Raw genomic sequence first — 137830 nt, 5'->3', positions numbered from 1 at the left:
CACTACAAGGGTTAAGAGGGATCCCCAAAATAAATAGTGACCCCTCTGCACGCACCCCAACCACCCCCCCCCACAAAGATGACAGGACACACAGGAAACAATCCTTTTCTAAATCAATACAATTTTTCAAATTTATTTTTTTCTTAAAGAAGTACTAATCTCTGTCAAAAGGGAGGTGAGGAAAGGTCCTCCCTCCCTTGTAAACACTGAAATACAGATCTGAGAAACCAGGGTCGACACACACAAAAAGTGCATTTTACAAAATATCAACTAAAATATATTTTACATGAATTATGCTTCCATTGAAATTCTACCAGCTGCATTTTCAGGTTCGAAAAAATATTTCCACATCTAAGAGATTCCAAAAGAATGTAAGTACTGGGCAGCAGACCCCGCCTCCGGGGAGGAGGGGCCTTCATCTCCTCTCCTGCTGAGTGAGGCTGGGCTCCTTGGCAGCCAGGGCCCAGCACCCTGGGAATAAGCAGGCTCCCAGGCTGGCTCTTCAGAGCCCCCACGGCCACTCTGCCAACCTCTTTTACTGCCCCACACCTTCCTCCAAACAGCTTATTCAATACAAGGGCACCCCAGCCCTTTCCCCTCGGGTTTGGGATTGGGCTTTCCACATGTAAATTCACCTCTGAAGCCTCCAGGCCTCCCCCAAGCCCAATGACCAATCCGGAGCAGCCCTGTCTTCTCAGGGATCCCACAGGGCCTGGGGTTGCTGGAAATGCCCTCAGGATGCTTTCACCTCCACCTCCAGACCCAGCCCAACTGTCCTCACCCGGTTGTCACCTCCTTAGCTGGAGCTGGGTCTGTGCCTGTCCCTTCCTAGGTGGGGGGGGAGGAGGAGGAGTGCTGCCCTCCTAGGCTCCTGCCCCCCCTCCCCTGTGGAGGTGCTCATAGTAGGGCCCAAACCACACTGTGCTCCTCTCCCCATCCCCACCATGCTCCTCTTTGGTACAAATAGGAAAGAACCAGGCTGCTCCAGCCCCCTCACAGAGGGCCCCCTGGGGGGGGTGTTAGGGCCTGGTCCCCCAGCAAGGACAACAGGGGGCCCAGCCTCCTAACCTACTCTGGGGAGCAGCATTAGTGAGAACAGGGCCCCTGGGCAACAGGAACAAAACAGAAAATGCAGGTCCTTAGCTCCTAGAGTGAGTGGCTGCAGCTCAGCAGGTCTGTGGACTGATACAGTGTTGATTCTCGCAGGGATGTAAATTAGTGCAATCTACAAAAGACTAGGGTAAGGGGTGGCAGGGCCAGGGGAGCCACAGCACTCCTTTGGTTTGATTTCAGGTGGGTGTGGCTTGAAGAGTCATGTATGAAGTTCTGCAAGAGGTTTCCTAGAACCTCCAAGTGTAAGGCAAGAGGAAAAGTCTTCAATAAATCAGGTAGCAAATTTTCCTTGCCCCCTGCCCCCCACCCCCTCCCAGCTCCCTTCTGCCCTCCCAGACCCAACTAACCCCCTGTTGACCAGTTAGCTTCTGTGAAGCCAGACCTGCTGGATGGCCCTCACCAGAAGGCCGACAGGAAGCTGACTCCCACAAGCGGGCCACACCCATGACTGTCACCACTGGGTAACTTGTTCCAGCACTAGGGGCTACTACAGGGGCAGAGGAGGAAGCCAGGGAAAGGCCCCAAGTCTAGAAAGAGAGTCTATGCTCTGGAAGCCAGACTCTGGGCTCTCTATTCCTCAAAGGAAGGAGCTCGGAGCTGTGCTAGAATCTGGGAGAGCCTGGTCCCAGGCTGATGGGGAAGCAGCGGGTCACAGTGGGTGAGGTAAAGCTGGCTCCCACCCCCCCTCGAAGGGCGCAGGGGAGGCTAAAGAGGAGCCTGGTGGGCCTTATTCCTGAAGGACTCCCCCCCACCCCGCCCCTGGGCCCCATCCTCCTCAGGCTAGGCCCAGCCTCAGGGAAGACTGCTTCTTCAAGTCTCCACCAGGGCCACCAGAGAGAGGCACCCAGGCCAAGCTGAGCGCTGCGACACTTTCCTTATACCCTGGCCTCCCCTTCCCTCCCCAGGGGCCCAGTCCCCAGAGGGGTCCCTGCCCTCCCCCCAAGAGAACCACAGGCCAGCAGCCTCAACCCCTGTGGCCCCTTAACCAAGTGCTGTGCTTCAAGCAGTACCCCTGCCCCAAACCCCCCCTCCCCCGCCCCCGGGCGGGCCTGAGGAGGCTACTGAGGGTTCTTGAGGATGCGGCCATGGCGGAAGTCATAGACATGGCGGCAAAGAAACACCAGCTCAGGGTCCGTGTCCTCGGGCACCGTGCGGTGTGGCGGAGTAGAGTAGTCTGCAGAGGGGGGCACCAGTGCTGTCTTTCGGCTCGGGAGGCCCTCGCCTCGGCGCTTGGCCATGGCACAGAATCTGCAGTGACAACACCATTTGCTGTTTTTACCACAGGCAGCTTTGCAGGAAGATCAATTCCTTCCCTACCCTGCCCAGAGCGCTGAGGCATCCCCTCCCACCCCTACGGGGGCTGCTGCTGCCTCCACACCTGTCCTGGGGGAGCACGTCTGCTGGGACCTCCCTCCCCACACCTAATGATTCTCCTCGAAGGTTCTCTGAGATCCATACCGTGACCACCCCCAAACGCTGCCCCAACCTCTCTGCTTCAGAGGAGGGACAATTCATTCTCCTACAAACATTAGAACAGTGAAAGGCGGCAGTGAGGAAGAATGCTCTGGGAGGTCAGGCCCTGCGAATGAGATCCTTTTGGGAATCTCAAGCAGCCCCTAAACAGCCCTGGGGAGTCTAAGGGGAGAGGCTAGCCAGAGGCGCAGGGCACCACCCACCTGCAGTACTCAGCAAAGGTCAGCACGTAGCACTTCTCCTCAATGCAAGCCACACTGTTCTGGTCCTGATGTCTTGACGCAAAGACTTCATTCTGCAAAGGCTCAAGGAAAGAGAGGAGAACGTTGGTATCAGGGCTGGCAGCACATAACTCCAGAAGCAAGGCAGACATTAGCTCTTCTGCTGGGACTCCTGACCTGAGAGAACTCCAGCTAGTGCCCAGAAAGCCAGGGAGTATCCCAGGAATTTCAGCCTATCTGCTCCTCACCCAGTGCCCACCCCAGGACACCCCGCCCAGTCCCATACTACTTGGGAAAAGCCAAGGGCCTGCTCCAGCAACCCATGCCAGGGGAGGAGAGCGGAACTGGTGCCCATCTCCTGAGGAGACGGAAAGCCCAGCAAGGGAAACAAAGTAAAAGGGAGCCCCGGCTGGGGACGGAGTGACCACACCGGATGATACTACCTCTCCTAACACACTGCTTGATAGAGTGCCCACGGGCGCCCGGAGTCTTTTCTCTCCTCCCTCCTTTTAAGAAAAAGGTTACTATTCCCTTTGAAACATAAATTGGGGCAGTGCTGGGAAAATCGGCTAAGACCCAGGCTGGTCTGTGGCATCTGAGATGACTATGACTTGACTGCCCATGGCTGCTTCTCCAAACCATGTTCTTGGGGCCACCACTTCTCTCTCCTGGACACACTTGCCAGGCAACTCACCTCGTGCATGCTGGGACTGCGGCCTCCCTGTAAGTGCTCTGGTCTGTAATACCACAAGAGGCTCATCATCAGTTCTCCTAGGGCAACAAGAGAAGCAGTCAAGGCTTGAGCTGGCGACCTCAGAGTTACTTAGACAGGCAGGAAGGCTGGGCTACCTGCCGTTGAGTATCATCCAACTTCCATACTTGGGCCAATCCTCCAGGCTCCAGACACTCACATCCCCTGCCTCAGACCAAGCCGGAGTCTGGAATGCTCTCAGGTATGGAGGCAGAAAGGGGAAAAGGTACTGACAGGTGAGGTAGGAGGACAGGTGCCCAGGTCCTGGTGGCTGGAAAGGTTAAAGAGCTGATCCAACCCAAACCACAGGGCCATCTGCAGCCCTAAGCAGTAGACAGATGCCGGCTGAGTGGAAAGCAGACTCTGTGCCAACAGCAGGAAGAGACTAGTGCCAGGTCAGACTCTGGGCAGGGGGTACCTGATTCAGGGTTCTCCCAGAGGGCAGAGATCTTGGCCACATAAGGTGTGGACGTCTTTCGTGGGCCTGACTTGAGGAGGACGGTGTCCCGGACTCGGATCGTCTCTCCATGCCGCTCCACCGCCTGGTAGCTCTTTCGGATGGCTGGTTCTGGTTCATCCTAACAAACCAATGATGCAGACAGGCTGATGGGGGCCAGGTTCAGAGTGAGGAGGGGAGGAAGGAAGGAGGGAGCAAAAGACATTCTCTCTTTGCTCTCCTCAGGGTAGCTGAACTACTGAGGATGGGAAATTGCAAAAGTAGTTTCCATTGTGGCCTCTTCTCCTTCATCCTGGCTTTCAGGGGCAGGATAGGAACGGGAACTCCCCATGGTTGGAGAAAGGACAAAAAAAATCGGAATACAGGTGGGAAAGTGGCCTAAAGCCCCTGGGGCTGTGCAGTGACCACCAGACCCCAACAGCCGGTTCTCTTGCTCCAAGCCCCAGCATCTAGAAGGTTCTCAAACTTCCTATTGGGGCAGTTTGCATTTGACCCTTAAACCTCCACTGCTAAGTGGTACGGCCCTGGGCAAATTACTTAATCTACTACTATGCCTCAGTTTCCCCATCTGTGAAATGAGTATAGAACATGGGATATGCACCTCACAGGGCAGAAGTGAGGACGAAAGCACCTTAGAAGTGCTTGATAAAGTTTAGTCGATACTTGTTTCATCAACCCAGAGGTTCCTGTATCGCTCATTTTCTCTGCCTATCCCAATTTTCCCTATACATGCTTATCCAAAAAACCTTCATGAAAGCCCACCATTTTATAATCTAGAACAAGAGACCGTATGATCGGGGAGGAGGAATAAAGACACTTCAGATGGCTTCCCTGAGGGTCACCGACAGAGATGGGGGTCAGCAGGTGTGACAGACTGTGTACCCCTCCCCTCCCCGAGACACGCGATACAGGATCGGCAGCGGGAGCTGGGGGAGCAGACTGGGCCAGCACGATCAGTTCCCGGAGTCTAAGTGAGCGGGACCCCTTGTCACCTCTCAGGCTAGAGCCAAGGGTTCCTGGGATTCCCTCACAGCAAGTCCCATGTCCCCACTGCCATCCCTCCCTTCTCCCATCAGCTAAGAGCTAGCACTCACCAAGACATAGACCGCCTTCTCACATGCAGCACCGACGGGCACCCAGCCATTAGTGCGGCGACGGCGACGGCGGCGTGGGCGCTGGACACGCGGCTGCTTGGGGTGGCTGGGCCTGCAGGCGGCCTTGCTCCTCGCGGTGTGCCTACAGCTGGAGCCTGTGCGCAGACCGGACTTGGAGCCGCTAGGAGGCTTGGCGCTCTGAGGGCATGCGCGGGCTACGGTCTGGGGCTCCGAGGTCGGTGTCTGAAGATGGGGGACGGGCTCTGCTGCAGGTGGCACGCTGGGCACAGGGCATCCCAGGAGGGGGTGGGCAGGTGAGGCAGGGTGGCCAGCTTCTGGGAGAGGAAATTCCAGCTGGCCTAGGGACCTGCAGCCTTCTGGGAAAAAGGAGAGAGGGGATTAGGGCAGGTAAGGACAAGCAGTAACCCCGCTGGGCCCCCCACTTTCAGAGCCCACTCCTGTCTTAATTCTAAGTGTCAACCCAAAGGTCCCTGAGCAAGTGGAGTCAGAGGCCTTTAAGGTGGATTGTCAGTTTGACTGGCTAGGGGTGTTTCTTGACCCTGGAGACTGGCCACAGCCCTCTCCATCTCCCCCTTCTAGCCTGAAAGAAGGGGAGGTAACGGGAACAGTGTCTCTAGCTCTGACTTTCTTCTCCAGGGCTTCCACAATGCTTAGGAGCAAGGGGAGCCAGAGTCAGCCCATGATATGGATCCCAGACCTGCCACTCACTGGCTGTGTGACCTCAGGCAAGTCACGCTGCCTCCTAGGGCCTTGCAATAGGAGGAGAGGCAAATAGCACATAGGGTGTCCTAGATGTTTTTATCAATGTATTAACTCATTTCATCCCTACATCAACCCTATATGGTAAGTACCATTACCACCATTCTGTAATCAAGAAAACCGAGACACAGTTACCGGCTTATCCCATGGTCACGTGTCTAAGGAAGTGGGGGAGAACACTTCACTCCAGGCAGTCTGGCTCCAGAATCTGTACTCAATTACATGCCATGTGGCCTCTCATATGTAAAGCACTCAGAATAATACCTGGCACATGGTGCTTACTGGTGTTCCAGGGCAAGGGGTTAGGGTCTTGGGTCCTCTGGATTAGGTGTCTAGATGTGGGAGAGTGGTACAAAAAAGAAGGAAAAGCCCAAGCAAAAGCCTGATCTCATTTCTTAGAGCTCCAACTCATGCCCAAACCTGAAACAACCAGTCTGGCCAGAGTCAACTGGTCTATAAAGTTGTTTTATAGACCCCTACAAGGAGGGTTGTGGGGTGGTGGTGGCAGGGAGAGGGCTGGTAAGGCCTAGCCTCTCACTTCATCAGCAGCAGGGCAGACCTGCCAGACAGGATGGCTCTGATCACCTCACTTCTACCCAGGCACCAGGGATGGAGGCTGGAGAGGCATGAGAGGACACTCCTAACAGTTTAGGGGGAAGAGATCATCATGGGGGTGTCTCATGGGCTGCAGTGCAAGCCTCTCAGGTGTCTGCGCCTTGCTAGGAAGGTAGACACCAAAGCCACAGGCCCTGTTAGCATCCTGTCTGTGCCAGGGTACTCTCTGTTCTTAGTGTGTGCCCACTGTTTGCCCCTAGCAGATGATGCTACATCTGGGTACTACCTCTCTTTCAAAGCATGTATGGGGAGGGTGAAGCAGTCCTACTGCAGCTGGCACCACCTACAGGGCCTGGTACCCGCCACCCTTCCCATGACCACTGAACTATGCCAGAGTGCAGATGGAATGGGCTCCTGGAAAGCAGAATTCTAGCTCTCCTTCAGGAAGGCAGAGGATTATAGGAGTAACTTGGCAAAAGCCCTATTTTCAATATCTAACTTGCTACTCAAGAATATGAGAATGGGTATCCCGATGGGGAGGGAGGGGTGGTTCCCCTGCCCCGGCCACTGTCACAATGTTACCTAAGTGCCAGGCCAAGAAATCTCCATACATGGTGGAGACAGAGCAGAGTTAAGAGCTGGACACGGGCTTGGAGCATGAAACCAGGGGGAGTCCTCCCTTCTTGGAGCCCCCTACCTCCCACATAGTAGCTAGACCTCAAGGAACCCCACCCCAATCCATGGCCCAGCCTCCTGGGACACCACAGCTGACTCCCTGGGAGATCCCACACCTAGGAACATTTACCTGCTGCAAAAGGCATTTTGTAGGGGCAGCCGCCACAGGTAGTGCCAATGTGGGTAAGAGATGGGGGCAACATTTCACAGATGCTGTATCCATTCACTCCAGTGTCCTCGCTAGAGCAGTAGCGAGAGCCCCAGGGAGGGTGCTGGAAAGGGGTGCCTGCAGGCACTGAGCTTGGTGCCAAGAGGAGCCCCTCGTTAGGTGCAGCCACTGAGGACAACTTGCCCTCGGGAAGCATGGGGCAGGGGGCATAGCCTCCACACTGCAGCCCGTCTTGGCTGCAGTACACGTAGAAGCTGCCCAGTGCAGTGAGCTCAGGCCGACCACACAGGCCACTGTAGTGGGCAGGGTTGCCAGGCATCGGCAGCGGGGACAGCTGGGGTGCAGGGAAAGAAGGCTGGTGCAGTTCCTGCTTGGGGGCAGGTGACTCCTCGCCTGGGCGCCCAGGCTCTGGCTTCAAGGCTGCCTGCCCACCCATCAGCAGGGGCAGGTGGGGGCGGAGCCCTAAGGGGCTTTCCAGAGCCTTGCTCAGTGGCTGGTAAGGTGGCTGGCTGGCTGGCCCACGAGGGGTGGCAGATGGCCATGGCTCCTCAGGGTGCCTCTGCCAGCCAAGTGGGCCCACCGCCTCCCCAGAGCCAGGCCCCTGCCGGGCCTTGGGATAGTTCTTGCCATGGACCTTATTATTAGCCCACTTTGGCCTCGGAGCCCTCAGCGCTGGTGGTTCTGCAGAACGCCCATCTGCTTCTGGGTGGGCACGAGGTGGCCTCAAGGGTAGCTCCCGCTCCTGGCTCAGCTTCAGGAAGGCAGCTGCATTCAGGCTGGCCAGTCTCTTGGGCGCTGGGTCACCGTCTCGACGGGCACCATCATCAGGTGCTGGCTCTGGGGACAGGTCCCGACTTCCTCCTCCAAGGTCCCCTAGCCGGGGCCGTTTCTTGGAGGAGGACCAGCCCCCAGCGGCTCGGTCACGGTCCCGGCTGCGATGAGGGTCGCCCCGACTGCGACGGGTGCCCACCAGGCTGCTGGCATCCTCCCGCTCCAGCAGCAGGTTATTGAGGGCCTCTGCATTGAGGGAGGCCAGGCGCCTCTTGCGGGGCTGGGTAAGGCCAGTGTCCTCACCAGATGGGGCTGGGCTCGGGGACTTGGGCAGGTCAGGGGGCAGCTCATCAGCCTCATCTGCACTCCGTGGGCCAGCCACATTCTCCAGGCGGGTCAGCAGCACTTTGCAGGCCTTGGGCTTCTCGGGTACCAGGGGGCGCTTCCGCAGCGGGTAGTTCTTGCGGCGCCCTGTGAGGTGTCCTGGGCTCTCGGGCATGCCTGCTTCCACACTCTCTGCCCCCTGCTCCATATTGCTTCCTTCCATCTGCAGGGGCTCCCGGCGGCCAGTGGGGCCCGAACTCAGCATGGGAAGGGACTTCCTCCGTGTGTGTGTCATGGAGTACTTCCAATCTGCGGGGCAGAAGGCAGGCAATGAGAGAAGCCCACCGTGACCTGCCCTGCCTGCTCTCTGCTCTTCTGCAGCCCATCCACTGTCACCGCCGCCCCCTTCAGTCACTTTGGCCTTGCCTCATCCCATCCACAGCCTGGATTCTCCCAAGACCCCTCTTCCAGAGTGCAAAGGTTCAGTGGGGTCAGTCTACCAACAGCTGTGCGAGGACTGGCTGCCCACTCTTCTTTTTAGCCTAGGGTCCTGCTTTGAACTAAGTAAGCCCTTCTAGTGCCTATGGAAGGCTGCAGACTCCAGGGTCAGAAGACAGAAGGCACTGGGGGCAAAGCTGTCAGTTCTCTCTACTTGTCCTTGTCCCACTACTTATCGCAGGTCAGGAAAAGGCTCTGAGGGGCACCTTGGTGGCTCAGTGGTTGAGCATCTGCCTTCAGCTCAGGTCATGATCCCGGGGTCCTGGGATCAAGTCCCACATCAAGCTCCCCACAGGGAGCATGCTTATCCCTCTGCCTGTGTCTGCCTGGTTTTTCTCATAAATAAATAAATAAAACCTTAAAAAAAAAAAAAAAAAAGCAAGAGGCTCTGAAAGACATTAAGCCAGGACGGGGCTTGGGTGTGGGAGCCCATCTGTTCCTTCAAAAATATTACCAAACCTTCCCCCACCTTGGGGCTTCTGAAATTGGCCACAGGAAGATAAGGACATGGACAGGAGCTAAGGTGAGGAACCTGCCTGCTGGGCTGTGGAGGAAAGCAAAGTCCAGCCGGTGGGGACACCCCCCAGGCATGTAGAGCAGGATGGCCATAACCGGGATCTTGCTGAAAAAGTCCCCTGAACGGAAGGCCTGGCTTTGAGGAGTCCATGGTCAGGAGAGGTCTCAGGCAGCCCCACGAGCCAGCCCCACTTTGGTTCAGATCCTGGGGAAGGGCGGCCCAATCTGTGTCTGTGCCTAGAGAAGGATGTCCCTAAGGCAAGGGTGAGCATTCCTGGGTAGGAGCCCCACATGACAACACACATGACACCCCCCCTCAGCCTCTATGAGTTAGGGAAATCAAGTATTAAAGAGAAGAACTAACTTGAGGCAAACCAACAAACCAGACTGGGGCTGCCTTACTAGTCCTGCCCTATTTCTCTGGTCTCCCTCCTGGTAGGCAAGAGATGCCAGGAAGAGAGGAGGACAGGGTCAGGGGTGGGAGCGGCAGAAAGCCCAAAACCCTGGAGAGAAAATGCCCATGACCAGACCGGCAAAGTGGCATCCCCTCACTTTGCTCGGCAAATACTCCCCTGCCCCCAACATACCTGGGGCAGCGTAGGCCCCTTCCCGAATGAGAGGCCAGAGCTGTGCTGTGTCCTGGAGGCTGGCATGGGCAAGGCAGTGAAGAACTGGCGGGGTTGGGGGTGGGGGTGGAGGTGTCAGTGGTCAGGGACGACCAACCGAGCTGTTCACTCCCCAACCCAAAGCAAGGTGCTGCCAAATAAGGTGCCAGACAAGGCTCTGCCCTCCCAGGCACCCTGCAACCCCTCCCCACCCCGCAGGCCCAGGCTTTCCAGTGAGATTTCCCCACCGCTATTGTTATTCATCCTCCCTCTCCCTGAGAGGCTGGGAGCAGTCCCCGCTGGGCCAGGATTTAACCCTGAAAGCCCCAAGCCTGAAGGCTCCCAGGCATTCCTGAGCCCTCCCCAGCTAGCTCCCGTGGCCTTGCGCCAGTGGCTGGGGTCACTGGGTACCTTCTCTCCACACACATGCTGTACTAGTTGAGAAAGAGTGCTCAGAAAACCAGGCTGAGGGCATCGTGGGTGTCAGGCCCAGAAAGGACTCGGAAAACTGGAAAAGGGAGGCAGCGTGCCAGGCGTTGCTCTGACCACGTGCGGGGCCCTGCTGCAGCCCAGAGAGCAGGCTGGGGCGAGACAGAGGCCCAGGAAGCAAACCCATCCCCCCCCCCAAGCCGAAGCACAGCCGGGAGGGTCCTAAAGAACCCCAGGAGTCTGCCAGGCTCCCTAACACCCCCTCTGCTTCCAATCAGGGTGGCTACCCCAACCCTGGTAGCTCAGCAGGCTTATTAGCGATGCCTCCTCTCACTCTCCAAAGCATCCTGGCTGCTTGCAATCCACAGACCCCCTTCTCAAACGCAGGGCACCCCTGTGCTGGAGAAGCCCCAACAAAAGGCACATCTGCATCTCCTAGGAAAGTTGAGGCCCAGCCCTCCCCGACCCCCGAAGGGCCTGGAGTCGGAGACAGAGGATTCAGGATTCCGGCACAGACCTCACAGCTGAGCGAGCACAGAAGCCACTCAACAGGACCCAAGTTACCAGAGGAGTCAGGCCTGGGAATGGCTGGGGGCCAAGGCTGAGGTCACCTGGGCTTATGGCCTTTAAGGACATGGATACCAAGTACGGAGCAAGGAGGGGCCAGATGGGAAAGAGTGAGCTCAGGAAGGTGCCCACAAGCCTGGCAAGCAAAAGAGCTCTTAGCGAAGAGATGGCTGGCCTGTCCCGATGGTCCCGTCGTCATCGTCATCACTGCCCCCCACCCCGAGTCTGCTGGTGGACCAGCTACAAGGGTAGACCCTGAGATACTCGCCCCCGCCCCAACAGTCAGAAGATCCTAGAAGGGAGAGGTTGGGAGGGGAGCCTGTCCCCAGAACTCAGGGATATGTTCCTTATGGTGTCTTATCCTGTCACCTCCCATTCAGCTCTGCAGTCCCTCAGAGACACCTACTGTCCTCGATCCCAGGAAGCCTCTAAATCACAGGGTGCAAGTCACATTTCCAAATCAAGCATAAGAGCCTCCTGCTAGTTTCCCTTGAATCCACCAAATCCCTTGTCACCAGCAAAAGAACTCTTAGCTTTCATGTGGTGCCTAAGGCAGCAATGTCACTCACCATCCTGAGGAGAGGCTGGGGTCTGCTGCCTGCCTCGCTGCACTCCCATCTGAGGAGAGCGGGTATGAGTCATGCTTTGAAGCCGGACTTGTGAGAACTTCAGCTGCAGCTTTTCCCTGGGGTGGGGCTGGGTGGAGGGGGCTCCCCTCTAACCTGCAGGGGTGGCCCAGCTCTAGGGGGGGCAGAAAAGCCTGGGAAAGCAGGACGTGTGGCTCCCCTTTCAGCTCTGCCAATCCTCCTGCTGTTCCATCCCCACCCACCAGCTAGACCAAGAACTTCCGACCACTGCCAAGAGACAAGGGTCCCTGGGCTCTCTCAGCACCACCCTTCTCTTCAGGTAGCCTTGTCCTCCCAGGCATAGATAGTCTAGGTCCCCTTGAGAGAAGGTTCCTAGGAGGGCCTCCCCAGGGCATATTATTGCTCACCTAGACTGTGTCAAGCTAGCACTACTGAAGAAAACCAGTCTGACTGTCCCCAGCTTTGATCAGAGAACAGCCAGCTGCCATGAAGGAGAGTGGCCAGTGTCCTCCATGCCAAAGACCTAGCAAACCACAGGTTGAAACCAAAATCACAAAGTGTACCTTAAAGACAGTAAACAGGCCATCAAAGGCGCAGCCAAATTGTCAATACCCCAAACTCATATCTGTCCAGGGCTAGGAGTCCTCCTCACAGAAGCAGAAAGGGAGGGAGGACTTGGCTTTTGCCCTTCAGCTGCAGCGGCCTCATGCCCCCCCCCCCCCCTCTCTCTCTCAAAGCACACTCAAGGTGCTGTTGTGCAAGGGAGAGTCAGAGGCCCGGGGAGTGTGGGCTGCAGGCACCACTGCAGGGAAAACCAGCAGGTCAAGCCCAGATCACTCCTGCCAGCAGAGATGGCCTGGCCCAGGACAGGAAGTCATGGGCAACAGTCCCCCCGCCCCCCCACACACACACCTTACTCAGCTGTAGGCGGTACACCCAGTCAGGACCCAGGACTCTGCCCCACTACCCTTCCTGAAACCTCTCTTACCCATTGCGCTTTAAGTTCTGCTTTTCAGGCTTTTGGGGTTATTTATTTTTCACAGGAGGAAAGTGTTCGGGGGGGGGGGGTCTTAGGCAAAAGCAGGCTAGGTGGTCACCTGGGTGAGGGTCCACAAGTGCCCTGACCCAAGCCACCTCCCTCCAAATTATACCCAAAGTCACACAATTGATACTGAGTTAAGCACTGCCTTCCTTTGCACTCTCTCTTGGCATAACCTCCCCCAAAGGAATAACAGGTTTTCATGAGCACTGAGTTTCTTAAATCTCCTATAAGAGAAGAAATGCAGCAAGAGCACAAAGGCAGGCTCCTGTTCATTTAAATGCAGTTGGTATTACTTCATGAAGAAACAAGTGAAGCTGCCAAAACTCAGGATAAATCCAGGTTCGGTCACGCTGGTATCTCTTGAATCCCCAATGGCTGATAAACTGGAAAGGAGCAAACCTTCAAGGGAGGCAGACCTCGATTTGCATGCCAGCTCTGCCCCTGGTAAGCAACTTACTTTACTTCCCTGAACTTCAGATTCCTCATCTAAAATGGATACATCAGGGGTGCCGGGCTGGCTCAGAGGTTTAGCACCGCCTTCAGCCTAGGGTCCCTGGAGACCCGGGATCAGGTCCTATGTCAAGCTCCCTGCATGGAGCCTGCTTCTCCCTCTGCTTGTGTCTCTGCCTCTCTCTCTCTGGGTCTCTCATGAATAAATAAATAAAATCTTTTTTAAAAAATAAATAATAAAATGGATACATCAGAAGGAACCTTAAGGGTAGTGGTGAGGATGACATTAGTCTCTGTGCAGGAGCCCAGTGGGGTAGGAAGCAGGCAGGCCAGCGTATCCCCCAACCCCGCCTTCCGGACCCACGGACAGAGAGCAGTCTGCCCTTGGTTTGGGGAGTTCCCCACACCAGGAGCCGAAGCTATCGAGGCCGTGAGAAATCTGAAAACCCAGCCTGCACCTGAACTCTGCTCTGCTTCCATTCTGCCAAAGACCCAAGTGTCAACCCCAGAGAAAGATGGAGACACTGGGTGGGGGGAGCTGTGGGGGATTCATTGCTTACAGCAGTGAGGAGACAGGGGCAGAAACTGTCCCAGCAAACCCTAACAAGGCTCTAGGCCTCTGGGAAATACTCAAGTGGATGGTGAAAGGCCCAGGGGATGCGGCCAGGTGGCGAGTATTTGCCAGCTCCTGCCATCTGACTGCTGCTTCATACGAGCACCCAGAGAGAGCAGAGCACCCAAGCCCCCCAGGTGCTGACCCGAAGAGAAAGCGGTGGCCTGGGCCGCTGGCCCCCCCATACCCCCCCCCATGCCTATTCAGCCCCATCTGCTGCGGGCACCCGACTCACTGTGCAGTCAGGCTGGGATCCTGCGACACTTGGGCAGGAAGCACCCACCCCACCAGAGGGAACTGGCTTGATCTGTCTGGAAACAGCTTGTTATATAGATTGCCTTCGGGTCTGGTGGCCATCTGAGGAGCTGGGTCCACCCTGGAAGGCACCAAGCCTATCAATGGCCTGTCAGACCACCTGCTACTCACACTTCACACCAAAGGCTCCCAGTAGCCCAGAGCAGCTGTGCAGCAAAGGTTCACACCCACCTCACCTTGGGTCTGGGACCTTGGCCAACCCAGCCCGGCACCCGGACCCCGTCCTGGCTATACCTGTCTACTCTGACCATCCTGGCAGGAGGGCCACACAGGCCCAGAGCTGCACCCAAATATCCAGAACCCCTACTTTCTTCTGGCTTCAGACACAAAGCCAGACACCCTGCCTCTTGTAACAGTAAAAGAATACAAATCTCAGTGGGGAGGTAGGGGAGTTTTGAGTCCAACTATGAACGGACTCTCCAATTTTATACGAGAATTGCAATTCAGTACAGGAATATAGGTAACAGTAGAGCTAGTGGAATCTCCTCCCTAGAAACTGCCAGTGCCCCTGCAGGTAGGGGCTGACAGAGAGAAGGTGTACCCCTACGATCTAGAAGTCAGCATACACATGTGGACCACTGAGCTAGGACAGCGGGCAGAGGCACTGTGTTACATCATGGTGCTCTGCTTTGAGAAAATCTAACCTGATAAATTAGAAGGGAATCGCATGCAATGCAAAAGTAGTCTCCGGAGGGTTTCCTTTAAGGCACATGTGGCTACCCCAGGTCATCTGCCTTCCCTGGCCTTGTCCTCCCACCCAGCCCCGGTGCACCAGGGAGACCTGAATCTACCAGTGGTGGTCGGCTAAGCCAGAGCACCTGCTGCTCACTGCCAGGCACACAGCATCTCCTGTGACCTTGCTCATTCAGCCAACATTTGCTGCCCTCTCACCGCAGCCTGACACAGCAGATGTGAGACCTGCTGGGGCTAGAAGCCACTTGGTGCTACTGCTAATCCTAAGTGGGCCTGGTTAACAGCTTGAACTGCTCTGAGCCTTGGTATCCTCGTCTACACAGCTGGGTTGTCGTGAGGATCAAGTTAAACGAGAACGTGTGCAAAGTGCCTAAGTGCCTAGCAGAATACCCGGGGTAACAAGAGGTGTTCAACAGAAGCTCATCCTCCTCCCTCCTCCAATATGTCAAGTATTAGGCCAAATGCTGAAAAAAACTTAAAACAGACTAAGAAACTGGAGCTTGGATGGGTAGGAAGGAGGCCGAGACAATGTGACACAGACTCTAACAGGGTGTCCTGTCCAGAGCCTGGTATGGAGCACTGCGGCTCCACAGCAATTTCAGAGGGCAGACGTGAGCCAGCTCTTCTCTCAGACACAGCTGAGGGCCAAGAACTTTGCTTCATAAATGTTTAGATGTAGGAAGAAGGAACAAAGAGTCCAAGTCCTGGGACACCTGGGTGGTTCAGCGGTTGAGCATCTGTCTTTGGCTCAAGGCAGCCCAGGATCGATCCCACATCCAGCTCCCTGTGAGGAGCCTGCTTCTCCCTCTGCTTATGTCTCTGCCTCTGTGTGTGTCTCTCATGAATAAATAAATAAAATCTTAAAAAAAAAATGTCCAAGTCCTGAGGCAGGAGATAAGTGCAACCGTTCCCAGACTCTCCTTCCTTGGTTCTGTGGAGGCTCACTCCAGCCGGAGGGACAAGAGGATTCCAGGCTAGGTCTCCCTCAGACCTACCCCACCCAGACCCTACAGGGCCCAGATTGGGCGAGAAGCAGATCTATACCTGAAGCAGGACTCATCTGCTCTGGGCAGTTAACGGTGTGGGAGAAATAACACAGCAATCGAGCTGGGGCACCCCAAAGCCCAGCAATAGGCCCTCAGCAAAACCAAGAGAAAATGTCATGCTTTTGATATACAATTTTCAAAAAAGACAAGAGCTCCCCAGCCTGCTCCAGGCACCTACTCAGAAGGGCAAAGCACAGGTGTTCGTTCAATCACTGGGACACTCCGGGAACCAACAACTTGGATTTCTAAGATGGTCCACCAAGACTGGACGTGCTATCTCTCGTCCTGAACAGAGGTAACTGGCTGGCCGGGCCAACCTGGGAGCCCTGCCCTCCTACTCCCCAACAGAGTGCTAACCTCCTGAATGAGCCAGCTACTAGGAACAAGACCCAAGACCAGCCCTTCCCAAAGCTAACAGAACCACAAGGCAAACCCTCCAAGAGTTCCTGAGACCTAACACAAATACCTTATAGGTAACTAATTAACTAAGTGATTAGTGCCACCCTCATTAGGATGCAAACTCCATGGGGACAGGTGGGCTCTGCCGGCCTTACCACGAAATCTCACCCGCAGGGCTTAATAAGAGCTTGTTGAATGAACAAAGATCTGGTTGCCCACCTGCTCCACCCCATTTAACATTTCTACTCCGGACTGATGGCATCACTTGGGAACTCTGACACCCCCCCCCCCATGCTCCCCTACTCCCAGGAGCCCACGTGGCCTCTTCAGTGTAATCAACAGTTCAATAGGGCTACTTTGGGGAAATCTCTCCTATTTACATAACACAACCCTCTTCCACTACCATCCTCTTCTCTCACTCCCCCAACTTGCCCAGCTGTATCTCAGGAAAATATTCCACTTCTTAACCCAAAGCATTAAGCAAGCAAGGGCGGTACTTAGAGGCACACTGGTATCAAGACGAACGTCAGGGATATTCAGGCAAACTCAGCAGCAAAGAACCAGAGTTAGCATTATCAGTCTCCGAATCTCTTAAGTGTGCAGGGTAGGGAATTCCTGATTCACCACAGAGGCTTCTAGTCTGACAGGATGGCTAATGTTTGTCAAGCACTCACTGCGTGCCCAGCACCACCCTGAACGCATAACATTCACTCTCATTTATCCTCGCAATAGCCTCACCAGGGGGTTGTTACCATCTCCTCCCAATGAGGAGAAACAGGTACGGAGGGGTAAAAGAACTTGGCCACCCTCCTGTGCTGTGGACAGCAGAGGCAGGACATCTGGTGTCACTCCCAAAGCCCACACCCCCTCTGCAACACGGGACAGCTGCCGGCTCACAGACTAACATTCCAGATCAACTTGCACAGACCATTTCGCTTTTCTGTGTTGTTTTAATTATTGGTATTAACATCTTATTCATTTTTCCTGATTTTTTTGCCACAAAGGAACTGAAGCTGTACTCCAATTAAATGGCATCGGTGGGCCGGCCAGAGAACATACATATAATTTTACAAATTGTTCCTACAGCAAAGTCTGCCCAAGGCCCCAATCAACTTGCACATGTGCTTTGGAGAAAAACCCATTTCATATCCTGGAAAGGGGTAAAGGCTTCGAAGATATGTTGTCTTGGTTTTCACAATAAATCCAAAAGAGAAGGCTATAGACTCCCCTACCCCGCATCTCACCACATCTCTTGAACCAGATGACATCTTCCTCCTGCCCGAAACTGCAATAAAGATTAAAATTTGGTCAGCACACTCCGAACAGCCACCTTAACATTCAAAGATGTATTAACTGCCCCATGGCTACCTCTCTTCGGGCTGAGTAAATCTAAGTCCTTTCAGTTTTCTCTGAAGATCATCTCTTTTAATCATTTAACCCACTTTATAATTCTTTTCTACATTTTGTCCAATCTGTGTGAAGCCCTCTGGGCACAGGGCAGGAGACACCCCTCGCTTGAGGAGGGCCTGCCAGCTCTGACTCTGGTAGGAATGTGACTCCATCTTCCCTTCTGGCATGAAACAGTACCCTAACACCTTTCCCATGATTTCTGCAAAAATCCTCCAAACCCTAATAATTCACCTGTGGCCAGGTGGGAATGTGATTAAGAAACTGAATCTCCCTCCCTCCCCCTACCCCATCTTAGGGAGGTTTCTGCTGGAAGAAGGGCCCAAGTGGGCGCCACTCCTCTCCTCTGAAGGCAGGAAACTGAGAGCCCCATGGTGAGGGGGGACAGCAAACAGGCAGCAGAGATGGAAAGGAAGGAGGAGCGGCCCTCACCACTCCAGGTGAGATCCTGGGGTCACAAAAGGCGGAAGCATACCTTAAGGTCCTACCTACCACCATAACCAAGGGCAGTGGGGTCAAAGCACCTTGCCACCCCCAAATCCACTGGAAAAGAAGAGGAAATGAGAAAAAAAGAAGTAGACACCAAGTTCCTGCCTGGCATTGATCCTGTTAACTAATCATTTATCATTTTTCCGTTCAGGTAACTTGGTCACGGTGCCTTGGAAAAAATTCCCATTTCAAATCTCAGAAAACCTCCGACACAAACCCATTCTTTTATTCCTGGTGGATCAGGCCTGCCAAGGATCTCAAGGACAACGTTTTTGTGTTTTTGTAGGACCTGGAGTCAGGTGGATAACCAACCATTCTCTGCAGGTGTTTCCCACTGGGAAAAATGGAATCTGGACGAAAATCCTTCCCAGAACACAATACAAAGTCCTGGATATGACTCCATCCCGAGGCCTGCTCACCAAACCCACAGTCCTCTGGTCCTGAGCTTCTACAGCACATCACCTAGGGCAAGGCACAAGGAACCAATCCCCCACCCTCCCCACTGGAAGCCCAGGGCCTGCTGCTGCAGAGCTCAGCTCAGCTGGGCAAAGCCGAGGGGGAGACTGGAGCGCTCAGTGCAGCTGAGGGGGCTTGTCCAGCCAGCTGACTCGGAGCAGGCCTCCTCCTCCCATTAGCCGGTTTACTGCTCATTAGTGGTAGTACCAGGACGTGGGCAGGGGAAACATAAAGGAGCTGAAATTCAAACCGGCCCATTTTATTCCAGTTAGGTGCCTCCCATAAAACCAGGCAGGATTTCATCCGCCAGGATCTCCCTGGACCCCTGACCTGGGGAGGTTGACACAGCCCAGAGGGTGAGGAGCTGCAGAATGTCAGGGCCCAGGGCATCAGGAGGTTGGGTTTCTAATTTTCATGAGCTCTTGAACCATCTCTGGATCTTCTGTCTTTTTCAAAGTTAACAAGCACTCTAGCCATGAGCCGGCCCATCGAGTCAAGGCCATGGACCCCCCCGGAGCAGGAGTGATGGGGCTGCCCTCAATTGTGGAAGCACTCTCTTGTCCCTCCAAAGTCTCCAGTATAATGGCAAGTTCACAAAGAAGTGAGTCTTGCCAGACTGTGCTAGCAAATTCCCATAAATACTTGGGCCAGGGTAGCACTGCTTATGTAAAATGCTTCCCCATTGAGAGATGCTGCTTTATTTACATTCTTCACAACCCATTCATAAAAAGGAGGCCCTTTAATGTTGGGGCTGTTCATATAATGCTCCATAAACCCAGCAGCTTCAGCTGGCAGCCTTAGTTCAACACAGGCTACCTCTCAACTCCAGAGACTTTTTCTCCCTTAAGATTTTTTTTTCTTTAATGACTCACCTTGCGACAGGGCGCTGAGGCCAGATGTTGCTGAAGCAAGGCCAAGAGGAATAAGGACAGATAAAATGAAAACACACAAGGCCACCCGAATTCTGGGAGAGAGAGGTGGGGAGAGATGAAAATCAATAAACTGAAAATCTCCATACAACTTCAATGTGAAGTACGTGTACTGGGAGGCTGAATTCCTTCCAGGGTTACCGAAACTTTGTGGATGTCAAAACCATCCCCAACTTAAACCTCTGCGTACCACAGAGAGAAGAGGTATGGAGAGGATTTTTTAACAACCCCCCCCCCAAAAAAAAGATGAGGGCTCCTTCTACATTACATATGAATAAAACAGTCATTTTCTCTGCTGCTTCACAGATGGGTTCCAGGGGCTGTTGGATCCAAAAAGAGCACGACTGGCTCAGGGTAATGAAACTCAGGCAAACCCAGGAAAAGAGGAAGAACTATGTTGAAGGACTGTGTTCTAGGACGCACAGCAAAACAGCCTGCGCAGCTGAGGAGAGAGCCCAGGAGATGCATTCGGAGGTAGCCAGTCTCCTGCTTCGGTAGAAGCAAGGAGGGAGAAGTAGTAGGGATTTTTTTTAATTGACGGGAGCGGTCTGCATTGCCATGGCAACTGTGAGGGGTGGCCTTCCCGCTTGGAAGGGAAATGCTGGCCCATTAATCATCAAACTGGGGCACAAAAGGGAGGTTTGGGGGAAAGGGGATGGATGCAGAATTTATTTTTTTCACTGTCTAGACTCAAACCAGTCACCAGTTCTCTTTCCCATTTCCCTCATGGTCCAAGGTTTGATGGTAAACAAAAACGGAAGTTCCAAGAGAGCTGGGATCATGACTTTCCCTTCTGATGGGTCCAGCGTGGGGCTGATAGTGCCTCTGATGTCAGCGATAAACACCTCTTCCAACGCCAGTCAGAAAAGTCCGGTCCAAGGGCCAGACCCAGGAATCTTTTTTTTCTGTTCTCAAAACCATGTTTTCTCCCTCATTTACACCCAGGATTGAGAAGAGATCAAACATATGGATTCATTTAGCATGGACAACAAGGAAAATTGCATAAGAGCAGCAAAGTCGGGTGGAGAGAATGGCCTGGTGGGGTAGGAAGAAAACAGGATTACAGCCCTTTTCCGATTCACGTCTATATGGTGTCATATGAGCAATCCACAGGACAGACTCTCCACCAGCCAGAATGTCAGAAACAACAGCTAAGTTTTATTTGTTCCCCACACTAAGGCACCCCAAACATGCCCTATCTATATGCCTTTGACAGAAAAGGTTGGAAACCACCAAGGACTCCATACTGAGCATTTCTTTGGAAGAAGGGAAGGTTTCCCCTGTTCCCAATCAGCCAACTGCATTTATTCATTCTACAAAAACAACATGCCGAGCAATATACCAGAAGTCCTAAAATATTCTCCCCCCCACACCCAACACACAGGTTTAACACTCATACTGTCCCTGCCTTTAAGAAACTTCCAACCTATAAAACCACTCAAGAAGACACCATGTTGAGGTGCCTGGGAAACTGTTAGTTAAGCATCTGCCTTCAGCTCAGGTCATGATTCTAGGGTCTTGGGATGGAGCCCCGCATCTCACTGAGCGGGGGGGACCTGTTTCTCCCTCTCTCTCTGCCCGCTGCTCACCCTGCTCGCCCGCTGCTCACCCTGCTCGTGCTTACTCTCTGTCAAATAAATAAAATCCGAAAAAAAAAAAAAAGAAAAAAAGAAGACATCATGATAAAAAGTACAGACAATCTCAGAGGCAAGCAGTGTTGCCCTGGAGTGGCCTGAGTGACAGCAAAACAATGACAACTAGGATTCAGGTGGGAAGAGAGGAAGGCAAAAGGCACCTCACTAGGGACAATGGGAGAAACCAGCAAAAGCAAAGATGCGGGGAGGTAATTGTACCTGGGGTGGCTGGGGGAAAGCCTGCATGGCTAGAGGAGAACCGTGGGGGATCTGTCTAGGGTCAGACTGCAGGAAGAAAAGAACCACAGAAAGTGTGTGGACAAGAGAATGACACAGGAGACGGAGTGCTTTAGGAAGAATGATCCAGCAGCTGTGTACAGACTAGATCAGAAGGGCCAGAGGAAGCAGGAGGGAAAAGGCGGCCAGGACAACACAGGCCTGCCTTGGGGACGGCAGAGCAACAGAAAGGAAGGAGATGGGAAAACCAGACCAACTCTTCAATGAAGTAAACTCTCCAGAGCAAACCCTCCCAAGCACCTGAACAGACGAAGAGCCTGTCAAGGTGGGCAACACTGTTCTGGCAATTCCCCCTTATACTCCAGTGCTCACCAGGTCACCTCCTTCTGACTGCCTCCAAAAGAAATCACATACTGTGTAGCCCTAAAGGAGGCAAGAAGGCCCTGAAATTCTTCATCATTCTCTGAATCTTAGACATACAATTAAATCCTCTCAGAACAAACGTTAGTCTCCTGCATGAGATAATACCTCCCTTTCCCACAAGCCTCAACTCCACCCAGGCTGGGGTCTAGACCCTTCTGAGGAGGGGGTGGGGGGGTGTGTGGCAGCGAATTAACTCCACGCCCTTACTAAGCAAGGCTAATACGTAGCTTTCCCAGGGTGGGATTACAGCCAACCCCAGCCAGGAGCAGCTCCTAACCAACCAAACAGCTACCGGAGGTGGGACTTGAACCCAGAATCTTGGCAAAAGTCAACATTGGAAACAGTCTCAGTCTCCCGGTCTTTGCGATCCCAACTCTTCAAATAGGTATAGGGTCCCATGAGGCGCCCAGAGAGTTCTGAGTGGGTTTTGACAAATGGAAAACAGCATCCAGCTTAGAACCCATCACTGGTGGGGACAGGCACTCAAGAGCTTACGCCTCCGGTTCCCAAGTGTCCTCTAGCTAGCCAAGGACAGCTGTGTCCCTCCAGGACATGTGCTCCCTCTAGGGCCCTTTTCTCCTTTTTTTCAGAAGACACGGGAGTAGAGAGGGTGATAGGAAAAAGTATCTCAGATGGCACAAAGGAAAAAGACCGAGAACCTTTTCATTTAATCATTAAATTCCTGCCTGGGTTTATAAACTCCAGCTTCTCATTACCCTTTGTGAGTACCTTCTTGGCTAAAGAAAAGTGCTGAAAACAGTTGTGGATGGGTTGCTGGGGCACGTTTTAGGGGGCATCTTCTAGTCACCCAAATCCCACCAGTCTTCTGCCCTCTTGAGACTGTCGACAATGGGCGGCTAGATGTCCCAGGTGGGACTAATCCTCTGTCCATGGGCACACTCTGCTTGCTGAAACTCCTCATTCCTAGCAGGCTCTAGAGTGTCTCACCAGACTGTTGCCTAACCCGGTAGCCACCGGCCAGGCCCACCGTGTGCACAACCCCACCTCTGCCCCTCTGCTCCAGCCGGGTCGACCCCACTCTTCCCAGAACCCGCAGGCGATGCGCGGCTGGAGCCGTGAACCACTGCCGCAGCTTCTCCCGGCGGGCACCCTGGCCCCCCGCAATCCCTGGGGCAGAGTCCGGCCCTGCCGCCCGCCCCTCGGGGTGGGTGGCTCGGACCTGCTCCCCTCCCCGACGCCACCACCTGCGCCCGCTCAGGCGCCGCCTTTGTCCGGCGCTACACCGCGGAGCGGGCCCCTCGGGCCCGACCTGACCTGGCCCCCGGCCCCGGCGGAGAGGCGGAGAGGCGAGCAGGGCCAGACCAGGCCGGGCCGCGAACACGGGGTCCCGCTGTCACTTGGAGGCGGTCTGACAACTTCGATCCCCCCGCCCCACCTCGGACTCGGCCGCCGCTCCGCACGGTCTCCGCCGGGCCTCCCGCGGCCCACACTCGCTTCTCGAACCGGTTACCTTCCGTCTTCCGCGCCTCCCTTCCTCCCAGGCCGATAGGGTCGGGTCTGCACTACCCCCGGCCCCAGTGTGGCCCCCGGCCCCAGCCCCCCATCAGCAACCACCGGTCAGCTCCCAGCGCGGGAGGGCGCCCCCCACCCTGGGCGGGCGATCCCGCGGCGCCGCCCCCGGCCGCGGCCCCTTGCCTCGGGGACCGGGATGGGGGAGGGGGCGCGGCGGGAGGGGGGCGGGGGCCTTGCCGCCCGCGCATTCGGAGGCGAGCCCGCTCCACCGCAGCGAGGAAACGACCGGCGTCCTCCCGCCCTCCGCGGCCCGGGACGCCGCGCCGCCGCCGCCCGGCCGAGCTGCCACCCTGCGGCCGCCACCCACCCCGCCCCCAGCCTAAGAGGCGAGCGGCCCCCGGGGGCTGTCACCTCGAGGCGCGCTGCGCTCCCCGATGGCGGGACCGTGGCGCCGGACCCGGGGGAGGGAGGCGGCGCGAGCAAGCGAGCGGCCGCACCTGCTTCGCGTCGTCCGTCCGTCCGTCCCTTCCCGGGCTGGCGGGGGCGGCGGCGCGGCGCGCTCGGTGGGGCGCGCTGACGGGCGGCCGGTCCTCTCCCCTCCACTCGTCCGCCTCCCTTGCTCGCTCCCTCACGCCTGCTCGTCCCTTTCCGCCCCCCCTCCTCGACCCCGGCCCCTAGCTCACCCGGACAGCGGCGCGGACGGCGCGGCTCTGGGCGCCCGCAGGCCCCGGCCGGGCTGGAATCCGGCGGCTGGAACCCCCCGGGGGCGCTCAATTCCCGGGCTCCACGCTGCTGCGTCAGCGCCTCCTCCTGGGGGCCGGGGCCGGGCGGGCGGAGCGGGGGCCGCGGCCGGGCGGGGCCGTCGGGGGGGCGGGAGCGCCTGGCCGGGGCGGGCGGACGGCGGGGGCCGGACGGGCGGGGCAGGCAGCCGGACGGGCGGGCGGCGGGGGCCGGGCTCCGGGATCCGCTACGCCGCTCGCGGTTCCCCCACAAACTCCCCGAGAGCGGAGCCTCCGCCGCCCTCCTTCCTGCTTCCTCGTCCCCAGCCAATCAGCGGCGCGCCCCTCGGCCAGCTCCGCCAATCAGCCGCCCCGCCCTGCGCTGGCCCCGCCAGCCAATCCGGCCCTCGGCTCCCCCTCCCGGTCTCTGACCAATCAGAACCGTGGGTCGGTCGTCCCAACGCAGGGGGCAGCACGAGGCGGCCGGGGGAGGCGGTGCGGGGAGTGGTGGGGCCTGGGGGGAGGGGTACGGTGCCAAGGGTGGTGGCGGGGGGTGGTTTTCTTTGCCGGCTTCTTGGATTTTCTCTTCGGTTGCAGAGCCCGAGCCGATATCCCATGGTGACCCGACCCTGGAGCCCCTATCCCCCAGCTGCTACCCCCCCCCGAGAAATTTTATATCGCCCCCGCCCTGGCCGTCACCCCTCCACATCCCCTTTCCCCCTTCTCCTCCTTAGCACCCACTGTAGAAAACTGCGGGCCGAGAAACACCCCACCCTCGCCAGCGGCTGCTGCCTCCAGGGCAAAGCCTCGGGAAGACCAGCCGAAAAAAATCAAGCGAGGACAACCCCCCTTTCCTGCAGAAAGGGCCCCAGACTCCAGCGAAAGGGCCCCGACTGCTGAGAAGCCCCTCCCGCCCTTGCCTCATCTTTCCGACTTCCCTGCCTGCCACGTCTCCTTTCCTTTCAAGCAAGGTCGGTCCTAGCTCGGTAACCCCTCACCCGCATCTCTTTTTCCTCTTTCTCCCCTTCACCTACCGCCCCCCACTCCAGCCCCTAATTCACCTTTCTCCGAAGCAGAGTGTGGAACCCTCATCCATTCCCAGCTGACAGCAGAGCCTGGTCTGTGAGTCCTTGACACCCACACACCCTCTTCCACCACCGCGGGCAACGTCTGAGCTCTCCGGGGGAGGGGGGAAGGGGCGGGCAGCCTGACAGCCCCGGCTGGACTCCCTCCCTGGCGTCCCCAAGCCAGGATGGGACCAAGCGTGGACACTTACCTGGCTTCCTCCGAGTCACCGAATGCTGTGGCTCCGTCTCACACCCACAGACGTGCCTTTCCAAGCCCAAGCACGCTCGCGGGGTCAGCGGGGTGGGTGGGCACAACGGGCTGAGGTCACACGGAGGTGTGGGAGGTCCCTGGGAGGTGCGGGAAGGGGCCGCGTCTTGGGCAGCTTGTGTCGCCTCAGTCGGCAGAGGGCTTCACTTCAATAAGCACTGGCTGTGCACATAGTAGGTTCTTGAGAAATGCTGAGTCCACCCCAGAACAAAGCCTCATTCCCAATTCAGGCGGGGGAGGGGAGCTTTGGGAGGTAAAAGGAGCAGCAGCAAAAAAGGGTAGTGTCAAGTCACCAGAGCGCTGGGAGCAGCCCGGGGAGGGGCTGGGCCGAGGACTGCCTCTGGCAGAGAGAAGCACCCTGAGTGCTGAGTGCTGAGGCTGTTTGAGCGGGTAGAGAAAGCCAGCCTCCCGGTGTGGCTGAGGGGCTCCTCCTGCACCACACATGCTGCCTAGCCGTCAGCACTCAGAAAGGCAGCCTTTAAGACGATCAGGGCTGCTAGCCTCTGTGGCGGGGGGGAAAATAGAAGTCTAAAAGATGGTTTCCCCATCTGCCTCCAGAGCTGTCAAGGGGGCCCAGACAGTCCAAGCTGTGTTTGGAAACACGTTTAAAGAACCTGGTCACCCCACAGGGGAAGTGTGTGAATGAAAGCTGAAAGCTAAGACCGTGTGGCATGGAAACTTCTCAAAGGGCCAGCTTCTCCTAGGACAAGTGCCCTTACTTCTCCTACCTCCTACCCTTAGGGAAAGCAAATTCCCCAAACCTATAAAAGTAGGACACTAAAAGGTTCCTTCCCTCCCTGAGCTTCCCAGGACAAAGATTCCTAGCAGTTCCCCTGCCACCACCAGGCCAGTCCTATCCCCACCTCCCAAAATGTCCCTTCTCGCTGTCCTAGTCGGCCTCGTGGGCTGATGTGTCCCACCCCTCATCAGAGATGGGTGGTAGAGGGTAACAGCAGCAGTGCTGGCTGGAGCTGAGCCATGCCATTCTGGCAGCCTCAAGCCAGAGCAGAAGAGGGGACAGGGCTTCTGTCAGCAGCCCAGCCCGTGCTGACCTTGGCTTCGTGCCCACTAATGGGCAGGGATGGAGGCCAAAAGGGTCGGAAGAGAAATGTACCTACTCCCAGGGAAGGAGACCCAAGTGGCAGGAAGTCCATTGCTCGGCCTAGGAAGTGGTTGCAGGGTGAGGTTGGAGGACTGGACTTTCCCCCCAGTATCCAGGAGTGAAGCTCCATTGACTCTGGGATGGGGGGTGGGGTGGGGAGAGTTGTCTTTATTTGGGGTCCTGGTGGGAGGGAGAGAAAGGAACACTGACTAGAGAGGAGGCTGAGTGGTCCTGAGAGCCCATGCCCACCTGCCCTGCCTGCCCAGCAGCTGGAGGAGTTCTACTCTCAGAGCCTCCCCCTGTGGGTGACTCCTTTGCCCCAGGAGGCTTTGACTGAGTGGGCTACAGTTTGCAGTCACTGGCTGGCTAAAGGCACTTGGTGTTCCTCCTGTGCCAGCCCACTGATCTACCCCAGTTCCCGGCAGGCGAACAAACCAGCAACCAAGAGGCCAGGGGCTCGCTGCACCCCCTGCCTGTCCCCCTAAGGGACCTTTTGGCCTCTCCTCTCTCCCTCCACCCCACTTGCCGCGACCTCTTCACCTGGGCCTCCTTTCCCAGTCCAGAGCCCTTCCACACCTGGAAAGGCCTCCACCTCTTCCTCTTATAACCCTCCTTCAGCTCCTCTAACCTTTCCTGAGTGAGTGCCGCTCCCACCCACTCCACAAGACAGTTGTGCTAATGCCTGGGCCCCATCCCCTTTCCTCACCCCAGCACACCCAGCAGCCCAGAAGGTCCCTCATTGAAAAGGACCCGCTGCTTGGTCCAGGGACAAGGAATGGAACCATCAGGTCTCCTGGACCACCTCTCTGTACCTCCAGGCAAGGGGCTCTCCCTCTACCCAGATGCTTCCAGACCCATCAGGAAGGGTTAACTGCCTCAGAGCAGGAGAACAGAGAGAGGGAGATGCAGAGAGGAAAACATCCTGGGCCGAGAGAAAACATGCTGCACACCCCTCCCCCACCATGCACGACCAGACTGACAGCCGGGACAGACTGGCTGCTCCGTCATCTCCAGTCCAGCCGCCGGGCACCTCCCCCACCGCCCGCCGCAGTCCCTGCAGACCGCCTGCCCTCGGTTCCAGCTACCTGGCACCGAGCAGAGCACCTCAGCAGGGCAGCGAAGTCCTTGCAGTGATGGCAGTATCCACTTTCCCCTTCCTCCATTCCATGCCCTGGTCCCCTCTCTCCTGGGAGCAGGGCAGCTGCTCCCCTGCCCCTAAAGTGTCTGAACTTCAGGTTCCAGGAACACTTACTGAGCCACCTGGCCCCTCAGCCTCAACGGACTAACTGGAGGGCACAGCTCCTGGGGGGAGACCAGGACACCAATTAAATTGGGCAGCAGCACTGGCCCCCTCCCCCACCATAGGAACCCCCCCCCTTGCCCGGGTGGGGGAAATAAAGAAAGCTGGACTTTCATAGTCCTTTTTATCTGACCCACTCCCTCTTAAAGGGATCAGAACCCTCTCCTTAAAGGGATCTCCTGAAATTATTTGCCCCCAAGCAAATCCAAGTGCAGGCGTCTGTTTGGTGTTTACCTGCTGGGGCTCCTTTCCCTAGAGATGGGGGAGGCAGACGTACTCTCCCTGTGACTCTGAACTGGAGGGGCAAGGCCCCCTCCTACCACCAAGGAGCCAGCTATTAAGTGCCAAGCAGAGAACTGGAGCCCTCTCTCCTCTAATGGCACTCACTGCCACAGCCTGGGGGGAGGTCAAGGTGAGGTGGGGGCCTCCGTGGACCCAGTCTCTGGTAAGATGGAACAAGGGGGGCAACGTGCACTCAGACTTTGGGGAACACATGTCCATGGTGCTGTGTCCAAAACCCCCATCTGTCCAGTGCAAGCCTCCAGATTGCTGGCAGGGGAAGTCTTAGCAGGCTGCCTCTCCCCGAAAAAGCTGCATTCTCCTTTTCTCTCCCGACTCCTGACTCCTACCCTCTTTGGGGCCCCTGGCCTTCCCCTTGGGGTGCCCTCTCAGCCTCTACCACAGCCCCAGCAATTGCAGACTGCGTCCCATTTCAGGCTTGTTCCTGCCCTAGGGCTCCTCCCTGGGGTCCGTCTCACCCCCTGCGCCCTCCCCCCACCAGCCAAGGGAGTGGGGGATGGGCACACCTCGGCTCCCGGGAGCCCAGCAGAGCTGCATCCTCTCCCTCCTGCTTCCTCGGCACCCAGTCTCACCCTACCCTTGGGGCTTCAGGGTTCGAAGGAGGGTGGGTGTGAATGGGGGGCACAAGGGTCCGAGGGCACTCCAAACCCACAGAGGGTCAGAGTCGGAAGCAGGCACTCATTGAAGCCACCCCTTCTGCCCCTCCTCCTTTCGCCCGTGGAGGGTCGAGGCTGCCAAGGGAGGGCTTCCCCAGGCGCTTGGGAACTCGCCAAGGCCCCCTCGGCTGCCACTCCCCGAAGGAGAGGCTCCCCCCAAGGGCTGGAGCTCCGAGGCCTTCCCCCCACCCCCACCCCCCCTCCGGCAGCTGCTGCAGCCTCCGGCTGAGGTCAGGCTCCACCTCCTTTCTCCGGAGGGAGAGCGCGAGGGTTGTTTGTTGTTGGGGTGTGAGAGGGAGAAGGTTCGAGATCACCTGGCTGGGTGGGCACGGGCTGCGAGCGCGGGAGCGGGGCCGGATGGGCTTGCTACGGTGGGAGCCTCCTGCGGTGGCTGAAATGCTAACCTCACCCCCGGCCCCGGCCCCCGCCCCCGCCCCCGCCCCCGCGGGCTCTGAAAAAGCCGCCCGGTCCGCGGCGCTCGGTCGTGCATCCCGCCGCCCACTGGCCGGCGCCCCCGCCCTGCTCTCCGTCCCCGTCCCCGTCCCCGTCCCCGTCCCCGTCCCTTCCGGGGTGGCCGGAATGCCCCCGGCGGAAGGGCAGCCCTTGGCTTACCGCGACGACAAGACTCTGCCTGCTCTCAAGAAGCTTCCAGTCGGGGGGCTGGACCGTGTAGGGGATCGAGGGACAAGTAGACAGAAGACCGCGTGATAAACAGAACTTCACGACACCGCGTAATGGCTGCAGAGGAAGCGAAGGGAAGGGTGCCACGGTCGGCCCCCGGGTGTGGGGCCGGGGTGAGGTCCGAGAAGTTTCCAGAAAGGGCTAAGCCGTGCGCGGTCTTTTTGAAGGAGCGGGCATTCCTCCCGCAGACCTGATGGGGGGGGGGGGCAAGTTGTGAGGAAGCCCCGGGCGGGGTGGCTTTGCTGGCTTTAGCAAAGGCACAGAGCTGTGCGATAGGGGCCGAGGCTGGATACGTGACTGGTGAGTGGCTGGGGCCACCCAGGCTTCGGAAGCCTGGTCAGGGAGCTTCATTCCGAAGGCACTTGGGGGGTACTGGACAGATCTCTACCTGACAGGAATCTGGGGAGGTGGGTTGAGGGGAGCAGCGCAGTGTGGCTCATGGGGGGAGAATGCTGCACCTCACACAGCAGTCCTCTCGCATCTCAGGAGGAAGTTTAACCTTGGGTCTCTACCCTCCCTTTCAGGTCCGGGTTGGGCGGTAAAGGATCCATCTTTGGGGAAGAATCCTCTCTCAGCACTGCTCTCACTGCCCCGCAGAGACTCTAGCTTCTCTCCCGCCGACAAGGGTTGAGGGGCCCCAGTATCTCCAACTCCTCTCTCCCAGAGAGTTCTCCCCTCCCAGAATAAGTGCTATTTCCTGGAGCAGCGACAGGAAAGGAGTTGGCGAACATGGGGACCACTTTTCCCCTCCAGGTGCTCTTTCCGCATCTCACTTGGGACTAGAATTCTCAGGTGGTGGACTTTGGTGATAAAAACCATATACTGTGGCAAATGTCCCTCAGTGGGGCCCTTGAGCTGGCATCAGACTCAACATTTGAATTTTGGGACCTGGTCCTGCCCTTATCTCAGTCCCAAAAGGTCCGCATGATTACTGTCACCATCTCACAGATTTGAAAACCGTGGCTTAGAGCACTTAATGTCTGTCCCCGGCCACACAGGCAGACTCAAACCCCAGCCTGCCTGACTCAGGTCAGGGTCAGATTCCCTGGTCCCACTGCTACTGGTCTCTCTGAGCCTGGAGAACCGTGCCCTGCTTGCTTACCTGTTTCCATTTGACCACACCACGATTTGGGTTGCCAAGTGAGTAGGACAGGGTGTGGGTGTGTCAGTGAAATCTCATACAACAGCCCTGCCCTTTCCAGAGAGCCCTTTCCTACATTTGGAAGCAAACTCTAGATTTTCTTTGGGGTCTCTAGCAAAGGTCGTACCCATTCATATTTGTTCCTGCTACAACCTGGACTCTCCAACACTCAAGCCTTTCTGTAAAGGTCTCCTGAAGCTCTGGTCCACTTTGCTCCCTGAATTCCCAAGGGGTTCACACTGAATTCATGGGGGATTCTACACCATCTTCCTAACTATCTGCTGCTTTGCCTGGGTCTCTCTGATGAGACTATAGACCCCTGGTGGGCATGACTTTGGTTTCATCTTCCTCTTTATGGCTTCCTATATGTCTAGCATATCCCTGGACCCAAGGAAGGATGGCATTCTAGGTTCCTCAAAACCTAGCCTGAGGACACACAACCCTCTACCTCTGTCCTTCCAGACCAACCCAAGAATCCTAAACTGTCAATCTTTGAACAAAATTCAGCAGGCAGACAAGTTCTGTTTGATAAGTTCTTTTTTTTTAAATTATTCATTTACTTAAGCAATCACTACACCCAGTGTGGTGCTCAGACTCACAACCCCGAGATCAAGAGTCTCACGCTCCTCCGACTGAACCAGCCAGGTGCCCGGTTTGACAAGTTCTTATCTCACAAGGCTTTCAAAAAGATTAAAATTAGGAGCCAATGCTGAAATTTCTTGAGATTTAAAATGAAAATTCAGATGTCTGGTTTTCTCTTGAAAAATCAGAAAACCTGGCTACCCTTGGCCCACATCTCTGCTTGCAACAGTAGGCAGGTGCCAAGTAGCAAGGGCCATCTTTAGTTTTGGTTTGCCATGGTTCTGCCTGGCCCTGTCCAGCCACTTGTAAGACTTGCCTTATCCCCGAAGGTTTTCAGTCTTGTGATCCTTGTGTTGTGGCCATAGAAACACGGATGGGTGTTATGGTCCAAGGCTTTGGAGGGTCTGCCTTCCTTGGACCTACTTGGAGAGCCTTGTTACAGTCTCACAAGCCATCTCTAATAACACCTTTATTATTGCCCCAGGTGCAGAAGCCACAGACCCAGCCGGGAGATGAAAAGGGATGTCCAACATGCTCTAGAGTCTTTGAGCTTCTCCAAATGACTACTCCCAAGAGTCTGGCATAATGTCTTGCAAATAGTGGGTACCTAATAATGTTTGATGAGTTTGAACAGTGAATGATTAGTAATTAGTAACTGGATAAATACATTGATGGAGAAGGAAAAACCATTCCAAGAAGCATAATGTCTGAGATGTTCTGGATGTGGTTTGCTTGAGACCTCAGCTTCCTGATGCTTGTCTGCTCAGATATCAAATGGGAATATTTTAAGGGAAACCCCTCCATAAGGAACCCCATGGGCTGTGGACTAGAAGTGTGTCTGGGGGGTGCACCCACTGTGGTTCCTTCAACCTAGACCTGCAGACACCTGGAATGAGGAGGAATCCCGGATCTGAGAGCCTCCAAGGTCAGGGATCTTAAACAGAAGGCTTGGGCAGGCACTTGACACCTGTTTATTTACCCTCAACAACCCTATTAGGAAAATATTATGCTCAAATTTACAAACGAACGTGGAAACTGAGACCTGGCGAGTCTAAGTTAACTTTTCAAGATCACACAGGTTTGGAGTGACTCCAGACCTTTGCTTTTTTAAGTACAGCAGTTAGCCTAAAGGTTAAACAGAGGTCTAACCCTTTGTAGGTCTAAAACCTTTACTCTTTCTACATTTCACATAGTATAGTGGTTAAGAATAAAAACTCTTTAGCCAGACTTCCTGAATAGAAATCCTGGTTCTCTACAACTTCCTAAAACCTGCAGAGTACTTAGAATAGTGCCCTACCCGTAGCAAACACCTCCAAAGCATTAGCAGTTGTGAATTTACTTCATCATGCCTCTGTTGGGCCATTCCTGCAGTCTGCCCAGTTACCATATTCGAATCCAGTCCTGCAACCCCTGTTTGTACCCCATCTCCCATGTGGAGTCCCTACTATGTCATGCCTGTGGCTGTGTTCTGTCCACCCAGCCACAGCGTGTCCCACTCTGGCTTCAGCCAGGCTGGATGCCTTCCTTTGCTGGGTCTAAAGGAAGGACCAGCCTCTCTCCATAGGGCTTACCCACTACACTGTCCCAACACCAGGGCTCTGTGACCCCAGCCATTCTCTGCATTTGGAAAGCTTTCCCCAGGGAACCTTAATCACATTCCCCAAGGCAAGGTGGCTCCTTCAGGCTTCCAGTCACAGCCACTTACACTCTAGTCTTCCAAAGCCAAGAGCAGAGGGAGAGTCACCTGTAGCTGTTTTGCTATCTTCCCTCAACCTCAGTGAAACCCCAAGAGCCACGACCAGTTTCTGCCCCAGCAGAGACACTCCCTGGAGAGGTCCCCGAATTACACTCTGGGTCACAAGTACTGTGTTAACCAACTAGATACAGCACTACTCAAGCTCAGCACCGTTCAGGCACTAGTGGGAACTAGAGGCGATGCTAATAACATTGCTCTGACCTCGGAAACCTTCCACTCCAGAGGGCCCTCTGAAACTGAGGAACCTGGCAAAGAGTCTGTGACTCAAGCAAGACCGGATCAGACAATAGTTGGCCAGGCAGATGACAGCAAAAGTCAGGCATGAAATCCAACAAATATTTTTCCCAATTCGTGACTATTACTCTATTTTTAAAAATCTTACAAAGGCATTTGTGAAATTCACACTTAGTTACATGGGCAACTTTTCGTTATTCAGACACACATGGGAAAGGCAGCAATTGGCTTTTTCATTTGTTTCTCTCCTTTGGAATGTGTTCTGTGGTGATAGGTAACATTCTAGAGAGATTCCATGAGCCAGGCACTGTATTGAGTTCTTTATATCCTCTCATTTAATTCTCGGCTGGTCTCATGAAGTAGGTTCCATTATTATTCCCATTTTACTGATGAGAAAACAGAGGCATAGAGAAGTTCAGTAACTTGTCCAGAATCACACAGTTAATAAGTAGTAGAACCAGGGTTCAGATCCCAGCCTTGTCACTTCTAATTGTTCCTCTATCACTTGTTCCTAAACGAGCTTCCCCAAACAATTCTCTATTATGTTTTCCAAATGTCTGTTAGCAACTCATTTGGATTTTACACATGACATTGCGGTGAGTAACATTCATCTCACTATTAGATTGGGGGCAAAATGTTGCGAGTGTATTGTCATATTTCTTTGTAAAAAGAATATTCCTTTTGCAAAGCCTCATCAAAAGTACCCTTTCCTTGCCCTCTGCACTCATTTTGACACTGAAATAACAACGTGGTCTTTTAGGAACATCAGACACACTATAACCAACTTCCAACTACAGGCAGTGGTGTTCTCCCAGTGTTTTGATTTTGGGGTAAAGGCAGCACCTCCCACCTCCCACCCAGTTTCCAAAGCCAGGAATATTCCAGTCTTCCTCAGTGCCTCCCTTTCCCTTGCCAGCCACCACCCGTTGCCAGTCCATCATTGCAGCCTGACTGTCATTTACCAGCACTTCTACGATTTCCTGCTCTTCCTGCTCCCCTCTCCGGGGAGCATAGCCTCCCCCTACTCCATGTCTGTTTTCTGTGCAACAATCAAAGGATCTTTCCAAAACAGACTGCATCATATCATTCTCCTACTTTTTTTTTTAAGATCTATTTATTCATTCATTCAGAGAGAGCGAAGAGAGAGGCAGAGACACAGGCAGAGGGAGAAGCAGGCTCCATGCAGGAAGCCGGATGTGGGACTCAATCCCGGGTCTCCAGGATCACACCCTGGGCTGTAGGCGGCGCTAAACCGCTGTGCCACCGGGGCTGCCCTCATTCTCCTACTTAAGCCCTTCTGAGGCTGGCTGTCAGGATAAAGATCTGAATCTGGAACCCACAAAGACCACCACACAGGCTTGCCCCAGGGGAGAAGCTCCCTGATCCCAACCCCTCCTCCCCCAGATCACACTCCTGAACCGGAGATGCTCCCTCTCTGCCAATCCTGGCTGAGCAAGTCAGTGGTTCCTGGGTGAGGCTTCTCTCTCCAACTAGGCTAGAGGAAGGACCATGTCTGCTTTGGGTCCCATTGTTTCCCGACAGCCTGGCCAGGTGCCCGCAGAGTATTGAGCCTTTGCCTTTGCCAGGTGGCCACGGCACTGGACTTTTGTACCGTTTTTGCAGACTACCTCTGGTAGCCACACTGTGTGCCTGGCCCTGCCTGCTGCCCCAAGACTCACTCCTCCCAACCCAGTTTCCCTGTTTTCGGGACCAATTATGATATTACCTTGGCTTGTGAGTCTTCACTGTTTGTGGGTTTTGTGCTTTGTGTATATTTTTACTATAAAGTGTACTGACTTGATTAATTCAGTGACTGGATTATAATAGTTATGGTTCTGACAGGGTAGACTCTGAAGTCTGGAGATGTGAAAGTCACAGCTCTGGCTCTGGCACTCCAGATGGCTTCTCCAAGAAGCTAGAGTCTGTGGCCCCTAAGAATGGGAGAGTTTAGTTCAAGGCAAAGCCTTGGGATTTCCACTGCCCATTCTGTCCCACCCCCTGCAAGTCTGCCCTTTGTTTCAGTTAAATCTGATTTCACTTAGATAAGCTTGGTGGAGGGCAACAGGAAGAGAGGTGGTCCCCTCCTGCAGCCCACAGGGCAGGCATTCATTATGCAAGTATTTATTGGATGGGCACCTCTATTTAGTCAGGCTTCATCGGGGGGAGGGTATAGCACCAAGCTAGGGACAGGTAATGTTTGGGTGAGCAGTGCTCAGCCCTGGGTCTTTTTTTTTTTTATTTTTATTTTTATTTTTATTTATTATTATTATTATTATTATTATTATTATTTTTTAGCCCTGGGTCTTAAAGAATAGAAACCGTTAGAATTGATTGGTAGAGTGGGACGCCTGGGTGGCTCAGCAGTTGAGCATCTGCCTTTGGCTCAGGTTGTGATCCGGGGTCCTGGGATTGAGTCCCACATCGGGATCCCAGCAGTGAGCCTGCTTCTCCCTCTGCCTGTGTCTCTGCCTCTGTCTCTGTGTCTCTCATGAACGGATTAATAAAATCTTTAATAAATAAATAAATATGGGATGCCTGGGTGGCTCAGTGGTTGAGTGTCTGCCTTTGGCTCAGGGTATGATCCTGGGGTCCAGGATCAAGTCCCACATCGGGCTCATTGTGGGGAACCTGCTTCTCCCTCTGCCTATGTTTCTGCCTCTTGCTCTCTGTGTCTCTCATGAATAAATTTAAAAATCTTAAAATAAATAAATAAATATAAAATTGGAGTGATGGAAATGTTTTATGTCTACCTCCTCAACTGAATTGTAAGCTCCTTTGGCCCCACAATTGATTTGGGGGTAAAGGTACCACCCAACACACAGTGGCCACTCAGTAAATGCCAGTTGTTCTTTTGTTTTTTAAAATATTTTTAAAATTTATTTGGGAGAGAGAGAGAGCACAAGTGGGGGTGGGGGAGAGAGGGGCAGAGGGAGAAGCAGATTCCCTGCTGAGCAGGGAGCCTGATACAGCTTGATCCCAGGGCCCCAGATCATGACCTGAGCTGAAGTCAGGCACTTAACCTACTGAGCCACCCAGCCTAAATGCCAGTTGTTGTTTTTTTTTAAGATTTTATTTATTTATCCATGAAAGACACAGAGAGAGAGGCAGAGACACAGGCAGAGGGAGAAGCAGGCTCCCTGCAGGGAGCCCAATGTGGGACCCGATCCTGGGACCCTGGGATCATGCCCTGACCTGAGCCAAAGACGGAAGCTCAACCACTGAGCCACCCAGGCGTCCCAAATGCCAGTTGTTCTTAACGAAACTGGGGATTGGTGGGTGAAGAGGCAGGTCACTCAAGCAGGCTGAGCCTGGGGTATGTACTGGCTGGAAGACTGGAGGCTGGGGGGGCAGGAGGTCCATCTATTGACTGAGGACTGGTGATGGGCCCCAGGTAACCCTCGCAGACTCTGAGGTGCAGAGAGATGAAGTTTCCAGGAGGCAGCATGGAAATGAATTGGGTGATTGTTCTTGGTGAGAGGAGCAGGCTGGGGGTGGAGTGGTTGGAGGGAAGGGGCTTATCAGAGGACCTTGTGGGGAAGCAAAGATGGTTGAGTCCACAGGAGGGGCTACTTGGGACTTCTAGCCTTGGAGCAGAGGACATAGAAGTTTAAGGAATGCAGAATATGGCATAGGGAAGGCTACCTGTTAGTGACAGAGGTGCCTCAGAGCTAACTCTGAGAAGCCAGTGTTTCCCTGTCTGACCCTTCCTTGGGAAGGGCTAACAGCCTCTCTTGCAGATTGTCTTGTTGCCTGTTGACAAGACTCCACACTCCAGAGGCTCTTGCACCCCACTCCATGGCTCACTTCAGGGCTCAGGAGTCCAGAACAAAAGGCTCCAGCCCCTTTGGAGGTGCGGGTGGGTGATCAGGTGGAGAGGGCTGAAAAACTGCAGCAAGGAGCTCTCTAACAGGCTCCCAGGGGTCAGGGAAGCGGGCACAGGGATGTATGTGGCAGGGTTTCAAGCACCTGAGAAGCCCACACAGAAGAAGACTAAGGAAGGTCCCACTTGCTTTCCAGGGAGACTTTACCTTCCTTCACTCTGGAGCCGGGCAGCCTCCCGGGGAGGTAGTGTACCCCGGGAGGTGGAGATCCCAAAGGCCAAGCTCTTTCCCATCCTTTCCTTCTCAGCTTTGCCAGACCCCAGAGTATATTTTGCCCAGGGTCACCTGGGAGGTGGGAGAGGGGCTGGCCCTTGCTGGGTCTGAGTAGCTGGGTGGGGATTCTTTTGTTGGAACTGTTGCCAGCTCTGGTTTTGGAAATGGTCTCAGCACAGGGAGCAGATCCCTGCTCTCTCAGGCAACTGCAGTTATACGAAATTCACATACCTTCAGCGTTTTGTTTTGTTTTTTTTTTAAGATTTTATTGATTTATTCATCAGAGAGAGAGAGGGAGAGAGGGAGAGAGAGAGGCAGAGACACAAGCAGAGGGAGAAGCAGGCAGGGAGCCTGATGTGGGACTTGATCCCGGGACTCTAGGATCACGCCCTGGGCTGAAGGCAGGCGCTAAACCACTGAGCCACCCAGGGATCCCCAACCTTCAGCCTTAATTAGCAATCTTGCAGTGGCTGCAACCCCACTCTTCCACTCTGGACCAGCAGTGGGATCTGGACAGCGAGGAAGGAAGGACTGGGCAGGTTGCATACCAAAGATGAAGAACGACAGCAAGTCTCACCTCCACAAGCCTGTTATCCTTTCAGACTCTTCCTTCCCCTATTTTATCTCATGCACGCTTTTTTTTTTCTTTAAGATTCTAATTTTAAGTAATCTCTACACCCAATGTAAGGCTCAAACTCACAACCCGAAATCAAGAGTCACATGCTCTATGGCCTGAGGTGCCCCCTCTTCCCCTATTTCAAGTTTTATTTTTTTATTTTTTTTTCTATTTCAAGTTTTAATTCAATAAAATTAATTAAACAATTTTACTTAGACAAGTAAAGGGGGACCTACTGCATAGCCAGCCCTGCTCAGCCTGGCAGCATCAGACAGGGCTCAGGTATGGACTAAGAGACTTGGCTACCCCATTCCCATAAGTGGAGCAAGCTTTTGGGGTGGGGCTCCCAGGTGGTTCTGCAAACACTCTGCTTTGCAGAACGTGCCCGTCAGAGAGCCCAGGCTGATGTGCCACAGGGGCTCTCCAGGCAGGCCAGGTAGGTGGCCCCCAGTGCTGGGCTTATCTTCCGAGGGCAGCTGCAAGCTGACGCTCCTTGCCTCTGCTCCTGCAGCGTGTCTAACAGCCTGTCTCTCCATGGGTGTGGCCGTGCGCATGTCTATGTGGTGTGTGCACACCTGTGTTTGGCCCCAGATGGGCACGAGGGCACAGGTTTGGTTGGAGCAGCGTCTATCTCTGTGGTTCCAGGCACGGCCTTCATCTTCTTTCTTCCTTCCTTTCCTCTGCTGCTGGCAAGGACAGCCCTGCGTACTTGTACTTGGCCTACTGATCCACTGCCCTCTTCTGAGGAGGGAAGATACTGCCTGTGTAGGGCCCAAGATATCCCTAGGCCTGGAATATTGTTCCTCTCTTCAAGAAAACTCCCACCTGCCTATCTGGCCCCCACTCTCCCATGTCTTTTGGGGCAGAGCTGTGTCAGGTGGCTTGGCAGAGGAAGTGGAAACATAACTGTTTCTGAGGCTAATGTGTGCTAACTCAGTGCTGTCTCCTAGGCCTGGCTCTTAGCTTGTCTATAAAGGTTTATTAACCATGTGGTTTATGGGTCTGGGCAGGGAAACAGGGATGTACATTTTTTGCTGACTTGTTCCCCTTGCTGAAAATAATAAGCTCGAGGAGTTGGTTGCCCCTGGGGCTGACATGCGACCTCTGCCCCAGGTCACTTCTGGTGGCACTGATTTAAAAAATATAGTCACACGACTTTGGAAAACAGTTTGGAATTACCTAGTAAAACTAATCACATGGCATACCCTACTACAACAGAGAAATCCCACTCCTGGGAACATACCTAGAGAGATTCTTGCACACACAAACCAGAAGACACAGAATGTTTTAGAGTAGCCCCAAACTGGAAACAACCCAAATGTCCGTCAGCACTAGAATGGATAATTAACTTGTAGTATTTTCACACAATGGAATGCTATACAAGGAAAAAATTTGACCAAATTACAGCTCCACTTATTAACATGAATGAATCCTTAAAAACCATACAATGATAAGCCAAAGAAGGAAGACATAGAATATATTTAGAATAGGACTAATTGTAGAAAGTTAAAAAAAAAATACACACACACAAAAGGCGATCTAAACAATATTGCTTAGGGATATACATAGAGTAGGAAACCATAAAAAAATGGTGTGAAGGGGGGAGAGGATTGTCATTAACTCAAGGATGGTGGCTCCTTTGGGGAGAATATGTCAGGGGCTTCTAAGGTACTTGGAATATTCATTGACCTGGGGGCTGGGTACACAGGAGTTTGTTTTATTATTGTTCTTTACACTGCATTTATGCATGTCACACACTCTTCTGTATAGATCATACATTTTACACAAGAGGAAAAAAAAGGGTGGTGCGTGCTTAACTCTGCCTCTTTTCTCCATCCAATCCCCATTCTTGTCCTCAGCTGCCAGAGGAGGGGCCAGGGTCCCTCAGTGCAGTTCTCTGTTTCTGAGTGGGTCAGAGGAATATGGGGGTGAGGGCCTCCTGTCCACAGCTGGGCCCTGGCTACTCCAGGGTGAGAAGGCCTGGGGAAAGCAGGGCCAGGCGAGGCCGGCTGGCTCTGCTCTTTGTGCCAACTCTGGGGATTAGGCCAGGGCTCTGGCCCACCTGTTGTTTCACTCATTCAGCATGAACATAGCCATGGAGCACTTACTGTGAGCACTGGGTGCTGCTGGGAGGGTTCAGATGAGTGAGAAATGGTCTTTGACCTCAAAATCTTACAGTATACTCAGGCAATCATATACACAAATAATATGGTACCAGAAAAGTGTGAGCTAAGTGTCACATGACTGCTTATCCACTCTTTCAATAAACATTTGTTGCACACCTATTATGTACCTATTATTAGCTGCTGGATGGTGAATATAGGCAGTTGCATCACAATCCTGGCCCTTAAGTTCTTAGCCTAATGCAAAGGAACGTTCAAACCCTGAACTGAGACTTTGGGGATGAGGAAAACAAGAGCAAGGTGAAGGACATCTTTTGCAGAGGGACTAGCTGGGAAAAGGCACAGAGGTAAGGAACAGCACCCGAGGACTATTTGCTACCAAAACGCAAGGACTCAGCAGGGATGGGGAGAGAAGCAGCTTGAGGGGACAGCAGAGTCCTATTTGCCTTGTAAAACCTTAGATTTTTATAGGTGCTAAGATCCACTAAAGGATTTGGCGGGAGCTGGATAGTTCACTCTGGCTCATGTTAGAGGAAGGGTTGAGGGATATGGATTGGAGGAAGGCAGACAAATTGTCAGGTTGCTGTGGATCCAAAAATAAGCTAGTTCTGTCTGATGGGTGGTGGGTGTAGGAGACACCAGCTCTCTGCAGAGCCACCAGGTGGAACAGAGTGAAAAGAGGGCTCCAGTCCAGAATGAGTGTGGCTCTGGGCTCCTGGTACCAAGGGGCACTAGGTGTGGGCAGAGGCCAGCAAGGAATGTGAATGGGACTCTGCAACTTTTGATCCCAGGATTCCTAAATGCTGGCTTGTGGACAAGACTGGCCCGAGGAAGTGAGGAAAACACAGGCATGTAATGAGCGTTTTATAAGTTAAATGTATGCATTTGGAAGAACTATCCTTAGAAGTGTTTGCAGTTAAATCAATAAAGAAGCACATCACTTAGAGGTATAAAGTGCATTGCCAAAAAAAATCTCTTAAAGATTCAAGAGTGGTCTCATCCTGGGAGGAGAAGGGCTGGGCAGGGGGCGGGGGGTGGGGGAAGGGGAGATATAAAAATAAAATAAACATGTTAAACTATCATATTTTAAAACTCATAAGCATAAAACATATAGAAAATTTTCAAAATAAAAAAAGCAGCACTGGCTCTTGTTCTGAGTTTCCGTTTCTCCTTTTTTAAATGGCTGAAAGTGGCTTTTTTTTTTTTAACAAAACGATACAAGATAGAGGATCGCAAGCTTCTCCCCCGCTCCCTCCTGTCCTCATTTGGCAAAAATAAACCAAAACAAACAAAGACAATGAGCCCAGCGTACCCTGAAATCTGAGACCAGGAGCCATAGTCCTGAGCTCCCCGCCTAAGGCCGGAGAGCAGCGACTCTGCGCGCCTGCAACCCCGCGAGCGGCCGGCAGAGGTCAGGCGAGTTCCACGCAGGCCCCGCGGAACCGCGCCCGAGACCAAGCCCGAGTCCCAGCGGCGCCCTGCCCCGCGCGGTCCCTCGGCCGCAGGGAGCTCACCCGGCCTGCCCTCGCCCAGGGGTCGCGACTGGCGGCCACGTGGGACCTGGGTCCCGGCTCTGCCGGGCGGGGGGCGGGGTAGGCTGGGCGGCAGCAGCCAAATAAAAAGAGGGTTTCCCGACCCCACCTCCCACGCCGCGTTGGCACCGCTGTGGCTCGGCTCCACCTCGCTTCTGGGCACGGCGGGCTCTGCTCTGGGTTCTGTGTCCCTGGGCCACGCCCCTCATCTGTCTCCTGGAAGGTGGCCCTGCACGGCATCGTCTCCCGCACCGGGCTGTGGCGAAGACCAAGCAGCTGATATATCAAATCCAGGCTTGAAAGTGCTACACAGGTTAAGACTTGTTATTACCAGATGAGACTAGAATTAGGATTCAGGTCTCTGGGGGAAGTGTCCTCTATAGGTCCCAGGTCAGTTATTCTAAAGCATTGCCCCCCGGGAGGTGTGATTAGGTCTGGGGTTGATCAAGGAATCTGCATGGGCGTTTTATGGGTTGCCAAATTCTGATAGTGTGCCCAGGGACACACTTGGAGAACCATTCATTCTCAGCTTCTGTAGCCATGGCACAGGGCAAACAGCAGGAAAACAGTGAATGGGATGGTAGTCAACAGGGGGGCTGGGCTGATAGTGGAACCTGCCTACAATTGCAGTGGAGTTAGAAGCAGCCCCAGGCAGCACTAGTGCTGGCAGCTGGCGCTGTCGTTAGAGTGCATGTAAACCCAAAACTCCAAGAACCAAAGTAGAGTGCCCTTTGCTCTAACATTCATGACTCAGGCTATACTCTTATATTTCTGGGGTTTTTATTTTAAAATGTTCCTTTTCTATTTCACATACACAGCATCAGGAGAACAATCAGTCTCCTGGAGTTGGTGGCAGAGCTCCGTAACCCACATTGATTGGAGGAAACACTCCGATCTGTCACATTCTGAAGGTCTCCAAGCTGCTTGTTCCAGCTACACTTTAAACTCAGCAAGATCATTGTTTTGGCCACATTTATCTCCACCATAGCAGGGAACAGGGTGGGGAAGTAAAGGGACAAACCCTGGGTTTCCCCCTCAGCAGAGAACTCCCACCTGTCTCAAGCACTTGGCTACAGGCCAGGACCAAAAGTCAGAAAGGCACCCCTGGGCTGAGAGCCAAGAAAACCAGTTCTTTTAGGGAATTTGGATACATTGGAACAACCCTAACCCATTCCACTCTTGACTGTGCAGTGGGGCTCCAGGCTGGCATTCTCATTTCTGCTGATCTGGATCCTAGCTCCAGTTCCGACCTTGGGAAAATCAAATTGTCTTGGTCTTGTAAGAGTTTGTTTATTTATGTGAGAGGGTGTGTAAGCAGGTGGAGGAGCAGAGGGGGAGGGAAAAGGAAGGAAAGAATCTAGAGCAGAGCTCCACTGAGCGTGGAGCCCAATCGCATGACCCTGAGCTGAAACCAAGAGTTGGATGCTTAACCGACTGAACCACCCAGGCGCCCCTGTATTGGTCTTTTAAAAACCATGAAGACGGTGTCCAGAAATGTGTAAACTTCCTTCTAGCTCTAAGACTCTTAACTCTCTGGGCTCCTTCTTTCCTTTAAAAAAAACACTGGGGGGAAAAAAAAAACACTGGGAGATCTGGGAGAGTTTGAAACCTCTTCTCTCCTAAAGACAGATGCTGTCTCTTTGTCTGGCATCACCAATGAGCTGGTAGGAGGGCAGGAGTAGGACCTGGACAAGCCATTCTCCAAAGACACATGGCTAGTGCCAGATAGGAGGCAGTAGCAGGTAGATTGCTTCTCTTCCCAAAACACCAGTTTGGAAGCAGATAGATTTGCTTCCTAATGTTTAATACAAAACGGCAGCAGCCACCGAGCTGTCATAACAAAACTAGCCATAGGGCATCCAGTACATGGGCAGCCTTGGCTGGAGTGGAGCTGCCAACCAGGCCAGCTGCCCAGTCAGCTGTAGGCTGTCATCTAGCCAGGACTAGATGGTGGTGGTGGCAGGGCAGTGCTGAAGGGCTCAGAGCTGCTGCCAAGGAGGCTGGCCTGGCCCCGAGCCGATCCCTCACAAGCACAGACCTCTGCCTCTGGGTGGCATAGGTGTTCTGAGGTGCCTATCCCTGCAGCTCCACCCCCACATGGTAGTTTCAGTTCTCACAAATGAAGCCCTGGGGGGATGGGAGAAAGGCTGCTGAGTGGGTGCATGCTCTTAAGCTATTGGGAGCTCATGCCTCTAGAAATCAGCAGAAACAAAGGCTAGGTTTGGGTTTTTTTTTTTTTTTCTTCCCCGTAGAAAAAAGAGGCTACCAGGTTCAAATACATGTAGAGGGACAGTGCTTCTGATGTACTGGGCTCCCAGCCAGAGACATAGCCCCCCCCCCCCCCAAAAGGTGGCTGCCTGCCAGCCACTAGTGCTCACCCAGGGAAGTGGAGTGCTCAGGAGTTAGAGTCACAAAGCCTTCCCAGCAAGCCCCAGAAAAGCCAGTATGGTTCTTGCTGAGTCCATTTGTTTTTTTAGATTGTATTTATTTATTCATGAGAGATACAGAGAGAGAGGCAGAAACACTGGCAGAGGAAGAAGCAGGCTCCTCACAGGGTGCCTGATGTGGGACTCGATCCTGGGAGTCCGGGATCATGCCCTGAGCTGAAAGCAGATACTCGCTCAACTGTTGAGCCACCCAGGCATCCCTTGCTGAGTTCATCTGAACCCATGGAACACTTTTCAGGTAGGCCCTCCACCCACCACAACTCCCATTAATGTCCTACAGTATCTTTGTTTTTTTTTTTGTTTTTTTTTTTTAATTTTTTTTAAATTTATTTACGATAGTCATACAGAGAGAGAGAGAAAGGCAGAGACACAGGCAGAGGGAGAAGCAGGCTCCATTCACCGGGAGCCTGACGTGGGATTCGATCCCGGGTCTCCAGGATCGCGCCCTGGGCCAAAGGCAGGCGCCAAACCGCTGCGCCACCCAGGGATCCCCCTACAGTATCTTTGGACCAGAAGGTGTGACTGGAAGTGTTGCTCCCTTTCCCCCAGGCCCGCCTTCAACTTGCAGCATCTGGGGGGGCAGGCTCTGAGGCCCACAGCACTTGCCAGCCGTAGTAGAGACCTCAAACTCATGCAGAGGCCAAGGGCTGACACAAGTGCAGCTGGGCAGCAGAAGGGCTGCTGTATCTCTACTCCCAAAGAAAGGCCTCTAGGTGCTGAGAAAGGGGGTGAAGGGTCCTGGGGTTAGTGGAAGTCTGCGTTGAAGGCCCTGCCGATGACCAGTCGCCTCACCTCACTGGTCCCAGCCCCAATCTCATACAGCTTGGCATCTCGCAGAAAGCGGCCCATGGGAAAGTCGTTGATGTAGCCATTGGCACCTGCAGCCAGGGTTTGGGCAGAGAAGAAAGGGCAACAGGAGGTGATGGGCAGTGAGGAAAGCCAACAGAAAGCCAAGTATACAGGAACAGGCCAGAGGGGGAGAGACTGATGAAAGAGATGCAGCAAACAGTGGCGAGAGGGGAGGCTGTGAGAGCAGAAACAAGGAGCTGGAGGGCCACTCAGAGAGCTGAGGACACCAGGCAGAGATGGGGACAGCCACTGGCAGACCCGGGAAGGAGGACAAGAAGATACTGCATTGAGCTCACTGGATGAGGCCCAGGAAGGTTTAGGTAATCAGCATAATTTACAAAGCCAGTTGGTGGTTGGGCTGGGGTTCAAACCTAGGCCTCCTGGCTCAAGTCTGTGCTCTTGACCTCTGTGCAGTGCTGACACGAGGCTGTCCCACCATCCCTCCTTCCCCGTCTCCCAGTGTTCACAGGACCAGGCAGGCAGTGTGAGAGGGAGGCACCACTGAAGGCAGGAGCAGCTCGTGGCTTCCAGCGCTTTTCTCATTTGCTTTAACATGTCCTGCTAGTAACTGGGGAGAAGGAGCCTGAAGGTGCCAGCCCTGCTGCAGTGAGCAGAGGCAGAGAGAGGAGGGAAGAGGAAACCACCCGTGCTGGGAGCAGGAGTGGGGCCACTCACCGAAGCACTGAATGCCATCCAGGGCAACCCGTGTGGCGCACTCAGCTGAGTAAAGAATCACCCCTGCGCAGTCCTGTGGGAGGGGGCTCTGGGTCAGCCAGGGCCCTGCCGGCACCGCACGGGCAGGGAGTCCCAACGACTGGCCTTTACCTTGGCAGTGCAGTGGCCTTGATCACAGGCCTTGGCGACATTGTAGACATACTGCCGGCACGCCATGAGGCGGGTGTACATGTCGGCCATCTTCCCCTGCATCAGCTGGGTGCAAGGGGAGGTCACAAGTCAACATGCTGGAGCCACATTCCTCTCAGACACTCCCCCTGGTCACCAAAAGCTGGTTAGCGCTAGCAACCTGCTAGCCAGGCCCGGTGATGCGGGGCATGGAGAGGGGACTGGACTTGCCCAGGGTGCCCTCGTGACTAGGAACACTGCTCCCTTCCCCGATGCCTGCCCACAACCTGTGCGCCTTGCCATTCAGCCTTGTAATGTCTAGTTCCTTCACCACGTGTCGGGAGCGAGCCACCATGTGATCGCCTTCCCGCTAAATCCCAAAGCCAGGTAGCATGCCGAGGAAGCCCACGTGCCCAGGCATTCAGACTCATTTTGGTGGCAAAAGATGGTAAATACCTGGCATGTTTGTTAAAGAACATTTGAACCTGATGAAAAGTCCATTTCAGCCAAGGATTGACTCACCTGGAAGTGGCCGATCTTCTGGCCAAAGGCTTCCCTTGTGTGTAGGTAGGGAATGGTGTGGTCGAGGACGGCCTGCATGAGCCTGCCAGGGAAGAGAAAGGCACTGTACCCGCATTGCCAGCTGGGGTGGCAAAATCCCAGTGTGGGAAGGCTTGGGGGCATACAGCTTGGCATGGCAAGGAACAGGGTTCCGGGGAACAGAAAGGGAGCATGAGGACTCTTGTCACCTCTGCTCGGTCGCTGCACTGACTGCCCAGGACTTGTGCCCCTTTCCCTGAGATCAGATGGAGTGGCAGGACTCCTGTGCAGACAGGTCTTAGAGCTTGGGTGCCCTGCTTCATCCTGAATAATCAAGCACTATTGCTCCTCAGGCCTTTTGGCTAATAATATTTCCCTTCATTGTGAAGGACGTACATTTGAGAGGAGGTTTGTTCATTTTGTCTCCAAGAAAGAAGGTACAGCTCCCAGAAGTAGTTCCCATTGGCCCCCAAGCCTGTAGATGGCACCACCTGCCAAGGACACCAAACACCGAGCTCCCCCCAAGCCTCACACTCACCCAAGGGGCCCAGCAGCCAGCACGAGCCGTTCCAGGTCCAGCCCACTCATCAGTACGTAGACGCCCTTACTTAGATGGCCCAGGATGTTGGCAGCTGCCAGGAAAAGCACCAGTCAGGGGGAAGAGGGCTGGTCACAGCCTCCTTACTTTAAAAAAATGTATATGTATATATATATATATATTTTTTTTAAAAGATTTTATTTACTTGACAGAGAGAGAGAGAGAGAGAGAGCACGTGCAAGAGCACAACCAGGGAGAACAGTAGGCAGAGGGAGAGGGAGAAGCAGGCTCCCCACAGAGCAGAGAGCCCGATGCAGGGCTCGATCCCAGGATCCCAGAATCATGACCTGAGCTGAAGGTGAAGGATTAACTGACTGAGCCACCCAGGTGCCTGCCTCCTCACTTTTATAAAAGCTGCCCCCCACCCCCCAAAAAAAAGAGCTGCCAGGTTTGGTACCGTGGCTTTCACACAGGCACTAAAATGTCACCTGACCTCTGACTCCAACCAGGGTTCTGAGTGAGTGAAAAGGATGGAATTTACTACTTACAGTCACAACTAGAGCTTGCTAGGGGGCCCCTGGGGGGCTCAGGCGGTTAAATGTCTGTCTTTGGCTCAGGTCATGATCTCGGGGTCCTGGTATCCGGAGCAGTGTTGGGTCAGGCTCCCTGTTCAGGGGGAGAGTCTGAGTCTGCCCCTCCCCGCTCATGCTCGAGCTCTTTCTCTCAAATAAATAATGTTCCCTTTCTCTTCCTCGACTGCTTTGGATGGGAAAGAAAAGCTAATTTGGGGGCAGCCCGGGTGGCTCAGCGGTGTGGTGCTGCCTTTAGCCCAGGGCCTGATCCTGGAGACCCAGGATCGAGTCTCATGTCAGGCTCCCCACATGGAGCCTGCTTCTCCCTCTGCCTGTGTCTCTGCCTCTCTCTCTCTCTCATGAATAAATAAATAAAATCTTAAAAAAAAAAAAAAAAAAAAAGCTAATTTGGTCTAGAAGCCATACAACCCCTCCCTAGTTCTTTTTACCCAAGCCCTTAAAAGAGATAGAGAAGTACTATTCCCCAGGCTGGATCTGCTCTCTGCTCCAATCTCACTGGCCCCCACCCCTGACAAGAGTGGTCAGTGGAACAGTCTTTGTCTAAGAGATGAGTCATTCAGTGCTACTTACAGAATCTGCTGAGCACCTCCCCACCCGGAAGTGAGGGCACTGGATGGCCTTGGGAGGTGTGAGCAGGAAATTCAGGACAGCATGGACCACTGACCTGCCTAACAAGGGCGGTTGTTTCCTGCTAACAAGGATCCGCACTGATCCCACCCCCGCAGATGTTCCTTGTAACCAAAGCATACTGTTCTAGGGTCCTGGGTCATGGGAGAGAGGGAAGGTCTATGGCTGAGGCACAGAGCGAACCTAGCTGGTCATCAAATCTATGCCCTTGGTCTAATTGCAAAAATACTCAAATTGAATTGCCTTGTCTTCAGTGAATCTGGCTTCCATTAGTTTATCTGAGTGGTTGTTTTGCATCATTAATGAATATCTCACGTGGGCTATCCAGGGAAACGCACAAACAAGGAAGTCTGGAGGACATTAGAGGGCGAGGGCACATCTTACCCATCTACTCCAGATACTGGCATACTACCCCAGGCACGGTGTATCAGTCACATAGGAAATAGCACCCTTCATGACAGCCGCAGTCAGGCACACAGCTCTGGCCAGAAGGACAGCTGCCCACAGCCCGAGGCCCACATGCAGGGGCCAGTAGGCAATGGAGGTGGAGGGAGGCCCACCGTCTAGACGCATGTCATTGTAAGCTAACAATGGTGAGCTTCTCTTGCCCAGAGATAGGCCTTGTCAGCTTATGAAGGGGTCAGACAGGGGCTTGCTCGTTCTCAGAGACTCACCAGGAACCTTGCAGTCTTCAAAGATTAGCTCACAGGTGTTAGAGCCCCTCATCCCCAGTTTGTCCAGCTTCTTGGAGGTGCTAAAGCCAGGCATATTCTTTACAGGGAAAAAAGGGGACCCTGATTACAGACCAGTCTCCAAAGGGGGCTGGTAAAACACAGACCCCTGGGAAACACCCACCTTCCCATCCAGTCCCTGAATTTGCACAATACACTGTGTACTACTCCCATGGCCCCCACTCTGTATGACCACCCACTCCTGGAAACTCCAGCCCTAACCCTCCACTCTCCTCTGCCACTAGGTGTGATCTCCCCATTTCTCACAGGAGCAGTTCTTTCTCAGTGAAATTCCTCCAGTCTTGGTTAGGCCCCTCTCTCCACAGAGGGTATTATAAACCTATATGACATTTGTTCTTAGAATTCTCTCCCAACTGGGATGCCTGAGTGGCAAAGCAGTTGAGTGTCTGCCTTAGGCGCAGGTCATGATCCTGGAGTCCAGGGATCGAGTCTCATATCAGGCTCCCTGCATGGAGTCTGTTTCTCCCTCTGACTATGTCTCTGCCTCTCTCTGTGTCTCTCATGAATAAACAAAATCTAAAAAAAAAAAAAAGAAAAGAAAAGAAAAATTCTCTCCCAACTGCCCCAACCCCATGATTCCGAGCCCTCATACCTCCTCCTCCATCACCCTCACCAAGCCCTATCTGTCCATGGCTCCCTGTGGGGTTTTGCTTACTCTCCTATTCCGCTTTCTCTCTACCAAATAATTTGCTCCATTTTCTCCTATTCTTCAAAACAAAAAATCAATTGTCCACCTCTTCATTCCAACTCCTGCTCTATCTCCCCCTGCTTTGCTGAGGTCCTCATCCACCACCCCCGGCCCTCGGCATTCCTACTCACAGGCGGTTTCCACAGCCGCTCTCCCCAAGGCGACTAATGACATCTCAGTTGTCAAATCTGGTTGCCTCCTTCTTGCCCTCATCTTCCTGGACCTCTGTGTGGCTCCGCCATCCTCAGACCCGACTCATCCTTCTTGGGCTCCAATTAGGCCACCCTCCTTTCAGTCAGCTCCTCTACCTCACCCCTACCTCTGGGAACCTTGTCAGAACACACACTTGATTGTGTCTGCAACCAGCTGAGGAGAGCCGTCTCTGGTACTGGCGTCAGGAGACAGAAGCCTCCCCCCGGGCACTGCCCTCCACTCACCTTCTCCACAATAAAGGCTGTGATGCCACGAGAGGCTGGCACAATAGCCAGATCTGTCTTAGCATAGATGATAAGGATGTCAGCATCAGGGCCATTAGTAATCCAAAACTTGTTTCCATTTAGGATGTAGTAATCACCTAAGGACAAGAAGTTGGCTACTTGGTCAAGCCAGGTTGGCCTCTCTCAACCGGTCAATTCACGGATCTGCTGCTGAGCAGGAGGCTGCCTAGTTGGGCAATAGCTCTGGAAACTCAGCAGAGGCAATCCCCACTGATTGCTCCCTCATCCTGAGATCTGTCCTTCTGTCCATTTCAGCTCCCAATCCAGAAGCTCCCAAGTCGAGAGGAACCTTACCTTTCTTCTCTGCTTTCAGTTTCATAGAAACAACATCAGAGCCAGCATTGGGCTCACTCATGGCCAGGGCTCCGATGTACTCACCGCTGATCAGCTGCAAGGGAAACCACAAGGGCTGGTTATGACTTCAGAAGTGCCCTACGGGAGCTCACTGACCTTGCTTCTCACCTGTTCACATGACATCCCTTCAAACTTGTCTCAGACCAGGTATTGGTCAAGTCCTGGAACAGAAGCCCACTATCTGTGAGGCTGAAAGTATCTCTCCTTTCCCATTTCCTTTGCAAGGGAAGCAAGTCCTCATCTTTCATTTCTTTTTTTTTTTAAGATTTTATTTATTTATTCATGAGAGAGAGAGAGAGAGAGAGAGGCAGAGACACAGGCAGAAGGAGAAGCAGGCTCCATGCGGGGAGCCCAACGTGGGACTCGATCCCAGGTCTCCAGGATCAGGCCCTGGGCTCAAGGCGGCGCTAAACTGCTGAGCCACCAGGGCTGCCCTGACTGAATTATTTTAAAGCAAATCTCTGACCCTTCCTAGCCTTATCTGGTTGAGGGCAGCATGCCATAGAAAGTAAGTCTAACCAGTTCTTTCCAACCTTGGAGATTGCCTCAGGATTGCTGGTTGCCCTGACACTGGCGTGTTTCTCCCTTGATATTTCCTCACCTTGGGGAGGTACTTTTCCTTCTGGGCCTCATTTCCATTGCGCACAATTTGGTTAAGGCAGAGGTTGGAGTGAGCGCCATAGCTGAGCCCCACTGCTCCAGAAACTCGGGAGATCTCCTCCATCACCAGCACTTGTTCCAAGTAGCCCAGGCCGGAGCCGCCGTACTGAGCTGGGAGTGGAAGTGGTGCAGCAGAGTGGAAAAGGCAGCCCAAATTAAATTGGGACATTCACAGCAATGTTTACTGGCAGCAAAAAAACCCCCTTGTAGCACCTATTCCAAGTTACCCCCTAGCATGGTCAATAGGCTGATGCCGTTGCTCTGTTTTCACAAGCTCACAGAACTGGCTTTGTGTGTTGCCTCTGGTCAGCTGAAGTATGGTGCAGAAGTCATTGCAATGCCCGCGTTATCCGGGACAGACCTCTCACTGAAGACAAGAGAGCCTGAGAACCCACTGTTCAGAGAGCCACAGAAGTGCACAGGCAGATGAATAAATGAAAGAGGACCTGGGGTTAATCAAGAAGCACAAAGAGGGAGGGTCAGAGCCCTAAGGACAGAGACACCAAGCAGGGGATGCCAGGTGACCGAGGAAGGGGAGATTTTCATAGCATAGGTGTTTGGACCTAACAAAGCAGGGCTAACAAATCAACATGTTGAACTCTTTAAGCTTATGCGATGTTGTATGTTGATAATGTCTTTAAAAAGTTTTTTTTTTTTTTTTTTTTTTAAAGGCAAGGCCAGTAAGAGGGGACAGGAGTGCCACAGATATCACTATCTGAGCTCCTCACCAATTAATGTGGCTTTTCCTTGTCAACAGACCCAAAATCAATGTCCTGGATCACCTGAGACTCCCACCTCCTACCCCCAGCCTTGCTTTTTGGGTAAATTCTGGTTAAGACTCCTTGTACACGGAATGTCTGGCTGACTCCATTGGCAACTCAATCTTGAGGTTATGAGTTCAAGCCCCATGATAGGTATGGAGACTAAAAAAAAAAAAAAAAATTTTTTTGAAATCAAACAAGACTCTCCACATGTTTACCCTGACTGAAAAGTCAGGCTCATCTTAGGCTCTAAGGAAAGGTCAGCCCAACCCCTGCAAACTCCAGGAAGGTAAGCCCACAGGTGGGTGACACTGGAAACAGCCACCAGGAAAACCAAGGGGAGACTGAAACTCACCAGAACTGGCTTTCTTTGGGGGCTCATAAACCCCCAAACACAGTGGAAGGAAGTCTGGTTTGGGGGTTCCCAGTGGTGTTTCCCCCTATCATTTTCCATCAAGATGGTCTAACTTTTTAAGTCATTTCATTTTACCATGACTCTTGAATCAGTTCAGATCTGAGGAACTGTCTCCAAGTGGTGAGGGGAGACAGAAGAACACTTTGTCCCACCTCTATTCCCATACATGAATATGAGCTGAAGTAGCGTGGGCTGTCCAGGCCTTGGCAGGCTGGACACACAAAGAGCGAGAGAGCGCAAGCACAAGTGGCAGGGAGGGGGAGAGGGAGAAGCAGGCTCTCAGCTGAGCAGGGACCCTGGTGTGGGGCTTGACCCTGGGATCATGACCTGAGCCCAAGGCAGATGCTTAACTGAGCCACCCAGGCGCCCCCCATAGACTTATTTCATTACTGGGCTCTGCAAGCCAGGCTGAGCCTCTCCTCCAGCGGCCAACATCCAAACCAAAGCCTACCAGCTCCATGTCTTCTCCCCCTGGAAACAAGTATTGAGACCCATAGAAGACAATGGGCAGGCCCTGGGAGAGCCTATTAAACGCATCATCTGGCCACCTCACCTGGAGACTCACACAGGCATCACTCTCCCCCCATATCACCATCTGCTCTCAAATGAGCTCCAGGGCTAGCTATGGGCAGAGGACATACCTGTCCTGAGTGGTCCTGCCTAGACGCTACTAGTAGGGCTAAACTGAGGGGAGATGGTAGGTAAGACTTAAGTGCAAGGCAGCTGCATGATAATGGAGTTTCTAACCTCCCCAAATCACCCAGGGTTGCTTATTAAACATGCAGAATTCAAGAGTCTAAGTGATTCTCACCAAGTGAACCACACTGCCCACAACCCTTTGCCTTCTGGATGTTACTGTTCAAAGAACAGTGTACTCTTCTCTGGGCTGACAGTCAATGGGTGCTTTCTCGGGTCCAAGAGGTAGTCCTGAGTTTGAGCACACTCCCCTCCTTTCCTGTTTCTTTTGGAAACAGTTCTCATTAGGGAAGGAAACTGTACTCACCAGGGGCAGTGATACCTAAGACACCCAGGTTTCCCAGCTGCTTCCAAAACTCCTGCCAACAGAAAGGAGTATAGTGAGCTCAGTGAGAAGGCAGCCAGTCACAGGTATTTGGCACATCTGGAACGAGAGCCAAATGCTTCTCGGAAAGGGGCTGCGCTGTTAGGGTGGCTTCATTTACCAGAAGACTGAGCTCTTCCAGGCAGCGGTATAGCTCCCAGCCCAGCCTAGCCAGGCCCCCAAACTGCCCCCTGGTCACTCGGCAGCCACCCCCCCCCCCCCCGCATGGGCATCATGACTCACTCGAAGGTTCTTGAATTCATTGAAGTGATCAATCTCCTGGGCCTGGGGGGCTAGGTGCTCCTGAAGAAACTTAGCCATGGTCTGACGAAGCTAGAGGGAGAGAGGTGGACCAATGCCAAGGAAACAGTACCTTGCTGCCACTAAGAACAGCATTCCCACTCCTGAGGGCACATTCAGGAAAAAGGCCTTAAGTAACCCCACCAAACAGCACCAGATTGAAACTCATAGGCTGTACCAGTTGATACTTCCTTAGAAACGATCTTTCTTTTAAGGTCCTCAGTCTAGACAGCTTGAGTTTTTCCAAAATGTCACTCCCGTACATAAAATCATTCCAGGGCTTTTCTCTGTGCTTATAAGATAAGCTCCTTACTCAGGCCTATAAGGCCCTGTGTGAGCTGACCCTTACCAACTCTCCCGGCCTTCTCCACTACCTTTCTTCAACTCACTGTGCTCCAGCCATAGCCTCTTCAATTTTTGGCACATGCCAGGCTTTCTGCCCCTGAGACTTTGATTTGACCTTTCCCTCCGAGGTGAGAGTTCTGGCCCCCGAAGTGTGTATTCGAAAAAGATTCCCGGGTGATGATGACTACCCAGGCTTGAGAACCAGAGTCTTAAGACAGTGTTCAGGTGTAAGCGGACCTCAGACTCGAGGTCTCTCCAGCGCGTGCCGGTGGCCCTGCCGATCCTCCACCGAAGCACCATCGGCCTCCCGGGAGCCTTGGGGTGCCTGACTCCGTATCTGAGTCGGCAGCTCGGCTTTGCGGTTCGCACGGGGCTGAGACTGAGGCCCGCGCTCCCCAGGCGGGGGCTGAGCGCGCGCGGGCAGAGCAGCGTCCGGGGCGACCCGCCGCCGCGCAGGGCTCCGCGGCCGGGCCAGCAGGCCTCGGGGCCCGGAAGGGCATCGGCTCCCTACCTGCTTCTGCTCCGCGCTTAGCCCGTTGATCGCATCGTCCACGGGCAGGAGGGAGTGGGCCCGCCGGGACATCAGGCTGCCGAGCGGCGCCCGCAGCCTCCAGCGCGCCGCGCGCCGTCCCAGGAGCCGAGCCGAAGTCGCCATCTCGGCCTCGCACGGGAGCCAGAGGGCCGGCGGCGGCGGCGGCGCAGGCGACTGCCACCCGCGGCGACGACCCGCCCCGCGGGCTCCACCAATCCCGGCCGGCGCTGGCCCACCAGGCGGCGAGGGGGTGGGCCCCGGCAGCCTATCACCCTCCGCCGCCCGCCGAAGGCCGCGCGGCCTTGGCCGCCACGCGAGCCAATCAGCGGTGACCGGCCGAGCCCCGGCGCCCCCGCGGGGCAGGGTGGGGGCGAGCGCGGTGGAGCAGCCCTGCTGGGATCTTCCTGATGTTGAGACCTTTTTCGAAGTAGAAGAGCGGGGACGGCATCTTCGGAGTCGAGGGGCAACAGTAGCTCCTCTGCGTTGACGTAGCAGTCCCTACCTGCAGAAGCCGATCTCTGCGGGCAGGGAAGTGTCAAAGCAGCTTGGGAAAACTCTCCAGATGCCCAGGGCTCGGAAACAAATCTTTACAGCAAGTGTGGGATAGCTAAGTTTGGGTAAGTAGCCCTGGCTCTGATATGCACTCTGTTAGAAGCCAGTAAAATTTGCCCTATTATTTTTTTTTTATATAAGAAACCCACAAGAGGAAGTTTCTTTTTTTTTTTATTTTTTTATGATAGTCACACACACAGAGAGAGAGAGGCAGAGACACAGGCAGAGGGAGAAGCAGGCTCCCTGCGGGGAGCTGGATGCAAGGCCCGATTCCAGGACCCCCAGGGTCATGACCTGAGCCAAAGGCAGGTGACCCACCTAGGCAATCACCTTTGCTACCTTTAAAAACCTTTTCTGCACCCTGGGGGTGCTCCTTTCTATTCGCCAAATACACTGCCGGAGTCACACTGCTTAATAAAGCCAATTAGATCTTTAAAATTGACTTAGTTGAACTTTTGTTATTTAACCAGGGAAGGGGAGAGCTGATGGAATTAAGCTTCTATCCCCCTTGGCTATTTTCCTCCTCTTGTGTTGGGCCAGTGCCCTGAATAGGTCATTTCAAGGTAAATTGAGTGCCCTGAGTCCTGGGATGAAGCCCTGCCTGAAAAGAAAGTGGGAACAAGATCACCAATACCACCCACTGCAAGGCTGTTAGGAGGGCTAAAAAGGAAGCCATAGGCCAAGGTGGGGTCAGTTCCTCCCAGGACAACAAATCAAGACTTAATTGTAGTTTCCATTTCTCCAGGAGTAAAGTTTTAAACCAATCAATTTGGAATTTTCTGGTCAGCTGCAGTGAGGTAATCTGTCACTCGGATCCTCTCATTCCTACCCACTGCGCCCCCCTCACGCCCTTCCCCCTAAGGAAAGATGACTTTGCCTGGAACAATCTTTTGCTAGTGACTTCCTTGCTTCACCTTCTTTCCTACAAAATCCTCCCATTTCATACTTGTAGCTCCCTTCTTGCTAGGTGACATGCTGCCTGATTCATGAACTAATTAATAAAGCCAGTTAGATCTTCAGATATATTCTGTTGAATTTTTTTAATGAAGAATAAAGGAAATTGCATACCTGATGACAATCATTTGTTTCTTCTTACAGCACCCCATTAGTCCAAGGTCTAAACACAGCTAAGACGAAAGCTAGACTCTGTGAGCTTGTCCAGACTGAGATGCTTTGTCACCCCACTGTTTCACATATGATGGGTCTCCCCTAGGTGGAGAAAAGTTTTCCCCTTTAAACCCCAAGTAAAAGTTTTCCTTATAGACCCCAAGCAGGGTCCTGGCCCCCACTTTACCCTGTTTTCAAGAGTCACACCTCAGCCAAAGGGGTAGAATGTCTCCCCTAGACTTTAGGCCACTAACAGAGCCAAGATCCCAAACTTCTAGGAGGTAGTTAATGGTGTCCTCAGCTCCTTTGAAACTGAAATAGTCCAGCAGATTTGCCCACAGGCAAGTCATTGGTGACCTTAGTGAAAACTTTTTTTAGCAGAGTAATGAGATAAACCAGATCATCCATAAGTAAAAGAAGAAATCACAATGGAATTTAGAAAATACTTTGGAAGGATAAATAATGAAAATGTGACAAAGTTGGGCAGCCTGGGTGGTTCAGTGGTTTAGCGCTGCCGTCAGCCTGGGGCATGATCCTGGAGACCCGGGATCGAGTCCTGCATCGGGCTCCCTGCGTGGAGCCTGCTTCTGTGTCTCTGCGTCTCTCTGTCTCTCATGAATAAATAGATAAATTCTTTAAAAAAAAAATGTGACAAAGCAAAGCCAGTGGGATATGGCTATCTGACCCTTAGAGATGTTAAAAACAAACAGGTCCCAAATGGATTTGCTAAACCCTTTAATAGAGGGAAATTTAATAGTTTTAAGGTATAAACTGGACAAGAGAAAAATTGAAATGAATTTTCAATTCCTATTGAAATTCCTATTTTAAGAAGGTAGAAAAAGAACCCCAACTATAAATTAAATAAATTTAGATTTAAACCCCAGTAAATTAAAACCCCAACTATCGAGGGAAATTAATATGAATAGAAATTATGAAAAAGATGTACAACAGAGAAAATCAACATAAAAATGATAAACCACTAACAAGACTGATAAAAAAAATTGCAAATTACCGATATGAAGAATGTAAAAGAAGATCGCCTTTAGATCTTATAGATTTTTAAAAAGGACATTTTGAGCAATTTATGCCAATACATTTTACATTGGTGAGATGGACAATTCCGTTTATATAAAATTCAAGAAAAGGTAATACCCATAGAGGGTGATTTTGTCAGAATAGTGCTCCTTTCTGGAGGGGAGCAGTAATTTATTGACGTGTATATTTAAGGTAAGTATACTTTGTGAAGTCTCAGTACACTTTATAAATTTTGTTTGTGAGAGATGCAGAAACACAGGCAGAGAGAAGCCTGTGGGACCCCGAGATCACAACCTGAGGCAAAGGCAGTAGCTCAATTGGTTAAGCATCTGCTTTCTGCTTAGGTCATGATCCAGGGTCCTGGAATCAAGCTCCCTGCTCAGCACAGCCTGCTTCTCCCTCTCCCTCTGTGGTGTACCTTGTGCTTTATCTCTTAGTGTCAAATAAAATCTTAAAAAAAAAAAAAAAAAAGGGACTCATGGGTGGCTCAGCAGTTGAGCGTCTGCCTTGGTCCCAGGGCGTGATCCTGGAGTCCTGGGATCAAGTCTCTCATCAGGCTCTCTGCATGGAGCCTGCCTCTCTTTCTCTGTGTCTCTCATCAATAAATAAAATCTTTAAAAAAAAAATACACAACAAAATTTGCCATCTTAACCATATTTAAGTGTACAATTCAGTGGCATTAAGTATATGCACAATGCTGTGCCTTCATCACCACTATCAATCTTCAGGACTTTTTCGTTGTGCCAAACAGTGTACCCATCAAACCATAACTCCTCCTTTGCTCCCCAACGCAGCCCCTGGTTACCTCTATTCTACTCTCTGTTTCTGTGAAGGAGACAACCGACCTCAGGTATTCAGGTACTTTAGCTAATTCATATAATTGTTTTTGTCCTTAAGCCAGTTTGAAAGAGGACAATGAGAAATCGGAAATTTGACTGTGGAGGTGTCTGGCTGGCTCAGTCGGTGGAGCATGTAACTCTTGATCTCTGGGTTGTGAGTTCAAGCCCCATGTTGGGTGTAGAGATTACTTAAAAATAAAATCTTTTAAAAGGGGGGGGGGCACACCTCAGTGGCTTAGTTGGTTTAGTGTCCAACACTTGATTTCAGCTCAGGGCTGTAAAATTGAGACCCACACGGGGCTCCATGCTTATAGCCCGGGAATCTGCTGGAGATTCTCTCTCTCTCTCTTCCTTGCTCCTCCCCCAGCCTGCTCATTTTCTCTCTCAAAATAAATAAAATTTTAAAAAATCTGACCATAGACAGAATATAGATGATAGATGATAGCTGGAGGGGATGAATGTGGGTGCTTTAGTTTTTTTTAAATATTTTATTTATTTATTCATGAGAGACACAGACTGAGAGAGAGGCAGAGACACAGGCAGAGGGAGAAGCAGGCTCCATGCAGGGAGCCCGACGTAGGACCCGATCCTGGAACTCCAGGATCACACCCTGGACCGAAGGCAGGCACTAAACTGCTGAGCCACCCAGGGATCCCCTAGTTTTTTGTTTGTTTTTTTTTTTAACGGTTGTAATTTGATGCCAAGAGTAAGGTGAGTTCCCATTTGAGAAGGAAGTTGATTATCTGAGGCTTGCAAAGACCTGGTAAAACCAGCGCTTTTAACAATCCAGCAAGACAGGTATTATTACATTTTATTGGTAAGAAATTGTGGAGGCCGAGAAAAATCAAGCCATTCCACCTCAAGTTTAGCATTAGCACAAGTACAGCCATCTTAGGCCCCTGTGAATAAGAGCTGAACTTTACAGTAAAAACTGCAGAATGTACCTCTGCTGGGAATCCCTTATCAGAAAGACAACAGAGCCCACACCCGTGGTAGAAAGTCCCCTATTAGAATGAGAACAGAGCTCAATGCCCTTGAAAGCCCCATATCAGGGGATCCCTGGGTGGCGCAGCTGTTTAGCGCCTGCCTTTGGCCCAGGGCGCGATCCTGGAGACCCGGGATCAAATCCCACATCGGGCTCCCAGTACATGGAGCCTGCTTCTCCCTCTGCCTGTGTCTCTGCCTCTCTCTCTCTGTGTGACTGTCATAAATAAATAAAAATTAAAAAAAAAAAAAGCCCCATATCAGAATGTAAACAGAAGTTGAGAAATTCCTCCACCTCTTCGGAAAATCCCCTAGACCAGCCCATAAAAAACCCAGCTGTAACCCACTTCGGGGTCCAAGTCCCTGCTCCACTGTGTCGGGTGTACTTGGACCCAAGCTCGAGCTTGCAAATAAACCCTCGTGCGCTTGCATCGGTGTGTCGGCTCCTTGGTGGTTTCTTGGATTCGCAATCTTGGGCACGACAAAATGAGAAAGGGGAAGTAATTTGCCAAAGACCAGATTTTAGTGGGTGGGCTGGGATTCCAACCCACACCCATCTGGCTAGGAATGGGCTGTAAGCCGGTCTTAACATCCTAATCTTATAACCAATTATTCTGCTACCCTTGCTCAAAACCCCCAAATATGTAGGTTTCTTCCCCCCTATAATTTGTGCCATCAATTACAGTTGGCCCTTGAAAAATATGGGTTTGAACTGCATGAGGCCACTTATATGCAGACTTTTTTCAATGCAGTGCGGTACTGTAAATGTATTTTTTCCTTATGATTTTTTTTTTTTCTTATTAAAGATTTTACTTATTCATGAGAGACACAGGCAGGGGGAGAAGGAGGCTTCCTGTGGGGAGCCTGATGCAGGACTTGATCCCAGGACCTCGGGAGCACACCCTGAGCTAAACACTCAACTGCTGAGCCACCCAGGTGTCCCTCCTTATGATTTTTTCTTTTTCTTTTTTTTTTTTTTTTTAAAGATTTTATTTACTCATGAGAGACACAGAGAGGCAGAAACACAGGCACAAAGGCAGAGGGAGAAACAGGCTCCACGCAGGGAGCCTGACGTGGGACTCCATCCAGGGTCTCCAGGATCATGCTCTGGGCTGAAGGTGGCGCTAAACCGCTGAGCCACCTGGGCCGCCCTATGATTTTCTTAATAACTTTTTCTCTAGCTTACTTCGAGAATACAGTGTGTAATACCTATAACATACAAGATAGGTGTTGGCTGACTATGTTATTGGTAAGATCAAGGTTTGGGGGGAGTCAAGTTATATGCAGATATTTAGGGCTCCTGGCTGGCTCAGTCAGTAGAACATGCAACTCTTGACCTCAGGGTCATGAATTCGAGCCCCATACTGGATGTAGAGATTACTTAAAAATAACTAAAGCTCACTTAATAAAAATTCTAACAGAATTAAAAAAGAAGTTACCTGCAGATTTTCAACTGTATCACTGGGAGAGGGGTCAGTGTCCTTTACCTCTGCTTTGTTCAAGGGTCAACTATAATTCCTATAGTTTTCTTGTGTTTCAAATCTTCCCTTACTCCATTGCTGTCATGGCCCTAACATTTAATTTTTATTTTCCTGATGTCCTTGACGCCACTCTCTCGATCCTGTCATCCATCTTTAACACCAAGGCTACATTCATTTTTCTAAAACATTTTGGTGACTGCCTGCTGAAAATTTGTCAGCGATTCCTTATTGCCTTGAAGGTGGTGGTGTCCTATTTGATTCCAAAGTTTGAGAAGTTAAGCAATGCCTAACATTCTGGTGAGAGGAAAAACTCCCCTAAAAGCCTGATATATTAGGGAGGCCATTTAGAAATTTAGATTTCTAAATCAGCATGTACATAAACTTGATATAAACCAAAAGCCTAACTTACGGCCCACCAAGTGTACGCTGTATATCTGTAGCCTAGAGGAAAAACATCTCAGTTGGTTAAGTGTCTGCCTTTGGCTCAGCTCAAGGTCCCAGGGTCCTGGGATCAAGGCCTGCTGCCCCTCCCTGCTACTCGTGATCTCTCACTCTCTTGCGCTCTCTAAAGAAAAAAAAGAAAAAAGGTCTTGATTAATGTACCTACTCATTGCATTCCTTGACAGTGAAACTTGTGATTCTTGCCTATATGTTAATCTATAATCTTTTGGGGTGCCTGGATGGCTCAGTTGATCAAGTGTCCAACTCTTGATTTCAGCTCAGGTCATGATCTCAGGGTTGTGGGATTGAGCCCTGCCTCAGGCTCTGCAGGGAGACTGCTGGAGATTCTCTCCCTCTGCTCTCTCAAACCTTAAAAAAAATCCATAATCTTTTCAGCTTTTACAAGATGTAAAAAAGGATAACACTGTAAAAACTGTTCATTCTCCGGGTGCCTGGGTGGCTCAGCTGGTTGTCTGCCTTTGAATCAGGTCACGATCCCCTCAGGATCCAGCCCCATGTTGGCTCCCTGCTCAGGGAACAATCTCCTCCTCTCCTTCCCTTCTCTCTCTCTGACCCTCCTCCCTCCCACCTGCCCTTGCTCTCCTGCTGTTGCTTGCATGGGCTCTCTCAAATGAATAAATCTTTAACAAATAAGCAGTTCATTCTCCAGAACACTTTCTTTAAGAGCATATTTTCCAAGGTAGCTGTCTTAACTTGGGCTCTAATAAAACTTTTATTTTTTAGTGGGGATGGTGGCAGGGGTGGGGGCATAGAGCACAGATGGGGAAGGAGAGAGACAAGCAGACTGTGCTGAGCCCTGAGCCCAAAACAGGGCTTGGCCTCACAACCCTGATATCATGACCTGAGCTGAAATCAAGAGGTGGCAGTTTAACCTACTGAGCCACCCAGGCACCCCTCCTTCTTACTTGTAGAGATTCTAAAAAGTTTGTTCATTTTATGTAGACAATTCCATTAGTGAATAATCATAGTTCTTTAAAAACGAAATAGTTTTTTCCTTTAGATTTATGTGTATTATTTTTTCAAATACCTACTAATTGTTGGATCTAACCACTTAAAATAGAACCATTAGTTACTTCTTTGGGGGTTATGTTACGGAGACACTAACTGGGGCTGCATCGTGAACTGAGAAAGTTCGTTAAGCTCTGGCCTAGATGATAACCCACATTTCTTAGCCTGGACTTCAAGGATCTTCAAGACTTCTAACACCAAGTACCTTCCACCCCTGCTATTCCTGACTCAAATCTTTCTCCAATATTTGTTTGTTGTTTGACCTTGGGTAAATCCACTTAACTTCTGAGCCTATTTTCCCTGGCTGTAAAAAAGAGATAATAGTGCTAACCTTGTGGTGGTTAATGAGGATTACCTGAAAAGTGCAGCAAGGAGTTATGTGTATATGCCTCTATATGACATATACACCATGTATTGGCATAGCGCAAGTGCCCCATCAAGTGTCAGGTATAGTCCCCTCTCACCCTGAACCTCCAAACAAGCCCAGTTCTCCTTACTTTCCCAAGACTCATCTGGATATCCCCTCAGCTTTTTATTCTGAAGCATTAAATGATTTTATTTTCTCTCTGGAGGTTCCAATGATACCTCCTTGGGTTTAATTTGCTAGAGCAGCTCACAGGCTCAGAGAAACATTTTATTTTTTAAAAGAGATTTTAATTATTCATGAGAGACCCATAGAAGCAGAGACATAGAGGGAGAAGTAGGCTCCCTGCAGGGAGCCCGATGTGGGACTCAATCCCAGGACCCTGGGATCACTCCCTGAGCTGAAGGCAGATGCTCAACCACTGAGCCACAGAGGTGCCTCAAGAAACAGTTTACTTACAAGATTATCAGTTTACCGCACAGGCTGTAATTCAGGAACAGTCAGGCAGAGGAGCTGCAGAGGGGAAGGGAAAGGAAGCTGCCTCGGCCTGAGCTTGTTCCTCTCTCTCCCCAAACCTCCATGTGCTCACCAACGTGGAAAGTTCTCAACTATCTAGACAGCTTCTTCAAATTGCTCTTCCTTCAAGCTCCAGTCTAGCCCCTTTTCAAACCTTCCCCAACCAAACTAGTCCAGAGTTAATTACTAGAGGACACAACTATGTCACACGCACAACCCACTGTTAATCAAGTGTTGCTGTGTTATTGAACTTCTATCACCTGCACATTGTTTTGCCAAATAGACTACAAGCATCTTTGAGATTAAGAATGCCATGCTAGGGACGCCTGGGTGGCTCAGCGGTTGAGCATCTGCCTTCAGCTCAGGGCATGATCCCGGTGTCCCAGGATGGAGTCCCACATCGGGCTCCCTGCATGGAGCCTGCTTCTCCCTCTGCCTGTGTCTCTCATGAATAAATATAAAATCTTAAAAAAAAAAAAAAAAAAGAGTGCCATGCTAAAGTTTCGTACAGCATCTGGCAAAGTGGAGGGTACAGATCACTATTTGAGTTTATAGAACATGAGTTCATCTGGCCTCGGTATCAGATTAAGTGCCCAGAACACATGTACAAAAGGCAGATGGAGCTGGAGAGGTCGGAGGAGGGAGAAGGCAAGAGTGCACAACTACCAGTTGGTGATACAAAGAACCGTGAGGCAAAGGCCCCTTGGGAGCCCAGGCCACTAGAGAGCAGGGTTTCCGCACTGGGAAAAATGGGTAACAGGCATTGAGAGTTACATTCCCAGTTGTTACCAAGGGAAGCCTGGCAAGGAGGTCAGGATCCCACAGCTGAGTTCTTCCCCTCTCCTTCCAAGAAGTAGAACTTTTTCTTTTTTTGGCCAGAAATGCCAATTACAGATTCATTGGAGTAAATAACCTTTTAAGCTATAAACATGCTGAAATGAGTAGAAGAAAATATTCAGCCATTGTCACTGGTGAGAATTATGTAACTGGGTTTCCCTGATAATTTCTGGGCTATAACCAACTATGCGAAGGTTTGTGTGTGAAGGCAAAGAAATTTAGCCCTGAAAGTCAGGGTGGGGGTGTTACTTGGCCCGATTGGGTGGTAGTCTCAATGCTCAAGGGAGGCTGGGGGGCGAGAAGCCTGGGTGGCTCAGCAGTTTAGCGCCTGCTTTTGGCCCAGGGTGGGATCCCTGAGTCTCGGGATCGAGTCCCAGATTGGGCTCCCTGCATGGAGCTTGCTTCTCCCACTGCCTAGGTCTCTGCCTCTCTCTCTCTCATGAATAAATAAAAACCTTAAAAAAAAAAGGGAAGATAGCCAAAATCTGCCTGGATGGATGAAGAAATGAAACAGAGCCATGCCTTTGGTAAAGCTGAGGGGAAGCCTGCCATGGACTTTAGCTGACCTAGGACATGGGCCAGGTTTAGGATTGGCTGTGCACATTGCAGCAGAAAACCAGGCTCAAGAATATAGGGAGGACACAGGCAGCTAGTGACACACGCCTGGGGGATGGAGTCTGGCACCCACTGCTGTGAAGAGGGGACAACCTCAGAAGACCAGCTACTGCTCCTGGAAGACAGCAAGGCTGGCGACAGAGAACTTAAGTAGAAGAAAAAATTCTGGGTTAGATTGAGGTTTTGAACTTGTCAACTAGATCAGGTCAAGAGCGTTCAATGGACATTTTTCAGTTAAAAGGCTTATTTTCATTTCTTAATCTTATAGTCAGGATAGTTACAGAAATATTTATTTTACAAGTAGCACTTAAAAAAAAGTGATTTAGATTAAAAGCTCCAAGGTGTATTATTTCAGGTAGGTGTTATTGCTATCTATACCTTCACCCCCATTTATTAAGCCATTTCAAGTAACTTCTTGTTCATTAATTTACAATGAGGTATAGAGCCCAACCAGGATGAAACAGAATGTGTTCCAAGTTCAAGGGGACAGCATGGCTTCTCAGTGATGTCTCCTGTAGAGCCTCTGTGCTCCACTGTACAATTAAGGTTTTCTTCTTACACATCTGAACATGACCTTTGGGATCCTCTGGCTGGCGTTGGTTTAGTCTCCTGATTCTAATGGCATGCTGCTTTGTGGCCTAGAAGGCTGATCCAAGCTTTTGGGGCCCCCTCTTGCCAGCCTCGATAATGTATGTGTGAGGTTCAGGAGAGCCCACCAGTCTAAGGGTGGCGCACGCTTGCCTATACTGTCCTTAATCCTACGCAGAAAATGTTTCCATTCTGGGGATGGTGAGTCCTAGAAGGTCATGGCCAAGAAGCAGATGTCCTAAGTGGCTTCCCCTGGGGGAGCCATCTGGTCACTAGCTTTTTATCACATTTCTAATAGCTGCTCCATTTCCTCTAGGGCTGCTGTAAAATCATTTACTTGACTGTTACATAATGTCTGCTGTTCTAGGAACCGGGCCCTCTCTTCTTCTTTCATCTTCAACTTTACTTTTAAGGCCTGCATGGAAAGACATTCAAAAAGAACACCCACAAAACTTTGATTCACATGAAAGGCAACACCATTTCAGGACATTATGCTTCTCTTCCCTTGAGAAAGACTACTTGAATGCCAACAGACGTGAGATTTTCTATCTTAGATCTGTTCATCTGTGCTGGGTTTAGGAATGGTCTCTACTACACACTCCTATATCTAAACAGGAGCCATGAAATTCTCTAGGATTCTGTGTCCTGTCCCATGATTCTTCCAAGCAATTGAAAGCAGTCCAGACTCAAGAATCCAGTTTCCTATTATAGGTTTCCTTGAGATATCAGGTTTCCAAAGCATAGCTTACACACACACACACAGGCCCACCTCCTACTTTGAGCAATTTAGCGTTTTGCACATTGCCTCAAGCTCTGTAGAGGTGAGTCTTTGGAACAGAAAATCAGTAATCAACTGAGGTCTGGGAATTTAGTTAATAGTAATGCATCCATGTTGGTTTTTTAATTTTGACAAATAGACTACAATAGTGCATGATGTTAATATTAAGGGCACTGAACTCCATCATCTCTGTAATGCTCCCATAAATCTATTATTACAAGTAGTTTATCAAAAAGAAATAAATTGGTTAAGAAAAAGTCCTCCAGAGACCCGCCCCCTGTGGCAGGAAATGGTTATCCTGCCTCAGGATGACATCTGCCTCTCACCTGTAACTCCTCCATCTGCTTTTTGGCTGTTTCATTAAAAAGCTTCAGCTCATCTTGCAATGTTTCTAACAGCAACTAAGAGTAAAGTACAACACAGTAACAAATCTTTACAGATATGTGAAAACTTTCCTCATATAAACTAACCTAACCTCTTCATAAGAAACAAATGTTAATTAGATGATCACCAACAACCCTTCTGTTCAGTCAGGCGTTCACTGAGCATCCCACACGTGCTGGGCTACTAGGCACCCCTGGAGTTCACAGGATGGACAGACCACCCCACGTGCATGTGCTCTAGTTATATAGGCAATGTGGGCAAAACAGCCATTGAAGAGGTGACTGCTAGCCTGTGGGGTCAGAGGAAGGCTTCCATAGTTAGTCTATGATCCTAAGATGACAACTGACCTTTCTGGGGAAGAGGCCATAGAAGCTCAAAGACAATATCAAACAACTACCTTCCCACTTTGGGGAGCGAACCAAAGAGAAGCTGAATTTAATTCAGGCTGGATCTTTCCATCGTGCGGTTCTCAGTAAATGGGCAAGGGGAGAAATTTGGTAGAGAACCGAAAAGCCAGAAAGTTCTCTATACAGGTCCATCTTATCATGTGTCTTAACGTAGCATATTTTTAACTGAGACCCACTCATATCTGTAAGCACAAAGTCGCCTTCCAAGTAAAGTATGCTATTTTGAGTACACATCCACTGCTTTCTCCCACTATCATGGAAAACAAAGGCTGCTTCCTGGACTTTGCTGAGCACATGGCAGAGACCTTGGCTGGGCAGAGCCCCATGGTCACTTAGCCCTCCCCCACTCACACCCACACCCTCACCATAGAGCCTGTATGATCCGTGGTGGCTTCTTGCTGTGATGCTGAGGTCTCGCTGCCTAAAACTGATGCAAATGACAAAGTCAGCCTTGCTTAGGGAACTGCACCTAAAAACTAAAAACCCCTCCAAAGACAAGAACAGGAATATTCATGAGGGAAACTTCTCAAAGAGTCTGTTCCCTGACTTTCTCCCAAGTTTTCTCCTTGGCAGGGGCACCTACACCTTCCCTCAGAGCTTTATTTTACCTCCCTCCTCTCTAGCTTTGGATACGGTCAAAAGTTCATTCTGCTTTCTCTTTAGCTTAGCAGGAAATGTGTCCAAAGGAAATGTATAGGTTGGACTTTTTGGGTTTGTTTATAATACAAACAATTATTTTTATTTTTTAAAGTTTTTTAAAGATTTATTTAATTTTAGAGAGGAGAGAGAGCACGTGTACATGTGGAGTGAGGTGAGGGGCAGAGGGAGAAGGAGGGGGAGAACCTTAAGCAGACTCCCTGCTAAACATGGAGCCTGACACAGGGCTTGACCCCAGGAGCCTGAGAGACGGTTCAATCCAACCAACCTGAGATCATGAGCTGAGCCAAATCAAGAGTCTGACGCTTAACCAAATGAACAACCCAGAAGCCTAACAAAAAACTTTTTAAAGCTTTTGGGCTTAAAAAAGTTATTTTTGGTAAAATTAGTGCATACACATTGTAAATTAAAATCCTACAAAAACGTATATGGTGACTATAAAGAATATATCCTAAAATCACAGGTTAATCAGCAGCATTCAAAGTCAGTGTTTCTGAATTCAAAGAGGCCTGGGCCCCTTCCTGGGTATTTTCAGGCTCCTCATCTCAGTCTGAAGCTCTTGTACAGTCTTTGGGCAATTACTTCTTCTACTCCTCTCTTTCTACAAACTCTGCTCTCTAGGGACAGGGTCAGAACAGAAATCACATTTAACCATTATGAGTCTGCTGACGAACCAGGTTTAGGAGCCCTTGAAACAATATCATATCTGTCTTTTCCCATCTGGGAAAGTTAGTATTTGCTCTCTGCCTTGAAATAAATAAAAGATTTCTGGTCTATTTGCAAGATGATACTTGGAGGCACCAAATGAATGGCATAAAGTGTTCAGATAGGAGATAATCCTCCCTCCACAATAACTGAAATTCTGTTGCTTAAAAGTCAACATCACAAGGGAACAAAGAAAAGCTCCTCCAGGGGCCCCTGGCTGGCTCAGTCAGTAGAGCTTGTGACTCTTGATCTTGAGGTTGTGAGTTTGAGCCCCAGGTTGGGTGCAGAGATCACTTAAAAATAAATCTTAGGGGGCAGCCCCGGTGGCGCAGCGGTTTGGCGCCGCCTGCAGCCCAGGGTGTGATCCTGGAGACCCAGGATGGAGTCCCACATGGGTTCCCTGCGTGGAGCCTGCTTCTCCCTCTGTCTGTGTCTCTGCCCCTCTCTCTGTGTGTCTATGAATGAATAAATAAAATCTTAAAAATCAATCAATCAATCAATCTTAGGGGCGCCTGGGTGGCTCAGTCAGTTAAGTGTCTGCCTTCGGCTGAGGTCATGATCCCACGGGCCCCACATCAGGCAGGCTCCCTGCTCAGCTGGTGAGTCTGCTTCTCCCTCTCCCCACTCCCTGCTCGTGCTCTTTTGCTCTCTCATATAAATAAAATATTTTAAAAATAGTAAAATAAAATCTTAAAAAAAGAACTAAAAGATCCTCCAAATCTTCAGGGCTGTGCTAAGCAACCATTGCACTAAACGGGTCAGCTGATGGGATGCTGGAATCCTGACACACCGTCCACAATCACCCCAGGAAATGGCAGGTGTACTGACTCCTCCAAAGGCAACTGTGTCCCATCTCTTACCTGGGTTAAGGCCCTTGCTCTCCAAAATTGCCAAACAGTTATCCTGAAACTTCTCCAGCAGCTCCACCTTTTGAGTCAGGTCTTTCAGTTCTCCCTAGTGAGGTGCCATGCAGACAATCAGGCTGGTCCCACTCTGCACGGGTGGTCTTTCCCGCCCTTGCTCCTTGTACTGCCATGGCCCAAGCCTGGCGTCTTCTCTTCCTCCCTCCGGGGACCAGGCAATACAGTCTTCTTCCACCCACAGGGCCATCCCTCGGGATTCCACGCATTACCTAGTGCAGGGGTGACAGAGGTCCGGCAGGTCTCTTACCTGAGTTTCAGTCAACTTCTGGTGTAGCTGCTTGTTGACGGCCTCTAAGAGCTGATTCTTATCCTTGAGCTCTTCCTCTGATTTCTGCTTACTCAGCGGTTTGTAGCTGTAATGGTAAGTGTGCTTATAAGAGGTGGAGGTGTTAAGAAAATGACTTGTGGGGTCATACACACAGGGGTTCAAATCTTGGCTTCATTATATAGTGGTACAGGACCCTCAGTAAGTCACATAACCTCTTTGAGGCTTTGTTGCCTCATTTCTAGAATTAGGATAATACATTGCATAATATCACTATTGTGAAAAATAAGAGAATACCTGTATAATTCTTAGTACAGCTATTGACACATCATAGTAAATACTTAATAAATAATAGTCATTATCATCATCAATATTAAACCTTCTTTTCAGTGCCCTCAGAGTCTTTCTTGAATAGTACTTTATCTTCAGGACTTCTTTTTTAAAGATTTTATTTTTTAAGTCATCTCTACACCCAAAGTGGGTCTTGAACTTTGAACCTGGAGATTAAAAGTTGCATGCTGAGGGTACCTGGGTGGCTCAGCTGGTAAAGTGCCTGACTCTTGATTTCAGCTCAGGGTCCTGAGATTGAGCCCCACTGGGGCTCTGCGCTCAGCGGGGAGTCTGCTTGAGATTCTTTCTCCCTCTGCTCCTCCCCCGTGCTCTCTAAAATCAATCAATCTTTTAAAAAAGAAAAAGAGTTGCATGCTTTACTGACTGAGCAAGCCAGGGCCCCTATCTTCAGATCTTTTAACACATGCCCAAATGATAGGTTTGAGATTAGAACCTATTTCTATAAACTTTCCAGCTTGTATTATTTCTGTCCTCAGAACTACAGAACATCCAAGCTAGCCTCAAACAGAGATGGATCCTTCCCCAGGATTTCTGCCACCACCACAACCACCACCATCTCAGAGTCACTGACCACACACAGTGCCTCCTAGCCTGAAGGCTCACATTCTATTGATGGCCCCGAGCTGGGTTTGGTTTCCAATTAACAGTGGTCCTGGCATGGAGCCCAAAAAGCTCTTGTCTGGTTCTCAAGATGGGCGCATCACTGATCCTTGCCCTGACAGTGATTCTCGAACCTGGCTGTGCTTCACCCCTGAAAATTCCACTCAGATTTCTTGGGCTGGCACCCAGACTGTAACACATGAAACAAACCCACGAGTGAGTGTGAGGCACAACCAGGATTGAGATCCACCACCTTAAAATGGTGGCCAACTCTCATTCACCTTGATGCTCACCTCTTTCTGATGTTCCTCCTGATGGCAGGGTCTGCAGCTTTGACCTGCCTAGAGAAGCAATTACAAAGAAATCAGGATGTTCACTAGTCTTACTGCAGTGATCATTTTGCCATAGATACAAATACCTAATCATTACGTTGTACATCTGAAACTAATATGATGTTTAAAAAAAACAACAAAGAGGGGCGCCTGGGTGGCTCAGTGGTTGAGCATAGGCCTATGGCTCAGGGCATGATCCCGGAGTCAGGCATCGGGCTCCCTGCAGGGAGCCTGCATCTCCCTCTGCCCATGTCTCTGCCTCCCTCTCTCTGTCTCTCATGAATAAATCAAATCTTTTTTTTTTTTTTAATCAAATCTTTAAAAAACAAAACTTAACAACAAAGAAATCAGACACTTGTAGCATTGTTGTTACGTGTGTTATGAACAAGGCAGAACAAAGAGCCTGGTCTTCTGAGGAAAAAACAGGGATTACATACAATGCAAACAGCCTGAGAAGCTCTGAAGGCCTATGCCCTTTTGTCTCAGCCTAGGACTGTTGAAAAAGGCTTAACAGGGAATGGACTCCAACTCCTGACCCACCTCAACCACCCGACAGACCTGCTGCTCCTCACAATGGTGTGGCTATCTCATGTCAAGCTGGCAAACAAGGGAACTGAGTAGATGGACACACACACACACTAGCTTGGGCAGGACTACGCTCAGACTGGCAATCTAGGCGAATGGGCAGCCCCATCCACCCTGACCACCAAGTAGGGCTGGTGTTTGGCCTTAATACTGCCATTTGCACACTCAGAGCAAGAGGTGAGAGAAGAAAGTCCCTGTTATCTTGACCCTCGCTAGGCCTCTTCAGAACTGGTCAACACAGAGGGTTCTGACACACAACTGACTCGGGCTGCCCTCTGCTCTCAAGACTCCTATTTTCTAAACCTGACAATGAGCAATTTCTAGCAAGATGTTCTCCTTGGATACCAACAATCTCTCACCCGTTCTCTCGTCTTGGCTTGACGATTTTTGTAACATCATTTTCTGAACCTCCTGAATGAAATCTGGAAACATCCACTTCTTTGGATTTAACAGGTAAGAGGCTCTTAGAAGTGGCTCGAGTTTGTGTGTCTGCAAAGGAAAACAAGCGGGTGAAATCTCAAGCATTGTGACCCAACCGCTGCAACTAACCATTCCGTTCCGGGTTGTCAGAACCCTGTACTTTCACGCTGGCCCATCTCAGTTTGTGAAGACTCATTCAGAAGAACACGGCTTCTAGCCTAATTGGAGATGGAAACCAAAATTCTTCAAAAATGATGGTGCAATATATTTGAGGATAGCCGAGAACTTGAGGATTCAGAAAACTGAATGGGTATAGGTGGGAAAGTGAATGTTGGTACAAGCCGAGAGCTAAATGGGAGGCAGCGTGGCCGTCAGCAGGGCAGCACCCAGCTGGAGTCCTTCTTCAGCAGCAGCGGAACCCACTGGAACCCACTGGAACCCACCCACCAGGCGAAGGTCCTCGTACTCAGCCACCAGGCACTCCACACGCTCTCCAAGGCTACACCCAAGCTGCCGCAAATCTTTAAAAAAAAAAGATTGATTGATTGATTCATTCATTAGAGAGAGAGAGAGAGAGAGAGAGAGAGAGAGAGAGAGAGAGAGGCAGAGACACAGGCAGAGGGAGAAGCAGGCTCCATGCAGGGAGCCCGACGTGGGACTCAATCCGGGTCTCCAGGATCATACCCCAGGCTGAAGGCAGCGCTAAACCGCTGAGCCACTGGGGCTGCCCACAGGTCCTCTTTTAACTGTTAAGTTATTTTGACTGGACAGTCTCCCTAAATATCTAAGAGATGTCTTTGTGTCCCCAGTGCCTCGCAGAGTATCTGGCAGAGTCACAGCGGTTCAGCACCCACTTGTTGAGTAAATGGAATGCTTCACAGCTCCCCGGGTTATTTCGCAGACCATTTCTAAATCATCTCCTCTAGTCTTCTTTCCTTGCCTTTTTTTTTCTTTCCCTTTTCCACGCTGATTGCCTTTACTGCCAGCCCTTTTAATTTTTTATTAAGTCCAGAGCTTCCCTATTTGGCATTCTGTTTTCATCTTGCTAGGGTAACTGCCAGATAAGCTGAGAAATGGCCCTGCCAGGACACTCTTCTTCCCTAGTCCTTATGCCAGTCTTCCACCACACTGTCTTTCTACCATGTATATTCCATGGCAAATTCAAGTAACTTGTTCTGGAGTCATGTACCGCTCCTCCACTGCCTACCCCAAACCACTCCCATGGGTTTCCCAGTTTAAACATTCACTTTGTTCATTCTTCAGCTTGGCCTAAACTAAGAGCTGGAATGATTAAATCAGATTGAAGAAATGCGGTACAAAGCATTGACTGGATCACAGGGATCAGGAAATTTTGTATCTGTATTTGACACAGATTTTATTTTGATGACTTTAGCTACACAGCAGTTTGGAATAAATATGATTTCTCAGGCTAACAAATTGTTTCATTTATAGGTACACTCACTGAGGACTTAAACCCTATTTTTCTGTTCTCTTACGCACAAAGCAATATTGGAAGGGTTCTTTTTGAGGTCTCTGTCTGAAGTACGCATGTTTTTATCTATTTATTTTTATTTTTTAAAGTAGGCCTCACATCCAACATAGGGCTTGAACTCACAACCCGGTGTTTAGGAGTCACGTGCTTTACCAAGTGAGCCAGCCAGGCGCCCCAGGTCTCTGTCTGAAGTAAAAAATAATGTTGGGGGTAACACAGTTACCTCCTCTTTCAAGTATTAGTAAGTCATACACAGTAACACGGCTACCCCCAAGGAGAAGGTGTTAATAATAAGTTGATTAAAATTACCTTTCTTCATGGGACACCTGGGTGGCTCAGTGGTTGTGTGCCTGCCTTTGGCTCAGGTCATGATCCTGAGGTCCCAGGATGGAGTCCCACATTGGGCTCCCCACAGGGAGCCTGCTTCTTCCTCTGCCTATATCTCTGCCTCTCTCTCTCTCTCATGAATAAATAAATAAAATCTTAAAAAAACATTCCCCTCTTCATTGACTGGAATCAGTTCTAATAATCTGTACTTGCTAGAGCCTAAGGACTTCATTATAGGAAAAACTTAGGATTTAACAAAGACTGTCTTCTTGAAATAAGAAATGCTAAGGAGAACTGGATGGTTGATCAAGGTCTACACTTTCTAACTTTCAATCCTTTTAACATATGTATGTTATATAGTCAAAAAAAAAAAACCCCTGGGAGACAGCCTTAAAATATTAAACTACTGAGATTATATATGATCATAAAGCTGGGACAGAGAGAGAAAGCTGAGATAAAAACTTCTAACTTGGCTGGGGAGAGCCAATCACTCTCCACCCAAGGAAGGACAATGCCTTCAGGCAAAGGGAGGGCAAAGGGTCTGGCCCCAGCTCCCATGCCAGATTACTATTTAGGTGTTCTTAGGCCAGGTAAGATTTAAAAACAAAACTAGGGATCCCTGGGTGGCGCAGCGGTTTAGCGCCTGCCTTTTGGCCCAGGGCGCGATCCTGGAGACCCGGGATCGAATCCCACGTCGGGCTCCCGGTGCATGGAGCCTGCTTCTCCCTCTGCCTGTGTCTCTGCCCCTCTCTCTCTCTGTGTGACTATCATAAATAAATTAAAAAAATTTAAAATAAAAATAAAAACAAAACTATAAGCCTTTGGAGAAATAAAAGCCTGTTCACTTCACAGATCAATCCAGCTACTGCACCAACCACCTGGGAAGAGACCCCTGGGAAGGGGTCTTAAATAGCTCCTTCAAAAACTCCCACACAGGTTCTGATGTTTGTAGCTTATTTTGGGCTCTGCTCTCCAGATTAGGCAGCTCCATAACCGCAGAGCCTAGGAGATTACTTTCAACCACAAGCCCGGTAACACACAAAGCAAGATGGCAAAGCAATCAGATATTGCTTTTAATCCTATTTCTATTCCCAAGGTTGTGGAAGACTGTGGCTAAGCCTGGCCCCTCTCTCTCCCTTCACCCAACAAACATTTTTTGATGTTTTGATATAGTTTACCTTATGAGAGACACGGTGCGAACCGTAGTGCCTCCCTCTAAGAATGAGGCTTCTCAAATGACTCTCCTCCCTTCTCCCTGACAACAAACCCAGTCCCTCCAGATAGCCCAGATCTGAAAATAAAACGGGCAATTGTTTAAAAAGGGATTCCTAACTTGAGGAAATAATATTGTGGAACAATCAGCAACTTGAATCAAATTAGTGAATGCAGCACGATTAGGTTTGGGAGGACGAAAGAGGGAGGGCAGGTCTAAAATCCTACCACAGGGCCCTTCCCCAGCCCCCATCATAAACCTAGATAGATAGCCCGGTTCTAGGGGAGTCAGCAGGTTGTCAGAGCCTATGGAATGCCCATCCCCTGCCCGCGCCCCCCTTTGCCGGCCCCCGACCTGAGCCCTCGTACTCCCCAGCCTGACCGGCGTGGGCACCCACCTGACGGCAGGCCGCCGCTCTGCACAGCGGGAGGCTGCAGGGTGTATATGGCCTTAACCACGCTGGTCATCGTAACGAGGCGGCACGGCTGGGCCCTGGAAGGTGCAAGGTGAATGTTACCCTCTGGTGGGTCAGGGCCCCGAGTAGGCGGAGGGCCCCCGGAGAGCGCGACCTGGCCTGTCCCGGCCCCGGGAAGAAGTCGGGAGAAAGAAAATTCTCCATTCCCGGTCCATCCCGCGCCCCCCCGACATCCAGCCCCGTCCCTCGCCCCAGGAGAGCCGAACCCAGGCGCCTGCAGCTCCTGGCCGCTACCCTCGTCGCCCTGGTTCAAAGGACGCTCCGCGGTAACTGCCGCACCAGCTACCCGGGCTGCCGCCGCGCTTTCAAATGGAAACTTCCGGCGATTGGGCGGGAGGGGACTCTGAGCGCGCCCCGTAGGCGGCCATGTTGTACGGCGCGCGGTGCTGTGGGCCACGCCTCGAGGGGCTGCCATGCTGTACGGCAGAGCAGAGCCGAGGCGAAAGCCCCGGCTTCTAGGCTGTGGGTGTCCGAGGCCCCAGGTCTGGGCGGGGAGGGGAGTGGTGCACCTTGTCGGCCTGAAAGGAGCTATGAGCCGCCAGCGTCATATTCTGGGCTTGAGACACACACGCAGTCACATTTAGAGTCTATGTCACAATCCTCTATTTGGTCTGTGATTGTCAGGGATTTTGCATGATGCTTGATTGGCAAGAGCATAAGAATATTTAGATGGGCATGTGGAGAGGAGCAAGTGAAGTTTTAAAAGGGTCGAAATAGGGATGCCTGGGTGGCTCAGCGGTTTAGCGCCTGCCTTCGGCCCAGGGCCTGATCCGGGAGTCCCACATCTGGCTCCCTGCGTGGAGTCTGCTTCTCCCTCTACCTCTCTCTATCTCTGTGTCTCTCATGAGTGAATAAATAAGGTCTTTAAAAAAATTAAAAGGGTCGAAATACTCGCCACACCTACCCGCAGTCCTGACTTTAAAGATGTATTTATTTGAGATGGAGACAGAAAGCATGTGAGCAGGGAGAAGGGGAGATGGAGGGAGAATCTCCAGCTCAGTCCTACATGAGCGCGGAGCCCCAGGCGGGGCTTGATGCCACCACCCTGGGATCATGACCTGAGCTGAAAATCAGTCAGAGGCATAACTGGCTGACTGAGCCAGCCAGGCACCCTAGTCCTAACTTTAGTAACACCCAGATTTTATTTTTATTTATTTAATTTATAAAAAGATTTTTTTAAAGATTTAAAGAGCTCAATGCAGGACTGATACCAGAACTCAGGGATCAGGACCTGAGCCAAAGGCAACCACTCAACCACTGAGCCACCCAGGTGCCCTTATTATTTTTTAATGTAAGCTTTGTGACCAAGGAGGGGCTTGGACTCACAACTGGGAGATCGAGTCCCACATTCTACCAGCTGAGCCAGTCAGGTGCACCAGCACTTAATCCAGATTTTAAGCAGAGATTCAGAGCTGCTACTAGAGAATAGAGCAAGGGTACTCAAGCACTTAATGCACTCATTCATTTCACTCAATAGTTATTGAGCACCTGCCCTGTGCCAGACCACTCCTACAAGAGGAAGGATTGGGGGAGGGGCAATAAATATGGGACATTCTTTGCCTCTTCCCTCCTGGAATTTACAATCTAGGAAATGTAAACAACCACACAAACTTATTAGTTACATCTCAATTAAATGGGAAAAAAACTCAAATAAATATGTATTTGCCAACTGTAGTAAAACGATGAAGGAAAAGCACAATTGTGCTATGACAGAAAAACGGGAAAAATTTAGTTGAAATTGGATAGTTAGGGAAAAAAAATCTAAGGTAGTGTTTGATTAATAAAAGATGAGTGGGAGTTTGGGGTGCCTGGATGGCTCAGTTACCTTCAGCTGGGGTCTTGGTCCCAGGGTCCTGGGATCCATTCCCACATCCCTGCTCAGTGGGAAGCCTGCTTCTCCCTCTACCCCTCCCCAGTGCTTGCTCTCCCAAGCTCTCCCACTCAAATAAATACATACAATCCTTAAATAAATAAAAGATGAGTGGGAGTTAATCAGATGAACAATGGAGGAGAGAGAGAAAATGCAAAGTCCCAAAGCAGGAATGACTAGCTGAAAATGAAAGGTGGGAGGAGAGTGGTACAGATAAAGCTGGAGTTGAGGCAAGGTTGGAAGGCCCAAGATGAAGGGATTAGATTTTATCTCAAGAGTAGTGGGAAGTCATTGGAATTCTAGAGCAGGAGAGTGTTATTCAATTTATATTTTAAAAAGCTCACTCTGACTAATTCATGGAAAATAGATTAAGGAGGGGTAGGGGCAAAACTAGGGAGATAGTTGGAAGGCTACTGGGAGATACTGGGAGGCTACACATTAGAGATGATGGTCGCTTGGCTATGAGAGTGCTTAGAGTGTAGAGGCCACTTTTAGGCAAACAAGCTTGAGCAATGACATGCAGAAAGAGGCCACACCACCCGGCTGAATACACATGGACCCATCAGGTGACCCACCTGGAAATCTCCATAGACCTTAACTGACCAATGCGCTACTTACAGCTAGGCGGTTACTGAAAAGGGGAAGCATCAGTACTCGCCGTGCCTCTTTTCTTTCCCTCTTTAAAGACAACCCGTGCCCACGGCGGCCGGCCGACAACCTCTCCTCTGCTCTCCTGCCTGTGGCTCCCTTGCATTATATTTAATAAACTTCTATCTCTTTTGTTCTGCCTCAGATGGATCCTTCCACCACCCATGCCACCAGCTTCCACTTGATTGCCCCACATTTTGGGGGCCCCCATCTGATTGGACAGACACCCCATTTAGACTCCACAAAGATAGAAGAGAAGCAGACACATTTAAGACAGTTTTTTTTTTTTATGATAGTCACAGAGAGAGAGAGAGAGAGAGAGAGGCAGAGACATAGGCAGAGGGAGAAGCAGGCTCCATGCACCGGGAGCCCGACGTGGGATTCGATCCCAGGTCTCCAGGATCGCTCCCTGGGCCAAAGGCAAGCGCTAAACTGCTGTGCCACCCAGGGATCCCTTAAGACAGTTTTTTGAGGTAGAATCTCAGGACCATGTTGGACTGGATATGGGAGGAGGGGAAAGGGAGAAGGAATTATTTTTTTTAAGATTTTATTTATTTATTTGACAGAGAGAGAGAGAGAGACAACAAGCAAGGGGAGCGGGAGAGGGAGAAGCAGGCTCCCCACTGAGCAGGGAGCCAATCTTGGGGCTTGATCCCAGGACCCTGGGATCATGACCCGAGCTGAAGGGAGATGTTAAATTTACTGAGCCACCCAGGTGTCCCAGAAAATTTTTGTAAAAAAATTTTTGTAAAAAGATTATTTATTTTAGAATACGTAGATTTTGTAAAAAAAAAATTTTTTTTTTGTTAAAAGATTATTTATTTTAGAGTACGTTAGAGTGCACAAATGGGGAGAAGGGCAAAGGGAAAGAATCACCAAGTGGACTCCCTGCTGATCACGGAGCCCTAAGCAGGACTGGATCCCACAACCCCTGAGATCATGACCCCAGCTGAAACCCAGAGTTGAGTGCTCAACTGAGCCACCCAGGCACCCCAAGAAGTAAATCTAAGGAGAATTCCTAGGTTTGAATAACTGTGTGGATAGTCACTATTTTTGTTGCTGGGAGATTGAGAGCTTAGTTTTAACATGGTAAACATGAAATGCCTCTCAGACATTTATGTGGAGCAGTCAAGTAGTCAGTTTGGAATACAGGCTTTGAGCCCAGAGGGGACTCTGGGTTGGAGATATACTCTTGGGAGTCATGGGTATATGGATGTATTAAAAAAAAAAAACAAACGCTAAGATATTGGATGAGATCACCAAGGGAAGAATTGTAGAGTGTACAGAGAGCCAGGGATAGGGGTAGCAGCATTTATAAGTTGCAGTGATGAGATGCCAGCCAAGAAACCTGATAAAGAGGTGCCAGAGAGGCGAGAAGACAACAAAAAAAGGGTGGTGTTTTAGAAGCCAAGGAGGAAGAAGTGGTAAACTGCTGAAGGAGGGAGTGGTAAACTATTGAAAATAACTGGTAAATAAGTCATTGGCAAATACAGCAAAGGGAATTCTGGTGTAGGGGGTAGGTCTGAGTGGAAGCCACACTGGAGTGGGTTAAAGCATCCATGAGAATTGAGGAAGCAAAGATGACAGGTGTAGACATTAGAAACTTTGTGAATGGAGTAGAGCAACTGGGCAGTAACTGTGGAGGTAGGTTGTGGGGGTCAAGGAAGGGTTTTCTCAAAGGTGGAGCTACTAGTGGATACATGTGCTAACTGGAATAAGAGGATAAAAAGGATGCTTCAGTGGGAGGGGGGTGATCAAAGAAGCAAAGTCATACAGAAAGGGGGAAGCTGGAGTAGCATTTTCAAAATTGTCTTTTTTTTGTTCACGTACCTCCACAAATAATTTAAAGAACCAAAAACAGTGTACCCTCCTGCCCATTTTTAGTTGATGTCTATATTTTTTCATAGTTTTAAATATTTGTAAAGGATGCATTTTCTACCTATTATATATTGTGTACCTCTTTATTCATTTCTAAAATTCTTTTCTTTTGGTGTTTCAGTTTGGACAATTTCTATTGCCATGTCTTCAAGTTCACTAATATTTTTTCTTCAGTGTCTAAACTGTTGTTAATTCCATCCAGTGATTTTGTTTTTCATCTCAGACATAGGTTTTCATCTCTGCAAGTTCAATTTGTATATTAAAAAATATTTTAAAAAATCTTCCAAGTCTCTACTTAGCTATATGAACATATGGAATACAGCTATAATAATGTCTTTATCTGCTAATTCTTACATAGGTGTCAGTTCTGGGTTGGTGTTGATTGGTTTTCCTTCTCACTGTAGTTCATATTTTTCTGCATCTTTGCATGACTAGTAATTTTTTTATTAGACTTTTTATGTTTTTGCATGCTGATTATTTTTGTATTCCTGTAAACATTCTTGAGGCTTGTTGTGAGATGCAGTTACATTACTTAGAAACAGTTTGATCCCTCCAGGTCTTACTTTTAAAATGTATTAGGTGGGATGAACAGTGTTTAAATTAGGGGTAAGAAAAAAATAAATAAACTGGGACTAGTGTGTCCTCACCACTGAGGCAAGACCCTTCTGAGAACTCCAACCAATCCCCCACAAATTATGAAGTTTTCCAGTCTGGCTGATGGGAACAGACACTATTCTAGTCCTCTATGAATATTGGCTACTATTCCCCCTAATCATTTTGGATGGTTCTTTCCTTTACCTCAAGTAATTTCCTCACATTTACATGATGAGTAATGCTCTGCTGAATAGTCAAGGGCGGCTCTTTACAGATCTCCAGAATTCTCTATGCACTTTTTTTCTCTCCAGCAGTCTGTTCTGAGCACTTTAGTTTGGGTTGCCACAAACTCTGAGCTATCTTCTTCAGCTCAGGGAGTCTGCATGGCCCTGCTTGGGTTCTCCCCCACCCCCACTGTGTGTCCTAGAAACTCTCTTAAGCAGTAAGCTGAAGCAATTATAGGGCTTACCTCATTTGTTTCTTGTCTCTCAGAGATCACTGTCCTTTGTTATCTGGTGTCTACCATCTTGAAAACTGTCATTTCATAGTTTTTATGTTTAGTTGATTGTTTCAGGAAGGAGGGTAAATCTGGTCCCTGCTACTCCATCTTGTCTGCAAGTGGAAGTTGTATATGTACTTTGAATGTATTTTTGTTCAAACCATGGAGCTGCAGAGTTAAATCATTCCATTTTTGGAAAATGCCCACCATGTATCTTACATGCAAAGCCATAGGATAGACCTCTATACCCACAGCCAAATCAGATTGTCTTTTTTTAAAAAAGCTTTATTTATTTGAGAGAGAGAGAGAAAGAGAAGTGGAAAGGAGCAGAGGAAAGGGAGAGGGAGAGAATCTTAAGCAGACTCCTGCCTGGGCATGGAACTGTACCAGGTTGATCCTAGGACCAGGAGATCATGACCCCAGAAGAAATCAGGAGTCAGATGCTCAACTGACTGAACCACCCAGACTGCCCCTAATTGACTTTCTTTCTTTCTTTATTTCTTTTTCTTTCTTTTTTTTTAATATTTTATTTATTTATTCATGGGAGACAGAGAGAGAGAGAGAGAGAGGCAGAGACACAGGCAGAGGGAGAAGCAGGCTCCATGCAGGTCTCCAGGATCACGCCCTGGGCCAAAGGCAGGCGCCAAACCGCTGAGCCATCCAGGGATTCCCTCTTTCTTTTTCTTTCTTCCTCTCTTTCTTATTTCTATCTTTCTTTCTTACGATTTTATTTATTTGACAGAGAGAGAGCACAAACAGGGCGAGTGGCAGACAGAGGGAAAGGGAAAAGCCAACTCCCTGAGGAACCAAGAGCCGGATGTGAGGCTTGATCCCAGGACTCTGGGATCATGACTTGAGCGGAAGGCAGATGCTTAACTGACTGAGCCACCCAGATGCCCCTCCAGATTGACGTCTATCAGAAAAGTCTGGTGCCATCTTTCAGTTCAAACAAATGTGATTAATATGCATCCTGTATCAACCTTTCACTCTTTTTTTTTAAGATTTTATTTATTTATTCATGAGGCGCCCGCGCGTGCGCGCGCGCGCACACACACACACACACACACACACACAGGCAGAGACACAGGCAGAGGGAGAAGCAGGGTCCATACAGGGAGCCCCACATGGAACTCAATCCTGGGTGTCCAGGATCAGGTTCTGGGCTGAACGTGGTGCTAAACTGCAGAGCCACCTGGGCTGCCCAACCTTTCACTCTTGAATTTGAATTCTTTTCTTTCTTTCTTTCTTTCTTTCTTTCTTTCTTTCTTTCTTTCTTTCTCTCTCTCTCTCTCTCTCTCTCTCTCTCTCTTTCTTTCTTTTTTTAAGATTTTATTTGTTTGGGGACGCCTGGGTGGCTCAGCGGTTGAGCGTCTGCCTTTGGCTCAGGGCATGATCCTGGAGTCCCGGGATCGAGTCCCATGTTGGGCTCCCTGCATGGAGCCTGCTTCTCCCTCTGCCTGTGTCTCTGCCTCTCTCTCTCTGTGTGTGTGTGTGTGTCTGTGTCTCAAATAAATAAATAAATAAATAAATAAATAAATAAATAAATGATTTTATTTATTTATTTGTGTGTGAGAGAGAGATAGTGAGAGAGAGCACAAGCAGGGAGGAGAGGGAGAAGCAAGCTCCGTGTGAGCAGGGAACCTGATGTGGGGCTCAGTCTCAGGGTCCTGGGATCATGACTTGAGTCAAAGGAAGATGCGCAACAACTGAGCCACCCAGGCACCCTTTGAATTTGAATTCTTAAATGAAAAAGGCACAGAATTGAATAATCACACAGAGGCCTGATAGTGATTATAATTTTATCAAGGTCCTTCCAGGGCTTTTCAGCAGAGTGGCTTTGGACAACCAATCATTTACATAACACATAATGGCTTTCTTTTGTTTCTCGTCTTCCCACTGAACTGAGTTACAATTTCTTCTCTTAAGCATAAACACTTCCAGACCTTGAGTTATCATTGTCCCTGCGAACAAGAGTGTGGGTGGAAAGGATGAGGAATGCCTGTATTTTCTATCCCCCAGCAAATGGTATCTTGATGGATGGCATGGGGTGTCAGAGAGCTTGTCATTGCCTACATGTATTATCAAAGGCTGAGATAAGGCCACCATGGAAGAAAAGATCGGAAACTCTCCAGATAAACGGATGAAGGTTGTAAACCAATGAATCTTCTTTCCTGATACCTCCCACCTGCCTCCCTTTCCTGTCATGCAATGGGAGAAGAATGGAATGAGTTAGATGGGGCTGAGGAATTTTGGTTTGTAAATCTCTTGTGAGATGTCTCTGACAGAATCAGGCTCAAGCTGGGATATTGCCTAAATATCATAGCATCAGATATGCCATGTGCTAGTTAAAATCCAAGAGTCTGCCAGTCAACAAAGCGCCACAGCTTTGGAAGGAATGGTTTTCCCATAGTAACAAAGTATACCAAGTTACATTTTAAAAACGTACAGCACACGTACTCATACTCTGAGTGTGAGTTCAAGGATCTGTGGTACAAATAAAGAAAATGACCTTAAGTCCCAAATGGGTGTTAACATAGTTCTATTTTAAAGTGTCTCAGTGTTAAGAGACTGTTCCTTGAATTCAGAGCAAACGTGAATGCTTTAACTGGTTTTCCCCTGCCTCAGCATGCTTCTCAGCCATATACTCATTGGAACCACCAATGATAATAATAAAGTGAATAGGTCTGCTGGAACTCACAGGAGTTTGGAAATGTTTTCAATCCTGCTTTCCAAAATTGGGGCCAGCGAGACAGGCTGGATGATCCATAGATATGGGTTGCCTGTTGGTATGGGCCACTCTAGCTGTGAGGCGATGTTTTAGATTACCACTGGGTTCTTCCAGTCTTTTGGGCCCAGTGATATGCAGAACAAATCCAGTCAGTACCTCAGCTACTCTGGCTCATCTGTCTTCCTGTAGGGTTTTGTGGCTGTCACCTGCAAGAATGGGACCCAGAAATCTCTGAGTAGGATCCTCGGGTGTGCCCAAATCCCTGATGCCTGCCCTACCCACCCCTATATACTCTCTCTTTTATTTCGGTGGTTGTGTCCAGGAAAGTGTTGAAGCTCCAGTCCCAGATGACATGTCTCCCTTTGCAGGACACAAAAGAGGGTGTGGAGGAGCAGGTTTTTGTGGTCCAGGCCCCTGTTGCCCTCTCACAATACAGGGCAGAAGAGCCTTGGTGAGCTGCTCAGAAGCAGCTAAGATGCTGGTCTCTCTTTTGAGTCAGGGCCAGACTTCTGCTCATGCTCAGGAAGAAGGGCTCACCTTGTCCGCCCTCTGGCTGACTGTCCCAGATGAGACCAAGGCTCTTTCGGCCTGGCTGTGCGGTACAGAAGGACATGGTCCATGGTGTAGAGAAGCCAAGACCCTGATGAGCAGCCCCAGGCCAGAGAGGTGGAACTACTTAGACATGAAGATAGAGTCCCAGCAGACCTCCCAGAGGAGAGGTCCAAGTTAAGTCCTAGTCACTGCTTCTGCTTTCTGGTGTCAGGGGTTTGATTTTCTTAACTTGTAAAGGAGCCGATGTATCCTGTCATTCCGGCCCGTGGTCTTAGCTCTGTGTCATTGGGGTTTCTGCTCCACTTCTCAGGGGCTACTTGAGTGGGAGGTAGGTCTCAACAATATAGAAAAAAAAAAAAAAAAGAACAAAAACACCTCTTAATTTGCCTCCAGCTTGGTCACAGACTATTTGGCCCTAGAAAAATCCCTTTCCCTCTGTGATCCTCATCTGTAAAATGGCCTGGATCAGTGGTTTTCACACCACATTCTGTGGAGCTGCCAGGAACTTGAGGGGTTCCCCAGGGCCCTCGTGAGGCATAGTAGAAAGTGAGGCTGAGCTGGCTCTGTATACCCTTACCTGCACCCACCAGAGTAGCTGCTTTTAATCTGTTTTATATACTGTGTTTTCACACAAGGGTTCTTTGAAGAAAGAGTCCCAAGGCTACCAAGTTTGAAAACTGTTAGAATGAATGATCACTGAGGTACAGTCTGAGACACTTGTACTTCTGAAGGCAAGCTCAAGCTCTCTCCCCTCCAGGAAGACTTCCTGGTTCCCCATCCTGGGTACTTGACCTCCAGCAGTTCTAATGGTGACAGGCATTTGGCCCTCTGCCCACACTGCATGGTGCCATCAGTGACCCATCTGACCCTGTGTATATGTGTGAGCTGTTTCCCCAGATAGAGTAGGAGCTCCCTGAGGGCAGATGTTCAATGTTCTTTCCGTGCCTCTGTCTCCTTGTACTACCATATCAGAGTGGCTGTTTAAGTAAACTTGTTCCAAGTGCCATGAGCTCTGACATGGCATAAAACCTTGCAGAGAGACTCTGCTTTGGGGAGGAAGAGTCACCTATTGGTCCGCCGAGTACCTCCACAGACTTGTCCATAGGAAGCTGGGGACCCTGACCTGGGGAATAGTTTTAGACTCACACACTCCCCAAAAGGGCAGGCCAGAATTCCTGCCTTCAGTGAATTCTGTTGGACCTCTTCTGCCTTCAGGGCCTCTCCTGGAAGAGGCTCTCCATACCCTGGCTATGGAAGAAGCATGCCCCTGGCCCTGAACCTGGGAAATCAGATCAGCCATGATGCCCCAGTGTGGGTAGGTTCTCAGTGGATCTGGAGGGAAGCACAAAGCAGATGCAGAGCAACTCCCGGCTTGCTCAGAGTATAGCTCTGTCTGGAGATAGAGATCTGAAGAGAGGAAGGGTAAGAGTGTACTCAGAGACACCGGTGAGATGAACCAGCAGGTTAGCCACAGGCAATGTCCCTTGGGCAGGTAGCCAGGAGAGTGGGAGTTCTAGTGGTGGAGGGAGCCAGGAAAACTGCTCTCCCATTTACAAGCTCTGTGACTGTGGGTAAATCATTTAACCTTACTTATTCTCAATGACTTGACCTATAAATTAGGGGGATAAGGGCCTGGCTAATTGCAGGTTGCCCCGTAGTGAATGGTGAGAGTCCAAGGGGACAATGGGTATGCAAGTAAAGAATTCTGTAAACTAAGAGGTGCAGGATATAAAGGATTCTTATTGTTTGTTTACAGGAGGGAGCACTCTTCCTGTGCCAGAGGGGCTCCCTGTGAGGGACTATCCTGCAATTTGGAGATACTCTGAGGCCTGGCCCTCCTCCCCCTGCTTCATTCCCAGCAGTCATCTCGGCCCAGCCTTGATAAATTTCTGGTCAGACTGGGGAGCGTGATGGGGTAGGGCCATTCAGGAAAGAGGCCTCGGCCTAATCCTGGCCCAGAGAAGCACCCCCAAAGAGAAGGAAGTGTCCTGATAAAGAGCCCCTGAAAGGTGTGAGGTCCCGGAGGCTCCTGAGTTTCCTCAGGGCTCTTTTGGTTGGAGAGGTGCCCTGGCAGGGTCCCAAGGACTGGGTTCCTTACTCCCAGTTGGTGTGGGGGCCAGGTCAGCCTACCCCTAATACCTGGAGCTACACACCTGGCCTTCCCCCTCCAAGAGGTCCTGGTTGGCATTACAGGGACAGATGAGACCTCAGCAAGCCACGAGACGTGAGCTTGTGACATTTCTCTCCAAAGATCCTCCCCACTGAATCCTCTGGGTGTGGAGAGTAAGCAACAGCCTGGACGAAGGCTGAAACATGTGGCAGGGTTTAAAATCCACAGGTCGGAGGTGACACCTCTCCATGCTGACGTGGGGAGATGCATGCCATTTGGCTCCAGTCTGGGCTGCCTGGTCACCTCTGACCAGCTCTGTGCCCTAATCCGGCCTCCCTCAGCTACTGTAGCCTGAAGTGTGGGTGCTGGGCCTGCGGAGCCAAACATCTGGCAGATCTGGCTGGCTGTTGGGCAGCACCACAGGGCTGCCATCTCCTGGCGCCCCACGGCCCTTCCAGGACAAGCTGCTCTGGTGGGAGGCAGGCAGTGATGGGTCGTACACGGTCTCCCTCAGTGCCAGCCATAAGGTGTCCCGCTTCCCATTCAGCTGGCCCCGCTCCGGTACTGTTTGCTCAGTTTCATCCAGGTCATCTGGGGAGGCACCCACAGAATCTGGTACTCGGGCGCTGGGCTCAGAGGTGCTCAGGCAGGTCTCATCAGAGACACTGAGCCCCTCCAGGGTGCTGGCTGAGGAGCAGAGGCAATCGGGAGGCTCCACAGCCTTGGGTTTGGGAGAGTGGGTGGAGGCTTCTGGTGAGGCCTGCACAGGCTCAGCTTTCTGCATTGGGGAATCCTTCCTGCCTTGGGTTTTGGGGCTGGGGCCAGCCTGCTTATAGGGAGAGGAGGTCTGCAGGGCTGGACACTGGCTGAAGACTGCCTGGTGGTCCAGGAACAGCTCCCTTGGGGAGGCCGGGGCCAGTGGGGGCCGGGGGCAGCAGGGGCCATCATGCAGCTGTAGATCCTCTGAGAGTACTGAGGGCCGGTGGGACAGTTTGCTAGTGGCCGTGCTGGTGTCAAAGCTGGGGCTCCGGCGCCGGGCAAGGGGCTGTAGCTCGTACTGTTCTGAGCAGGATCCCGGCGCCCCTCCCACTGGCCCTGATCGTGGGCGGCCAGCCTTCTCCCCACTTGGCTCCCCAGTTCCAGCATCCCATGGCAGGTGGGCGCAAGGCCAGAGGATCTGCCCACAGTTCTTCTCTGGCCCAAAGAAACAGCACAGAGATTGGAAGAAGAAGCTGGCAAAGCCGCAGCTGACACACTTGACCATCATAATGACAATGCCCAGCTTGCGATAGAGCAGCACTGTTGCGGGCAGCATGAGCACACCGGCTGCAAACAGGGCTGCAGCCCCTACTGCTGTGGCACAGCTGGTCTGGCGCAGTGAGAAGGCCACGCGGCTCAGGCGATCAGGGTGCGGGCACAGGTGATAAGAGATACAGTAGTTGACGGTGAAGTCTACTGAGAGGCCCACAGAAGCAGAGAGAAAGAGGGCTTCCGCAGTGTTGAGCTGCCATTCCAGGAGAACCAGGAGCCCTACTGTGAGCAGTACGGTGCCTGCCACTGCTGCCACGGAGAACAGGCTAAGTGGAACGTTCCAGGTGCCCAGCAGCAGTGTGGCAAAGGCCAGCGCCAGAGCCAGGCCCAGCACGACAGCAGGTTCTGTGCTCAGGCTGTGCTGCAGGCTGTACAGCTCCAGATGGCTGGTAAACCAACCTCGGTGGAGGCCGGGAGGTGCCCTACCCAGCTCCGCTGCCAGCCAGTGGCTGACCTCAGTGTAGAAATGATGGGTCTGGCTGTAGTCTGGACTATACTGGAAGTTAGTCTGGAACTGCAGAACCAGGGCAGCCAGGCTGCCGTGGGTATCGAAGCGGGGTCCTAGGTCTCGGGTGTTGTTGGGGCCTTGCTCCAGAGCCATCATCTTGAGGCAGTGCAGGAAAAGCTGGGGTGCCCAAGGGAAGCCCGAGTGGCCACAGCAGAGGCCAGGCCCCAGGCGGGCACAACCAGGGCTCGCCACCCAGCGCTGGAGGGCCTCCATGAAGCACAGCGTGGGCCAGCCCTCCGGCTGGGCTCCAAAGAAGCTCTGATTCCGAGCCGCGTGGCAGAGTGCCAGCAGCCAGCGCTGGGCCTCGGGACCGCTCGCCGAGAAGGCAGGGTCGCTCACCAGGGAGCTGTTGCTGCGAGGGTCCAGCGCGTCGCCGGTGTCCACGGGCAGGATGCCCCACACCAACACCACGGGCATGTGGCCGCCCTCGCCCTGAGGCAGCCGCTCGAACAGGAACTGCTGGCGGTACTCAGCGTCGAAGCGCTCAAAGGGGTGGCTGGGCCGGAAGACCTGGCCGCGGGGCGGTGGCAGGGTGGGCAGCCGCAGGCGGGGGCTGACGCCGGCGATGTAGGCGCCCCCTGCCGCCAGCGCGGCGAACCAGCAGATCCAGATGTAGCGGAACTTGATGACCCCACAGGGCAGGAGGCGCTGGAAGAGCAGGCGCGAGGTGCTGGCCGCCGCCCGCCGAAGGCCTCGGAGCCGCCGCTGCAGGGCCAGCGCTAGTCGCCGGGGAGCGCTGCCTCCCCGCTGGCCCTGCGCCCGGGACGCACAGCCGCGTGCCAGGTAGCGCTCGTGGAGCACGGCGGAGGCTGGCAGCCAGGCGAGCGTGAGCGCCAGGTGCGCCAGCACGGCCGTGCCCATGTAGAGGGCGAAGCAGCGCACGGCTGGCAGGCGGCTCAGGTAGCTGGCATAGAAGGCCGCCGCTGTGGTTAGGCCCGAGACCAGCAGCAGGTAGCCGAAGTGGTGCATGGTGCGGCCCACGCGCTGGGCCAGTCCCCCAGAGGGCAGCTGGCTCTTGCTGAGGCGCCACAGGTCGAAGAAGATGAGGGTGTGGTTGGCGCACACGCTGCTGAGCAGGACGAAGGCTGCCAGGTTGACGAAGGGGAAGTAGGCCATGCGGAAGGCCACTCGGTAGAGGAAGAAGGCAACCAGCAGGGAGCCCAGCACCCCCAGCAGCACCATGAGTGTGAGGAAGAGGGAGCGCAAGTAGAGGGCGATGCTGAGGAAGATGGCAGCCAGGGCTAGCAAGGGGTACACTGTGTCCTGGGCCAGGTAGTGCCTCAGCAGCTCCTGCTTGAGGCCCAGGTCCATGCCAGTGATGGATGTGTAATTGTCAGAGAGCCCCCAGGGGGTGGCCAGGCGGTCCAGGTAGATGCCCATCATGGAGGCACCCTTTGGAGTGGGCAGGAAGAGCAGGCTGTACTTGAGGGAGGGCACCTGGTAGTCGGCCGTCTGGGGACTCAGGAAGTCCCTGTCCAACAGAAAGTGCAGGAGTTGGTAGATGGCACTGTTCCGGGAGCACTTGGTGGGAACCTGGACACAGTGTGGGGGTTTGTCCTGCCCAGGGCCCAGACAAGAGGGCACCAGGGCACCGCGGTGGTAGTAGGTGGCACAGGCCCGCAGAAGGGCCAGTGTTCGGGCTGCATCCGCTTGAGTTGTGTCCAGGCAGGAGGAGCGGTTGGAGAGCACGGCCACATAGTTGCCCAGGGACCAGCTGGGGCAGCACTTATTGGCTTCCGTACGCTGGCACAGAGCCCCAAAGTGGGTATGGGAGCGGATCTGTATGGCACACACAGCAGGAGAGAGCTCAGGGGCAAGGCAGGGGCCCAGCTTCCACAGCCCTGTCCAAGGCCCTCTCACCTCCTGTCAGGTTATAGGGCAGAGGCAGAGAGGCATCTTGATCGTCCCACAGAAATGGTGTGTCTCAGAGCTGCATTTGGTTCCTGGCTACATCTTGACTCTACCAGAGAGGAGCCTCAGGAATACTGCCTGAGGTTCTGCCCTAAGTCCCCTGCAGGTCATGCACCCCAATTCTGCACTGCCTGAGCCGGGAGTGGAAGTGGAAGTGTCGGCCACAGATGAGTCAGGGGTCCAAGGAACTGGAAACAAACAGTGGGAAAAGTGGGAGCCAAAACATTCCAGGGTCAGGGCCGGTGCCAAGCCTTTGCCCCCTCCTTCTGTCCACTGGTCTGCTTAAACCCTCTGAGGGACAGAGTTGTTTCTTTTTCGGACCTCATGCCTTCTTTTCTGTCCCACCTGCTGTTGACATAACACATTACAACAGCTGGTACAGTTCTGGAGGGCACTGGCCTGGGAATCAGAGGCTCTGTTTCACTGCCAACTGGCTCTATGGTCTTGGGCCTGAGATCATGCTGACCATAGCAACATTTATTGAGAGATTTCTATTGCCAGTCATTATGGCAAATTCTATCTTGTTTAATTGTCACAACATCCTTATGAGAAAAGTACCATTATTTTCTGTATTTTGTATATACAAAGCCCGAGGCACTGAGACATTAAGGAACATGCCTGTAGTCGTCACACAGCTAGGGAGTATTAGAACTGGCCTTGGGGCGCCTGGGTGGCTCATTCGGTTAAGTGTCCAACTCTTGATTTTGGCTCAGTTGTGATCTTGGGGTCCTGGGATTGAGCCCCCCCCCATGTGGGGGGCTCTGTGCTCAGCATGGAGTCTGCTTGTCCCTCTCCCTCTGGTCCTCCCCCTGCTCTCTCTTAAATAAACAATAAAATCTTAAAAAAAAAAAAAAAAGAATGGGCCTTGAATTCAGGAATCTGACTCCAGGACACATGTTCCTAACCAGTGTCTTGGTATTTCAGATACACTTGTGTGGAGTGCCTGGGGCTACTCCGTGCTGTTTACACTGTTTTTCACAGCAAATCTTCCTTCAGATGTTATGCTGTATGGCTCTCCAGTTAGCATGATGGGATTGGCACTGCTTGGGTTGATGGAACCTGGGGGCCTTGGGGTGGGGCCTCCTCAACAGATCTTGAGGCTCCTTTTCAGGACATTTTGAAAATCCCAGGCTCTGCATAGTCTCTGTGTCTTGGCTATGTCTAGGCTTTTCTAAAGACAGTGACTCTTTTTTCCCCACCCCAGTCTGGAGCCTTTCAACAGGGTTGGAATAATTTTCTAAGCAGGGAATACTCTTTTCCCCAGTCCACCCTGGCAGTCCTGGCTCAGCTGTATTTCCTGGGGATTAGGTCACTGAGGTCCTTATGGCCCCTGCCCCTCCCAACCCCTGGCACCTCCCCCTCCATCAGCTCACCTGGTCCTGTTCCATTCGACACATGGAATGGATGGCGTGCAGGTTCCATAGGCTGCCCGCTGAGGTGGACATGAACACCAGCTGTGCATAGTTCTTCTCTGCAACACACCCCCCCAGAGTTCAGTTCTTTGGCATCAGGTCCTGGGCCCACCAGAGGGAAGTTGCTTACCCAGGGCCATATGAGGTTCATTCAGATCCTCAGAGGTCTGAAAGGTGTGCCTAGGTGCCCTATCTGGGGCCCTGCCCCCAACCCAGCCCCCGAGACCTACCTCAGCCTCTCAACTGTAACCCAACTTCCTTGGCTTGAACATGGCCAGCGGCCTCCTTCCTTTTCTGTCTGCCCAGATTTGTTTTTCTGGGCCCCTCTGTTCTAGTAGGTGTGATGGGGACCACCATTAAAGGCAGGAACTGGCCGGTTGCAGCTTACCAGGTGGGCCACAGAAGAAGCTGTCCTGCCCTCTGTCCTCCAAGGGCTCCACCATTCTTCGAGGCCGGATTAAGCCCTCCTGGGCACTGCTCCAGGGTGTGGGGCTCAGAGTGATATGGAGGTTTGAGCTGAGGTAGAGAGAAAAGCTATGCCAGGCACCATTAAGGGATGGGGGCTCAGAGGAGGTCAGACACCACTTCCCAGGGGACCTCAGCAAATCCCTCTGATCTGCATCTGGGGAGGTCACCCGATGCCCTATCTCTCTCCCCCTTTTCCTTCAACGGTGGAAAGATGGAAACCCACTACCTGTTCTGCTCAAGGTCTGGAGAGAGAGAAAGCAGCTTCCTGGGGCCTGTGAGGGTTTGCAGTGCTCTCCAGACTACTAGCTTGCGCCCAACGTCTGTGTCTCGAGGCTCAAATCCCTGCAGGAGGGGAAGACAGAGAAGATCAGGTGGGCAGAAGGAGGATTGCTCCATTTGGGCCTTCTTGGCTCTGCCCCTTTGGGTCCCTGGAGCAGGGAAGGCCAGCCCACCTTTATGGATTGTTGGATGAGAGTATTACCTCTGTATTATCTCCGTAATGCTCTCTAGGGGTCAAGAGCCCACCATTGCCTTCCCATCTCCATCTGGGTTGCTCCAACTTTCTGCCCCAGACAGAACTGAGGTGGCCAGGCATGGGGGGTCCCTGTCCCTCTCCTTAGCCTCTTACCAGCAAGGGCTTAGAGAAGTCGGGCAGCCGGTCCCCCAACAGTCCAGCTAACGTGCAGAGGAGGATGACAGCCAGACACAGCAGCAGCACAGCCACTGGCCACTCGGCAATCAGCTGGGAATAGCTGGGAAAGAGGAAGAGAAGCCACAGGAACTGGTATTAGGTGTGGTAGCAGGGTGTGGTGAGCTTCAGAGTCACCAAAAAGGGGTGATAGGGCCAAACTTGGCACCAGCCTAGTCACGCCTAGGGGGCCACAGAAGGCCCAGGCCTACCTCTTTGGCATCTGGAAGGCCCGTTCCTGCCTGTGGAAGGGAAGAAAAGACACTTGCTTGTCAGAGCCCTCTTGTAGGATGGGTGGTAGGGTGTGGGGACTGAGGAAAATGGTACTAATGCTTTCAGGCTGTTCTGCTCCCAAGCTCCAACCCTTACTGCCTCTTCCATCCAGGCTGCCTCCTCCATTAGAGGCATGGGACATCCTGGGCTGCCTTTTAATGAAGGAGTCCAGAGCCGGGGGGCTCACCCCACTTTTAAGCCCGGCCTCATCTCCCAGTGGGAGTTTGCAGGCTGCGGGACCCCTCCTTACCTGACGCTGACCACATGGTGCTGCACAGATGGTGGCTTCCAGGCCCCATCTCGCTGTGAGGGGGCTGGGGAAGGACTGAGGCTAGAACCATGGGAACAGAGAGCTGCCCGGTCCCCAAGCCCCGGCAGGGAACTGTCCCCCCGGTATTCCTGTGGCACCCGGGGATAGGTGAAGTGTGCAGGGGCCAAGGGGCTGGTTGGGCGCACAGGCTGGAGGGTGGAAGTTGCTGGTGGGGGTTCTGAAGAACTAGAAGGGTCCTCAAGGGGGCCACTGTGGGGGCAGCAGCTTTTCTCTGGGCTTGCCTCAGAGGCCACGGCCTTGCTCTGGGACCTGGGGAGAGAGGAGACAAGGGTGATGGGGTTAGAGGGGGTGGGGGTGGGCCACCCCATGCCCCAGCATTGTTCAGTAGGCTGAGACAAGAGATTGGGCAGGGGGACTCAGGGTTGTTTGGCTTATTAGTCCTGGGGAAGAGGTGAGGAGGGTGCAGCCTCTAGCGATCCATTCCCAGCCCTACCTCTCGGCACCATTGTCTTCTTCCCTCATCTGTCCATATGCTCTGAAGACAATGTTGGCAGCCTGCTACATGCCAGACACTGTGCTTTTATTTATTTTTTTAAATTTTTATTTATTTATGATAGTCACAGAGAGAGAGAGAGAGGCAGAGACAGAGGCAGAGGGAGAAGCAGGCTCCATGCACTGGGAGCCTGACGTGGGATTCGATCCCGGGTCTCCAGGATCGCGCCCTGGGCCAAAGGCAGGCGCTAAACCGCTGCGCCACCCAGGGATCCCACACTGTGCTTTTACATATGTGATCTTATGTACTCCTCGCAAAAACCCTACAGGGGAAATACTTTCCTTGTTCTATAGATGTGAAAATAGGTTCAGCAAGACATGAAGAGCGGCCTTAAACCCAGGCTGACTTGCAGTCTTGAGCTCTTTCTGGGGCTATCCCCTGCTCATTCTCATGGCAGATGTTTGTTGAGTGCCTCCGGCAATCTTGTTCCCACCTTAGAGCCTTTGAACTTTCTCTGCTGTCACCTCAGCATGCTTTCCCCCAAGATAACTGCATGGCTCACAGCCTCCCTTTAGTCTCAGTTCAACTACCACCTTCTAAGAGAAGCCTTCCCTGGCTACCCTTTCTAAATAAGCACCTGCCAGCTCTCTACCCTGCTACCCTGCTTCATATTTCTTCACAGCATTTGCCACAACCGGACATTATACAGTGGTCATGTTTACTGCCTGCTTCTTGTGTGGAATGTGAGCTCTGGGAGAGCAGGGCCCCATGCCTCTGTTCACCTCTGTAGCCCTAGTGCCTTGAACAGTGCCCTGCACTCAGAAGGTGCCCAAGGAATGTTTGTTGGGTGACTACTGAGCACTAGATGGGCTACTAATGGTGGCGCTGGGATGAGTAAGTTTCATCTTTGTCTTCTAGGCACTCATAGTAGGTGGGAGATGTTGACAACAGTCCCGCATGTTGAGTGTTGTGAGAGAGGAAGTCACAGAGGGCTGAAGGAGCCCAGAGGAAGGCCCAACTTTGACAGGGGCGAGTGTAGTCAGGAAAGGTTTAGCGGAGGCAAGTTCTGCCCTTCCACCACCCTTGGGCCATGGGGCAGAAGGTCTTGCTTTGCAAGAGTGTGCACAGCTGGGAGAGGGAGTCGGGACCCCAAAAGAACTTGCCAAAGAGGAGTTGGCAATAGATACTTCTTTCAAAATTACTCATGAGGGCAGTATTCAGTGCATGAACCCAGCCCCACTCCTTGGGTGGGGGGGTGGGGGGAGGCGGAGTCCCACTCAGGGGCAGGATTGCCATACCTAGGACAGGAGTAGATGGCCATAGAACCAAGTTCCTGAGAGAGGCAGAGACACAGGCAGAGGGAGAAGCAGGTTCCCTGTGAGGAGCCTGATGCAGGACTTGATCCCAGGATCCTGGGATCACAACCTGAGCCAAAGGCAGACACTCAACCACTGAGCCACCCAGGTGTCCCCCAGCCACGGTGTGAGGTAGACATTGTCCAGAGAGGCTGGTTTTTGCCCAGAAACTGAGTAGAGGAACTGGAAAGAATAGGCAAGCTCTTCCTCTTCCTCCCAGAAGGATGGCTGGTGGCATAGCAGTGTGGGAAGAAATGACCCTTATGCTGAGAGCAAAATGGGGAGGTGGGCTCCTGGCTCTATTATCCTGTAGCTCTGGGGCCTTGGGAAAGACACATAATTCTTGGAGTGCTGGTATCCTTGTCTATTGAGTAAGAGTATAATGATCATGCCTCTTCTCAGGTTTGGTATAGGAATTAACTGGTTTAACATACATGACATGCCTGCCATGGAGCCTGGAATGTGGAAGACACATTTGCTTTCCTGCCTGTTCTTGCACTCAGTGCTACAGGGAGCATGTAGTTTAAGAAGTATATTTAGGGTGGCCCTGGGTGGCTCAGCGGTTTAGCACTGCCTTCAGCCCAGGGCATGATCCTGGAGACCCGGGATCAAGTCCCACATCGGACTCCCTGCATGGGGCCGGCTTCTCCCTCTGCCTGTGTCTCTGCCTCTCTCTCTCTCTCATGAATAAATAAGTAAAATCTTAAAAAAAAAAAAGAAGTATATTTATATTTACGATTTGACCTCTCTAGGCACCTCAGATAATAGATCTCCATTTTAGAACTTCTCACACTTTGAGAATCTCACTACATATATAATTATAAATACTTTCTTTTATTTAAAAGCTGCATCAGAACTTGAACTCATGATTTAAATTACTGATACTTATTTTTTAATTAACTCAACATTTAGAAAAATAGGAATTTGACCAAAGTTGTTCTAAAGCAAGACCTCAGGGACTCCTGGGTGGCTCAGCAGTTAAGCACCTGCTTTCGGCTTAGGGTGTGATCTTCGAGTCCCAGGATCGAGTCCCACATCGGGCTCCCTGCATGGAGCCTGCTTCTCTCTCTTTCTCTCTCTGTGTTTCTCATGAATAAATGAATAAAATCTTTAAAAAAAAAAAAAAGCAAAACCTCAGAGACCCATAAATTTGATATAGCAACCAGTGTCCTGGCAAATAAAATACCTTATTGGCCCATCCCCATGGGCCGAAGAAAAGCTGTATGAATGGTCTGGGTTTATGTGCATAAGTGTGGACATTTACTTTAAGGTTTTTGTTCTGCAGGTCTTTTTTTTAATTTTTTTAATATTTATTTATTTATGATAGTCAGAGAGAGAGAGAGAGGGGCAGAGACATAGGCAGAGGGAGAAGCAGGCTCCATGCACCGGGAGCCCGACGTGGGATTCGATCCCGGGTCTCCAGGATCGCGCCCTGGGCCAAAGGCAGGCGCCAAACCGCTGCGCCACCCAGGGATCCCTGCAGGTCTTTTTTGAGCACCTACACACGCTGGGCACCACTCTTGGTCTGGGTTATCCTGAAGACATGAAAATGACCCATTAGTCTTGGTCTGTCCTTTATTGATTTATTATTTTTAGATATTTTATTTCATTTTATTTTGAGAGAGAGAGAGAATGAGCATGGTGGGAAGAGAGGGGCAGAGGAAGAGGGAGAGAGAGAATCTTAAGTAGGCTCCCTGCCTACTGAGACCCATGCAGGGCTTGATCTCACAACCTTGAGGTCATGAACTGAGCAGAAATCAAGAATTGGATGCTTAACTGACTGAATCACACAGGCACCCCAAGATTTAATTATTTAATTAAATATTTATTTTTTAAAGTAGGGTGTGGAGCCCAACATGGGGCTTGAACTCACCATCCTGAGGTCAAGACCTGAGCTGAGATCAAGAGTTGGACACTTAACTGACTGAGCCACCTAGGTGCCCCAGGATTTTATTTTTTTTTTTTTTTTTTTTTTTTTTTTTTTTTAAAGTGATTTTATTTTTATTTTTATTTTTTTTTTTTAATTTTTATTTATTTATGATAGTCGAGAGAGAGAGAGAGAGAGAGAGAGAGAGAGAGAGGCAGAGACACAGGCAGAGGGAGAAGCAGGCTCCATGCACCGGGAGCCCGACGTGGGATTCGATCCCGGGTCTCCAGGATCGCGCCCTGGGCCAAAGGCAGGCGCCAAACCACTGCGCCACCCAGGGATCCCTATTTTTATTTTTTTTTTTTTAATTTTTATTTATTTATGATAGTCGAGAGAGAGAGAGAGAGAGAGAGAGGGATTTTATTTTTAAAGTAATCTCTACACCCAAGGTGGGGCTCAAATTCACAACCCTGAGACCAAGAGTTGCATGCTCCACTGACCAGCCAGCCAGACACCCACTGGTCTACTTCTTTGAAGCAAAGCCTGCATTCCAGGGGTCAGGGGGGTGGAGCAGCCAGGGTGTCTATTCCAGCTACTCATGGCCTTAGAGCACTGACTGACTGAGTCCTGGGCTTTGCTTAGGAGCCAGGCTCCTCACCTGCTCCACTTGGACTGCTTTTTTTTTTTTCCATTAAGGGTAGCTAGCACTATGGGGGTGCTGGAGGAGAAAAAGTGCTGGAGGAGAAAAAAAGCACCCCCTTAACCAGTCCGCCAAAGCCCATAAGCCTACGCTGTTCTTTAGCTGGCTTCTGTTCAACAAGGATTACAGCCTTCTACCATTGGTTTGCTTCTACTGGGGTCTCCCTGGCCCCAGCCTCTTCTTTTCAACCTCTCTTATCCTTCTCCAGGGACCTAAGATCAGTTGCTCCCAAATCTCATCCTTCTTGATGGTGTCCATCATTGTCAATGTGGCAGAATTTGAAACCCTCCACATCCCAGCTGCTGTGGAATTGGGCCTTTGTCTCAACCCCCGCTCCCCCCACCACCAAGGAGAAGAGCTAAACTCTTTTGAGAATAAAAGCTTTCTCCTGCCAGCTCCTGTTGCCCTCTGTTCTCAGGAGACATAATAATAATATAAATTAAACACCCCAGGTCTTGCTTTCTTCCCAGGGGCCTTTCATTCTTACCCCTTCAGTTCTATGGGTCTGACAAGTGTGAAGAACTTAGGCTGGTCTATAACCCAAGTGACTGGGGCAGGCAAGCAGGGGGATGGAAAGTGGTGACACAGGTTTCCTCAAGTGGCCAAAACTAAAGCAGCCAGGGTCTGGCTGACAGGGCCCCAGACACAGAGCCCCCACCAGGAGACTCATGAGAGGTAAATGTACATGTGCTTTAACTGCACCCCAGGGCCACAGACACATAGCAATATGGACATCCATGTGATTCCACAGAGAGGCCAAGACAGATGAGGGAGCATTTCATGCCACTAGGAAAATAAAAAGATAATTTTAAAAACCAGAGAATGAACTATTTCAAATTGCGCTGGAGTCAATCAATTAGTAAAGAACCATGTGGGTTCCATTCACTGTTCTATTCACTGTCTATTTGTCTCCGGAGTATTACTTAGCTCAGCAGGAACATATTTATATTTCTTGATTTGAACTGTCTACCTTTGCCTGATTAGTGTCCAGGGTCTCTGGAGAAGTGCATAGAGAAGCCAGAGGTCCCAGAGAGCTGCTGAAGGAGAGCAAGTGGTTCCTGTTCCCAAGAACGACCCCCATGTGCAGGGGAAATGGTCAGACCAGACAAGGCATATCCCTGATGAAATATCCAAGGCAGCAAAGGACTCTCCATCTCCTTCTAGGGATATTCCTGGTCCCAAGCTCCTACTCTGCCCTGTCCTGTCCCTGCCTTGCTCATCCCTTGCTCTTTGGTCAGTCAGTAAGCCCAGGTAGCCCTCTGGTCCAGGGAATGCATCCATCCTGAGTCTCACTCCCTTGAAGAAAGCTCTGTGCCTTTCAGAGTAACAGAGTCTGGCTAACTCTATCCAGACCGATGTGTTAACAATAGAGGGAAGAAAACATTTTTCTCTACTTGTGGGGCCTCCTCTTTGGTCTGAGGTATAGAATGTACATTACAACCGGGGCAGTGTAGAGATATGTTCATCTCTGCTTTCTTGCCCCCAAAGAAAGTCTCTTATTTCAGTCCAGGCAGGAGAGGGAGAGGCAGGGTCATGTCAGGGGAGGGATTCTGAGGGTGGCAGACCAGGCAGGGCACAGAAATTGCGCCATATTGCTACCTGGCTGGGCTGTTCCCTCAGACATACGGAGGAAGGTGGAGGAGAGGCACCAAGATCTGGGCCCCGAGTGAGGTGCTCCTCCGGTCCTGCCAGCCTGGAACTCCTTCAGGGATGGTACTGACTGCAGCCTGAGCCTCATAGCCAGCCCACCCTTGCACTTCTAGCGAGTGCCCATAGCTGCCACATGCGGGGACTCACGCCGACACGTGCGCAGACGGCCATGGAGGTTGACTGGAGAGGGACGGTGATGGACAAAGACAGTCCCTGGCGTGGCGGCAAGTGCCTGCCCTCCCCAGGACACACACCTTGGGGATCCTCCCGTCCAGGCCGTCCGCGCACCTTTGAGCACATTGACAAGCTGGAACTCAGACTGAGGTCGCCGCGGGCTTGGGGCTTCCTGAGAAGATGCGGGGGCAGGGCCTAGAGGGAGGGGCTCAGGAGGAGGAACCGGAGGAACTCCCCACCCCCGACCCCGGGTCTTAAGAAGTAAGGTAGGAACAGTGAGTGGGGCAGGTACTGGGGCGGTGAGGGTGGTGGGGACTGACAGTAGCGGGTATCAGGGAGAGAGAAAATTGACCCGGTAGAATGCGGGCGTGGTCAGGGGGCCGGTAGCGGGGAGGCGCTGGCAGGAGCTCTGGGAGGGGCTGGGGAATGAATGAGGGAGACATATGGCGGCTACGGGGATACCTGGGGCGCGGGTGCTGGCAGGGTCTGCGAGCTGGGTCTGCGGAGCCGTCCGCCCTACCTGTCCGGGGAGCTGCCGTCTGAGGCCAAGGGCTCCCCCTTGGGCCGCTGCTCCCCTTCCGGACCCGGGCCGGGAGCCGGACCGGGAGCCGGACCGCCGCTGCTGCTGCCGCGACCCGCGTCCATGCCCGCGGGCGGCGCCGCTGTCCGGGCGCTGGTGCTGAAGCGGTGGCGGCGGCGGGCTCCCGCGCATGCGTCGGACAGATCGCTGGGCGTGGCCGACAAGGGGCCCAGCCAATGGGCGCGGCCCCAGGGGGGCGGGGACAGAGGCTCCTGGCGGCGCGGACGCCCAGCGCTGGAGGCTTGCGGTCTTTAAGACCGTGGGGTTGGTTGTGGCGGGCCCCTCTACGCAGGCCAGGTCCGAGAGCTGCTGTGAGAAGCCTGGGGGGCCTTTCCCAGGCGGACATCGATCTTCCCGTAAGAGACCAGGAAGTGCGACTCCAGGCACCGTGCAGAGAGCCTCGCTGCTTGATACGCGCTCTTCCAGCTGGAAAGAGGGAGAAACTTCCACACCGGCACTTCACTGTGCAGGAAGCAAGGGTTGAGAGGTCGGGCGACCTAGGTCCCACATTTCCCTCAGCTTTGCTCAGCAACCTCCTCCTCCCCAATGGGACTAGACACTGTTCAGGTTAGGTCTGTCCTCACATTTGTCTGGACCTGGACCTGGGTTTGTACCCGTCCGCTTTGGAGCCTGGCTTCTTTTATTCAAGTGTGGTGTATGGGCTGTGGGAAGAGAGAGAATTCACAGTTCTATCCCTCTTCAGCCTGGGAGGTACCCAATAGCCACTCACTTTAGAAAACTTGTTGCTCTATCATCAGGGAACGGCTGTGGGGAAGGGGAGTGGGTGATGGGCCTGGAACAGGCCTGGCTAGAGGGCGAGAATAGATATGGGTAGTGTGAGAGGACTGGGAGTTGAGAAGTGGAGAGGGTTCCTGATGTAGGATTTGCATGGAAGGGGTTTCACAGCAAGCAGGCTGGCTGTATGTGCAGGGAGGTGCCAAGGCTGAGGGATGGGGCTGGGAAGAGTCAGAACCGACAAGCGTTTAGAATATAGGTATCCCTAATATCACTGCATGCGCAGATATCACTCTATGCAAGGCATAGGTCACCAGGCGGGAAAATCTATGGAGGAAGGTGTAGGAGTGGTGGGCCTGCCTGGAGTAGCTTTGGCTGTTTGGCTGAGGCTTCAGTTTGACTGAAGATACAAAAGGCCAGCCGGTAGATTGATGCTGACTGAGTAGGGTGTGATCAGGCCTGTGTGATGGTTGATGCAAACTACAGAGTGGGGGCAGTGTACAAAGAGGACCTCTCTCTTCCTAAATGGGCTTTAGGGAACGCTTCATATTGATGGTGGAGCTTTAGCTGGCTGAGAGGGAAGGTATTCTTGATCTGGGTGGGGAAGGGGGTGGTGGTGGTGGTGGTGAAATAGGCAAAGTTAAAGAGGCTGAAAAGTTCAGTGCCTCTTTTTAGGGAATGATGAGAAATACGTCTGGACAGTTGGGATCCATTGAAGGCTTTTGCTCTATAGAGTGAGGCATCTAGACCGAACCTTGGAAGGCCCATTGGGTCCAGGTATATATGATGGGGTTAAAGTGATGAGGACACAGTTGAGGCTGTTTGATGGGAGAGGGCAGCAGTGAAAAGGAAAGGAGTGGTGGTCTTATTATAACCATATGCTATGGGCACCACTTGAGTCAAACTTCTGAGAATGCCTGGCTGGGCATTTATATTTTATAACTAAGGAACTCAGAGACCATCAGGCCCCCTGGGTACCAAGTTGGATATGAAGGAAGACAGGCTCTTTAAGGGTAAAACATGGCCTCTAAGAGGCTATTTATTAGGAAGAGAAGATTCTGGTCAGGCCCCATGACAGGTCAGAAGGCTCCCCATTCTTGTGTCCTCTTTCTTCTGCTTCCTTAGTGAGGTGGGCCACGTTGGGGCACACAGGGCTCTGGGCCATGGCCGGGTGGGGGTGCGCAGGGCCCTGGGGGGTGGTGCCCCCCAGGACCATGCCCTGGGCCATGGCCAGGGGGGTGCCCACCAGGCCCTGGGGGGTGGTGCCCCCCAGGACCATGCCCTGGGCCATGGCCAGGGGGGTGCCCACCAGGCCCTGGGGGGTGGTGCCCCCCAGGACCATGCCCTGGGCCATGGCCACCCTGTGGAAAGCCAAATGAACAACGTTAGAGTTAGAGGTCAGTGCCAGTCTTGCCTGAGATCAACTTCCTTCTTTCACTCCCTTCCTTTCACCTTCTATTATAGAGGAGTCTGGATTCCTGGGCACTAGCAGGGGATGGTGGTGGAGAGCTGGGAGGCAGGGATAGCAAGTGATAAAGCTAGAGCCCTAAGCAGACAAAAGTGGAGGAACCTAGATTCACTGGTTTCCATTCCTTGAGCCAAGATAGGACTCCTACTCCCTGAACTCTGGTTTATTTCATCTGTAACTAAGGAACAGAATTATCTTTTCTTCTCCTTTTTCTCACCCAGGAACCCTTACAGAGTCATTAGAGATTTTGCCAGGCTAGGAACTGCAGGCTAACTACTCACAAGTGAGGGTAGGGCTGGGGGAGGCTGTGAGGGAGCTCACTGAGAGCTAGGAGCAAGGAGGCGACAAGAGGCAGGGTTAGGGGAGAATGTAGGAGCTGAGGAAGAAGAGGAGGAAAGGGGGATGGGGAGGAGGAGAGGGGTAGGAGGAGGAGGACAAAGGAGGTAGCTCAAGAGTGGGAGGAGACTAAAAGTAGGAGGTGGCAAGGTGAAGATGTGCATGTTCCTTATAGGAGGGAGTGTGTGTGTGTGTAGGTACAAGGGTGTATGCTCATTTCCATACAAATAGTTGTGTTATGTACACGTGCATGGGTGGGTACACACACATGCCTGCTTTGCACACATACATGCATGTAGGTGTATGTGTGTGCTTGTGTATACGTGACAGTGGGAGCATGTGGGAGCCCATGCCTGTCCCTGAGCAGGTGCTAGACTCAAGAAACCAGGAAGAATAAAAATAGTAAAATCAAGGCTTTCCTGCCTCAGTCAGAAGAGGCCGAAAGAGTGTGGCTTAATCTTCTGTCTTTGCTGGAACAATTCCTGAGGCCCCAAGGCCAGAGGAATTTCTTTGTCTCTTGCCACAGGCCCAGGGAAGAGAAGAGAAACACCAACCACCTTGCTTCTGGTGCTGGGGCAGCCCTGAGGGAGCAGGGACCGGGATCGCCCCAACCCCTCAGCTTCTGCCTTCTAGGCCCCAATAAAGGCTTGGCATGGGAAAGGAAGAGGCAGGCTCGAGGGCTCAGAGGCCTTCCTGTGACTGTCAGAGCAGCCCCTTCCGCATCCAGGCTCAGTGATGCCTGCAAACAGCCACCTCCCATCCTGCCCACCTTTCCTTCAAGGACTCTTTTTATGGTGGGGCTAGTTCCAGGCCTAGGAGCCAGGTCTGGTGGTAGCCAATGGGGGAAGGGGGGTGGGCAGTCTCCCTTCTCTAGCAGAGGCAGGTCATTGGGGCCCTGCAATGTGGTTGGGGTTTGGGAGCAAGCCAACCATCCAGAGAGGCTGTGGGGGTAGCCAGGAAAGCAGAGAAGCATGGAACAGGCGGGGAAGCAGCGGGAGAGAGGCTGAAACAGGGAGGGGATGTGAGGAAATGGGAGAGACAGATGGGAAAACAGGAGAGGAGCCCAGGAGAAGGCTGCAGCCGGCAGGGGGTGGAGGAGCACTGTGGTGCCCCTGCCTGCCTGCCCATGGGGCTGATGACCAACCCTGCTCCCTACTTTCCATTTCAGGAAGGTCACGGCTGCTGCCTGAAGGTCTAGGAAGGGGGCTGGAGCTGTGGAGGACATGGCAGCTGGCAGTTGGGGGTGGAGAAAGGAGAGGCAGCTGGAGAGCTTTCCTACCTTTGGACCTGTGGGAGAGGAAAGGAGAAAAAGCAGCTTTGGTCATTTGGTTCTGCAGTGAGATACTTGTCCTGTCCCCGGTGCCGATTTTGTGGCCACCAAACCCTGCCCCACCCCCACAGCCAAGCCCTGCAAAGGTTCCTCAGACTTGGTCATCGGCCTGACAATCATTCCTTCTCTCAACAACAGATACAGATATATGGAAAGTCAGTACAAAGCTTAGTTGTGCAACCCTGTTTGGACAAGAGCTGGCTGAGACTTCCAGGGTACAGTGAAAGAGTGAGGGTTCTTATCCCCAGGCTGGCAGCTAGCTGTCTGCCCTCTCAACCTTGACCAAATGCCATGACACTAAGGGAGGCACTCCACAGTGGCGAATCCTGGTTCTTTTGCTTCCACCTCCAGACGGGCCCCGCCCTGCCTCCCCATCCACCCCCTTCCCCAAATCCTACTTTTTCCAACCCAATGTCTGCTCAGACCCTCAGCTCTTTGTGGGTTCCTGCTTATGACCTTCTGGTCTCAGCTCAGCCTTTGCTCATGTCTTCTGCCACTTGGACATCATTCTTGCTCCGTTCTGTGTGCCTCCCTGCAGAAAGTATGCTTATGTTGGGCCATCCTGCCACTCTGCTTGCCCACTATGGGTCCAATGGGCTCATTCTGCAGTAACCAATCTGAGTGGTCCTGGCTGTTCTGAAGTGATCCATTGGTGGGAATCATCTCCTTAATGATATTTCTATTTCTTGAGGCCCAGAATAGTCTTTTGTTCCTTTTGAAGGAAGCCAAGGGCATAGCTGGCAAGAGCTGAGTTCTGAACTCCAGACCTTCTGTATCTCCACAGCCCTATCTTGAGCATGACCCTTAATTTCCCTGGGGCTCATGTATACAATGGGAGAAGCACCTGTCTGTTTTACTCCTGAAGTGAAGATCTAGTGAGATGAAGGATGTATGAGCATGTTTCCTAAATTGTAAAGTAATGCATAAAATATAAGAAATTGTTTTCCTTTCAGAACCCTCCAGACCTTTACACAAACACACATTCTTGGCATGCAGTAGATATCGCTGACTAATTGCCTCTGCCCTCACCTCTCTCCTTCCTTCTTCACCCCACAGCCTCCCAGCCACAGCACTTACCTGGATCCATGTTTATCAGCCAAGCACAGGGAGTGACAAAAGGAACACCTATGGTTCAACAGGTCAAGTTTAGTTTGCTGCAATCTAAACCTCAGTCTCTCCTTCTTCCCTCCAAGGGATGTATACAAACAGCCCCTTCAAGGAATAAAAGTGCCCCCTCTGACTTAGCTGGGTACCCAGTATGGAGCTGGGCACTGAGTAGGTGCCAGGCATGGGTGTTGACACAGTGGATTCACCCAAGTGGTGACTAGAGGGGGACATGAAGAGTATCATGCACTGGCCCCTAATCCCACACCCTCATACTTGACCCCCTGGACCACCCCTGACTAACAATCATGTATATAACTCAATTCTACTTGGTCAATGTCAGTCACATTAATTATTCACATATGCCTACCACGTGCCAGACCATGGTACCCAGTCCCTATAGATTCTTATCCCTGTGTAGACACCTGGGATAAAGGAGGGAGAGGGAGGCTTGGAGAGAACAGTGTACCCAGAACAGAGAAGAGCAGGTTGGGGTTGTAAGGGCCTCTGGGGGATTCAGCACAAGTGAACTGAAAGCCTTCCAGGGCCCTAGCTGCCTGTTCCTACCTCCTCCCACTAGAGTTGGAACTTGGTGGGAGGCTTGGGGCCTGAGCCAGTTTGCCATTCTCCAACAAGTGTACTCTCATTGGATTGAGCTGCTGATGTGCCTTGGTGCCAAGGCTGGCTTTGTCTTGCTTGGGGCTGGCACATAGGTCACAATGAACAACCCAGAATGGACCCTGTGCACATATAATACATTTTTTTTTCTGACTCCTAAATCAGACTATATATATGACAAAAGGACTAAATGCCTGACATCAGGGCTCCCTGGCACTCACATGGTTGTTGAATGTGAAAGCACAAATGATCATACACACACACATTCCTAATACAACAGACTCAACCCCTTGCACCTCGAGTCACCCATTTTTGTTGGCTTCTACTTGTACCACAAATGTTCAGCTGAGGTCAGCCTCTGAGCTATGCCAGTGGTCCTTCCTGGCCCTTGATCTTTCCCCTAGTGAGCAATGAGTCTGGAAGAGATCCTTGAGGCTGGGGTTAGGGAAGGGGGTGATAAAGAAAAGCTTAAGCCTGGTTAAGTTGGAAGAAGGAGGAAAAATCCAAGCCGGTTAAAAAATGAGCAGATCTGAGTAGACATTTTTCCAAGAAAGGCATACAGATGGCCAACAGGTACGTGAAAAGATGCTCAACAACACTCATTATCAGGGAAATGCAAATCAAAATCACGATGAGGTTGTCACTTAACATCTGTCAGAATGGCTGTTCTCAAAAAGAAATAACCAGTGTTGGTGAGGATGTGGAGAGAAGGAAACCATCATGTACTATTGGTAGGAATGTAAACTGGTGCAGGCACTACGGAAAGCAGTAGGGAGGTTCCTCCAAAAATTAAAAATAGAACTACCACATGATCCAGCAGTTCCACTTCTGGGTATTTATTCAAAGAAAATGAGAGAAAGACAAATACCATATGATCTCACTTATAAGTGGAATCTAAAAAAAAAAAAACAAAAAAAAAAAAAACCTAAAACAATCAAAAACCCCTCAAAAGTCCTCAAGCTCATACACACAGAAAACTGACCAGTGGTTGGTGGCAGGTGGCTGGAGAGGGTGATGGTGGGTGGAGGTGCAAAATGGGTGCAGGGGGGTCAAAAGGTATAAACTGCTGGACACCTGAAACTATTATGTTCTGTCAATTAAATCTCAATTAGGAAAAACAAGACGAGCCTTGGACTTTCTCTCCCCAATTTGGGCCAAGGTGCTTGAAGGGCAGGAGCTGGCGTGAAGGTCCCTCTGAAGAGGATCCCGCACACCTGGATCCCTTCGGCCCTCAGGGAGCCCCTCTGCCTGGCCTGGCAGAGGCACCGGGGCATGGCCTGCAGTGGTGGCAGGGCAGGCGTGTGTGCAGATCCACGGGCACTTGGCACTTAGACCCACACCGTGCTCATGAGAGGCACGGGCAACACACACAGGTGGGTGACACCCACACAAGCTGAAACAGAGGCATAGATTCGAATTCAGTACACATGCACACATAGAGAAAGCACAACCACACACACCCACAACACACCTGCACAGAAAGCCCCTGTCCCCGGGCCTGGCAGCAGAGCCTTACCTGAGAGCACAGAGCAAGGAGCCGAGGAAGTTGGAGGCTCTGTCTGCCCTCAGGTGTATTTGTATAGGGTGGGGAGGGGTGAGATGGGTACACCGGGAGGGGCATGGGCAGAGGGTGTGGAGGAACAGGGGGGATGGGCTAATCTTTATCTGGGCAAAATGCAGCTGGAAGCAGGATGTGTGGGGGTGAGGGGCAGGGAGCAGGTTTGGGGGAAGGGGGAACAACGCTTTACCCCAACCGGCTGGGAAGGAGGTACCATAAAACCAAGGAGGGTCCCAAGCCTCGGCAGGCAACTGTCGGGCTCCCAGTGCTGGCAAAACTGAAGCCTGCTGTTGCCAGGCCTCCCGATAAAGAGCCTGGCTGGGCTGGCTGCACCTGAACTGCATTACATTCATTTTTAAAAAGTAACATGTCCGATATAAAAAGAAAGAAAAAACAACATACCCGAGAACAATGAAAACAGGTCCTCACAAAGGCTTATACTTGAAGGTTCATAGTAGCTTTGTTGGTAGTAGCTAAAATTGGAAACTGGACATTTCTCAAATGTCTATCAATAGGCCGAATAAGCAGATTGTGGGGCCTGCATTCAATGGAACAGCAATAAAAAGGGATGTGCTGCTGATACATGTCAGAACATGCCTGACTCCCAAAATCACTATGCTGAGCGAAGGAAGCGAGACATAAAGAATATACCCTGGGGCAGCCCCCGTGGCGGAGCGGTTTAGCGCCACCTGCAGCCCGGGGTGTGATCCTGGAGGCCCGGGATCGAGTCCCACGTCGGGCTCCCTGCATGGAGCCTGCTTCTCCCTCTGCCTGTGTCTCTGCCTCTCTCTCTCTCTGTCTCTATGAATAAATAAATAAAATCTTTAAGAAAAGAATATACCGTGTATAATTATGTCTAGAACGTTCTAAAATGTTGTAAAATTCTAGTTAATGTGAACTAACAACATCAGATCAGTGGTTGCATGGGAATAATGTGGTAGGAATTGGGAGGAGCTAGAAGAAGCCATTAGAAGAGACACGAGGACACTCTGGGTTTTGAGGAGTATATTCGTTATCTTGATTGTGGTGATGGTTTCATGGAGTATACACATGGCATGTAATAAATTGCACTATTTGTGCAGTTTATGGTATGTCAATTTGGTCTCTGTTAAGAGCTGTAAAAACAGAAGTAACATAACCAGACCAGAAAATGATTTGAGGGGCGCCTGGGTGGTTTAGTTGGTTAAGTGTTAAGTTGGTTAAGTGCCTTCAGCTCCGGTCATGATTCTGGGGTCCTGGGATCCAGCCCCACATCAGGCTCCCTGCTCAGTGGGGAGCCTGCTTCTCCCTCTCCCTCTGCACTCCCTGCCCTGTGTACACGCTCTCTCTTTGTCAAGTAAGTAAATAAAATCTTTTTTTTTTAAAAAAAGAAAGAAAATGATTTGAGGTGTGCCTCGGTGGCTCAATGGGTTACTCTTGATTTCAACTCTGTTCACAATCTCAGGGTGATCTCAGGGTCATGAGATCAAGCCCCCATCTTGGTGGGCTCTGTACTCAGTGGGGAATCTGAGATTTTCTCCCTCTGCCTCTGCCCCTCCCTCCCAGCCCTCCCTCACTTGCTGAGGAGCTTCTTTCTCACATAAAGAAATATTAAAAATAAAAAAAAGAAAATGATTTGGAAAATGGAGAGAAGGAAAAAGTGATTCTCCTTTATTTCTATCGTGGACAAGAAAGGAAAATATTTCTGTGTCAGGTGCCTTTACACTATCAATGATCTCATAGCAGCTCCTGGAGAAAGGTGTTCTTATTTCCCCCTCTTTTATGAGATTGAAAAAAAGCCAGGACTCAGAGAAATTAAGAAACTTGCCTGAAGTCACCCAGGCAATGTATAGTTAGGCCCATTTAGGACCGCCTGATCCAGAGCCTGGGCCTCTTCTCCTTGCTTTTCTGGAATGCTCTTCAGAGAAATTCCAGCCTGCTCTGGTAGCATCATGGGCAAAGGGCTTTGAGAAGGTGGGGGGTTATTAATCTATCACGCGCACAATTGTATGCCTTCAGGGCACCAGGGCACAGAGGGCAGGGAGTCCCAGGAAGTTGACAGAGTTGTAGTGCCTGCAGTGTCCCACCCTCCAGCCCATGTGGGAATGGCACTGCCTGCATCCACCCATGCTCCCACCTCCATAGCCCTGTAAGCCCTATTCTTCTGGGAATCCACCTTTTCCCATTCAGGGACCCTGATGGTATGACCCCCACCCCCCAGCCTTTGGCAGGAAGGTGAAAGGAGAAGGCCTGTATCCTCAGGGACCTCCCCCATGGGGCTGCAAGGGCTGAGGAGTGCAGAGGGGGCCCAGAGCCCTGGGTTCCAGATTCTGTTCTCAACATCTCCGGAGTCAGGGTCTGAGCTCAGATCCAAGTCCTAAAGGCAGGTTGTGGGAGCCTTTGGGCAGAAGATGGTGGTGGACCTGTCTTGATGGGATGGACAGAGAACCTAGGATTGTCAGAGTGGCCAGAGCAGGGGGTGCAGGAGGCCTGTAGCAGGTGGGGAGGCCCATAGCGGTGGTGGCCACGGCAGGGTGAATTTATAACAGAGTATAATGTGCATGGATTCTCTCCTGCCCAACCCTAAGATGTGGGTGAGCAGAGCCTCAACCATCAGTGTGTCCCCTCTTCCCTTGGGTATGATCCCTTAGAGAGGGTGAATGTTCACCGAGTGCTTGGCCTTACTGTCTGGCTGAGAGGGGGGATCTTCCCTGCCAGAAAGTCACAAGTGGAGAAGAAAGGACTCTGAGGAGCAAGAGGAGACATTTCTGGGGGCAGCAGCTGGGCTCAGGGAGGAGAATGGAGGAAGGGAATCTCCCTTAGCAGTAGGTTGTGGGTGGAGGGTCTCAGGGAGGGTGCTGTCAGTGAAGGCCGAGAAGGCAGGATGTCACTTGCTGTGACCCAGAATCCCTGGCAGCAGAGCCAGCAAGGTGCCCTGCTCCTGGGCTTCCCTGTGGGTAGAGAGGGAAGCAGGAGAGCCAGGCATCTTTACACAGTTTGTGTGGACAGGTTTCTCAGGGCAACAGGGCAAAGGTGGCTGGTGCTGGGCATGCACCAGAGAGAGTGTGCAGGGCTGGGCGTCAGCCTCAGTGATGCAGTGCAGGTGCAGTGGGGAGGAGACCCCCACCCCCACCCCACCACAGAGACTCCGGGGCTGGTCACTGACCCTGGTCTCCAAAAAGAAGCTAACAACACCTGCTCTAGTTATTTCACAGATTTCAAAGTTGATGAGATCAAATGATATCACAGGTGTGAGGCCTTTGCCAGGGTTGTATATAAATTCATGTGTCTTTTTTTTTTTTTAGGAGAGAACACGAGCAAGCACATTCCCCTTCCCCTAGACATGTGAGTGTGCTTGGAGGGGGTGCAGAGAAAGGGGGAAAGAGAGAATCCTAAGCAGTCTCCACACCCAGTGCAGATCCCAACACAGGGCTTGATCATGACCTGAGCTAAAATTAAAAGTTTGATGCTTAACCAACTGAGCCAACTGCGTGCCCAAACACAGTGTTCTTATTATTGTTAGTATCAGCACCGATGCCCTGTGGACTCCATGGCTGCACCATTCCTGCCCTTGCTCACACTTGGACCTTCCCGCCGGACACATCACCATTTTTGGCTTCTGGCATCACTGAGTATTTTACTGAGGGGCTCTTGAGAAATTACCTCTCTGCTCCAGCTTCTTGCAATACTTCTTCCTCTAAGATGAGCAAACATTCAAGTTTGCCTGGGATGGAGGGGTGTTCTGGACTCAGGACTTTGGGTGCTAAAACGAGACCAGGCCAGGCAAGCCAGGACAGTTGGTCACCCTGCTTTTCCCAGAGCTATTTCCTTTTCCCTGCTGGGACCATAGTATCCCAAGCATTTCAACATGTTCTCTTCCACCCAGGTTATTCTTTCCTGTCTTGAAGCTGCCAGGCTGGAGAAGGGGCATGCCACCCCTGGCTGTGCCAAAGGCCCTTCCCTCTTCTCAGTGGGATAGGCCAGCTCTCATCAATCCCTCTGCCTCCTGTTAGGCTTCCTTCCTTCCTTCCTTCCTTCCTTCCTTCCTTCCTTCCTTCCTTCCTTCCTTTTTTTTTTTTTTTGTTTAAAGATTTTATTTTATTTATTCATGACAGACACAGAAAGAGGCAGAGACACAGGCAGAGGGAGAAGCAGGCTCCATGCAGGGAGCCCAATGTGGGACTCCATCCCAGGACCCTGGGATCACGCCCTGAGCCGAAGGCAGGCACTCAACCGCTGAGCCACCCAGGGATCCCTCCATCCTTCTTTCTACTCCTCAAAACCATGACAGTCTTTTTCCCTGTGCCTAGAGGGTATGAGCCCATGCACACCTTCCCTCCTCGGGAGGCCCCTGAGATGAGCGTCAAGTGGGGGACAGAGCCTGCCTGTCCTGTGTCAGCATTCCAGCCTTCCTGCCTGCCCAGAGGAGAGAGCCCCCTGGGTGCATGTGGGCAAACCTGGCCTGCTCCCCACATTCATGAAGACCCGTAGGCCTGAGTCTCTGATGCTGTCTGGGCCCCCAGCCCGCCACCCCATCTCTACTGCACGTGACCCCATGCTAATGCTCCCGGGCCCCCTGCTCACTCTTCCCTGGACCCCCACTGCTCTGCCTGGCCCAGACCCCTCCCTCCAGGATCTGAACACACCCCATAGCTCGTGCCACTGCCTCTTCCGGGGATGCATCTACAGATGCATCTCACGACCATCCCCTTGAAGCTCAGCTGGAAAACTCTATGGTGGGCCTGAGCCCTGTGCTGCCCTGGCCTCAAGCTAATGCAGCCTGGTGTCTGCAAGTGCCTCTGAGGTGGTGTCTGGGCCCTCACCTCTTAGGTCACTCACTCGGCTTCTGGTTGTGGGCAGCTCTGGGGGTGGGGGGAGGGGTGGGTCCTGGGAGAACACAGTGAGTCACCTTTGCCCTCACAGGAGTCACAGGAGCCCCCTCTCCCCCGCCCCAAACAAGGGAGACCCCAGGGGTTCATTCCACATGAGGGCTCATCTCTCATGGCTGGGCCAGGAGCTGGGAAGCTCATAGTGTCCCAGCCTTGGGTGTGTCCTGGAAAGCAGAGGAGGAGTGGGACCCCAGAGCAGCCTTCCTTCTGCTTCCTTCTGCCTCAAAGGTCTTCAGCTCCACCCTGCTCTGGCATGTGTGTTCTTGGAAGAGGTGAGGCCCAGACTGTCCCCAGTGGCTGGAGCCTGGCCAGGGCTTGTCCCTCCTGCCCTACCTCATGTACTCTAGTCCTCCCCACCCACGTGTAGGCCTGGCCTGCCCTGAGAGGCTGGCACACAGACCTCAGGTCAGTAGGAGTCAGGACAGCAACTTCTTGAGCCAGGAATGGCCCTGATGGGGTTGGCTTTGCAGGAGAGGAAACCCAGGAGTCTTTAAGCCACCCTCTTGACCTTTCCCATTTGGAGGGTTGCCTGCCTATTTTCTGGGTGCTCAAGCAATCCAGCCTTGCCCATCCTCCTCAATACTCATCCACACACCCAGAGCTGGGAAGGTGGCACCGGTGACCTCTGAGGGTTCGGCTCCAGCCAGGAATGGTTCCTGGGCACTGGGATGTGAACCTGGAACTGGGCCTTTTTGTTCTCCTGATGGAAGAAAGGCAGGTGAAGCACAGGGCAGCTAGCTGGCCAGAGATGGCAGCCAGAGTCTGGGACTTCAGAGGGGGCAGACATGGGAAGGGAGTACTCCCTGCAGAGGGTGGGGCAGGAACCTGGCCTTGGAGGCTTTGTGGGCAGGGGTCCACATGAAGGGAGGCTCAGAGAGGATGCTGGGGGGTGCCTCAGCATCTGCACACCAGGTCTCAAGTGGGCTTCAGAAGTTCAGAGGGTGGATGTCTGGGTGGCTCAGCAATTTAGCGCCTACCTTCAGCCCGGGGCATAATCCTGGAGTCCCAGGATCGGGTCCTATATTGGGCTCTCTGCATGGAGCCTGCTTCTCCCTCTGCCTGTGTCTCTCTCTCAGTGTCTCTCATGAATAAATAAATAAAATCTTAAAAAAAAAAAAAGAATAAGTTCAGAAGGCTTCAGTGTGTCCAGATCCCAGCAGGATGGCAAGAGGCAGCCTTTGGGGCCCCTCAAAGAATGCTGTAGTGGTAGCATGCAGAAGGTAGCTATCATGGTTACCTGAGGAAAGAAGAAAACTAATGAAACCTTACTCCAGGTCACACATTGCTCCAGATATGGATGTTACACGTTACTTCATTTCATCTGCCATTGGCTGGGAGGGGTATGTACACCCCATCCTACAGAGGAGGACCAGAGAGATAAGGGACTTACCTAAAGCCGTACAGCCAGTGAGGGGGGAGTTAATTTGGATTCTCCCATCCCTCTCTGCCTCATCTATGACAAGGCTGAGGAAGGGCAAAGGTTGGAGCGCTTGTATGTTATTAGTCAGCCATGGACAGGGTAGCCATTCTGGAAGCAGTGAACAAGGCCCATGAGCGAGGCCTCTGTCGGGTCTGTGCCCTCAGTCTCGGTGTGTGGTCCAGATGGTCCCTTCTTCCCTTGCAGGCCTTTCTCTTCTTTCCTCCTCAGTGACAATCTCCAGACATGTAGCCATCTTGTCTTCAGGACGGGCTCTGGTTCTATGGACCACAGACCACAAATACCATCTGAATATGGTCCACTCCAGGGGCGCCTGGGTGCCTCAGTCAGTTGGGCTTCTGCCTTCAGCTCAGCTCATGATCCCAGGGCCCTGGAATGGAGTCCCACATCAGGCTCCCTGCTCAGCGGGGAGCCTGCTTCCCCCTCCCTCTGCTTGTGCATGCACCAGCTCTCTCACTCTCAAATAAATAAATAAAATCTTGAACAAACAAACAAAAACCTCAAATGTGGCCCACTCCAGGTGTGGGGCTGTGGGCCCAGCTGGCAGGCTACCTGAGAGGGTGGGGGATCCGCCAGGGAAAAGATGTGTGATCAGGACCTATGGCTGGGGTGCAAGGACAACAGGCTCACCTCAGCAGAGAGGACCAGGGCACAGGGTGAAGTTTCTGTGGAAACAGCGTTTTGGGGGGGTAACCTGGGGGTGGGGGGCAGGAGAGTGCTTCGTTGGATGGCAGGTGCCTTGGCTTCTGGTCTCATGTGTGACACAAAAGGCTATGTGGCCTGGGCAGATGGTGTTACCTCTCTGGGCCTCCTCATCAATAAAATAAAGCTTCTACAAGTGCGGGGCTTCCTAGTGTGGCACAGTCAGGAGTCTCCGGCCTGGGGATTATGGAGACTCCAGGGAGAGGAGCTGGGAAGCCAGAGGGAAGAAGTAGAAGAGCACCCCCACCTCCTCATCAGGACTTGTGACTCTGCTGTCCTCTAGTGGCGGCGCGGAGCAACCGAGGCCCGGTCTCCCCTACCTGCCCAGGCCAGGGGCCTTCACCGCCTGTGGCCTCACTCAGAGCCCCTGTGTTCTGGGCCGAGAAAGGCGGTCAGAGCAAATGCATGGGATCCCGATGGCCCTCCACAGGACAGCATGGCTTATTCACTCCGTATTTGTTCTGCAAGCGCTGAGGGATTGCCTGTGGTTTATAAGGGCCCGGGGCCAGGCCCTAAGGATCCGGAGGCACTTGGCACACCATTTCTGTTCTCAGAGAGCCTCAGTCCTGTGGAGGAGCAGATAAACACACCTTGGACTCAGGAGAATATAGGAGAATGGAAGGGATGCTCCGAGGTATGACATGTGTAACACCTGGGAAGCACAGGGCTAGTGACCGGGAGGCCCTATCTGGTCAGTGGTGTGTCCTATCACAGCACGTGGGCCTGCAGCCTGATGGGCCCTGAGGCCTTTGCCACTGGGTTAGGAGAGTCTCTCTCTGTAGGCCCTTCCAGAGGGGTAGCTGGATTGCTATCTACACCTCCGGCTCCCCTGCTGCTGTCCTGCCCGGACTCTGGCTGGGAACAGGAGTGAGGGGCATGAATGATCTGGCCTAGCTAGCCCCTGTAGCCTCCTCTAACTATGTCCCACTGCTCCCGACCTGGTGTGGGAGCCTGGGTTCCAAAGGTGACACAGAACATTAGGTCTCAGCAGGTGCATCTCCCCATCCCAGGCTGGTGCTGGGCAGGCCCCAAGGTGTGGGGCAGGTGGTGGGAAGCTGGGCTGTCACCCCACCGGGGCCCTGCCTCTAGCCTTCGGGAGCTAGGTTGGAACTCAGCAGCCTGTTCAAGGCAGTACTCTGAGAGGGTGGAAGAAGGACCGAAAGGCAGAGAGAGAGAGAGAGAGAGAGAGAGAGAGAGAGAGAGAAAGACACTCAGGAGAGGAGCCTGAGTACGTCACCATTGCTGGGAGTCTGACTCAGTGGGAACATCCGACAGGAAAGGAAGAGAGAATGTGGTGGCATTTCCAAGCAGGATGGGGACTCTGGGGCTGAGGATATTGGGTGTGGGGTCAGGGTACCGTGTGAAGGTACCAGGAAAGTGGCTCCCCATGGTTAGGATGGGAGGGGGGCAGGAAGAGATGATTCATAGGGAGCAGAGATTGAAACTCTGGCTGACTGGGCTGGACTGGGTAGGATAGAGGGCAGCAGGGCTTTCTGCTTTGGCGACACAGCATGGAATTAAGGAAACAGGCCTGGCCAATCAGGGACATGGGGGATGTAGGAACCTCTGACTCTCCCTTTAGGGCTTGGAGGTTGGGGCCCTAAAGCTATTGAAAGAGACCACAGGTAGCCCTGATACAGAGACCACCTGGCCCCCCAGCACCACAAGCCCCAGCTCATGGAGGCTCCAAGAGTGGGACTGCCAGGCAAGCTGCTCTCTTGGGCAGAGGGAGCAGCCTCAGCTGATTTGGGGAGACATTTTCCTGAGAAAGTCTGCTTCTTTTCTGAGGGTGGGAGAGGCTGAAAGGCCAGTCCCAGAGAGCAATGCCAGGAAGGGCCCAGAAGTAGGACCCTGAGTGGGGAAGCCTGTTGGCCCAACTCTGCACGTGCCATGCAGGAAGGCTCAGCTCCCCACACCAAGGAAAGACTCTCAGGAGGGGCTGTTCTTTAAAATACAGGGAAGACAACGTTCAACCTAAAGGAATGACTAATGGTGTTATTTCAGATACGTAGTTGGATTTGGTGGCCTTGATGGGAGGGGTGGTGGGCTTTTTGATCCCTTCAAATTATGTAAACCAGAGCTGATGAGCACAGTAAGGGGAGGCTCATGTGAGGTGGGGGTCCTCAGACTGGGATGGCCGATGGCTCAGTGGGACAGACAGAGGCACATGTTGGCTGCCTGTCCATCTGCAGGTCGGTCCAGTCTGGGGCTCCGCTAAGCCTAGGGGCTCAGAGAAGGCAGGGCCTGGGGCAGCCTGGCCCCCTGTGTGGGCTCAAGCCAACAGAGAGAGGTTCTTGCCTGTGTCTCTGGGGACACTGGGGCAGGACAGGGAGAGGTGCTGGGCAGGGCCAGTGCCCTGGTCCTTGCCCTCTGAGAGTGGATGGGTGGGGGCGGCGGCGCGCATTCCTGGCTAGGAGCCCAGAGGAGTCTTTTGTAATCACAACATGATCTCGTGTGCTGAGCAGTGAAGCCGGCAGGGAGAGGCCAGCAGAGGCCCGGCTCCGGCTCCGGTGGCTCTGCGGCTCCAGCTTCCCTCCTGCTCTGGCTCCCCGGGGGCTGCTCTGGAATTCTCCCGGTGCCCACTGTTGCCATGCACTCAGCTGTGAGTGGCACCTCACCTCTGGTGGGGGGCTTCTTGGGGCTGGGAGGAGGCTGGGACACCAAGCAGTCACACTCTGGGGGCAGCTGGGAACAGCTGGGCCTGGGAGGAAGAGGCCTGTGCCTAGGCCGGTGGGGGGCTGGGCAGGGGCGTGTGGCTACAACGGAGGCCCAGCAGCCAGACAGGGAGAGAGACGGGGATCTCGGCAGAGGCTCGGCTTCCTTAGGGTGGCTCTGGACTGGGCCTGCCGGTGGAACTGGCTCTCTCCTGCACCGAGAGGCTGGGCTCGGGGAGCGGCCCTTTCCCACAGGCCGGGCACAAGCCTGGGGAGTAGGGCCCAGGGCCTGGGAGCCTGGGACAGAGCAGGGGCCTCTCTTTACTGTGGTTCTGGGCCTGGGAGCCAAAGGGCTCTCCCCCCTCCCACCCCGACCTCCTGAATCCCCTGGCAACTTCCCAGTCACGGCAGGTTCCGCTGCCAGAGCCATTTATAACTCTTGTTCCAGGCTCTGCTCAGCAGTGGCGCTCCCTGGGGAGCCCGGGGGAGGGGCAGCCCACTGCTGGGAGCTGCAGGCCTGGGTATAAGGCCCTGACCTGAGCCCCTGAGGCAGCAGAGAGACAGGCAGACAAGCTAGGAGGGTGGGGATTTGGGGCCTGCCATGTGCCATCTCCCCTCGCAAGCCTAGCTCTGGGGCTGGGGTCTGTTCGTGGTAAGAACGTGCTTCTCAGGTGAATGTGAAAGTTAGGGGCCGGTTAAGGGATGGGCCCAGCCAGCAGTCAGGAGCTTGGGAACCCTGCCCTCTGCAGGGGTCTCACGGAGCCGAGTCACCTACGAACAGGCAGGAGGAGAAGGATGCCGAGCTGGATCGGAGGATAGTTGCCCTTCGAAAGAAGAACCAAGCCTTACTACGAAGGTACCAGGTGAGTGGGCCGTGACGGGGGCTGGGAGGACCAACCGGGTTGGCACTCCCTTTCTGACCCACAGACCGCTGCATGGCGGTCTTTCCCCGCAGGCCCTAGGCCAGGGGCCAGGTTACAGGGCTGTGGGCCAACTCAGAAACTCTGTGAGCATCCTGGGGACTCTGTGATGCGGTGCCTCTGCCCCCTGGTGTCCCATCGGTGTCTCTCTGTGTAGGCCTGTCTGTGTGCGTCTGGGGGGCCATGGCCTGTGCTGACCCCGGGCCCTCCCGCAGGAGATCCAAGAGGACCGTCGGCAGGCCGAGCAGGGGGGCATGGCCGTGACCACACCGGAATTCCTCCGACCTGATGGCCTCATTGTCACTATCAGCCAGGTTCCCGGCGTAAGCCCCACCCAGGGAAATAGGGTGGGGTGGCAAGGAGGTGGAGGCCCAGCCTGTGTCAGAGGAGGACAACTGCTCCTGCTCCTGTTTCCTCCACTTACAGTTCTGAGGCTTACCCTTCAGTTCCCAGCCTTATACAGCCCAGCCCACTGCTGTCCCCTGACCCCCAAGGGCCACAGCTGCAAGGCCACCAAAGAGAACCTTCCTCATACCCTTTTCCAGGTGAATGTGAAAGTTAGGGCACCCCAGCCCGGCACCCATGCACCAAATCACAGGCCACTCCTAAACCCCAAACCCCAGAGGGACAGAGGAGGGGGGCTGAATGCCAGGAGCAGTATCTGAAGGACAAAGCCGCATTGTCTGAGTGCTCTGGATTTTCAGCTCTGAGATGACAGGCTGTTGTGGCATCTTGGGCCCCTGGGTGGCCCCAGGCCCCGAATAACCTAATGCTACTGGCATGTGAATGCCCCATGGAGTCAGCTTCTCTATGAGCATTCCAGGGAGGGCCAGAGCTGGAACCCAGCCTGGGGAACCTCCCCAAAGGACTCAATCCCAGCTCCTGCTCAGCGTGGCCCACGTGGTCTGAGGCATGGCATCTCGTTCTGCAGGAGAAGCGGGTGGTCAGCCGGAACTGGACAAGATCCCTCAGACCTGGAGCAGCCAATGAAATGCTTGAGGATGAGGGGGTGGAGGACCACATTGGTACTTTCTGCTTGGGGGAGCGGGTGGAGCTGGCTGTGACCATGGAAAACAAAGCTGAGGTGAGCAGGGTAGGGGGAAGCCCAGGTATCAGGCTGGCAGCCTCTTCTTACCTGGCTGTGCCACACTGCCCACCCTTCCCCCGCCCCCAGGCCAAGAGGATCGTAAGTGCGAAGCCCACCAGAGCAAGGAACCAGGGGGCAGGAGGGTCACGTGGAAGGGGCTTGGGCCGGACTCCCTCTCTGCAGATGGCCGTCAGCTCGGATTCTGCACGGAAAGTACATCTTCAAGAGGGGATGGGGACATGAAAGTGGCAGTCACCATTTGGGGGAGGCGGAGAAGCTGAGTCACCTATATCCCCCATCTGTGGGGACGTGGTCCAGGCAGCACCAGCGAGAATTCCCACCCCTTCTTCCTTTCTCTGGGCCAGCCTCCACGTTGGGTGGGCCTTACCCTCACAGGGTAGGCTGGAGGTCAGCCCCTTACCCTAACTGGATCTCTGGATAGCAACATGTGGGGACCTTGGGGTGGGCCTGGAGGCTGCAGGACGACTGGCTGTGTGCCAGGTGTGACCTCTAGGTGGCAGCAGCCCCTAGTCCTGGCTCTCTTTCACAGCAGCTCGAAGCTGCTCCCCTCTAGGGCTGTGCACACACCCCTGCAACACCCCAGGGGACAGGCCCCATCGTACAGATGAGGAAGTGATACACAGAGAGGTTAAGTAAGTTGCCGAAAAGACAGAGCTAACAAGTGGATGGAAACCGTGCCTATGGCAACTGACATGTTAGAGATGGAATGAATTTCATTTTTAGTTGGGGACAGCAAAACCTTGAGAGGAAGGTGTTGATAGTATCCAGATTTCTGCCCCAAAACCAGGGCTGCCTGCTGCTTCTACCCCATGGTGCTGAGTGTCTTCTCCTTGCAGGGTGCTCGAGAGCCCCAGAATCCAGGCCTGGTCCCGGTGGAGGGACCCTTGGAGGTGGGCTGGGACTATGCCCAGTGGAAACAGGAGCGGGAACAGATTGACCTGGCTCGTGTGGCCAGGCACAGAGATGCACAGGGTGACTGGCGCCGCCCATGGGACCTGGACAAGGACAAGCCCACGTGGGTGGCAGGGCCGGGCAGCTTGTTGGACTGACATGCTTACAGGGCTTGGTGTAGAACTAACCATAGGATGCTTCTTGGAGGGCTTGTGGGACCCTCCCCAGGGTGGTGAAGGGTCTGCCTGGGCCCCCTGGTTGGGCCTTGGGCTCAGGGTGGGCACTGGGACCCCCATTTTCTTGGGTCTGCCTTCATTTTGCTGCCGTCAGTTCTGGGGTTGGGGCTGGGGGAGGCAGTGGCTGTGTGGGTCTGGCTGTAGCTCGTGTCCACCCCACAGCAGCCTGACTCTCTGGCTCCATAGGCTACAGGACCCCAGCAAGCCTCGAGAAGAAGGCCTGGCCAGGGTGGGCAGCACCAGGGGTGAGCCAATACCCACCTCACTCCCTGCCCCTCCTTGGCTTTTCTCACAATGCTCCCTCTCCTTTCTCTGTCTCTTGCTGTGCCTCTTATTTTTGGAGCTGGAAAGAGGCAGGGAATAACATCTTCCTTCCTCTCCTCCATTATCAGAGCCAGGGCACCTTCCCACCCTCCAAACCCAGAGCTCCTACCCTGGGTTCTGACCCCAGAAGGTCTGGGGAGGAGGCTCACAAGGAAGTCTGCACTGGGATCCTTCGAAGTTGGTGCCTCCTGGGTGAAAGCTATGGTTTCCCTGCCCCCGACCTGTTGTAGGAAAAGAACTTTCAGAATTGCCAGTGTCCTAATTTTACACACGAGGAACCTGGGGCTGGAGAGACTCAGCCAGCTACCAACCAGGAATGCCAAAGGGAGCACAGGGACCCAGCTCTCTTGACCCCAAGACCAGGCATCTTTTTGGGAGTCAGAAAACCCACACCTGGACCAAGAGGAAGACTGACAGCTTCCCAATCCTGGAAGAACTAGTGTTACCGCTTTGGATCATTTATCACCCTACTCTTTCTCCACTTTGCCTCACTTAGGCCCCAGGAGCCACCGGAAGTCACAGCCCCCACCACTGTGTCTTGATGGCAAAGGTGAGTTGGGAGAGGAAGAGGAGCAGGGTCGCGTGAGCCGATGCAGGAGCCGGGCTGCCATGGCCCTCTTCTCTCCTTGATTCATGGACCATCTCTTGCAGGTGGTACTACTCGGGGTGGGCCACCCAGCAGACCCTCAGCGGTCTCAGCTACACGAAGCAAAGCCCAGGGGACAGAGAGGCTGACTGGCAGGGCCCGCAGGTAACAGGTGGCAGGGGGCAGAATCAGGGGAAGCCCCTGGGCTACCTGATTTCCTGGACCTCCCTTGCCCCTGGGAGGTTGGGACCTGCACTGGTTGGGGTTTCTGCTCCGGCCCCTGGGGCTGCTGCCTTCTGCCTGAGGGCTGCTTGGAAGCAGGTTAATGAGGTTTGGGGAGAGGCGGGCAGCAAAGGCAGCAGCGCGAGAGCCTGGTGCCCAGGGAGGCCGGCAGTAATTACAGCAGTTGCCCCCCCTCCCCCTGGGAAACCGGGCGTGCCTTTCCCAGGCTGTGCAGGCAGAGACACGTCCAGAGTCCCCCTGGAACTCGAGGTGCTGTAGGCTTGGCCATAAACAGCAGCTGGAGACCTGGGATGGGGCTAGAGTGGGTGGTGTTCAGAGGAAGAGGCTGGATTTGCAGAACAAGGTCGGGCCAGAAGGGGAGCATCCCAGAGCACTGCTCTGGCTCTGAGGCTCTTCCGAGACCTTTGGGCCCCCGCTGCTCCTGGGAGCACGGGCCACAGCTACAGAGCAACTGACCTGAGGTGGGGTGGGTAGGAGTAGGGCCTGCCATGCGCTGTGTTTCTACAGGTGGGAAACAAAGGAAGACAAGGAGGAGCTGGAGAACCAGGAGGTGGGTGCTTGGGACTAGGATGGGGTGGGCTAGGGACATGAGCTCTGAATTCCCCAGCCAACAGGGCCAATCTCTTGTTTCAGAGAAGCCAAAGTACAAGAAAGACTCGGAGCGAGGAGGGACATTCCCAGAAGCAGAGCAGGATGGAGCTGGGCCGAGCCAAAAGCGCCCCAGTGGCCAGCCCAGCCCCAGTACCCCCCGGGGAGCCAAAGAGGGAGTCAGGAGCCTCTGCAGCCAGTCTGGTCCCTGGCTCTCCACAACACTCTGACTTGGTTCCCCTTGACCTTTCTCTAGGAGGGGCCAGTAGCCCTGGGTCCAGGGAGAGTGTACGTGCGCTCTCTCCGAGGCCTGGGGCCCAGGAGAACCCTGTGTCCTCACTGGATGGTTCCAAGCAGCTCCCGGGGTGGAATGACCCCCAGGCTGAGCTGGAACTACAGACTTGTTCTGAGCCACAAGGAGGAGCAGGGCCCCCAGAGCTCAGAGAAGACAGGTGTGGCAAGGCTGGGGCCCAGCAGGGCTTGGCACCACGAAGCAGGCCCCCCAGGGGAATGGGCCAAAGGGCAAGGGGCACAGGAGGAGCAAGAAGCAGGACAGGAGGGCCTGGTCCTGCGGGAAGATGCTGAGCAAAGCTCCTGTGGGCCAAGGGACCAGGCTGTGGAGAGAAGGAGGGAAGAATGCAGGCAGGACTCTAGAGTATAATGGGTGTTAGGATGCTGGTGGCTTGTGGCAGTCTGGCTGAGCAGTTGGGCAAACTCTCCGGGGTGTGTGTGTGTGTGTGTGTGTGTGTGACATTATGAGGGCACCTCATGTGCACATCCCTGGGCACATCCCTTCCATAGGTGTGTTTTCACCTGCAGGTAAAGCTCCTGGTGTATTCTCATGCCACATCTGATCCCTGAAGCTGTCTAGCCCTGCCCTGGGTCTACTGCTACCCAGGCCACAAGCTTCCCTGCCATGAGAAAGCAAGGCTTAGAAGCACTCAGAACCTGGCTCTCCTGTCTTGGCCTGTCACCCCTAAGGCATAGCTTCTCTTTCCAGCTGTGGTTTTGGCTTCTCAGGTGCAGGCCACCTCCACAGCTGGACCAGCCCAGGCTTAGGGCCCTTCCCATGCTTCTGCCTGGCACCTGGATGTCTCACAGCCTGGCCATACTCAAAGAATGGCCAAACCAGGGGAATCTCAGTCATCCGCTGACAGCCTCCCACCTATCTGGAAGAGGAGGCTAAGGCCTTTCCTTCTTTCTGCTCTTTCCTTCTTTCTGAAGAAAGGGAGGCCACAGCAGGTAGGGACAGAGCTGGGGACAGAAGAGCAGAGCTCAGGTCTCTCTGTAGAAGACAGGGTCCCTGGACAGGCCTCCTCACTGAAATGGCGTGGGGTTGGGTGGGAAGAGGAATGGCTCTTCTCCCCATAGTGTGAGAGGAGAGCTCATCATTGGGGATAGCCTCCCCCACACCCAGTTCAGACATCAGGTGTAGTAGCATCAAGACAGCATCAAGGTGGGGGGAAGGGGAGCCCCACAGCCCAGGGCCATTTCCTGTGTCTCCTCCTTTCTCCTCTCCACCACCTCCCTGCACCACCATCGTTCAAAAGCAGGGACTCAGACAAGGGACAGAGAAACTGACAACTTCGGGACTCTGCCTTCCTACTTGGTCTCTGTTCCCCCCACCCACCCCCAACCAGGCCCCCGGCTGGTGAATTATTCAGACTCCACACAAGCTGTGGCTTCCTCTCAATTCAACAAACATTTCCTGAGCACCCACTAGCAGCAGCGCAGCTGGTGGGCGATGGTGACTCTGCCAGCAAGAGGGAGGGAGAAACCCAGTCATCCAGCAGACCCAGGCTACACGGCAGAAGCCACTCTCTGATAGGAGCTGGGGATGGTGGTAGGAGCCCAAAGAGAACAAGCTCACCTCTGCTTGAAAAGGCAGGTACCCCTTCCTTTCTCACCACGTGTGCCCTTTACCCCCAAGCTCCTGCCTGGGTCTCCCCGAGTGGCCCCCACTGCTCCCCTTCTCTTTGGCCCTGCAGTGGCTGTTTCTCTCTGCTGAGGGTCCCAGGCCTCACCAGTCTCTCTGGCTTCTCTGGGGGAGTGTCTAGATGATCATCCCCAGGGGTCCTCCACTCTCAAAGTGAGGGCTGAACTATGGGGTCACAGCTGGGGCTTTCTCACTGGCTCCTGCTCCACCCCCTCTACTCAGGAAGCCTGAGGAGGGGTATCTTTTCAGCTGATCAGATTGCTTCTCACATATTAAGGTGCAGAGTAATGCGGATTCTAATTCAGTAGGTCTGTGGTAGACCCAGAAATGTGCATTTCTAATAGGCTCCTGATGATATCTATGTTGCTAGTTCCTGGACCACAGGTTGAGTAGTAAGGGTTTGGATTAGAATGTATGGAGAGGTAGGGGCAGACTGACTCTAGACTCTAAGGACTCCCCCCGCCATGGCTGCCCCTGCCCCCAACCAGTGGAAGCTTCCTGGCTTCAGAGTTGGGTGGGAAGCTGAGACACCTGGGAAGATGCCTGAGAGGCCAGTGAGGGGGTAGTGAGCTTCCTGTAGTGGGGAGTGAGGAAGTTGGTTGGGAATGGGAGGAGGTGAAGGAAGTGGAAGATGTTGGTGTGGGATTGATTAGAGGAATTTTGAAAAGGCTTGGGAATATTCTTAGGCATGTGGGAAGAAGACCCCTGTGAGGCAAGAATAGGTAAGGATGGATGACTCTAAGCTCAAGTTTCCCCCTTGCCCTCCAGTCATACACATATGCATTTAGAGCATGACCCTGGACTTGACCTATGACTCCCAAAGGATGGAGTTGGGAAAGAGCAGATTTAGGCAGAGCCCTTGAATTCAGATGTCTCCAAAACTGATCATGATCAAGAATTTGAATTCTAAGATTCACAAACTTCTCCTAAACCCCCCAGTGCTACCAGCTGTACAGATGGGCCCTCATTAGAGAGTATATGTTTGACTATGGGATGGGAATATAGAATTCGGGCATCACAGTTCAGTCCTCACAACAGGACCTTGCAGGACAGAAAGTTGACTTGTGAAGGGCTATTGAGGAATGGGGCTTCTCTCCTTGAAGGTAACATCCAGAAGGATGTCAGGAAAAAGGACGTCCTGGGAGTCACTAGGGGTTGGAGAGTACAGAGACTGGCCCAGGACATCTTCACTGTAGGAAAACCCTAGTGCTAGGCAAGTATCACTGAGCTTTTCTCAAAAAAAGGAGCCCTTCCTCAGGATAAGGGAACCAGCAGCTATGGTGGTCATCTCTCCCCCCGAGGCTGGAACCAGCTATGGAGCAGGAGGGAAGCATAGACATCCCTCCACAAACCTCAGGGTCATGGAAGCCTACATGTAGCAATTCCAGGCTCCTCTGTTTAAAGGCCTGGCTGAGAGACTTCCTCTTAGATGCCTTTCTCCTTTCCAACCAACTGACAAGACTCTCCTCAAAAATGGGAAGGTCTTCATGAGACAGAGCAATCAGGAACCCAGGCACAGAGCTGGAGGACTGGAGAAGGAAGATGCCTGCAGAGCGGTAGGGAGGTGGCAGCTTTACTTCAGGCCTCCTAACAAGGAGGACGGAAGGGGCAGGGGACAGCCCTGTCCTGACAGAGGTGGGCAGCACACCATATTGCAAGGGAGGTATGCTTTTTGAGAACTGGCAGTGCGGTAGAGTGGAACAAACGTGGGCCTTGGAATTCAACAGACTGACTTTTAATCTAGGTCTGTCATCAGCCAGCTGGTCAAGTTTAACCTCCAAAGCCTCAGTTTTCTTTTCTGCGAAACAGGGCCACTAACAACCCTGAAGGGTTGGTTGTCAAGAGCATTAAACATAAGAGTATGCAAAACACAGCCGGCCCATGGAGTAGGTGCTCCATGCATAGCAGCCTGGCGCGCTCAGTATGTGTCAAATAAATGAAGTAGCTATTTGGTTTGATCTTGTCTACTGTTGCCATTTTCTCCTTTACTTCCTCTTCCAGTCTCACCTTCACTGGGGTGGGTACACGTCAAGGAAACAAGGGATGGTTTGTAAGGTTTACTCAGCCTTCCAGGGCAGTGAGCTTCATTTGCCTGGGGGAATCGACTGGAGTTAAGAGCCCCATGAAGTGACCCTGCTCTTGCTGGGGTCTTTGCCTTCACCTGCTAGCTGGATCATAAGGATGTTCTAAGCATTTCCCTTAACTCTGCACACCAACTTTCACAGCTCAGCGTTTCCCCTTTTCTTCTTTTTACATCAGTGGCAATCTCCTGAACTCCCACCACAGTCTTTGCTTATTATTTTCCCCAGAATCAAAACTCCCTTGTTGGGTTTGCTCTATGCCTCCCAGAGTGAAGGTTTTTTTCACCCCAAGGAACAGCATGACTGTATTTTCTTATGGTCAAGGAACACATAACTGGGACTCCCAGCTATCTAACAAGGCACAAGTTCGGAGGGTTTGACCACCAGTCAACTCCAGCCCCAACCCTGGCCTCAGGGACAGGAATAACAGGAAAGGATGGTACTAGCACCACCTCCTCACCCCCGCCCCCCAAAAAACCCACAAAGGAAGTGGCAAAATTCCCCATGTGGCTATCTATCTCTTCTTATTTTGGAGACTAGGTTGGGAAGGAGGGGGATTGTCAAGGAAATAGGAGAAACTAAAGATCTTACTTCACTCTGCCTCTCCCGGCCACTTATCAGACCCCAGCAAGCAGCTTTTTGTGAGTGAGGACTGCCCCAGGGTGACCACAGCCTCACTGAGGGGAGAACCAGAGGCGGGGAAGGCAGGGAGAGGAGCTGCAGGAAGCACAGACTGGGGCTGCTTTCTCTCAAGTCTGCTGGCCGACGTCACAGCCTCTCATTAAGCATCTACTTGACGCCAGTGAAGTGAAATAGCACAGACCTGGCACTAGAAAGAACAAATGTGGCACCCACTGCTCCTTTTAAGGACTGACTGGAGAAGCAGTAGGCCTCAGGGCAGGAGGTGAAGCAAACACAACAGTACCTTTGTGGGAGGAGAGAGGACTCTTCCAGGCCTGCCTCCTTCACAAGCTCTCTAGGACAAGTTCTCTGGGCACCTTAAAAAAAAAATCCCAATCATGCAGGCTTTTTCCCTTTTTCTTACAAACTCTGGGGACACCGTGTTTCCTTTCTCTCCAGCAGGGCAGCTGGCCTCAACCAAGAAAAAAGGTCAAAAGTCACCTTGTAGCCATCTATCAAAATGGAAATACCTAAACCCTAAGTTACAGAATCAGAGGGAAAGTCTGGGCCAATGGTTCTCAGATTTTAGTGTCAGAATCACCCGGAAGCTAGTCTGGGCTTCACCCTCTGAATCTCTCCTTCAGTTAGACTGGGATGGGGCCCAACACATGGCATTTCTAACAAGCTCCCAGGTGATGCTGACACTGATAGTCTGGGCACAGGGTGTAATGTCTACTATCTGCCCTTTCACGTTTTTTTCCAGGCGTCAATTTGCCCAGAGGGACAGATGCTCACTTGAAAATATATTACCTCCTTTGTATGTATTGTACTTTTATTCCCAAGATCTCCAAGCCCTGTCACATCTATTACCTCCAGCTGGTCTCATGAATTCCCATTTGGTTAAGAGAATAAAAGCCAGGCCAAGGCTGGAACCAGTGTCATTACTGGGTCTCTCAGTTTCCTATTTTCCAGTTCAGGGTCTCTTATAAGAGTACACTGCCTCCCCGCCCCCCACTCCCCAGGTCCTCTCCATGCTATGAGCTGCCCACACAGCAGGGAGCTGAGGTGGCCTCCAAGTCACAAGCTGGGCAGAGACCTCAACTCAGGACTCTGAACACCAAGGTAGCAGAAAGAGGTATATTTAAAAGGAATTCCTTGGTAGGGCAGCCGGGGTGGCTCAGCGGTTTAGCGCCACCTTAGGCCCAGGGCCTGATCTTGGAGACCCAGGATCAAGTCCCACATCGGGCTCCCTGCATGGAGCCTGCTTCTCCCTTTGCCCGCGTCTTTCTACCTCTGTGTGTGTCCCTCATGAATAAATAAATATAATCTTAAAAAAAAAAAAGGAATTCCTTGGTAATCCAGGCAGTTGCTTTTCTGGACAAGTTGGTTTGGGGACTTTTAAGTCCCAGTTGGCACACTGGAGGCACTAAATAAATAGTTTTTGAATTAATGCTAGTGGTTTATGGAAGATATTCTAGGGAAGTTAGAACCATATTTCTGTTTAACTGATAAGCTACTATAAAAGCAGATTTATTGAAGTTAAGAAAACCAGGCAGTAACAAAGATTGATTCTTGTTGGCATGACTAAATTTCTTGAGGTCAAGAATTGTTTGGGAATTTTCTAGTCTCTCAGTAGTAGCTTAACGAATGTTTATAGAATGCTTATATGGAAACTGGTCTGGCCCAGGTGCTCCTTACTGACCAGGTGGCTCTTGTACACAGTATATATTTGGAGCCATGGCTTTATCTGTACTTAGGATAGAAAGCCTGGTGATAAAAAATATGTATGTTTTTTAAATTAGCTATTGGAGGGAACAAAGAGCCTGATGCAGGTTTTCCGGCAGCAGAAACCCTGGGGCTAGGTCAGCAAGTAAAAGATGTGGGAACACAAGTGGATTACAACTGTGACACCACACTGCCACTAGGGCCAATTCTAACACAATGATCAACCCAGTGATCAACAAACTCTAAGCACCTACTACAATGTGCCAAGCACTGAGCTTAGCACTGGTCCTGTGAAATGAGCAAAGCCACTATGGTCCTTCCCTCTACTGAGGGAGCCAAGAAAGAAAAAGTATACAGCTGTGGCCCTTTTTGTTATTGCATTGCAATTCCAGAAATACCTCCATTCTCTGGCAACAGGAAGGGGAGGACAATTATTACCCCTTTTAAATAGCTGTGGTAGCCATAAAGCTTGGGACCTGACCTTTCATTTCCCCTTAAAAAATATGTAGAAACAAGTAGATGCACTCCACTCAGCATTTCAAAACAGGATATAAATACTCAACTGAAGAACACAGTATCTTAGAATTCCCTAGTGAAAACTGAAAAACAAGGTAGACAGAAAAGCTTCCCAAGCTGTGGTCTCATACTGTGCAGAAATCTAGAGCTGTTAGGAAGAAAAGTATTTTTTATGCTTAAAACTTCAGAGAACTACTTCTCTGCACCTCAGCATCATGGGGGAAAGAAATGATTCCAACACAGACTCAAGTCTAAACAGCTTAGCAGACTCCTGATCCTTTACCCTCCAAAACTTCACAAGAGAGGATTATCTCCTCCTTCAAACTCAGGCTGCCTGGGAGTGTGAGTGCACACAGTAATGTCTAATAGAAGTAAACACCTAGAAATGATCCTGGCAACCCAGGTTCAAAGCAGTTCAAGGAAAATAACCCCCTTTTTGCAGACCTCTCCTTGCTGATGGACAATTTTGCTGCTAATTTCTAACCCATGAAAATAAAGCTGTTCTGACCTCTGCTCCCCACCACCCCAGCCCTGTTCTGGCCAACAGGCTTTTGCTACACACACTGTATGGGTCCAGTGTGTGAAGCCGTGTGCAACTGCAAAAGCCACATGTCACCATCTATACAAAAGGGGGGGCTGACTAGAAGAACCTTGGAAACTCTTTCACTTCCCTTCTGTTCTGCCTTGCCAAGCCCTCTCACAGAAAGCCATTGTGTAGGCTGAAGAGGAAAATAAAAGAAGGGCGGACTTTTTCCATGCTCCCCTGCAGACTACAAGGTGATGTAAAAGCACAGAAGCTAGCCCCCAACAGCTCTGGAGAAGTGCAGGCCTCAGGGGGCCCCACTGACACTGGCTTCTCACTCTGCTTTGTATTGGGCAGCATTGTCTAATAATGAGCTCAGCTCAACCATGTGCCATGTATTTTGAGGCATAACTAATCCCTTATATTTTGCTTTTCACCCACATGTCTTTTATTGTTTGCTTTAGGGGGAGAAAAGGCCTTACCTTTGAAGCAACCTACACCTTCTCTCAGCCATTTGGCTCTCTTGCCTGCTCCACTGTAGACAAAGCTCTGACCAACCACTGTGGGCACATTAGTGCGACCCTCCCAGCGTTAGTACTTCTCGAACTATCTAGGCGCTGAAGGTTTAACAGGGAGAAAGGTGATGCTTATCAGGTGGCTTATCCTCACCTCAGCTCTCAGCCAGCTCAGTGTTTGTACTAATTCTTTTTCTTTTGGTAGTAATTCTTAATATGTATGCTTGCTGGTCCCTTAGCTTCCCCAGCTAGGCATCTGCTCAGAGACCCTTCAGAGCAGAACCTTTCAGAGGTTTTTAAATGTTGGTAAAAGGTGACTGAGCTAGGTATCACTGTTCATCTGACCCCAAGATTGCTTCTCAACTAAGATGCATTCCTACCACTCTTCACAATCAACTCAGTTAAGCCACCAGGCACAGAGAACATCAGGGCAATTGCTTTTTCCTCCTACACCTATTCATCAACATCTAACCACCACATCTCGGACCATCTCTTCTTCCAACCTCCACTCTTTCCCCAAGTGGTACGAAAGAGAAATGGCCAACTTACACAGGCATATGTAGAGTTCTTAGAATGTATTTTTGTTCACCTGAAAAATAAAACTTTTAAAAAATATACAGGACTTTTTGAGGACAGGTATATTTAAATGGCTGAATTATAAATAATGTCTCTGGTCATGTTGACAGCTAGAGCTGGAGCTAATGTCCCAATTCCAGTGAAGGCTTTAGAGTCAGGAGGCCAGCAGTTGGACCTATGAGTGGTCTCTCTAGACTCTTTAATCCATCCCAAAGTGGATTAGACAGTCCAGGATGCAGGGATGGGCGCAGGGGACTGGATTCCCAGATGTCCTCCTGCAAGTTTAAAGGATTCTTGGAATAAGATCAATTTACAAATTATTAAAATATAGCACTAAAAATTCACACAATAAATATAAATTACAGGCTATTATTGAAGTTATAAAGTGGCATTTTATGTTTCTTCCCCACCCCCAGACCCCCATCAAAAATTTAAAAAGGCCTCAAAGGCTTCCTAGTGACCAAAGTCACATCAGCTACTCAGAAATCTCCTCCAGCCAAGACACCTTGAGGGTGCTACCAGCCGGCTCCTAGGCTGACAGCTTAGCTGCTATTATCTTGCCCACAACAGAACATGGCTTAAAGCAAGACTTGTTGTCCTGTAAACTTGGGTCAGAGCTAACTAGAGTGTAGGCCAGAAAACTGGACACAAACTGTTTTAGGACTCAGGTGGATAAGTTTTTGTCTTTTTTTCAAGTGCCTAATTTCCCAAAAAGGAAACACTAAGGGGTTTGATATCTTGTCATTACCCACACTCAATTGACTAAAAGCAAGTGGCAGAAGGAAATGGAATCCAAATTGAGGATGTATAATTCTTGCTGTCCCAGAACTATACAGATGTCACTTCCCTTGGTGTTTCTCCTCTCAATCAAAGTATAGGCTGCATATAAGTAGGATTTATCAGGAGAGGTAAAGATAAACCAATGCAACTTTCCCACGGCTGGTCTATTAACTGGCTATCAAAGCACAATCCTGAGTTTGAAGCCCACCTTTTAGCCTTTCGGGTTCTCTAATACAATGCAAAACCAGAAAATGTGCTCAAAGCTCTGGTTTCACATCAGATTTCGCCCTAATTGCAGGGCTACGCAGTCACTGCAGGCTCAGGAAAGAGGGAAGGCAAGGGTGATTGATTACTGGAACAAGACGAGGTCTCGAGGAGCAGAAAATAAAATAAAAACACTTGTGAGCCACTCTACTTACAAAAGCTTGTTCTTCCTACAAGAACTCTGTGAGGAGAGAAGGCCAAGGATTGAAGCACAGAGGCACTGCTCTTTCCCTTCCTTCTTCCCTGGCCCATTTCCAGATACTTAGGGCTGCAACAGGAAGCCTCTTCCGTGGGGGCACGAGGGTGGGAAGAGGAGGGGATTAGTTTGTTCTCCACTCTCCCTAAACTGCTTCTACTTCTCCTAAGGTTTTCCACTATCCTTTCAAGTCTCAGGATGATTATACTCTTTTGGGTCATAAACCTATCTTTCTGAAATAGGAGGAACAGAGTGGGTGATGAAAACAACAGTGTTTGTGCCCTTCTGGCTAGCTGCACTTTGGGGGCCAGCAAATAGCCCTTGCATGACCCCATCAGTGGGTAGCTACCCAGGGTTGTGGGAGGATACATACAGTTCTGTGTAATTATAGCTTCTAGTGCATATGTCAACAACTATATACAGAGATCATCTATAAATTAAATGCATCTGTGGCCACTGCAACTAGGTTGACGTACCTGAGCTCCACTACTTTTGGTGCCCTCCTTGCGAGAGCTTCAGCTTATTAAAGAGCCCCTATAGCTCCCTCCTTCCCCAGAATCTTGGGGGAAAGCCCGAGTCACTCCTGCACGTAGGATACACAGGAGCTAGCGGCGAAGAAGGGTTCGGAGCTGGGATCTCCCCGCCCCTCCCCCCATTCCCTTTATGGCTCAGGGCCCTGGCGCAGCACGGTGCAGGGAAGACCAAACCCCAAACTCCCCACCCAGCCCCGCCGAATCGTGGTCCCTGGGCTGAAGAACCGGCTGCAGGCCACTCGCTCCCGGGGCGAGCTGGCGACCGTTGCGGGGAGGGAGGGCGTTCACTCCCGTGGGGGTCACTCCCGCGGGCTCTCCGCCCGTCCTGCTGCAAAGTCCTGCCTCCGGGCTTGGGGAGGGGAGAACGGTTCCTGGCCGCCCCCGGCGCGGAGGGGTTCAACGGCTCCCCGGCGCCACCGCCGCTTCCTCCTCGTCCTCCTCCGGCCCCCGCGGCCGCTCCAGCGGCCCGGCCAGGGGGCTGTCGGCAGAGGGCTCCGGGGGCACGGGCCGCGCCGCCTGCAGCGGGGGCGCGTCGCGCGGTGCCTCGCGGCGGGACGAGCCGGTGGCATTGGGCCCGGCCGCCGCCCCCGAAGTCCCGGACGGGCCGGTGGCGTTGGAGCCGCCGGGGGGCGGGCCGGCGGCTCCCCCCGAGGTCCCGGCGCCCACCGGCTGCCAGATGAGGCTGTAGTAGACGGCGAGCACGATGGCGGCCAGCGACACGGAGAGCACGTAGGCGAACACGGTGGCGAGCCGGACCCACTTCTTGTTGGTCTTGGCCGCCATCTTCGCCTTCTTGTCCCCGGTGTAGGTGGCCGGCTTGCCCCGCTCGGCCGGGGCCGCGTCGCGCTCCTTCATGGGGGGGCCCCGGCCTTTGCCCCGGTGCTCCACGGCCCCGGCTGGAGGGGGCCTGGCGGCCTGCGAGGACTGGACAAGGGGCGGCCCGGCGCCCTCCGCTCCCGGCAGCTCCGCGCTCCGCCGCCGCTCCTCACGCCGCGCGCCCGCAGCCCTCCACCGCGGCGCTGCAGCCGCCGCCGGGGCCTGGACCAGTCACTGCCGCCAGCGCCGCCGCCGCCGCCGGCCCGTCAGCTGCTTCCCCGCCGCCGCCACAGCCACAGCCGCCACAGCCGCCCGGCTCCGCGTCCCCATCCGCTGCCGCTGCCGCCGCCGCCGCCGCCTGCCCGGCCGCCGGCCGCCCGGTCTCCAGTGGCCGCGCGGACGGCGCGCTCCGCTCCAGCAGGGCTCCCCCACCTCGCGCGCCGGCAACAGGGGGCGGGGGGAGCGCTGCTCGGGGCTGCCTCTTAAAAGGGCGACGCCGGGGTCCGGAAATGCCGCGCGGGGAGGCGGGCTTCTGTGGCGCCGCGAGCTCCGCCGGGACGCCCCGTTAGGAGAGAGTTAAAGGAGGCCGGTTCTTAAAAGGGCAACGGCGCCGCAGCCCCGCGCGGGCTGGCGCGGCGGGGATGGGAGCCCCGGGAGCTTCTTTAAAAGGGGAACTGCGCCGTTCGGGGCGGGGCGCGGAACTGGAAAGGGGGCGGGGCGGGGCGGGGCGGGGCGGGGCGGTCTGAGCCAGGAGCTGTCAACTCCTCTGGCGCCTCTGTCCTCCGCTCCCGACTGTCCCAAGTGCCCGGTGCAATAGCAGCAGCGGCTGCGGCCCGCAGGCCTTAGTATACCCCCCAAAGTGGGGGTGATGACGCGCGCGTGTCCTCGCGTGTTCTCGCCCCGCTCCACGTACCTTCCGAGCGGGTCTCGGGGACCCCTTCGCTCCCGGTGGGCCTGGCCCTCATCCCGCACCGGCAGCTAAGGAGCCTGGCACCCTCCCTCACTCTGCTGGCAGCCGGTCGCGCCCCGTCACCACCGCCACCCTGCCCCCGCCCCCGGCCCCGGCCCCGGCCCCGGCTGGCCTTCCGGGCTCTGCTGAAACCTTCCCGATTCCCTTCCTTATTCTCTTAGAGTCCGGGTCACGCAGCGCAGACCTTTCAAAGTTTCTGGGGCAGAGCCACGCGCTGAGCTGAGCTCTCCAGACTCGCCTTCCATCGTAGTCCCGAAGCGCGCAGCGGGTCCCTCATCCAGCTTTTCCGGGCTTCCGACTTCCAGCTTTGGGTTTGATTTGGACGCAAGGAACTGCGCTGGTGGCTCTCGGACCTCTCCCCTCCTCGGATTCCCTCTGGGCCTCAGAGTCTGGGCTGTTGTTCCTCCTCTCCGCCTTCCCTTATGAGGTGTGTCCTCCCTCGTGGTAGCCGCTTTCCCCTGTGCCTTCCTGCCCTTCTGCCCTCCTCTCTCTTGCTTTCTGTTCTCCCCACTCCCTCTGTAGAAGGCTTTCCAGAATTTATGGTTCCCTCCTCCCTGAATTCTACTCCCTGTGTTCCCAGAGCTGGGGCGTGTGTACTGCCTGGATGTCTTAGTGGGTATGTGAGAGATTGTGCCTGTGTGGTGGGGGTGGGGTGGGGGAGAGGGCTGTGGCGGTGATGGGATCCTGTGTGTGCAGGCCCCTTCCCCCTTCACGTGTGATCGTGACCCCTGACTCTGTGGGACAGGACCCTCTCTGCCCTTCCCATTTCCCCTCCTCCACAAGAATCTTTGCCTTCTATTTTTTTCTTTTAAATATTTTACTTATTTATTCATGAGACACACGCATAGAGAGAGGCAGAGACATAGGCAGTGGGAGAAGCAGACTCCCCACTGAGCAAGGAGCCCAACGTGGGGCTCCCTCCCAGGACCCCCGATCATGACCTGAGCCAAAGGCAGACACTCAGCCACTGAGCCACCCTGATGCCCCAAATCTTTGCCTTCTAGACACCTGTCCCTTTACAAGGGAGCTCCTCCCCAGCACTGCTGCTCTGCTACCTCAGCCAAACAGAAATCAGCTGGCTGCCGGAGCTGAGGGTGTTGATCAGCTGCTTAAACCAGGGGCCTATAACCCAGCCTTTCTCTCTCATTCCTGAGATCCAGGTGTGAGTCTGCCACTCGCAGTGGTCAACTGGATGCGATTTCCAGGAATACCCTAGCCTGCCTTTGTACTTCTGAGAAATTTTAAGGACATCCAAAATTTGGAATGTTAATTGCCTTTTGTGGGCTGATGGGGAAAAGACAACTACTCCTTCCCCATCCTGCTCCCAGGGTGGCCTGTTAAGTTAAAATTTCTGAATTGTCTCTGGATGTTGTCCTCTCTTCTCTCCCCTGCTTTTTGGTCTTCCTGACAGAACTGATCAGATCAGCTATACCAAGGTGAATTATTTTGAAAGATTCCAGGCAAGGCCAACCCAAAGCCTCCTTCCATCCTCTTTCTTTGAGTGTACTCCATATTAAGTAAACTTCTTTCTTCTTGCTTGGTTCCCAGTGGGGTAGATGAACAGCATGTCACTCTTTTCTATGCTAAGGAATAAATATACTTAAAGCCCTTACTGAATTCGTCTCACCCTGTTCTTTTCCAAACTAAACAGTGCCAGATTCTTTAACCTGTCATCAATAAGCCCTATTTATTATCTGGATTTACATAGTGTCTTTTACTCTGGGAACTCAAAATGCTTTCAGATATAATGGAGTCTGATCTCCCTGGTGCCTGAGCCATTAAGAAACCATTAGTGTATTCCTGGTGCAGGCAACCCAGTGGCCCCCTAGTGGCCTGAAAGTGAAATGCTCCTCTAAATGCCTCTCCCCAACCCAAGGGTAATTAGAGACCAAGAAATCAGAAAATCAAGGCAGCTTGGGGACAGAATAGGCCCCACAGGTCATCTTTTGTTAATGCCCCCAAGGGGCCTAAGACCTCCTCCAACATCTCTGCGGATCCCTGTCCAGCGACAGCTATCCAGAGATAGCCATGATGGTGTACCTTACTTTCTGCTCTATAAAGCAGCCTTTCCAGCTCTGGAACGTTTTGACCTATTATAACAGTAGCGACATCCTTGCTCTTATTATGTGCTGGCTCCAAATTAAGCCCTTATATGCTTCATCTCATTTGTCTCACGACAATCTATCAGGTAGTGACTACTTATCTCCATCTTCAAAGTGAAGAAAGAGCCCCAAAGAAAGCTAAGTAACTTGCTCAAGGTCACATAGCTAGATAGACTTCAAACTTGAGTCATTCTGACTCTAGGGCCTTAGGTTCTCTGAACCCTGCTCTACTCTGCCTCATAGGTGGAGCTGAAATGTGTCTCTGTAGTGAGGGTACCCTCAGATCAGGGTGGAAGTACTCCTTCTTCTAACTGCCAGGAGTGTTGGCTACTGATGGCTCACAGCTTCCAGTGTCCCTGGGAATTGCTCTCAGATGCCAAAGGAAGCTGCCTCTCTCTTTTGGCCTACAAGACCAATAAGTAAGGGTCAAGTTGCAACAAAACCCAACCAGAGATGTTTAGGGACCTACTAGGAAAGGAAGAGGGCTATATCTGCAAGGAGCTACAAAAGTAATCAACATGTACTGGCAGGAGCCCGGAGAGGAGGTATAGGCTGGATCAATGGGGAGCTGAACCTGAATATTAAGTTAAGAAAAGAAGGAGAGTGTATTGATATGGGAGCACTCTCAGGTGATATAGGATTTAATACCCTGACAAAGATCCTGGGAGACAGGGGAAAGGCAATGGTCAGTCAAGGGAAATGAAAATGCCAGAATTGCCATAGCAGAAGATGGAAGAAGGGTTTGAAAAGCTCAGGGAAATGAGCCTGCTATATGATCAGTCCTCTATGTAAGGCCAGAAACCCACTTCAGTCCTGTAGGAAGGCCCAGAGGATACTCTGGTTATCTTTTTTTTTTTTTTTTTTTTTTTTACTCTGGTTATCAAAGCAAAGAGGAATGCACTGGGAGGAGCTTTGTTTGGCTGTCCTCTCCAGGCCAGGGCTGACAGCAGAGGTCATTACAGCACTGGCTCTTTGATAGTGATGAGGACGATAGGACCATGAGATAATAGAATCCAGAGGCTGGTGCAACCACTGTGATGAGCAGCAAGTTGGACTGGCAATAGAAGGTCCTGACAGTAGAGCTAGGCAGACAGTGGATAGAACATAGCATCCCTAGGGCAAACTAGATGGGCCGCCAGTAATGGTTTTGCTCAAACTATGCCAGTGGTTCTCGAACTTTCTGGTCTCAAGAGCACTTTGCACTCTTGAAAACCAATGTCTCCAAAGAGCTTTTGTTTATAGGGGCTATATCTATCAACATTTACCATATTAGAAATAAGACTGAGAAAAATTTTTTCTTTTTTTTTTTAATTGGAGTTCAATTTGCCAACATATAGCGTATCACCCAGTGCTCATCCCATCAAGTGCCCCCCTCAGTACCCGTCACCCAGTCACCCCAACCCCCCGCCCACCTCCCTTTCCACTACCCCTTGTTCGTTTCCCAGAGTTAGGAGTCTCTCATGTTCTAAGACCGAGAAATTTATAAAATGTTTATCAATTAATTAAAAAAACAATTAGCCCATTATATGTTAAAATCAAGAGTATATTTTTATGAAAAAGAACTATTTAGGAAAGAAAAAAAGTTGAAAGAGTATCTTTTTTCACACTTTGGCAAATCTTTTAAAAGTGGCTTTATGGAAGACAGCTGGATTCTCATATCTACTTCTATTGGCAATATGTTGTTTTGGTTAAAATATATGAAGAAAATCTGGCCTGACCCAGATATGGAATTGAGAAAGACAGAAGCATTTTAATAGCCTTTTCACATAATTTGAGATTACACCAAAACTCAACAAGTAGTATTTTCTTAAATGGTAGTTGTACTGTAGAATATAAAACTATATCAATGAACTCATTCACATTAAAGTCTATTAATCTGCCCTGCACTATGAATGGCTCTTGTACCCTTGTATAGTTTTATAACATCCTGCTTTGGTCATTTGGAAAATAATGGCTCGTTGGATTACACAGATCTTTCAAATATTGATACAATTTCATTATACAATATTAAAAATTATATTTGTTAATATCAGAAAAAGTTTATTGGAATCTGTCAAACTCATGATAGTGCATATAAATTTTCTAAAGTTCTAATTTTCACAGAAAGCTCAAATCTTAAAATTAGTCACAAATACTATTCATTGTTTTCCCCAAAGGGACAGGCTTACTTGTTTTGAATTAGACAAAACATCTGCCAAATAGCCACATCTTAATAACCATAGTTTTTCTATCAGTTATTCTTGCAAGTGAAAATGGTATTCCATGAAAAAAAATAGTTCAGCTGATAACTCAGTGGCACAGTGGTTCATAAGACAGACCCATTATACTTGGGTGTGCAGTATAGTACTTTCCATCTAATATTATCTGTTTATTTTTTCAATTTTTTTGTTTAGTTTTTAAGTAGGCTCTGTGCCCAGTGTGGAGCCCAATGTGAGGCTTGAACTCAGGACCCTGAGATCAAGACCTGCGCTGAGATCAAGAGTTGGATACATAACCGACTAAGCCACCCAGGCACCCTTAATAGATTTTTTTATTTTTAAGTAATCTCTCCACCCCATGAGGAGCTTGAACTCACAACTCCAAGGTCAAGAGTTGCACACTGCATGGAGACAGCCAGATTCCCCAATCACAGAGGATATTTAAAAGACATGTATTTAAGGGTCATGATTTAATCAATTTTAGCAATTTTTATTGCATCATTAAGGATACTCTGAAGTGAATTGACTCTTTTTCCTCTCCCTCCATCCTCTCTTTGTTTCCTTTCTTTCTTCATTCTGTCTTTACTATGAACTACTGGAACAGTTGGCGCCACTGCCTTGGTTTGTTAAAGTTCCAGCAGATTTATCTACCATTGCTTTTGCATCATCAGTGCAAATGTCTAGGCAATTTTGACCTTATGAAATCTCTGAAATGGCATCAGAACCTCCAAAGATCTGCAGACGACACGCAAAATTCCTGAGCTGT

General features: G+C 51.9%; 6 protein-coding genes across 17 annotated transcripts; 1 reads left to right on the top strand and 5 right to left on the bottom strand.

Moving 5' to 3' along the window:
- Positions 1-2129: 2129 nt before the first annotated feature.
- On the bottom strand, positions 2130-25331 carry BAHD1 (bromo adjacent homology domain containing 1). 9 transcript variants are annotated; one of them, XM_055316710.1, is made up of 9 exons: positions 24972-25070; positions 19368-19459; positions 17376-17428; positions 7250-8692; positions 5110-5486; positions 3977-4136; positions 3502-3578; positions 2790-2890; positions 2131-2361 (listed from the first exon to the last, which is right to left on the bottom strand). In XM_055316710.1, exons 3-9 carry the CDS (start codon positions 17380-17382, stop codon positions 2172-2174), a joined length of 2355 nt encoding a protein of 784 aa, XP_055172685.1. In that variant the 5' UTR covers positions 17383-17428; positions 19368-19459; positions 24972-25070; the 3' UTR covers positions 2131-2171. The 9 variants fall into 9 exon arrangements, with proteins under 9 accessions (XP_055172682.1, XP_055172685.1, XP_055172688.1 ...); XM_055316711.1 differs by having other exon boundaries at positions 2132-2361; positions 17388-17428; XM_055316707.1 differs by lacking the exons at positions 17376-17428; positions 19368-19459; positions 24972-25070 and adding an exon at positions 9418-9634 and having other exon boundaries at positions 2130-2361; positions 5110-5483.
- An 18495-nt stretch (positions 25332-43826) lies between these two features.
- IVD (isovaleryl-CoA dehydrogenase) lies at positions 43827-54335 on the bottom strand. The gene is made up of 12 exons (XM_055316750.1): positions 54143-54335; positions 53230-53319; positions 52930-52981; positions 50692-50861; positions 50031-50124; positions 49677-49813; positions 48474-48570; positions 46580-46673; positions 46024-46105; positions 45484-45588; positions 45334-45406; positions 43827-44687 (listed from the first exon to the last, which is right to left on the bottom strand). Exons 1-12 carry the CDS (start codon positions 54284-54286, stop codon positions 44554-44556), a joined length of 1272 nt encoding a protein of 423 aa, XP_055172725.1. The 5' UTR covers positions 54287-54335; the 3' UTR covers positions 43827-44553.
- A 9902-nt stretch (positions 54336-64237) lies between these two features.
- Positions 64238-74880, bottom strand: KNSTRN (kinetochore localized astrin (SPAG5) binding protein). Its single transcript, XM_055316619.1, has 9 exons — positions 74672-74880; positions 74388-74482; positions 70898-71027; positions 69915-69962; positions 68653-68758; positions 68343-68436; positions 66486-66547; positions 65656-65730; positions 64238-64966 (listed from the first exon to the last, which is right to left on the bottom strand). The coding sequence occupies exons 1-9, from the start codon at positions 74878-74880 to the stop codon at positions 64835-64837; spliced, it is 951 nt and encodes a 316-aa protein (XP_055172594.1). The 3' UTR covers positions 64238-64834.
- Positions 74881-85681: 10801 nt separating this feature from the next.
- DISP2 (dispatched RND transporter family member 2) lies at positions 85682-101094 on the bottom strand. The gene is made up of 10 exons (XM_055316618.1): positions 100879-101094; positions 99294-99431; positions 98946-99217; positions 92166-92495; positions 91855-91884; positions 91583-91706; positions 91181-91296; positions 90875-91002; positions 90448-90545; positions 85682-88942 (listed from the first exon to the last, which is right to left on the bottom strand). The coding sequence occupies exons 1-10, from the start codon at positions 101092-101094 to the stop codon at positions 85682-85684; spliced, it is 4713 nt and encodes a 1570-aa protein (XP_055172593.1).
- Positions 101095-115625: 14531 nt separating this feature from the next.
- On the top strand, positions 115626-124606 carry CCDC9B (coiled-coil domain containing 9B). 4 transcript variants are annotated; one of them, XM_055316847.1, is made up of 11 exons: positions 115626-115764; positions 116566-116679; positions 116952-117059; positions 117668-117820; positions 117911-118036; positions 118681-118859; positions 119158-119216; positions 119792-119845; positions 119947-120046; positions 120632-120674; positions 121532-124606. In XM_055316847.1, exons 1-11 carry the CDS (start codon positions 115753-115755, stop codon positions 121571-121573), a joined length of 990 nt encoding a protein of 329 aa, XP_055172822.1. In that variant the 5' UTR covers positions 115626-115752; the 3' UTR covers positions 121574-124606. The 4 variants fall into 4 exon arrangements, with proteins under 4 accessions (XP_055172822.1, XP_055172819.1, XP_055172820.1 ...); XM_055316844.1 differs by having other exon boundaries at positions 120758-124606; XM_055316845.1 differs by lacking the exon at positions 115626-115764 and having other exon boundaries at positions 116894-117059; positions 120758-124606.
- Positions 124607-129185: 4579 nt separating this feature from the next.
- On the bottom strand, positions 129186-132281 carry INAFM2 (InaF motif containing 2). Its single transcript, XM_055316581.1, has one exon. It carries the CDS (start codon positions 131831-131833, stop codon positions 131375-131377), a length of 459 nt encoding a protein of 152 aa, XP_055172556.1. The 5' UTR covers positions 131834-132281; the 3' UTR covers positions 129186-131374.
- Between the last annotated feature and the right edge of the window lie 5549 nt (positions 132282-137830).

The sequence above is a fragment of the Nyctereutes procyonoides genome, unplaced genomic scaffold (assembly GCF_905146905.1).
Source record: "Nyctereutes procyonoides isolate TBG_1078 unplaced genomic scaffold, NYPRO_anot_genome, whole genome shotgun sequence".
Classification (NCBI taxonomy): domain Eukaryota; kingdom Metazoa; phylum Chordata; class Mammalia; order Carnivora; family Canidae; genus Nyctereutes; species Nyctereutes procyonoides.
The sequence above is the reverse complement of the archived record's forward strand: the minus strand, read 5'-3'. Positions and strand labels throughout refer to the sequence as shown.

Bases quoted from the DNA above. Each gene is read 5' to 3' on its own strand.
- INAFM2 (XM_055316581.1), bottom strand. From the start codon at position 131,833: ATGAAGGAGCGCGACGCGGCCCCGGCCGAGCGGGGCAAGCCGGCCACC.
- CCDC9B (XM_055316844.1), top strand. The intron at 118,037-118,680 runs GTACATCTTCAA...TTCTCCTTGCAG, and splicing joins GCTCGGATTCTGCACGGAAA to GGTGCTCGAGAGCCCCAGAA. The intron at 118,860-119,157 runs GTGGGTGGCAGG...CTGGCTCCATAG, and splicing joins CTGGACAAGGACAAGCCCAC to GCTACAGGACCCCAGCAAGC.
- KNSTRN (XM_055316619.1), bottom strand. From the start codon at position 74,880: ATGGCAGCCCCTCGAGGCGTGGCCCACAGCACCGCGCGCCGTACAACA. The intron at 71,028-74,387 runs GTGGGTGCCCAC...TTTCCTTTGCAG, and splicing joins GAGCGGCGGCCTGCCGTCAG to ACACACAAACTCGAGCCACT. The intron at 66,548-68,342 runs GTAAGAGATGGG...CATTTGCATCAG, and splicing joins GAGCAAGGGCCTTAACCCAG to TTTTAGGCAGCGAGACCTCA.
- DISP2 (XM_055316618.1), bottom strand. From the start codon at position 101,094: ATGGCCCAGGGCATGGTCCTGGGGGGCACCACCCCCCAGGGCCTGGTG. The intron at 91,297-91,582 runs GTAAGAGGCTAA...CCCCTCCTGCAG, and splicing joins ACTTCTCTAAGCCCTTGCTG to GGATTTGAGCCTCGAGACAC. The intron at 88,943-90,447 runs GTGAGCTGATGG...TGTGCCATACAG, and splicing joins GTCGAATGGAACAGGACCAG to ATCCGCTCCCATACCCACTT.
- IVD (XM_055316750.1), bottom strand. From the start codon at position 54,286: ATGGCGACTTCGGCTCGGCTCCTGGGACGGCGCGCGGCGCGCTGGAGG. The intron at 49,814-50,030 runs GTAAGGTTCCTC...TCTTGTCCTTAG, and splicing joins ACTGAAAGCAGAGAAGAAAG to GTGATTACTACATCCTAAAT. The intron at 45,589-46,023 runs GTGAGTCAATCC...CCTTGCACCCAG, and splicing joins AGAAGATCGGCCACTTCCAG to CTGATGCAGGGGAAGATGGC.
- BAHD1 (XM_055316705.1), bottom strand. From the start codon at position 11,640: ATGACTCATACCCGCTCTCCTCAGATGGGAGTGCAGCGAGGCAGGCAG. The intron at 5,487-7,249 runs GTAAATGTTCCT...CCTTTTTCCCAG, and splicing joins CAAAATGCCTTTTGCAGCAG to AAGGCTGCAGGTCCCTAGGC. The intron at 3,579-3,976 runs GTACCCCCTGCC...TTGTTGCCCTAG, and splicing joins CTGGGAGAACCCTGAATCAG to GAGAACTGATGATGAGCCTC.